Here is a 144179-nt window from a genome sequence, read left to right as displayed (position 1 = left end):
CAGTTTAAAAAATCTTGAAGAAAATTTGCATTTAATCATTTTTATTAATCTGTGTATTTTCATACGCAACCTTTGAGCTGAGAACTTTACTGCAAAATTCAAAGAGCACACTGTGAAGAACAACTGCATTCAAGTGTGTTAAATGCTGTGTAATGTCTCAGATGTTTCTAGGCAATGTAAATTGGTCAATTTGAAAATGCCAGTGAAAGTATTTGCTTTCCCAAGTGTTAAATTAAAAGGCATTCAGATTTCTTGTAGATTTAGTCTTCCTACTATATCTGCTGTTATTATTATGTCTATCTTCCCTGTGCACTTTTTTGGTGTTTTCTGCAAGCCTCATGCAGTCATACATTCTCTGGGAGAAATTGTCATGAGAACTAGTATATCAATTGGAAGGGTCGCTTTAAAAAAAACTTGTAGAAAAATAGAAAAGTGTGTCATGCTCTAAAGCAGACGTGTCAAACTCGCGACGTCACGTGACATTGTGCAACGTATCGGAGCTTTTTCCCCATTGCCAGCAGTGGGGTGGGCGCAGTTTCCTGGTGATGCGGGCCAGACGCCTCATCTGGAAGCCACGCCCAACCCATTGCCAGCAATGGCAAAACTGTCCTAATATGTTGCGCGACGTCATGTGACGTCGTGAGTTTGACATGTCTGCTCTAAAGGAACAAAAATATTCTGAATTTTCCACTACTAAGAATCTTTCTTTCTTTCTTTCTTTCTTTCTTTCTTTCTTTCTTTCTTTCTTTCTTTCTTTCTTTCTTTCTTTCTTTCTTTCCTTTCAAAAGCCTATTGCAGGGGTAGGCAATCTTGGTTCTTTTATGACTTGTGGACTTCAACTCCCAGAAATCCTGAGCCAGCCACGCTGAGGGGAAAGACAGAGGTTTCCAAGCTGAGCCATGCTGGCTCATGAATTCTGGGAGTTGAAGTTCTTGAGTCATAAAAGAGCCAAGGTTGCCTACCCCTGCACTAGAGGAGGACATTTAAATTATTTACAAGGTTACTTCTTTAGGAACTAAACTTTTAGAATCTAAAACAGCTAATTCAAAAAAGCCAACAGGAAAGAAACTCACATTTTTCATATGCTTCTGTCTTTTGGAAGGTAAAATTAGATAACAAAATAATCTATTTCTTATGTTAACATCTCTGCAATGAAATCAATAAAGGTAACAGGAAAGAAATGAGAAACATTTTTTTCAATGTAATATGTCTAATTTAGCTGATGCTAGAAAAAAATATCTTTTGTACATACTCTTGAAAACTATTTTGAATCTATAACCATCTATTACAACTAAACCACTTTAAATTAAACAATTCTTAAGAATGAAATATTCTTAATGTGGACTTTACTTTTACTGTTTGGACTGTTGTGTGTTTTGAAAAATAGATTATTTAGAATCTAGTTATGTTGCACTTCAGTCTTAACCTAGTATATACATAACAATATATGATGTTTTCCATGGTGAGCTTAACATCAATAACAATATTTATTCAAAAGGCTAAAATAATTTCTGGTGGTATTATCTGTACATTAAAATTTTGTTTAGTCATGATATTTCACTTTTCACATTCTGGACAAGCAGTGGTCATGTATCCTAACAAAAGATGTTACATATGTGCATAAGCGTAGTCGGTAGCATATGCCTTTTTAAAAATATCGAACATGCAAAGAAACAAAAATAAGTCCAAAATATCTGTATTACATCCAGAAATGCCAACTTTGCAACCAATATTTCTCATCCATAACTATGGCACCCTAAGGATACCTGCATACATGGAAATGCCTCTCTGGGATCAGTAACGCAGCAGGGATTGCTTTTTCCTTCCAGTAACAGATTGCTGGGAAATACCAAACATGGCCTTGAGAATTCCAATGTTTGTTACAAATTTTTCTGGATGTGATTGGAAAGAGGCCTAGAAATGCCAGCACAAATACATCACACTTGCTGAACATGCACACGCAACTAATTACAATCTTCAATTATATGTGATATATCTAAAATGAGATGGGCTGTCTCAACTGCAACTTGCAAACTGTTCTGTTTTGTGGCAAAACAATCCAGGACAAGCTGATCAGCAGAGCTTAGAGAGGACTCATTAACACAATTTTTGGGAAGGAAAGAAACAGAAGGACAGTTTAACATCTTCCAGTTGATGTTATGTTATGTAACATCTTCTGGGAGTTGAAGGTTGCCTATGCCTGGCCTATTGGCTTTCGAAAGCCAATAGGAATTGCTGCTGAGCACGCCAAAAGTCTCAGCTGGCAAACGTTGCACAGGCAAGTTGTCTGCAGTGAAGGCAGGAACTTTGCACCTCTCCCTGCTGCCCAACTACACCATCTCAACTAGGTAAGTAACATATTATTTGCAAATAGGATGGCAATAAACAATTTAGGCTGCATTTACATCAGGGCTTTTCAACCTTTTCAGAAAAGGGCCTTGGTGGAGCAGTGGGCTAATGCCTCCTTAAGTAACGCCAGCTGCCTGCAATTAGTGCAGGTTCGCATCCCACCAGGCTCAAGGTTGACTCAGCCTTCCATCCTTCCGAGGTAGGTAAAATGAGGACCCCGATTGTTGGGGGCAATAAGCTGACTTTGTAATAATGCCGCTTGAGTTGGGGCCGAAAGCCCTAATAAGCTGGCATATACATAGAATGAAGGCTATTGCTAAAGCACATTGATTTGTGCTTAGATTGTAAGCCGCCCTGAGTCTTCGGAGAAGGGCGGGATATAAATGGGATTAAAATAAAATAAATAAATAAATTGTACCACTTTTAGGACATGACAATATTCAAGTACCACCAGTGCTTAACAAGGTGTCAAAAACTTGATGACTAAAAAAAAAAGGAGGGGTATTTTGGGTTTCATTGGTTAGATTCATTTATTGTTATAGAAATGGCTGGTTTATAATATAGAAAAGCAAAATGTTGAGGTTCAATCTCTTTGGTTTGCCTGGAGGCGGTTCGGGTCTGGATGGGGAGGAACAGACTTCAACTCAACCCGGACAAGACTGAGTGGCTGTACATTCCGGCATCCCGGGACATTCAAATTGTTCCATCCCTTTCTATGGGGGGTGAGCTGTTACCCCCCGTGGATAGGGCTCGCAACTTGGGAGTCCTCCTAGATTCACGACTTACCTTGGAAGATCATGTAGCAGCTGTGACTAGGGGGGCTTTCGCCCAGGTTCGCCTGGTGCGCCAGTTGCGGCCCTATCTGGACCGGGATGCCCTGTGTACGGTCACTCATGCGCTCGTGACCTCTCGCCTTGACTACTGTAATGCTCTCTACATGGGGCTTCCCTTGAAGACCACTCGGAAGCTCCAACTGGTACAGAATGCGGCCGCGAGAGTTGTCTTGGGAGTTTCCCGGTACTCCCATGTTACACCTTTACTCCGCGAGCTACATTGGTTACCAGTTGTCTTCCGGGTGAGGTTCAAGGTCTTAGTGATGGTTTTTAAGTCCCTACATGGCATGGGTCCGGAATACCTCGGGGACCACCTGCTGCCGGCGTCAACCCCCCTCCGCCCTGTGCGTTCCCACAGAGAGGGCCTCCTCAGGGTGCCTCCAGTCAGAGAATGCCGGCTGGTGGCCCCCAGGGGGAGGGCCTTCTCTGTGGGCGCCCCGGCCTTATGGAATCAACTGCCGGTGGAGCTCCGGATGGCACCGGATCTCCGCTCCTTCCGGCGCGGGTTAAAGACCCACCTGTTTGAACAAGCTGGCCTGGCCTGATGGGGAGTTAATTTGGGTTTTTAAATATTTGTATATTTTACTGTTTTATCTTGGGCATTAATTTAATTCTATTTTAACTTTTGTAGTTTTGTACTTTTATCATTTGCCCTGTTCACCGCCCTGAGTCCCTAGGGAGAAGGGCGGTATAAAAATTTAATAAAACTGAAACTGAAACTGAAACATGACCTTGGGACACAGCAATGGTCATAAATATGAACCAGTTGCCAATCATCTGAATTTTCATCACATCGTGGGGATGCTGCAAAGGTCGTAACTGTAAAAAAAAGTCATAAGTCACATTTTTCAATGCCATTGTAATTTGAATGGTCACTAAACAAACTGTTGTAAGTTAAGAACTACCTTTATTCTAGTATAATTACAAATTTGATATTCCTTAGAATTTTCCCATTCCATTAATCAGAATTGACCTTGATTAACTTCTGAACACAAGGTCAGTCGATGATATCACCTGTTGAAATCTGCTATTTTGTGGCAGAATCAATCCAGTGACACCTTTAATTTGATATAAGGATTCTGTAAGCCGGGGGTCTCCAATCACTGGACTGTGGCCCCCTAATGGGCCTTGAGTGCTCCATTTGTAATAGTCGTATGCACCACCTTGTTCTCCTTATCGTACAATGACATGTGTTCTATATTGCAGGGGGAATTTTATATTCAAGTAGTGTTTAGACCACATCAGTTGAAATGTAAATGCCATCATTATAATTTTTTATATTAGTATAGTTTTTGAACCCTGACATTCTTTCTTTCCAATATTTTACATTACACAGGAAATTTCATTTCTCATGCATGAGGAAGGCTTATTCCTTGAAATACTTTTTTCAAAAGAAATTCTGGTATTTTGAATAAAGAATAATAGGAGCAAAATCACTTAAATTTATATGTAGGTGTTCTCATACCCACATTGATGCTGATGCAGCTATCTCTGTAGAAATAGAACTGTTGAACTATGAATTTCTGCACTCCATAATTATATCTAATTCCATTTCATGGTGAATTCTCCCTCTCCCAACCTTTTCTAACTGAAATCTCATTTAAACCCAGTATGTACAGTTCCTTCTCTAACAGGTAAAGTCTGAGCTTTGAGATTGTGATTTAATCCCTGTATTTTAGGTCTTTGTCCAATTACAGCTTAAATCTACAAGCATGTCAAAGGTACTATTGTGCTAATATGAAACTCGAACACCTACTTTCTTTTTTCATGTTTGCAGTAAACCAGTATAATTTCATTTGTTTTGAAATAACTTTTCACAAGAGGTCTTTGCTTTTAAAGAGTGCTTTAACATGCTCTCTGCCATCCTTATAGAGGAGAAATTTAAGAAAATTCCTTATGGGGCTACATTTTGCCATTGAAACAACAGCCACATTGATTTTTTTTGTCAGTTTTACAGAGATATTTTGCCTCATAATTCCTTTAATAATTAAGACACACAGATTTGCTTTCTCTGAATTATTTATTCTGCAGCAGAAATACATCGTTTTCTCTAATTGTTGCAAAGTTTTATGTTATGGTATGCAATATAAAATTTGGCAAGGGCTAATGAGCTAATGTCAGAGTTTATGTGTCTATCCTATGGGTTTTGCTGTTTTATGTAGGTTGATCGGTTAGCACTTTGAAGAATCTCTCTCCCTCATGAAGATTCTACATGCACTGGGACATTCAGTTTTTTAATAGCCTTATAAAATATTGTTGTCACGACAGTGACCACCAGAAAGAGCCAGCGCAATGCAGTCAGTAGTTCTTTTTTTCTTTTTCTGGAAGATATATTTCAGTATTATTCACCTTACAAGTAGGGTATTGGCAGAATAGTAGACAGCAGAGAAAATTAGTATATTGCCTTAGGCTCCTTACGCTGCAAAATGTATGTGCACTTGAGAGAAAATCTACTAATACAAATCACATTTACTAATACAAATCTGGGCTACGAATACAACAGGGTGAATGCTCTAAAAGCAAAACAAAAAAATTATACAAGTTTTACAGAAGCACTATACTATACTATCCTTTACAAAGCCTTTATCTGCTTGAAAGTAAGGTTTCCATTTGCTTTGCTTTGACGGGGACCCATTCTCAGAAGTCCCCATTTCATCTTTTCTATTCTGTTGGCTTAGGGTTGTTATTGAATAACTGAACATTACATTTGCTCAATTCAAAATGAACAAGTATTTCTGCTTTTACACAAAGCAAAGTAAATATGTTGATTTTTGAAATTATGTGGTGCATTCAGTTTTGATGAGAGCTCGTTTGGTGTGGTGGCGAAGGCACCAGGCTAGAAACTAGGAGGCCAGGGAATTCTAGTCCTGCTTTAGGCACAAAGCCAGCTTGATGACCTTGGACTAGTCACTTTCTCAAATGAATGCATTTTTGTAAATGTATGTTTTCTGCATGACGTCATCTTGCAGAGGAAACACTATTACCATTATTGGCATGATGCAAATACTGCTGTGCAGATTTGACCTTTCGCTTCCAAATTCGGTTTTGTAGAGGTGGTTTCACTTGTATTTTGACATTAAAATTATATAGGAATAATGACAGTGATCTGCTTTCCAGGTTTATTCAAAGTTTTTCCCCCCCTAATATATGGAAAATCTTTTCAGAACGCAAATATGATGCATTTTGTGTTTTCAAATTTTTCTACGTGTATTAGTAAACTTTTGAATGAATTTGTGGTGGGAGTTATTATCCCCACAGGTTGAGAGTAATTGGCTGGATTGTGAATATGGGAGGAATGGTGGTGGAACCTGGGGGCGGAGTTAAAAGAGGAATCAGCCTAGAATCTTTATGTAACCATAAGCCAGTCCAACCAGTCCCCCACCCAGTTCGGAGTGCTGTTGATTCTTATCTAACTCTAAGCTGGTGTGGACTATTACTTGAGAAGTCTTTTAGCAATAAATCAGCTTAATTGTATCTTCACATGTGGACCTGGTCTTTCACGCCTGCCAGTGGTCATTCGATGGATCTATTGTGTAGATTTTCTAGTCTCTTAGTCATTGACCAAGAATTCCACCTAAACTGATAAATAGTAGTTTATGGCATTAAATTGAACTCCAGAATTCACTAGTCAAGATATACATTATATTCCTATTGCCCCAGGCCACGATTGACAACTACTATGCAAAGTAAATCCCAGAAACGCTTCTATACGCTGTTGCCTTATGTGGGAATGTTTAATTTGAAAAAAAAAGATGGATTCAGTTTGCTTCTCCTTACGTGCTTAAGGAAAGCTCTGTTTGTTAGAGTTCTGATTATTATTGTTTTTTGTCAATCAGATGTCATGCATTAAAAACCAATTAGAGCTTAAATATGTTTTGCAAATAACATGTTTTGCAAAGACGATACTTCAGTTAAAGGGAAGAGAGAGGTAAAATCCCTTCAGCACATGCTATAACTGTTTCACCTGTTCTTTTTAGTTGCTAGGTAACAATGTCTCCTCCCCTGTAGAAGCCAGAGAATCTAATACAGATGATTGACCCCTTTTACGATGAACACAGCACAGGAGTAATTATCAGCTGGCATTTCTCCAACCTGCCACATAAGTGGCACTTGCCTTTTAAGTGATAGCTTATACACTTATTCATCAAATTATTTTCTACAAAATCAAGTGAATTTTAAAAAGTAGTTGGGACTGGTCTCCAGGACCATGGGCAGTTCCAAGTTATCAGCCTTCTATTCAAATGAAGTGATGTCAAGTAAAAATTCTCAGAGGATCCCGGGGGACTAATTTAGCTAATATTGATTGGGTTCATAGCACAGAGCAAGCTAAAATGGGGATAGCTGATTTATGACTCAGTGGCTGGTCATGTAACTTGGTCATATACATTTAGTTGGTAATATACTTAGCAAATTGTACACTTGGCAGGTTACTATACATTAAACTTAGCTGTTGAAACTTCAGCGTTGGTCAGTAGTATTATACAAAATTTTATAACTGCCCCTTGGGAGGAAGTCTTGAAGCTTCTAGAATGAACTCCTACAGCTTAATTCCTATAGCTTCTGGTTTGAGAGAGTGAATAAAAAAAGGAAGGTGTATAATTCATAGCATCTACAGACTTCTCTGCCAAAGATAGCTGTAAAAGCTAAATGCACTATTTATAGTCATCAGAGTGCACGGCCTATAAACTTACTCTATCTGTGTGGCTGCCCATCTCGCCAAGTGCTCTTGCCAAGTGAACAGAATTAAAGTTAAAAACAATTTCAACAATACAAGCATTAAAATACATAGCAAGAAAATGTCATCCCGTAATCACTCATACAATCAAGAAATGGGTCCCTGCACAGTCTCTGGGCACAGCCTTATGAAAAGCGGGCAGGGGCAGGGCCATTCTTATCTCCAGAGAGAGAGAATGTTCCGTAATGGCGATGCTATCTGTTTATTTGTTCATCTATTTAATTATTAGATTTTTATCCCAACTTTATTCCTTTATAAATAAGGCAGAGAATATACCAAATACTCCTTCTCTTTTCCCCTTCAACAGCAACCCTGTGAAGTGGGCTGGGCTGAGAGAAACTGACGAGCCAAAGTCACCCAGCCAGCTTTCATACCTGAGGTGGGACTAGAACTCACAGTCTCCTGGTCTCTAGGCCAGCACCTAAACTACTGCACCAGACTCGCTATAGCAGAAAAGGCACATCTTTTAGACCCTGCCATCATTTCATAGCCAATGGGACCCAACACACGCCCATCCTGCCTAACCAGATTGGACAGCTAGAAATAACTAGGAAGAGATGATCCCTCAAGTAACTTAAAGATGACAGCCAATATCTTGAATTGCACCTGAAAGCACACTGGCAATCAGTGCAGTGATGGATAGTAGTGCTGCATATGCCAAATAACTCGCACCATTTACTTTCTGTGCTACCACATTTGTACCACTTAAACTTTCAAATGTTCTTCAGGGGCAGAGGGAGGTCTCAAAGGCATGAATGACAGTGAGCAGAACCTCTCATACAATATATGTGTGTTTGTGTGTGTGTGTGTGTGTGTGTGTGTGTGTAACCTATGCTTGGGTTCCAACAAGGGTGAAACCGGGTCTGTAGTGCCTCTTAGTGGCCAGTAGTGAATGCAATCCCTGAAATACAAAATTATGTAAATCCTCAGGGAAAGAGCTTCTAGAGATGTTTCTAAATTGTGGCCCAGACAAAATGGCTCCTATAGTTATCTAAGACTGCCAGGAATAAGAAAATAAGTTGCAACATTTATAGCACTCATTCATAGAAACAGCTCCTCCAACTTCTATTTGTGTTACTATTTTAAATCTTCACAGCTCTTGGAAGCAGGAGCAGAGAGCTGGTAGAATTTTCACACCAGTTTTCAGCTTGCTACACAATTTGCTGGCGGAAAAGCAAGTGTTAAACACATAAAACAAGATAATAACTTTAGAACTGAGGCAATTGCCTTTCTCCTGTATGAATGAATATCATATGCTGAGAGTTCATGTTGCAAAACAGCTGTGACATTCTTGAATCAATTCTACAAAAATAGAATGTTTTAAAAGAAAAGAAAAGTCTGTTTCCAAGGTCAGCTTCATGGCCTGTTTAGCCTACCCCCAACCCCCACACTCTTATTTGTCTGGTTTTCTAGAAGCTTATTTATGTCCTATCTGATTTCTTTCACTGGAAACAAGATTCTTTATGGCAGAAAAATAAAAGTGAACAAAGGACATTATAAGTGCTATTTCAAATGCACTGCGGTGCATTGGTAATCTGTGATGCTGAAAAAGATGTTCCTTAAGGATTCATTTTGTTGGAGATTCATTCTCTCTCTCTCTCTCTCTCTCTCTCTCTCTCTCTCTCTCTCTTTCTCTCTCTCTCTCTCTCTCTGTCTCTCTCATACACACACAAACACACACACACATGTATGTATGTATGTCATGGTTCCGATTAAAGAGACACATCAAAGAGCACTGCATGATTGTTTATTCTAAAAAAGTCTGTAATGAGCAGAACGGCGCATTGGCACTCATGGATGGATGCCAGAATCTGAATTCTCTTCTCCTTGACACATCATATCCTACAGAATCCCCCTCCCTTAATTGCACATCATGAATCACATTCACCAATTAGTCCAACACACAAAGTTTCAGTTCCCTTGAAGCGTGCTATTTCTTATCTTCTTAAAATGTCCGGGTTGAATCCCTCCCGCGCTTTAGTGATTCAAAGCCAAACAGTTAAAGTAAAAGGCTGCCTCTTATATTGTCAGTACAATATAACAACAATAAAACAACTGCTTAAGACGCAGTCGGCCCAGGTTCAAATCTCAGAAGGGTATGGCTGACTGATGAGAACGAAGAAGTTTGAAATGATCATATCGGTCTCCCTTTATTCTTTGTTAGCAAGCCAAAAAATTTACAGAAATATGAGCTGTCTCTGCTGTGGCTACTGCCTGTAGATGGCCTTGGGCTAGGCTGAAACAGGAAATAAGATTTGTCCCGTATCTGGGACTAAGCAAGTGTATTCTGAATGCTTAACAAACATTTAACACATATCTTCCTTGCTTCTCAGCTAAGAGAGAGAGAGAGAGAGAGAGAGAGAGAGAGAGAGAGAGAGAGAGAGAGAGAGAGAGAGAGAGAGAGACTGTGGCCTAGAGGTTAAAACAACTGCTTAAGATGCAGTCGGCCCAGGTTCGAATCTCAGAAGGGTATGGCTGACTGATGAGAACAAATAAGTTTGAAATGATCATATCGGTCTCCCTTTATTCTTTGTTAGCAAGCCAAAAAATTTACACACACACACACACATACACACAATCATACAAGTGAGAATCAAATATAACCTAGTAAATTGCCATGTTTATGAAATATATTAAGTTGACAGCATAGAGATTTAAATCCTCATTTTTTTTAGAAAAGAAGCCAATTCCTGGAATCTCATTTTTCCCTCTAGGCATTCAAATAATATGAAAATTTTCTACACTGGATGAAGTTTACCTTTGAGGCAAGCAATACTAGACAGCAAACAATGTCTTTGAGAGAAGAAATCTCAAATGACACAAAAATCTTATACAACAGAAATATAATTCAGTATTATTAAATAAATTCTAAATCAGAGGCAGCCATAGGATCCAGTGCTTTCATCAAAATGCAAAACCAGCATAATCTTGGAAGCTGCTTTCTTTTTTGTGTGCAAACAATCTGCACGGCACGTCTTTTATTACGAGGTTTTCTGGAACAGCCCCAGATTGGACAAGCATGTAAGAATGAAGAATTTGGGGCCTGATGAATCTTTGGTTTCTCGACATGGATCCTAAGGGGCATACTTTGTTTCTTCCAGTGACAGTCAACAACATTGGTTTATTAAAAAATGGAAACACAAATCTAAGAAATGGGCTATGCCTTAGATGAAAACAGTTTTTCTAATGACCACCTACAAGAAGGATTTGATAAGATTACATACCCGTTTAATTTGTTGAATTGTGCTAGAAGGCGTTGCCAGAAAATTCAGTGCCAAGGTATTACTTTTCTCCAGTGTGTTGTGCTGGTCTTTAAGTGTTTTTAGTTACTAGATATTTGAATAGGCAACAAGAGGATGTAAACAATTAGAAAGGACATGCTAACTATTCAATGTTCTTGGCATCTTTTGCAAAAAAACTGCAAAAAATGTACTTAAGTCTACATATATGTGACATTACATTTCCCAGCATCAGGAAGATAGTTTTTCAATTGCAAGATTTTTTCCAACAAATCTTTATGTTCAAGAACAAATCCATAGAATTATATGACGTGTGAACATATATATCTGAAGGGGCTGGAGTTAAGTCGATTGCTGGAATCAGGAAATAAATGAAATAATATAAGTCTAAGCTATTGTTGACAGACCAGGGAAAGAAAAAAGTAGATAATTTACAAGGTGACAGTACCATGAACGTTTGAATGATTATTGTTGTGGAAACAGACCAAAATAGAAAACCAAGACACTAAAAAAAACTGGACAATATTTGATTTGAAATCTATGCCTGCCAGATGGAGGACATGAAGACAAAAAGAAGGACATGTCCTCCTTTTGCTAGACAGCTGGTAACCCTATTCAAACTGGTATTTGAGGTACATTGTAGTTTCCTCAGAGAAATAATTTTACTCTAGCTGTTTATTCTACATCACTGCTTTTCAGTGGCTTCTGTCACACAACATGATTAATCAAGTCAATTAAAACCACACAGTGGAGTAGCATTCACGCCACCTATTTTGCTTGGTTAGTTTTAACATTGGTTATTTTTAAAAAAAAAACATACAAAACTCGCCTGATGACTTGTATATGATTCAGTAAATTGTCAAAGCCAGAAAATAGAATAACTAATTAGAAACCTACGTAATCAAGTGGGGCAGATGAAATAATGAAGTGGATTGTATCTGAGCTTAAAATGGATGACAAAATCACCATACTCATCAGTGCCTCAGTTTGTGTTTTTCACCTCTGTCTGGGTATTTACTGTGTTTTCTTTTGAGGTTTTCCAGATGGGGAGACTTTCCTTAAAACCTGGCCCAAAAAGGACGTGGGGGCATTATGTGAGAAGTGTACAAGACATTTGGTTGGATTTTTTTTTTAATTGAAAAGTTTTATCATACATTTTGTCTTTAACAGTCCCCCCTCCCCCTCCCCTATCCCTCCCTCCCTACCCCTCCCCTCCTCCCCTCCCCCCCCCCGACTTCCCAGAGCTAAGTACAAGGTATAAAAAACAAAAAAAACCAATCATAAACATCCATATGCTAACAACCATAAACTCTAAAATCTATCACTCTCTAGCTCATATAGGATAACTGCAAACCCTATTAATAAAATATATACAAAAAAGAGAAAAATAAGAAAAAAAGAAAGGAAGACTTATTCAAATGCTACATGAAACTTTTTAGTCCCATATTTGTTCTGGATATACTCAATCCATTTTCTCCACTCCATAATATAGCGTTCTTGCGAGTGATCTTTCAAATAAGCCGATATCTTTGCCATCTCTGCCAGGTCAGAAACCTTTAAAGTCCATTCTTCTATAGTCGGCAGTTCCTCCTTCTTCCAATACTGACCTATTAAGAGTCTTGCAGCCGTAATTAAATTCAGCATCAACTTAGTGTCCACAACCGTAGTATCAGTAATTATTCCCAACAGAAAAAGTTGCAGACAAAACTTTATCCTTTGCTTGAAAATCTTCTGCATATTCCACCAGATTTTTATCCAAAAGGCCTTAACCTTTTTGCACGTCCACCATATGTGAAAATATGTTGCATCTTCATCGCCACACCTCCAGCATTTTGGCTGGTAATTCGGGTACATACTTGCAAGCTTTTTAGGATCAAGATGCCATCTATAAAACATTTTATAAAAGTTCTCTCTTAAATTTTGAGCTTGTGTAAATTTTACGTTCCTCACCCAAATCTTTTCCCACGTGTCCATTGTAATAACTTCTTGAATGTTTTGGGCCCATTTTATCATACAATCTTTAACAAGTTCTGTTTCTGAGTCAATCTCTATCAATGCAAGATATATCCGTTTAATATGTGCTGGACCCTGATTTCTAATTTGCTTTATCAGATTTTCATCAGTCATTGTAAAACCAGTTTTCTGGTCTTCTTTCCACCTGGCCTGTAGCTGAATATATTGAAACCAAGTTTGAACAATCTTCTCATCTAGCAAGAGGCTGTATGGTTTCAAACACCAGACATTTCTTTCCAAGCTTAAAATCTCCTTATACGTAGTCACATCATGTTTAAAACCAACATTTATATTTTCTATTGCGTGTTTTGGAATTGCCCACAAAGGTATCTTACAGTCTAGCTTATGTCTATACTTCTTCCAAACTCTCAGCAATGCCTGTCTTAAAATATGCACTCTAAAAACATTATCTACCTTCTTATCATACAACAAATATGCATGCCAGCCAAACAACAAGTCATGGCCCTCAAGATTTAATAATCTCTCTTGTGTCAAATTAATCCAATCACTTATACCTGCTAACGCAGCAGCTTCATAATATAATTTAAGATTGGGCATTTTAAGACCACCTCTTTCACGAGTATCCTGCATAATCTTAAGTTTAACTCGTGGCCTTTTCCCTGCCCAAACAAATTTATTGATACCTCGCTGCCATTCCTCCAGATTAGAATCTTTCTTAAGAATCGGTATCATTTGAAATAAAAATAAGAATTTAGGCAGGACATTCATTTTCACTGCTGCGATTCGCCCCAACAAAGACAATTGCAATTTTTCCCAGCTCTCCATTTCTTTTTGAATTTTCCCCCATAATTTTTCATAGTTATTTTTATATAACTTTGTATTAGAGGGCGACAGAAGCACCCCCAAATATTTAACCCTTTTAACAATCTCAAATCCAGTTAATCCTTCTAAGAGAGCCTTTTGCGAAGCTGTCATATTTTTGGCCAGAATTTTAGTTTTTTGTATATTAACTTTAAATCCAGAAACCTTCCCATATTGTGTTATTATCTCCATCAGGTCCACAACAGAGTTCTCCGGCTGGGTCACTGTAACAACCAGATCATCTGCGAATGCTCTCAATCTATAATCCTGATCTCTAATTTGTATACCCTTAATTTTTTCCGAATTCCGTATTTTAACCAATAATATCTCCAATGTTAACACAAATAACAAGGGCGATAACGGACACCCTTGCCTTGTGCCCTTCTCAATATTACATGCTTCTGTCAGACTATTATTAACTATAATTCGGGCAGTTTGTTTTTGATATAATGCCCTAATCGGTTGTAAAAATTTTTCCCCAAAATTCATTTTATCTAGAACTTTCATCAAAAATTGCCAATTCAATTGATCAAAAGCTTTTTCAGCATCTAAAAAAATTAGCGCTGCAGGGATCTGGTTGTTCCTTTCCAAAAACTCTAACACATCAACTGTATGCCTCACATTATTTTTCATTTGCCTACCACTAATAAACCCCGTTTGGTCCCCATGAATCACCTGTTGCAGAACCCTCATCAGTCTATTAGCCAACACCTTAGCAAATATCTTATAATCTGTATTTAAAAGCGATATCGGTCTATAATTTTTAACTTGAGTAGCATCTTGGTCTTCCTTCGGAATCAAAGAAATAAAAGCAGTTCTCCAAGACGGAGGCACCTTTCCCCCCCTCTGAATTGTCTGGAACAGTTCCTTTAACGGTTTTATCATCTCTAATTGTAGATTTTTGTAATAAACCGCAGTCAGACCATCCGTACCTGGTGCTTTGTCCACCTTCAACTCCTTAATTGCTGTAAGAATTTCTTCTTCTGTTATCAATTGATTAATCCCCTCTTTTTGTGCTTGCGTAAGAACCGGGATGCTAGCATTCTCCAAATATACATCAATATCTTTTTCGTTAATCTTCTCCTTAGCATATAATTTAGAATAAAAATCCACAAAAGCATCCTTAATAATATCCTGTTGAAACACAACCCTTCCCTTATGCTCAATTTTATCTATATTCGAAGCCCTTTGCTTTTTCCTCAGTCTATAGGCTAGCCATCTACCTGGTTTATTAGCATTGCAAAAGGTGTTGTGCCTGGCAAACCGCAAATTGGTTGCCACTTGGTCAGCCATTAATTTATCAAATTGTCCTCTTAATAGCTTAATAACCTCCTTAGTCTTCACATCCTCTGGATTCAAAATCAAAACCTTTTCTTTTTCCCTAATTTCATTCTCCAATTCTTTCCTCCTGGCTTCCACAGCACGTCTATGTTTATTGTTCATATATATCAACACCCCTCTCATATAGGCCTTGCTAGCATCCCAAACCATGTCCATAGATGTACCCTTATTCATATTCATTTCAAAAAAATCCTTCATCCGCTGTTTACATTCTTCCACATTTCTCTGATTTCTAAACAAATTCTCATTTACGCGCCACGAGCGCCTATCTCTATTCTCCTTATTAATCTCTAGCCAGACTGGGCTGTGATCAGAAATAGTTCTTGCACATATCTTCACCTTCTTAATCCTTGAAAAAAAGTCATTAGTCAGCAAAATAAAATCGATCCTGGAAAAAGATTGATGTCTGTCAGAAAAAAAAGTATAATCCTTTTCATGCAAATGTATTTCCCGCCAGATATCTCGCAGCTCCAAGTCATCCTTCATTTCAAAAAAGGATTTAGGCAGTCTAGCATGACTTGGGACACGCTTAAAAGAGCCAGCCTTGTCCATCTGTACATCCAAAACACCATTCCAATCCCCCATAAAAATAAACGATTTATAATCCAACTGAGTAAGCTTTGTGTGAAGTAAACTAAAAAAATCAGCTTGTTGTTGATTAGGAGCATATAATCCAACTAAAAGCGTCTTTTTACCTTCTAACAGCAACTCTATCATAACGTATCTTCCATGCTTATCTGCTTCAATTAAGTCCGCTGTTAAAGCACTTTTAACATAAACAACCACTCCATTTTTCTTATTCATTGCAGAAGCAACAAATTGCGTGCCCAACCTTAAGTTCGATAAATACTTTTGGTCCACAACCCTAATATGCGTTTCTTGCAAACATATAACATCTATCTTGAATTGTTTTAAATATTGAAAAACTTTCTTCCTCTTCTGTGGTGAATTTAGTCCATTAACGTTCCAAGTTAAAAATTTAGTTGCCATGCATATCATCCAAAAGCTGTTGGAGCACTTCTTTAGTAGGACTATCTTCTTTAGGCCGTGCTCCTCCCACTGCTTGGCTGTAAGTACGTTTTGGAAGTTCCATAGACTTCTGCTGATCTTGTTCTTTTATTTTTTTTGCACGTTTTAAAGCAGCACGCGTCACCCTCTGCTCTCCAGGATCAGCCCAAGAAGTTGTAGCATGATCTCCTCCAGCACCATTCTCCTCCTCAGCCTCTTGATGTTTTCCTTCTCCAGATCCCTTTGCAGCTTCCAGAAGTGTTAGTGGGGTTGCTTTTAAAACATTATTATAAAAATCACGCGCTTGTGTCACAGTGACCAGACGGTACCTTTTGCCTTCATGCATCGCCACCAATCCAACTGGAATCTCCCATCTGAACCTTAGATCACGTTGTTTGAGCTCTTGCACAAGAAATGCAAAATCCTTCCTTCTCCTTAAGATCTTTGGAGGAATTTCTTTTAAAACCAAAACTTCTTGATCAGCAATCACAACTTTAGTGTCATAGGCAGCTTGAATAACTTCATCTCTAGTTTCCCTCTTTGCAAAATAAACCACCACATCTCTAGGTAACTTTCTCTGTCTAGCAATCCATGAATTTACACGAAACACTTTATCCATACCTCCCTTTATTTCAGATGCTGGCTGACCCAATACTACTTCCAGAGCCTCAGAAATCAGCTGCTTTAGGTCTTCCTTAATATTCTCTTTTAAGCCTCTGATTCTAACAGCATACTGCATCTGAAAATATTGAACAAGACTCAATTCTCTGTCCATTTTGTCTCTTAAGTCTTCATTCTCCAGTACCTTTACTTCTAATATGGCATTCATTTGAGTCAGGTCTTCCACTTTTTCATCCAGATCTTGCACACATTCAGCCACACTATGCACTGAAGACAAAATGTCTACCTTCATCGCACTGAACTTCTCTTCCATCCTCTCTTCTCTCCTCCAATTTCTCCAATTTCTCCTCGATCTTTGCCAATTTATCACCCATTGATTCCAAAATTACCTGGGCATGTTTTTCAAGAGCATCTTGTAAGTCCTTCGATGTCAATGCAGCAGCAGGAGGAAGCAACGCTTGCAGTGATGTCTGTTGCACCGGAGAAGTTCCAGCACTCCGAAGAGTTTTTGGGGGAGGTTTAGCCGCCATCTTTACTTTCACTTGTTACGCACTTTCACTTTAAGTTTATAAAGTCCATTAAGCTAGAAAGCAGAAATAAAAGTCCTCTTCACCTTGTCCTCCTGTACCGCTCTGCCTGCTCCTTTTATTCCATGGTCTTTCCTTCTGGCAGGGGTGGTCGCAAACGCTTGGCTCCGCTCCAGAAATCACGGAGCAGAGACGCTGAACAGCTGGGAGCAACCCAGGCTACGGGGGAGTTCAATCCTTCAGCCGCCCAAGCTTTAAGCTCAGGCGGCCCCGGAGAACTCAACCCCTACCTGGGGCCTCACCCCCTCCTCTTCTCCCGAGGAGGGGGCTTCAAATCCACCCGAACAGCTGATCGGCGCTGTTTCGGGTGGAAACAACACAGCTGAGCCGCGGGCAGCCCGAAAAGGCTGTCTCCGGCGCCGCACCGCCACCGGAAGTCCTAAGACATTTGGTTGGATTGTTTCAGTAGATGAGCATTGAAAATGCTGGCAAAGGGTTAATTTCATTGCGTACTTGTACACTCACAACTTCTACTACTTGTTTGTGCCTTCTAGTCAGCATTGCCTGGATACGTCCCTGCGATTTTCTTCTCAAGATTTTGAAGTGGTTTGCCATTGCTTGCTTCTTAGGGCTAAGAGAGAGAATGATCTGCCTAAGGTCACATAGGGCAGTGTGTGCCTAAGGCAGGATTGGAACTCACACTCCCAATTTCTAGCCATAAGCTTTAGCTCAGGGGTCTTCAGACTTGGCCTTTTTATGACTTGTGGACTTCAACACCTAGAATTCCTCAGCCAGCGTGCCTGGCTGAGGAATTCTGGGAGTTGAAGTCCACACGTCATAAAAGGGCCAGGTTTGAAGACCCCTACTTTAGCTATTACACCAAGTGACTTATTGCTTGCTTAAGGAAGCAGGGCTTAGGGATAAGATACACAATATTTGCAACTGCAATACTAACTTTCCACCCCTTTTTATTAGCAACTTCATTAAGGCTGAAATCTGAACATTTTAAATCTTTTCTTCCAGGCCTTTTTGCAAGCTGGATTCATTTATGAGATAAATTACTGATAAATTGTGCCATCTGTAAATTGTTTATTTGTAGAATTCCTCTTATTTCTTTCCAGCCTCCTCACAAACTTTTACAAGCAGCAGGGATGAGTAATCTGTGCAGAGCTCCAGGAAACTCCCGAAGTTCATTGCTAAAATTCAGTGACAAACTGGCAAATAATAGCAGTACAGTTTTCTGCTGATTCGTTCCTGAAAATTAGCAAGGAGGATGTTAGAGTTTTGATATTTTAATGCACTTTGTACAGATAATTTTTTTAAATAACCAAGTAATTCTGTCCTTCCAAATTCATTAAGCCTTGGTAATTCTGGTTGGAAATAGGGGTAGGCAGAATCCAGCACAAAGTTGCTTAAGGCCGATGGCCTTGAGAGATAATGAGATGTCTCAAGTCCATTAAGGTGACTGTAATACTTGCTATACAAGAGTGTGCCTTGTATTATTTAGGACCCCTGGTGGCGCAGTGGTTAGAATGCAGTACGGCAGGCTAACTCTGCCCACAATCTGAAGTTCGATCCTGACTGAGTCAAGGTTGACTCAGCCTTCCCTCCTTCCCAGGTTGGTAAAATGAGGACCCAGATTATCGGGGGCAATATGCTGACATTTGTATACTGCTGTAAAGAGAGTGCTGTAAAGCCCTATATAAGTCTAAGTGCTATTGCTATTAACTCGTGATCAGCCTGAGAATTTTGCCACCTCAACCATTGTCAGTCCACGGACTAATGGTTGTCTGATGAACTGGTATACAGGTAATCCTCGTCTTATGGCCACCATTAGGACTAGAATTTCCATTGCTAAGCAAGGTGGTTGTTCAGTCAGTCACGCCCAATTTTATTACCATTTTTGCCACAGTTGTTAAGGGAATCATTTCAATTAAGTGTATCACATGATCGTTTAAGTGATTTTGGAATGTTGGAAGCCCTCTGGGAAGGTTGCGAATGGTAATCACATGATCTTGGGACACTGCAGCCTTCATAAATATGTGTCAGTTGTCAAGCACCCAAATTTTGATCACATTACCATGGGGATGCTGTGATGGTCCTAAGTACGACAGCCGATCATAGTCACTTTTTTTCATTGTCGTTATAACTGAATGAATGATTGTAAGTTAAGGACTACCTGTAATCAGTACACATTGTTGCCATATTTAACAACTCATGGCTATGTGCTTTTTTTGGCGTCCCCATTTTGGCTCTGTTGTATGTTGTGAAAAAGCCCATTTTGCATAAAAATGTCGTTCTCTCCATTATCACAGAACAGAGTTCTCCATTGGCTTTCCTGCACCAACGAATATTACAAGTAAACAGATTAACTGATGACCTCTAAAATTATGCTTTTGTCCCAAGGTTTTCGCAGTTCTAATATATGTTGGAAGGAGATCTCAGCATTTTTTTTATTCCTCTTCATCTCTTCTCATGTCGTACATTCCCTTTTATCTCTGCATTTCTTGCTCTTTGACCTCCCTTTCCTCAAAAGTCTCAAGAGGGTTAGTCTTATGAATGTTATTTTGTGCTGACAACTAGTTTCCTTCCTCTGCAAGGAGAATTACATTCAGTGAGGCAAAGAATTGCATTTTTTCCCTTTTGCTTGTTTGCATCTATAGATTGTAAATAGCATACCAAGGAGTCTATCGTTCTTCTCTGCATTTGGTGCTAGATTTTTTATAGCAGAAGTATCTTTTTTTTCTTTTTTGGGAACATCACTTTGTGAAATTGAATATGGTGTCAACTGCTTGATTGATTCGCTGTTGTTTTCTGTCTCTTTCATTTCTTTGGTTTTTTCCTCAAATTAATTAATCATTTTCTAAATTAGGCAAGCAGACGTTAGTTGCATGTGGTTTGTAGGCAACAGCACTGCCAAGAGTGAGAAAATTGTGGGAAAGATGCTGTACTCGCACCCACATTTCAAGGTGTTTCCTCCCTTAGTACCATCCATCAATTTGTTAACGTAGTATTATTAAGATCGATGCATCTTAAAAAGTGTAGATGCATTGGGGAATTATTTATATATTTACAATGTTACAGCCTGCCTTTAAAGGTGGTCCTCAACTTACAACCGGTCATTTAATGGAGGTTTGAAGTCACAGTGGCCTTGGAAAGGGTGCTCTACAGCCCAAAAGCAGTTCCAACCATTGTAACATGTGCAGACTCCCCCCCCACCCCCATGTTCACATGAGAGCAAGTTGGGCACTTGTCAACTTATCTGCACATATGGTCAGTTGCCAGGTGCCCTGTGATCATATGCTCCCCGTTTGCTTCCCCAGTAAGCCAATGGTTGCAGTCTGCAAGCTACTGTTGCAGGCAAAGAGAACTCCTCCTCCCCTCTAGGGGTTGGGCTTTAAGAGTGGTCTACTAAGTAGAGCTCAGCCTTCTCCACAAGGTTGCAAAAATGAGACTTGCAATCCAAAGATGCCACCAAGCACCGTTTCTGCAGCCTGGCTGAAACATTGTTTCAGCCTGGCATTGTTGGTTGTGTTGTTAGGCAATCTCATGGATCATTAAGCAGATGAGTCCCAGATAAGGAGTGCGGGATGTGTCAGGATGTGGAGGAGACCCTGGGAGGCTCCGCTTAGGTGCTGAAAATACTCTCTACCCAAATCCTAGTAGAATTTTCAGCTCCTGAGAAGAGAGATATACACGGCCTATGGGAGGCCTCCCATACCTTTGTAAGGCACCCTATGCACCTTTTCTTACCACGCTGCCTCTCTGCTCTCTGGATTTGGTTTTTGAAATTGGTTCTTCTCTGAGAGTGGTTGAGAGAGCTGCCTGCCGAAGGATTTCAGCTCCTGCCTGTGCACAGAAGGGAACTCCTTGTGATGGGCAGTGTATAAATGTAATACATGATAAATAAAAATAAAAAATAGATTATTTGAATGCTTTGTTTTGCTATTGCTCTTGGGTAGGTTGCAGCCTCCAGCTGATCTTTGGTAGGTTGCAGCCTCCAGCTGATCTTTGGTAGGTTGCAGAAAGCTCAGCAGCATCGGATCTGCTTAGTATTTCTGTAGGATACCACTACCAACCTTCAGAGATAATCATTGTGAAGGGGACAGGGGAATCCTAAAAAAAAGGCAGTAACAAATCATTTCCATCACGCTGGCATAAAGAAAATTACTTGGATAAAATCAGCAGGAATTGATTAAGCTTGACTTGAAGGAGACTTCTATTACCTGTACTATTAATTTCTTGGTTTTATTAACCTGCATGATGTCATTTATTCGTCTTTTAAAAAGCTCTTTGAGTTCACTGAAGTGGAGTATACATTTGCAAAATAAAAAAATATGCTTTCACACAAAGTAAATGATTTAGATACAACAAAGAATCATTTCCAATGAGTTAAATATAGGGAAGATGTCAAGTTAATATATCTTATTCACAGTATCTAATCAACTGAGACTAGCATTTCTTTTAGGTCCTTTTTTTCTTTATGTTTCAGAAATTGAGAAAGAGTAGAATATTTAAATAATCTTCTGGCATTTTTACAGTTGGGATGACTCCATTTTCACTAAGCTTTTGTTTATAATTTTGTTTCTGAGATGAAAATACTACATTGGCATATGAAAATACTACATTGGCATTGTAAGTTAAATGAGCAAAAGAGAAGTGATCTTATAGTAGTGATTTCTATCATGATCATTTTTAAGAGAATCCTAATTTATTTTTTTTTAAATGTATCTTGCTTTATCCATTTGTCTAAAACATAAGTTGTTGTGTGGCCGGATGTTTGCAGGCATTGAGCGAGACGGAAGGTTCAAAACAGGGACATGCTTTATTGAAGTGAAACAGAACAGAACTGAAACAGTGGCTGCTGCGCAGCTATTTATATGGTTGGTCTCTAGGCGGCGACCAATAGATTTGAAAGAGCCCATTCCCGCCCCAAATCTACCAATGATAGCCCTGGAGACAACAAGTCTGGGTTAGTCAGTAACCGTTACACATGCACCGTTGAGCAACCGTTAATGCAGCATTTAAACAGACACATGAATCAGTACAAGCAAAAAGCCCAAAACCCACTTATGTATCGTCGGGTGCCAGGTGGGTGTGGCCCATTGGATGGACGTGGCTGCGGTGGTATTGTCAGACTGGGTGGGACTAATAAGTTCAATCAATCAATTCCAACTTTACGAGATCTTTTTTTTCCCCTGCGAGAAGTTGAAATTGATTGATTGAGTCTTCTTTCTTTCTTTCTTTTTTGCACACGGCGGCGGAGGCCTAAAGTGAAAAGGTTTTATAAAACGCAGCTGAAGGCCTAGGACTGGAGCGATGGCATGCGTGCCCACAGAGAGGGCTCTGCGTGGCACCTGTGGCACGCCTGCCATAGGTTCGCCACCACGGACCTAGAAGATTGAGGGTTCCGTTCTGGATAGGTTGAGTTTGAAGAGACCAAATTGCAGGTAATGTGGAATATTTAAACCTGAGAGCCTCGCAGTAAAAAGAGACAGACTCAAGCTAGATCAGATGCCCTGAATTTCAGTAACTACCTGGAAAAGAAGATCAACTTCCAGAATTCCCCAGCCAGCATGGCCATTGAGAGGAATCCTGGACTGTACTCTAGTGGTGTGAGAGGCACCCAGATTTGAAAAGCCGTCATGGGTAGGCAACCAATGCCTTCTAAAGATTTTGAAAAATACCTTCCACAAGCTAATCTGTTAAGGAAGAAAAGAGGAAAGTAACTACACAGTGTCTAATTGGTAACACACTTATTAAAAAAATCTTTGCTGGAAGCTTTCTCTCTCTCTCTCTCTCTCTCTCTCTCTCTCTCTCTCTCTCTCTCTCTCTCTCTTTCTTTCTCTCTCTCTCCCCCCCTGTCCCTCTCCCCCTCTCCTTTTGCCATTTTTATGCTTATGTTTCTGTTTGCCCACTGTTCTGTACCAGCCTGCTACCGGCCCTGCAGAAAAGGCAGGGACGACCCCTTTTACAAGAAGGCAAGAGGCTGGAACTAAGCCTACCAAATTTATGGATACAAAAGCAAACAAGACACGAACCATGAAACAGGAGCTATCCAAGCGGTTGCCTTCAGCAAACCAGCCCTCCCACGCATTCCCCTTTTATACAGTTCAGGGCGTGGCTTCTCTCTGCCTCCTTCCGAGGTGCCCCATTGCCTTCCTCTGTTTACTCCTGATTGACTGCCTCCTGCGTCGGGTGTCCTTGAACAGGGCCAGCTGTGGGTCATCTTCATCCAGGCTGTCAGGCTCACACAGCTGGGTCTGCATCGTGACCAGGTGGGAGGGGCCTGGCTGAGGGCTCTGTGGAGCCTCAATATTATTCTCAGCAAGCTCTTCAACACCCCCCTCCTCCTCCTCTGAGTCGTCCGACCCAACTGCCAAACCCACAGGCTGACCCTGAATCACAACACCCACCCTGCCCTTCCTGCATGCTGAAAAACAAGCAGGGCTGCATTTGTGCTTGACGGCACTGATGCTACTGAAACCAATTAGGACCTAGTGGCTCAGCTCTTTTCTGTGCCCTTAGCAGTGCTTACAGCTGCAAAAATCACCAGGCAAAGCTTTTTATGGCATGCAGAGAAGCATTAGCACATGCAAATAATGGTTGATCAAATTGCCCTTAAATTTCTCCCTGCGGGCCAGCTGAAAAGGAAGGAGGGCTCCAGGCCCAAGGGGAGAACGGGAGAAGGGAGAGGAATGAGCAAGGATGCCCCGCCGTTCTCATTTCTGAGTTCTTTGGGGGTATTTTAAAGATTCAGTGCAGATTGTTAAAGTCTACCTCCCTTAGCAGTTCAGTCATATTCCTACTGTTACACAGTCTGTTTCCAAAAGGTATTTGCTCCGTTGTCAAGGAAGTGGTTTGTTTGGTTTTTCCAGGTTGGCACACGGTCTCCCCATTTTCACAGGGTTTTGCTAAAACAATCAGGAAGCTTTCTGTACGTCAGACGTGTCAAACCTGTGACGTCGCGCAATGTTTTGGAGCTTCTCTCCATTGCCGGCAATGGGGTGGACGCGGTTTCCTGGTGATGCGTCTGGCCCGCCGGCCAGCACTTTGACACCCCCTGCTCTATGTTGTATACTGTATGCAGGTAGTCCTCAACTTAGTAAAACAGTTCAAAGTAACAACGTCACTGGGGAAAAAAAGACTTATGAACATTTTTCACACTTAGCAACCATTGCAGCATCCCCATGGTCCCGTGATCAAAATTCAGATGCTTGGGAACTGATCCATATTTATGACGGTTGCAGTGTCCCCGGATAATTGAACATCTTTTGCGACCTTCTGACTTGCAGAAACATTGGGGAAGCCAGGTTCGCGTAACAGCTGGGTTATTCACTTAACGACTGCAGTGATTCACTTAACAGCTGTGGCAAGGGAAGTTGTAAAATGGGGCAAAGCTCACTTAACAAATGTCTCTCTGAGCAGCATAAACTTTGGGCTCAATTACGGTCGTAAGCCGAGGACTATCTGTATTGGGACATAGTATTTCTGAGTTGGCCCCAACTTATTTGGAGGACAAAGGGTTACTTGTGATTCATTTTATGGACACTGAATTGAATTATAGACAACTGGATGGTATGCAAGAGTGACCGTGTTATCTGTGATATTGCAGTGTCCTTACGTACGTTCTTCATTAAGTCCTCTTAACGATAGCTCTTTGTCATTAAATGCAAAGTATTTATTCTCATTAACAGTTAATCTAAAAACCAGAGAATCCAGGTGCATTCTATTTTAACCAAGATTATCTTGCTTAAATACAGCAACTAATTCATGGAGCTGGGCTAAGCTGTTTTATTGATTATGTGAGGAATACTGATGAGGAATATCCTTGATTGCACTTGAGTGAACCTCAGGGTTGAGTCATTTTAGTTGTTATTCTTTATCCGATGTGAAGGAAAGCTTCATTGTTTTCCAGTACTTTGCAAAGCCACCTTTTGGCTTGATTCGTTTCATAGGGTTGGAATCAGTAGAAAAAAACAGTGCAGGTAGTCCTCGACTTACGACCACAATTGAGCCCCAAAATTTTCCGTGGCTAAGCAAGTCATTTGTTAAATGAATTTTGCCCCATTATATGACCTTTCTTGCCACCGTTGTTAAGTGAATCACTGTAGTTTTTAAATTAGTAACATGGTTGTTAAGTGAATCCGACTTCCCCACTGACTTTGCTTGTCAGAAGGTCACAAATGGTGATCACCTAAGCCCGGGATACTGCAGCCGTCATAAATATGAGTCAGTTGTCAAGTGTGAAGTTTGATCACATGGCCACGGGGATGCTGCAAGTGTGAAAAATGGTCCTACATCACATTTTTCAGTGCCGTTGTAACTTTGAATGGTCACTAAATGAACTGTTGTAAGTTGAGGACTACCCATACAGATGAGAATTAGAAGTTTGATGACTTAACTTTAATAGAAATTTAAAGAATGCACATAAGAGAATAAACAGGATAGAATATGAAGCGGAGCCTAAAATTATGGGCTCTATCAGAGGAAGAGATAATGCTTTATATTTCTCTCGTAGTGAGAGAAATAACTTAACTAGGCAACTTCAGAGGTTATCATTAATTTTCTAATCACATTTATTCCTCATATTCCTCCTTCCGACGCGACCTAAAAACCTATCTGTTTGAGCAATCCGGTCTGGTCTGATGGGTTCTGTTGTAATCATTGTTTTAATGTAACTTATCTTCTGCATTTGAGCATTATGGTTTAATTTGTTTTCAATTTCTGTATTTGTGCATTTTGATATTTATGTCACTGTTCACCGCCCTGAGTCCTTAGGGAGAAGGGCGGTATACAAATCAAATAAATAAATAAAATAAATAAATACAGTATACGGCAATTCCCTCTGTGGACACAGCTTAGTGCAGGTAGTCCCTGAATTACAGCAGTTCATTTAGTGACCATTCAAAGTTACACCACACTGAAAAAAAAACGTTATTTATGACTGTTTTTCACACTTACGACCATTGCAGCATCCCTGTGGTTACATGATCAAAATTCAGATACTTGTGACCTTCTGACAAGCAAAGTCAAGAAGCCACATTCACTTAACAGCCACGCTACTAACTGAACAACTGCAGTGATTCACTTTAACAACTGTGGCAAGAAAGGTTGTAAAATGGGGCAAAATTCAATTAACTGTGTGGCTTAGCAACAGAAATTTTGAGCTTGAATTGTGGTCATACGTATTCTTAATGTTCACAGAGTTACTAAAACTGGAATTTAGTGAACTTGATTTACTCAGTTGTCCTAATTACATGGGTTCACCCAATTTGATCATATAGGGTTTAGCTCATTTAACCAGCTGCACAAAGTTTGAATACCTAATTTGGGGTCCAGTGCCTCATGTAAACCCAAAATGCATTTATATGCACTATATGAATTCGCATAGCCATTTTATTGATGTTTTCAAGCAGCTCCACCCTTTCCTCAATTGGTAGAGTATATATAGGTGGTGGCGAACCTGTGGCACGTGTGCCACAAGCGGCACGCAGAGCCCTCTCTGTGGGCACGCACACCGTTGCTCCGGTCCTAGGAACTTCAGCTGGGTTTTATAAAACCTTTTCGCTTTAGGCCTCCGCCGCCGTCTGCAAAAAAAAAAAAAGGTTCAATCAATCAATTTCAGCTTCTCGCGGGGAAAAAAAACTCGTAAAGTTGGGATTGATTGATTGATTGAACTTTTTAGTCCCACCCAGTCTGACATTACCACCGTAGCCACGTCCACCCAATGGGCCACACCTACCTGGCACCTGACGATACATAAGTGGGTTTTGGGTTGCAGTTTGGGCACTCGGTCTCTGAAAGGTTCGCCATCACTGGTATATATATTCTACTTTGTGAAGTAAGACTACATAGGTAGAGAAGGAAAGTAACGGATATGTATTCCCTTGAGATAGACAAGCCATTACACAAATGTAGGCAAGGGTAATAAGCAACATTCTCACAACAAAGAGTGAGTTTGTAGTCTAATATGTGTACAGTATGTTCCCTTAATGCTAGCATTCAGTAGCAATCCATTTAGGTAGCGTGGGAGTTCTGTCCCCAAGACAGGACTGAACACTGAAAAGAATATGTCCCAGTGGCACCTGATTTTAAATACGTATATACTTGAGTATAAGCCGAATTTTTCAGCCCACTTTTTGGGCTGAAAAACTCCACTTCGGCTTATACTCCAGTCAACAAAAAAAAAAGAACTGTCCCTTCGTTCGGAACAGGCTGCTGAGAGAAGCTGCCTCGCCTGCTGCGCCCCCAACAACCGCCGCTGCCGCTTTTCCCCCCCCATCGCTGACCTGCTGCTCCCGAAAACGCTGCTGCTTCTTTCCCCCCCATCTCTGACCTGCTGCTCCCGAAAACGCTGCTGCTTCTTTCCCCCCCCATCTCTGACCTGCTGCTCCCAAAAACGCTGCTGCTTCTTTCCCCCCCATCTCTGACCTGCTGCTCCCGAAAACGCTGCTGCTTCTTTCCCCCCCCATCTCTGACCTGCTGCTCCCGAAAACGCTGCTGCTTCTTTCCCCCCCATCTCTGACCTGCTGCTCCCAAAAACGCTGCTGCTTCTTTCCCCCCCCATCTCTGACCTGCTGCTCCCAAAAACGCTGCTGCTTCTTTCCCCATCTCTGACCTGCTGCTCCCAAAAACGCTGCTGCTTCTTTCCCCATCTCTGACCTGCTGCTCCCAAAAACGCTGCTGCTTCTTTCCCCCCCATCTCTGACCTGCTGCTCCCAAAACGCTGCTGCTTCTTTCCCCCCCCATCTCTGACCTGCTGCTCCCAAAAACGCTGCTGCTTCTTTCCCCCCCCCATCTCTGACCTGCTGCTCCCAAAAACGCTGCTGCTTCTTTCCCCCCCCATCTCTGACCTGCTGCTCCCAAAAACGCTGCTGCTTCTTTCCCCCCCCATCTCTGACCTGCTGCTCCCAAAAACGCTGCTGCTTCTTTCCCCCCCCATCTCTGACCTGCTGCTCCCAAAAACGCTGCTGCTTCTTTCCCCCCCCATCTCTGACCTGCTGCTCCCAAAAACGCTGCTGCTTCTTTCCCCCCCCATCTCTGACCTGCTGCTCCCGAAAACGCTGCTGCTTCTTTCCCCCCCCATCTCTGACCTGCTGCTCCCAAAAACGCTGCTGCTGCTTTCCCCCCCCCCATTGCTGACCTGCTGCTCCCGAAAATTCCGCTGCCGCTCGCCCGCTCGCTCGCTGCCTCGCCCGGGGACCAGCACCAGCCAGCCAGCCCGCCGGCGAGAAGCCCGGCCCGGAGGTGAGGGGAGGGAGCGGAGTGGCCGGGGACGCAGCCCGGGGCCCTCGTGGAAACAACACAACGCTTCACACACACACACACACACACACACACACGCACGCACGAGGAGGGAAACAAGCTTGACTGAGGAGGGAAACAACGCTTGACTGCCCCTCCCCCCCACACACACACACCCACGAGGAGGGAAACAACGCTTGACTGCCGCCTCCCTAGCAGACCTCCCCATTCCTGTTAGAAATGGAGCCCAGTACTTCTAGTACTCCTGCACCAATGGAGCCCAGTACGTCTAGTACTCCTGCACCAAAACAAAGACGCAGGTCATACGAAGCTGCTTTCAAACTAAAGGTTGTGTTAAGAGCAGAAAAAAGCAATAACAGTATTGCAAGTAGGGAATTTGGTGTTGATGAAAAACAAGTGAGGGAGTGGCGGAAAATGAAAGCTGAGTTGGAAAAGATTCCAAAGGCAAAAAAAGCTCGACGTGGTTTAACAACTCCATATGTGGCTCTAGAGACTGAATTGCATGAATGGGTTATGGAGTGTCGTCAAAATGGTTACTGCGTAACACGCATGGGAATTCGCTTACGTGCCCTTCAAATGGCTAAAGATGACAAATTAAAAGTACCAGGCATTGAAAATTTTGTTGCGTCAGCAGGATGGTGTACTGGCTTCATGAATAGGTATGGCCTATGTTTGCGGCAAAGAACAAAGATTTCACAGAAGTTGCCAAAAGACCTTGATGAAAAAGTGATGTCATTCCATTCATTCATCATAAAACAAAGAAAGATCCATAACTATGACCTGGGAGATATTGGGAATATGGATGAAACACCTATGACCTTTGATCTTCCAAGCAACAGAACCGTGGCAAGTTTGGGAGACAAAACTGTTTTACTCAGAACCACAGGTAATGAGAAAAACCATTTTACAGTTGTTCTGTCATGTTTGGCTAATGGAACTAAGCTGCGGCCTGTCATTATTTTTAAAAGAAAGACCTTGCCTAAAAAGGTCAAATTCCCACCACGAATTACAGTGCGTCCACATGTTAAAGGCTGGATGGATGAAGATGGAACAAAAAAGTGGCTGGAAGAAGTTTGGAATGGACGACCAGGAGCAGCCTTAAAGAAAAAACCATCATTGCTAGTTTGGGATATGTTCAGAGCCCACACATCTGATGACATAAAAACATTGGCAAAGTCTTCTCAAGTTACTTTAGCCGTTATTCCAGGTGGGCTTACATCTGTATTACAGCCCTTAGATGTGTGTTTAAATAAACCTTTCAAAGACCGTGTGCGAAAGATGTGGTGCGAATGGATGTCATCTGGTCAAGCCCGACTAACAAAAGGTGGAAATATGATGAAGCCTGACATAGAACTGATAGCAAAGTGGGTTCGTGATGCATGGGAAGAGATTCCAGAGGACATGGTGAAGCACGCCTTCAGGAAATGTGGCATAAGTAATGCTATGGATGGCAGTGAAGACACTGCTTTGCATGAGGAGGACAACTGTGATAGTGATGACAGCGAACTCTGTGACAATGTATATGATGATAACCTCACACCAGCTACAGCTGCAGCTCTGTTTGCAGATACAGATGAGGAGGAGGAATCCAGTTTTGAAGGATTTTGATGCTTGTGTTTTAGCTTGGTTGCTTATTGAGTTAAGGTTTTTGTACATTTAAAGTTATTGTTAATACTTTAATATTATATATTGTTTTTGTTGAATATACTGATAATATATTGTTTTTGTTGAATATACTGATAATATATTGTTTTTGTTGAATATACTGATAAGATATTGTTTTTGTTGACCCTCTTTTCCACATGCCTCAATTAAAGCAATTTTATTGTTATCTACCTGTATTTTTATTTTTGAAATTTACCGTGAGCTGCTGCATTTCCCAGCCTCGGCTTATACTCGAGTCACCAACTTTTTCCAGTTTTTTGGGGTAAAATTAGGGGTCTCGGCTTATAATCGAGTCGGCTTATACTCAAGTATATACGGTATACTTGGAGAATGAGAGTAACGCCTGATCTCTAAGGCAAAGAACACTTCCCCAAGATCTCATATCCAACACAATGCTCCTTTCTCCGATTTCCACTTCAGCAGTTTTATCAATCCCAATCTCCTCACTGGTCTACTTCTTATTTGGAGCACAGAGTCCTGTTGAGATCGTGGTGGTTTCTGCTGATGGGAAATGGACTGTGGTCATTGACCAACACCGATAATTCTGGTGCGCTAAATTTACTAATGCGCATTCAAGGAAGAAGAGAGATGCAAGGTGAAAATAATGGCTTAATCTTTCCTAGTGGATAATTCCATATGGTCATCAACTTCAGTATGTGTTAATTTTCTAAAAGATAAGTCTTCTTTGAATCATGTTCAGTTCCGGGTAGCCTCATGAGTCCATGTAGTTTTCTTGGCAGCAAAACAGAATTGCTTTATTATTGCCTTCTTCCAGAACAGCCATCTAGAGATCACCAGATTGGAAAAAGCTTGTCTGTGTTAAAGTAGATCAATGACATTTAATGAAATGTTGACACAGGGGTCTAGTGAGAATGCTGCTAATTATACTGAAGTGGCTGCCGTTACAGCCAACGTTGGGCTTCTAAATTAAAAATCATCCCGCGTGATTAACATTTACTGTATTTTGGGGGGAAAAATCCTGTTACGTATCGTGTTGATATTTATTGCACATGTGAGTATATGCACAGCCACTTTATTAATAATACTGCTACAAAACTATCACACTATTTAATTCTGCAGCTGAACGGCAGGCCTTCCTGTCAGCTTCTCCGATCAGCTGGGTGACCCAAGAAGCCAGTACTTCGCTTAATTCACTTCCTTTATTGCAGCTCCATCTACCACAAGTCTCCATCAGGATGCTATTTGCCAAGGTTGCGACAGAGCAAAAAAATCAAGGCTATAGCTTTCCTTTCTCAAGGTTGCTAATCAGATTTGCAAAAGAGCACAGAAAGCATTGAAACAAGTCTTGAGGGATGAAAAAGGCAAATGCAGCCATTTGATCTTCGCTACTTTCGATTCCATCACAATCGGATCTTCCCAGTGGCATGCTGCATCTAAACCAGGTATCCCCAACCCCCAACCCCTGGTCCGCGGACTGGCACCTGGCCATGGCATGCCAGAAACCGAGCTGCGCAGACAAGTAAAGCCCCATCTCCGGGACACAGGCTGTACAGGAAACCATGCCTCTCCAGTCTGAGGAAAAACCTCTCCACAGAACCGGTCCCTGGTGCCCAAAAGGTTGGGGACCTCTGATCTAAACAATAAACGCATTTAAATAGAGACTCTCTTAATATTCCCATTTAATTAGAGAGACTCTTAATATTCCTATTTATCAGGTTGAAAGAAAATGACAATATGGACTAAATGAAGATAATCCATTTTGTTTTTTAACCATTGAGTTTCAATTGTATGCTTAATTTCCTGAGGTGTCTTAGTAACCTGAGCCCTCTAATAATAATACAGAAGCAGCTCTGCAATCGTAGGAACTTATTATGGAGATTACTCAGTTCATGTTTATTCATAAACAATCATATCACTACTATAATGCTCCTTGTAGAATCTGGCTCACAGTTGCTAGGCTACAAAGAACAGTCAAGATTGGCATTTAATGGCATCCATCGAATTTTCAGAATCCTTGCTAGGTTTGGTACTGGGTTCGCTCCTTGTATCAAGCTGTAACATGGGTTTGGCTGACTGTATGAAAACGTAGATATTATGGTTTCCAAAACATGTTTTATGGTACACGTGATGCATGACTCAAGGTAGAAACGCAGACATATTGTGCCCTGCATCTTCTGGCATTCAGATAGCAGTGAGTAAAGTACGGTAGTCATGGTCTTGTTTTTTAAATGTCCTGGGAATCTGCAACTTGCTCAGTTTAACTTCAACTGTACAGTAGAAAAACCAGCTCGGACGAGAAAGCAATATAGAGGACCCAAAGAGGCTTCCAGTAGGTCTCCTTTACATATATTTGAAAAATATGTACTGCCCAGGTCTCTGGTGAGCTAGGGTAGAGGGTTCTGCCACTCTATATATTGAATATAATACCTCTGTGGCCATTGCTGGATTAAGAATTTATACCAATGCGTATTAGTTCTATGTAACTAAACCTTGTGACTTTGTTTTTATCTTCCTAGCACTACTTTGTGCCTAATTTGATTTAACAATTATATTTTGGCACACAAAGAACTTTTTTCTTTCTTTCTTTCTTTCTTTCTTTCTTTCTTTCTTTCTTTCTTTCTTTCTTTCTTTCTTTCTTTCTTTCTTTCTTTCTTTCTTTCTTTCACATTCCATTTGTTAAAGACAATTATTTTTCATCCCCGGCATAGCTCATCTTATTCTCTAGTTTCCTTCTTAAGCTTTCAGCTGTGTAGCTCTTAGACTGAAGTATTTTTTTTTAGTTCAGTGCAGCTGGTAAAGTACATTAATTACTCTCTAGTCTAGATTATTTTAGAGAGTAGCGTTGAACTGGGATCCTGTAAAGGGAACCAGACAGCATACTGGAATTGTCAATTGAAGGGATGTACTGAAGATTATACAGTATGGTACAATACGTGATGCATAAAGTTTGTGAACTCTTTTAAAGTTACAACATTGCTTCATAAATATGACCTAAAATGTGATCTGTTCTCCACACAAGTCCTAAAATACACAAATATGTAGCTTTGGATCATTTTCTTAAATAAATCAATGAACGAGTATAATTATTTTGACTTTGTTTCATTGGTTTATCTTTACCTAGAGATAGGATTTGTGTGAAGAACGGATCTCGTTCTTGCCTGTTCAACAGAGATTACTCCAGGCACGATAACTTAATTTGTGGATGCTTTTTCCATTTTTGAGTTTGGATACAACTCATGTCATCGTTCTGAGGCACGATTTGCTGAAGACCAGAATATTTTTTCAGTTATGCAGATTGAGAATCATGTAAATTTTAGCTTTCCTCACAGAAAACTGTTGCAACATGCTACATTCATGATTGATTGATTATGTGTCACCAAGTCAGTATTGACTTTAGGAAGATGTATAAATAACCCCATAAAAGGCACCAAGCTTTGAACTACCACCTCAGCAATGTTCAATCCAGAGTAGGATTTGCACTTCACACAGTGTCTGCCAGTATTCTCTCTATAAATGGGGCATAGTATCCTCCCCTCAGTGTGACTGTGAGGTCCCATTTCAAACTGTCGATCACATTGTAACCAGCTGTAAGCTGAGGGCATATACGGTACCCATCCAGTATTTGATCTTTTTTAAAAATATATTTATATTTTATTGGCTTCTACTAATCTAGATGAAATATTAATATATATGGCCCGCCCTTCTCCGAAGACTCAGGGCGGCTTACAAGCTTAGCAGTAGCCTTCATTCTATGTATATGCCTGCTTATTAGGGCTTTCACACACACACACAAGCGGCATTATTACAAAGTCAGCTTAATTGCCCCCAACAATCTGGGTCCTCATTTTACCTACCTCGGAAGGATGGAAGGCTGAGTCAACCTTGAGCCTGGTGGGATGCGAACCTGCACTAATTGCAGGCAGCTGGTGTTACTTAAGGAGGCATTAGCCCACTGCGCCACCAAGGATATACCATATGCTAAATAAATAAGTGTTGACTTTTAATGACCACATTATCGAGGATGATGCATTGCATCATCCTGGCCTTCAGATCCTTCAACAGCTCATCTATCACTACTGTAATTTAGCCGGTACATCTTGATCATTCTCTCTTCTTTCTTTCTACTTTTCTCAACATTAGAGCCTTCTTCAGCTAGGACTCAGGGGTAGGTAACCGTGGCTCTTTTATGACTCATGGACTTCAACTCCCAGAATTCCTGAGCCAGCCATGCTGAGGGAAAAGGGAAAGGTTTCCAAGCTGAGCCATGCTGGCTCAGGAATTCTGGGAGTTGAAGTTCATGAGTCATAAAAGAGCCAAGGTTGCCTACTCCTGAGCTAGGTCTTCAAATAATATGCCCTGCAGTAGGGTAATCTGAGCCTAGTCATTTGTGCCTCAGGTGAGAACCCTTGAGTTGATCTGTTTGTTTGTTTCCTTGGTTTTCCATGACATTCTCAGGAATCCTCTCTAGCACTAGAGCTGGAAAGTGTCAAAACTCCTTATATTCTTCAAAGTCCAATTTTTGCATTCATATGTCAAAAGGAATACCATTGCCTGCACTGTTACGATTATTTGTAGTACAGACACACCACAGTATCTAAGTATCTATTCCAAGCCTTCATGACTGCTCTTAACAAATAGTGGAGTGTGGTGCATTCCTTGATTTCTCAATTATCCAGCATGGATCAGCAATAATGTCTTGGTTATATTGTCAGGAGGAATGAATTGGTGGCACCGCTTTATATTATTGTGTATTTCTATCAGTACAGTTTCCTTCGGCCATTAGTGTAGCGGCCCCCAACCTTTTGGACACCAGGAGCCAGTTCCATGAAGAGAGTTTTTTCTGTGAACTGGAGGGGGTGTGGTTTTGCATGCTGCCTGCATCCCACGGATGGGGCTTTGCTTGTTCGCACGGCATGCCACGGAGCAGTACTGGTCCATGGACTGGAGGATGGGGACCCCTGCATTAGTGGCAGCCCTGTGATCAGAGCAATTTAGAAATTTTGATTTCAGCTCCTCAAGTTGTAAAAAATACATGATCCTATTTTATCTCAGTTAATATAGTACTGTACTAACTGAAGGAAAGACTAGGGTTCTTTTCTCCAAATAATTTATATTTAACATACAAAGCCAGATAGGAGCATGGTAATGGCAGTGGAGAAGCAAACCTTTCTTCTTTGTTGACATTAATGTAAATCTAGAGTAACTATTTTCTCTGGCTTTCCATTTTGTATAAGATGTAAGTAAGGCATTTCAGTAGTCCTGAGCAGCTAGGTTACGTAAGAGGATTTTAAGAAAGAATTAACTCAGTATTCTTGATTTCTAATGCTTCTTGTGTGATCTAAATGGGCAGATGAAAAGAGAGGAAGTTTTTTATGTACTTTGAATGTGGAGTATGTCTGAAAAAGAGAAAGTATTTGGAGTAGTTTTAGGATTATGACGGTGTTTATTTCAAAACTGCTGGGGTTTTGAAGTCGAAACGCCTCAAACAGCCACATTTATGTGACAGTTCCACCCTGGGAGTTAAATCTGCACTTTTCCAAAGAGTAGAGCAGATGTCACAGGCTCTTCAGACATAGATCATCAGACAAGCCGTGATGGGTTCATGAACACAGCATGGAATCATGAGGAGCTAATGAATGTCTGACTTGTGCCAGCACTTGTGACAGACAAATGGGTAAATACTGGATTTATGGATGAATCCAGGGCTGGGGAAAGCAAATAGTTTAATATATCAGTGTCTCTATCATCAAATAGCCTCTGTTTTACAGGTCAGCCTACTCATTTTCTGATAAGCCTTGCTGAAGTCTCAGGGGTCGGTAAATACTATCAGCTCTGTAGTTGCCATCTATGATTGTTTATTGGCAGTTCTGCCCTTGGTTTATCAGACTTTCTAGGCCAGGAGTGGACAGCAAGCATATTGGGACCTGCCAGTCTGTCAGTGATCAGTTACTTTAAAACTTTATGTGCATAGAGATGTGAAATTTAAAAATAATTATTGCTTGTCTCATTTTTATTCTGACCTACAGCTACTTCTATAAGTAGGCTAAACATAAAACTTAGAAAGCCAAACAATCTCTGTTTTATGTGATTATTCTATCGAAATATTGACACATGCCTTTTTGTCTGTTAGTATGTTCAAAAGTACTTGGCAATAATAATAATAATAAAGCAAGAGTAGAATAGATATACACCTCAGGGTAGAGGGTTAACTGATTAAATACTGTTTCCTGAAGTTTTGTCAAGTTCCTGACTGAATTAAATCATACCCTTCATGGAGTTATTCAAAATTCCTCCGAAAGGCCGTGAAATTCAGAGCAAGCCCCCAGAAGATGTGAGCCAATAGGAAATAGTCAGATTTGTAGGGCTAAGATTATTTTAATCTAATTAAGATCCTAAAACTAGTTCTTTGCATTTAGTCCGTAAATCATTAGGACTATTTTTTAAAAATATATATATGGAAAAATGTTCAGAAAGTACAAATGGCCTCTGGTTGCCCCATAAAACTATTACTTCAATATTGCATTAGGTCCTAATAATTTACGGACCAAATACAAAGAAGGGGAAGGGCAGAGATTTAAAGCTGTATCCAGAGACAGTAGAGCAGTGTTTTTCAACTTTTTTTGGGCAAAGGCACACTTGTTTCATGAAAAAAATCACGAGGCACTCCACCATTAGAAAATGTTAAAAAATTTAACTCTGTGCCTATATTGACTATATATAAAGTAATTCTCTTGAATAGGAATCAAATAAACACAAAGAAAGTATTTTATAATTACTTTTCAATTTTTCCCACGGCACACCAGGCAACATCTCGCGGCACACTAGTGTGCCGCGGAACAGTGGTTGAAAAACACTGCAGTAGAGAGACCACCTTTGAAAAGTCCTTTCTCTGACAGCAATCTGCTTCCCCTGAAATGGGATTTTCTTTTAAGTAGGAGGGTTTGTGACAACTCGCTCCACTCAGCTTACCGTGGCCAGCTCCCCATGGCAACACTGCAGCCAACTCGCTGAGGGACAAGCGTTACACTGATATTGAAGGAATAGTGGAATAGAATCATTAAAGAAAGGATGCCATAGGTACAGAATGAAATGTGAATGGCAAAGAAATGTATTGTTTTAAATAATTAAATTGAATTGTCCCCCAGCGAGTTGTCCCATGACATGTTGGGCACAGCAAGGTTTCCCACGGTGAGTTGGCTGTGGCAATTTGACTGTGGCGAGTTGGCCATAGAGAGTTGGCTGTGGCAACTTGTCCCATTCCAATCTGTAGGATTGTCTTGCAAATTAAGAATTGGGTTTTTTTCGTCTCTTTTCCAGGACCCATCTTATTTAGAAATAAGAACCACAGAGGTCATTATAAATACTCCTAAAGGTGCCAGCAAGTGGAAAGAGAAATTTAGAGAAAAGCTGCTTTATTCAGGACACCAGTAGGATGAAAAGCCAGTAAAGATGGCCTTTTTTGCCCTCATTTTCTCCCCTCCATCCCAGAGTTTCCCTTAGCATAGCCGTGAACTCCAGCAGAATGTCAGAGGATGCCATTTGGTACTGTTACTGTTCTCTAGCATCAGAGTAAGTTTGTGAAGTGTGTCCTTCCTCTCCTATGACAAATCTTGGTTTCATCTTTTTTTTTTATTTGGTGGAGGGGGAGAGTAATTGAAAGATCCTATAATTTGGGGGTTGTCCTCTGGATCCAGGAGTACATAAGTAGTGAAGGCTGGTTGGCAATTACGTTGGGAGTCCATAAGCACAGAGGCCCCTTGCCCTACTCCTTTACAGAACCTAGTCACACCAGTGGGCCCCCAATAGTAGTAGCAGAAGAGCAGGGCAGAAGGAAGGAGGGACTGTGTGAGGGGAGAGCCTGCACTGCTGATCCACTTTGCCAGCTGATGCTCCTTAGTGAACGGCCCCTGCCAATGTTCCCTAATGATTGGGTCACCTGGAATCAGAGCAAGAAAAGAGAATGCTTGGAAGCCCTGGAAGTTTTGGGGCCCTTCCTCAGAACTCAGGCTTGGCCTCTCTTTTCTCTTGAGCAGGGGTCTCCAAATTTGGCATCTTTTAAGACTTGTGGACTTCAACTCCCAGAATTCCTCAGCCAGCCATGTTGCGACAGAGATGAAGACAAAACACTGGTAGGTGTGATGGGATTTGATCTGGCTTAAAAGAAAAGAGAACGCTGAGCCATTACAGAAGAGCTGTACGGTTTTGAGAGTCCTTGGAAAATAAAAGGCTAAGAATGAAGATCAATATATCTTTGCCCTGATTGGGTTTCTTATGAGTTGAAGAGAATCCTCATACAGTATGAGTTGAAGAGAACCCTGATAACAATCTTTCAGAATCCTGACAGAATATTGCAATTAAAGTACTTTACATTCTGAGACTCCTAAACGCTCTTGTTTTCTGATCTTGGAGTACTGGTCTCAAAGGGCTGGCAGTATACTACCAGTCCCCCCTGGAAGGCAGGTCACATATCGCATGCCCAACATGAGTTTCTTACAGAACAAATCAGGGGAAAAACAAGTTGCCTTCCTTTTACTTTCATGTTTGTCAGCGGCATTGTGCCAGTGTGACAAACCAAAGTAGTTGTAGCCTAGAAGAAGCTAATCAAACGTTCTTTTGAAAATAAATTAGGAAAGCTCCTGCCCCTGACTGGTTATTCCCTGGACAAAAAAAATTACATACTTGGCTGTCCCTTTTTTCTTTCTAGTGCAATTTTCTAGCAGGTCAAAGGTAGAAGGAGAAATGAACCTGTGAGTTCATTTAAATCATTCAGAGGGGAAGAAAGCCATTCTCTTACTTTAATAATTACTGGTTAGGGGGGTGGGAGTGGGGGATTGTTCTACCACTAACCCTTCCCATCTGGTTTCTAAATATTCTTCACCTGAGGAGCAATTGTTGCTGAAATGGCACAGGAGGATGCTGGGTGTACTTTGAAATCTTTTAGAACTTCATCATCTTTCTTCATTTGCTTCTCTTCAGATGTGTGGAAATGCCTGATATCTCCAGCTAACAAGGATCAGGAATAGGGATTTATAGTCCTTGACAGAATAAACAGACGAACTACATACAGTACTGTAGCAGATTCATCAGATAACGCAGAAACGTGAATGTCTAAATCCATGGGCAGATCTCCACTGCCATAGGAATTCTGGCTGGTAGAAGGTGCAATCCTAAACCTCTGGAAGGGACAGAAATAGGTAAAGGGTAAAGGTTCCCCCGCACATGCGTGCTAGTCGTTTCCAACTCTAGCGGCCGGTGCTTATCTCTGTTTCAAAGCCGAAGAGCCAGCGCTTGTCTGAGGACGTCTCCGTGGTCATGTGGCCGGCATGACTAGACGCCAAAGGCGCACGGAACGCTGTTACCTTCCCACAGTAGTGGTCCCTATTTTTCTACTTGCATTTTTACGTGCTTTCAAACTGCTAGGTTGGCAGAAGCTGGGACGAGTAACAGGCACTCACTCTGCTACGCAGCACTTGGGATTCGACCCGCCAAACTGCCGACCTTCTGATCGACAAGCTCAGCGTCCTAACCCACTGAGCCACCGCGTGAGATTGCTAATTGAAACATAGGCTGAAACCATAGAGAACAGTGCAGGCTAAGGTGAGAACTGTTGCAAATTTTGTTTGCCAGTATAAATAGAGTGGATTTTTTTCCCCAGTGCAAAGTTTATTTTGATTCCTCACTGAAAGTACACAACTATGGCTTTGGGGGATAGCCAAAGAGACAAAGATGACCGGCAACGTACAAGGATTCACTGTTTCACCACCTTGTCTAAACTTATTCAGTACCACAAATGGAACCTCAACATCAGTCGGACCGCCCAGAAGAAGACTGTAAATTATAGCTTAGCTGTTGGCTTAGAATTGACTTAAATGTTTCTTTGGATTAAATTTTGAACAGCCTTCCCTTACTCTAGTTATAAAATTAAATGACCTGCAGAGAAAATTACCTGGTTTCATCTGGCAGTTTTTGTTTAGCCACCAGCCTCTTCTTTCCCTCCCGAGCAGGGTATTATAAAAAGGATTTTGTTGAAAGGCTTAGGTTTGGAACGAGTTAAGGGGCTGCTTGTTTTCAGTGAAATTCCATTTGAACCACCTCCTCAAAAAGCATATTTGTGAATTGAGGAAGGGTTCCTTTCAGAACTCCAGGCGGATTTAGGAAGCCTTGAGCTACTTTCTATCCTTTTGAAGTGCTTTGCACATTCAACAGCTTTGGGGATTCTAGTAGACCTTTCTCTTCCATACATGGAAAACTCTAGTCTAGTGGGGTTTGAGAGCTGTGGTAGACTCTTGACAGTGATATGAGGAGCTGGCCAATAAGTTTTTATCACCCTGTTAAATTCTACTATCGGAGCGCTTTGAGGGCGGAAGTAGTCGTGCATGCTGTTCTACTTCTGCTCATTCCAATTTTCCTCTTTATGCAGGACTGGTTTGCTTTACAGGTTATTTCAGATAAGGGAGAAGAGAGGGATCTGTTCTGTTTCTTTTGCTCTGACTTGCTGCTTGTTTGTTGCAGGACACAAATCGTGTTTCCTCAAATCCACATTTTATTAAAATGCTTCTGTTTGTATGACCTAATTCCCTGGAACTCTCTGTCTTTCATCTTCCAATTTTTCAGTCTCTTTTCATTTCCCTCCCATAATGTAGAACATAGAATAATAGAGTTGGAAGGGACCTTGGAGGTCCTCTAGTACAACCCCTTGATCAAGCAGGAGACCCTATACCGTTTCAGATAAATGGTTGTCCAGTCTCTTTTTGAAAGCCTCCAGTGAGGGAGCACCCACAACTTCTGAAGGCAAGCTATTCCTTTTGTTGAGTGCTCTAACCCAGGGGCCTTCAAACCTGGCCCTTTTATGACTTGTGGATTTCAACTCCCAGAATTCCTCAGCCAGGTATGCTGCCTGAGGAATTCTGGGAGTTGAAGTCCACAAGTCATAAAAGAGCCAAGTTTGAAGACCCCCCTGCTCTAACCATTAGGAAGTTTCTCCTTAGTTCTAGGTCACGCCTCTCCTTGGTTAGTTTCCATCCATTGTTTCTTGTCTTGTGGCCTTACCACTCCCTCACTCCCACTCCCCTGATTTTAAAATCCTCTGTTGTCTACTGCTTGTCTTGAATAAATGGATCTCAAAGCGTGTTTGAAATTTGAAATCATGCTAAAATGCCACCTGTATTTAATATCATGATAGTCTCTGCAAGGTAACAGCTACACATGCACGCCTCTGAGAATTATTTTAATTTCATCAGTTCAGCAAACTGTATTACTAGGTCAACTATATATGAATAAATATGAACTGGCAGTGATCAGGGAGCAGATGGAAGCAAGGGAGCTGAAATAGAAAAGAGCTTTGGACATTACCTCAATAGTCTCTTCTCTATTCATGCATTAGCTTAGACCAGGAGTCTGCAAGCTTGACAACGTTAAGACTTGTGGAATTCTGGGAGCTGAAGTCCACAAGTCTTAAAAGTTGTCAAGGTTGCAGACCCCTGGTTTCCAGTGTACACCACGGGTCTTCAAACTTGGCCCTTTTATGACTTTTGGACTTCAACTCCCAGAATCCCACCTGCAACAAAGAAAAGGCAACAAAGGCAGCAGAAGGGCAACCTCTTCTGGGCCAGTGGCAGCAGGTGCTATTAGTTCTGTGGTATAGATTTTAGATTTTAATCCCACCTTTCTTTTTATATATAACTCAAGGCAGTGAACATACCTAATACCCCTTCTTCCTCCTATTTACCCAAGGCAAATGACTGGCTGAAAGTCAACTGGCCAAGTTTCATGCTTAACACAGACTAGAAGTCACAGTCTCATGGTTTTTAGCTTAGTGCCTTCATCTCTTGACCAAACTGGGTCTCTAGAGTTTACAGGCCAGTTTAAAAAAATAATATCCCAGAACACATAATCTAGAACCAGAACTCTAATGATAGAAAATTGGCTGCATTTGAGTGAGCTTTTGTTGTTGTTGTTGTTGTTGTTGTTGTTGCTGTTGTTCATATTCTCTCATGAAACCAGTGGTGGGATTCAAATATGGGAACAACCGGTTCTCTGTGTGGAGGCTGCTTCCGGAAGTCCATTCTGGGTCTGGGCAACAGAAAATTAGCTACCGCTACCGGTTCTGCCGAAGTGGTGCAAACCGGCTAAATCCCACTGAACTAGCATGAGGCAAGGACCGAGAGAGACAGCTGGCAAGTTTCTCGAACCTTTATTTAGGGAAGGCACCAGACTGGAAACACAGCCGGGGCCTCCCTCTATTTATACACAACTTTGACAGGTAACCGACCAATCAACACAAGGAATTCTCCTGCCACGTGGCTTCGGCCAATCCGCTGTCGGCAGTTCTGACAGCCGGGAGCTGTCAACAGCCGCCGCGCCTCAGCTTCCAGCTGGCGGCAAGCCTTTTGACAGCTCTGGCTAATGTGCATGTGCGGCCGCAGGCAGCCTTGACAGCTGTCAAGATCTGCGCCTGCGCGGGCGGCTAGTGGCGGCCTTTTGACAGCTGTCACTGTCAGCCGGCCGCCGCGCATGCGTGTTGGGTAAGCGGCAGCCCTTTGACAGCTGTTAACTGTCAAACAGCTGCCGCGCCTTTTTTACCTCATGGTGTTTGTGACTTTTGCAGAACTTAAATACACAACACCCACCACTGCATGAAACCCCATCAAGTTCTCACAGAACCCCAGAGTTCTTCAGAACACTGTTTATAAAACCATGGCTTAAAGGAAGGCAGGAGAGCTTTTCGTTAGGGAGGAAGATACTGCAGAGATGGAGGTAAAGCTTCTGGCCATCTTCTTCATTCCGTCTTTTGCCTTTGATGGGCAACAACGTTCCGTCTTCCACTTATCCTAAGGTTTACAGGAGCACGGGAGTTGGTAGAGAGGGAAGCAGAACCTATATCCTTATCTAAGAAGAATGCAGTCAGCATTTCCTAGAATCTCTTCCAGAACGCAGTATATGAAGCTTCAGCTGGTGCAAAATGAGGGGACATCTTCAGCTTCCTCGAACCCTGCTGGCCTTTCATGAAGCACCAAAACCTTGGCTTTACCATCAGTGTAGGACCCTGATAGTCTTATGGCTTGTTTGAGTAGCTTTGAGTGGTCCCCGCTGCTATTTTTTTTATCTTTTTTTGTTTTTAACTCTGCTCATTTTTATTGTTTTAATTGCGAGCAGCCCAGAGTTCATGTAGGGGGTGGTCCTCGACTTACCACCACAATGGAGCTCAACATTTCTGTTGATAAGCGAGGCAGTTGTTAAGTGAATTTTGCCCCATTTTATGAGCTTTCTTGCCGCACTTGTTAAGTGAATCACTGCGGTGGTTAGGTCAGTCGCGCGGTTGTTAAGTGAATCTGGCTTCCCCGTTGACTTTGCTTGTCAGAAGTCGATCACATGACCCAGGGACGCTGCAACCGTCATAAATACGAGACAGTTGCCAAGCATCTGAATTTTGATTACGTGACCATGGTGATGTTGCAACTGTCATAAGTCACTTTTTCTCAGGGCCATTTGTAAGTCGGAACGGTCCCTAAATGAACTGTTGTATATTGAGGACTACCTGTGGTGCCTTGTTGCCTTTCCCTCAGCTTCTTGGGAGAGAAAATACTGGGAGGAGAAGACAGGCCATCAACAGACATTTCTGTACGTAGAAGTGATGGATGGGTGCCACATCACATGTGAATTGAGGCATGTCATGGACCACACAACGGAGGGGTGTCAGCCCTTCAAAGTTGATCAGACTTGGAAGCCAATGTGATGTACATCAGTACTATTTTTGCAGTAATGCTTTAAAAATAGAATCTTGCCAGTCTCAATGTGCTTTCCCCCCTTGCTCACATAATCTTCATGTAAACTAAAGAGGAGACTGTCTTGAGACATTTACTCATGTTATACTCTTGGCATGAGCTCAGACCCCTTTTGTCTGATTGTTGCCTTGCCCTTCCCTCCCCTCTGGTAGCCACAAGGACAGAAGAGGAGGCCCAAAGCCACACTATAGTCTTGCTCCTGCTCTTGCCACTGTCCCACAAGACCATCCCCTCTGCCCTCTACAAGTTGGATGGCTTACAGCACGGACAACCTTATCTGCAGTTTCATATTGGCAGAAAATCATAACTTGGGGAATTTGTGCAACCATTGTTTACATTATATTGAAATTGATAATTGGATCTCTTTCTGTGCATGTGTAGCCTGGCCAACACAAAATGCAAGTACAGTAGTTAGAGTATGAAAGTGGTGTTATATTAGTTTAAATATTTGTTTCGAAAGCCCTGAGTAACATATCTTCCCAAGGAGTCATGCTCAATTTTTTGCCTGTTCATACAAATAATTTGTCAACCAGGAACTTGTTTCTTTGGCCCAGGACAGGTTGAAAATGTAAGTCAGTATTGACTGGATAAGCAGGCACACATTCCTAATGGCAGGCTTTTCCCAGGTACATAGTGTGGCTAGGAATCAGATATATGAATAAGCAACTGTTTCCAAAGGAGATCACTACTGTTTGTTAATTGCTTTATTGATTAGCAGTCTGATCCCCTCCCTGTTTGCAACTCTGAAAATAGAGTGACAGCAAGGCTAATGAAGCTTTAGGGTTTATCCACTTCTCATCTTTTTTTTCATGTGACCGGCCATTCTTGGGTGAATAGAATGTTACGTTTCTTCTGCTGCTCTTGCCAAGGCCCTTTGAAGTTCCACTTAGTTTTCAAGCTACTAGTCCAGTATGCGATCTTGATCAAAACCTATTTCACATTGTGCGTGATGATTCCGTGTCTTCACAAGGAGTGGAATGGATGCGGGACTAACGCTGTTGGGTTGGTTGATACATTTACTGTTCTGGAGAATAATTAAATAATTAACATTTCTTAAAATTTAGAAATGATTTTTAAAAGTGACTAATTGTTTTAAAGTTAAAAGATTTTCAAAGAATAGTTAAATAATTAAAATGTTTATTTATCTATTTTATTAAGAATACCTGGGGCCTACCTGTCCCTCTGTGACATTTGTTTCTCACCCTGCCAGTGTGCTTCTGCTTCATCTGCTGTCTTAAGTAAAAGGCACAATGTTGATAGAACCTCCATGCCTGCCTTTTATTAGTGTTGAGAAGGGAAGGGACTAAGTTTTATGTCACCTCCCAAAATCTAGTACCCAGAGGAACAAGGTAAGGACAAATAAATGGTCATCATTAGAGGTCTGCCAAATAAGTGGAAAAGTAAGAGCTTTTCTTTTTAAAGTAATTCTGAACGTTTGTATTCTTAAGTTGGAAAAGGACAGTTTCCACATTAATTCTGCCAACCTCTCAGTAGGGAATTTATTAGACCATTCTTCTCTCAGCTCTGCTTTGCTTTCTCAAAGGCGTAGGAAATGTTTGTTACTGACCACAATAGTAGAAACTAAAAAGTACTACGTGCAGGGAACATTAAAAAAAAAGTTCTGCCCGTTTTACAACCTTTCTTGCCAGAATTGTTAAGCGAATCACTGCAGTTGTTAATAACGTGATTATTAATTGAATCTGCATTCTCCGCTGACTTTGCTTGTCAGAAGATCACAAAAATGCCATTGTAACTTCAAACAGTCACTGAACGAATGGTTTTAAGTTGAGGACTGTCTACTGGCCACACTTTAGTGTGTGTGTGTGTGTGGGGGGGAAATGTTGTGTCAGTGGATGGAATATCTGCTAAGCCTGTGTCAGAACCCAGGAGAGGATGTTGCATCTGATCAATGCTTCAGCTAATTCCCAATTGCCCCGTGTTTTTTTAATCTGAATTTTTTAAAATTTCATTCTGCATGCTGACTCCAAATTGCAGATGGGCTACTGTCTGATTGCCTAGTTTCATTTAGTTTGTTTGCCTTTCTGTACTTTGTTTACTCTTGTTTTTCGTATCTCAGTGCAGCTTTTTTTTATCATTTACTATATATTCTCCTAATTCGGATGGCTTTGAAGAATTGAACCGTGTCCCTAAAGCATGCTTGTGTTGTTTTTTTTTAAAAAAATGCATAATTTAGCTTCAGTGTGCATAATGTTGCCTAGCAATGGGCTTCTAAGAGAACAACCAGGATTGTATTCACAGATCATCCTGATTGGTTTCCAATCCCTTATGGTGCACAGTTATATTCTGTGCATAAGGTTACTGCCTAAAACATCACCTCAGTGAGTATTCCCTGCTTCCCCCATCTCCTAACTTGTAAAATCTTGGTGGAGCAGTGGGCTAATGCCTCCTTAAGTAACACCAGCTGCCTGCAATTAGTGCAGGTTCGAGTCCCACCAGGCTCAAGGTTGACTCAGCCTTCCATCCTTCCGAGGTAGGTAAAATGAGGACCCAGATTGTTGGGGGCAATAAGCTGACTTTGTAATAATGCCGCTTGGGGCCCCCCGAAAGCCCTAATAAGCAGGCATATACATAGAATGAAGGCTATTGCTAAGCACATTGATTTGTGCTTTAAATTGTAAGCCGCCCTGAGTCTTCGGAGAAGGGCAGGATATAAATGGGATTAAAAAAAACATCTACCTACTCCGGGTGATATTACTATCCCGTTGTGGATTTCTTCACTTAAAAACAGGGTTTCATTGAATGCCAGGTAAGTGAGTGGGAGGGATGTCACAACTTTGGAGAAGCGCTCTTTCATATTTATAGGGAAATTCTAAAGTAGTGGCGGAGACAAGAAGAGGGGGGCACAGGATTTTTCTCAGTTCAAGCCTATATTTCTTATGAAATATTCTCTTCCAGGCTCAACGACAATATCGAGAAAGCAGAATCTGGAAAGGGAGGGCTACATTCTCTCCCTCCATTTTTCCCCCCCTGACCTGCCTTTTATTCTTTTTCTGACACTTTCTGTCTCTTTATGTCCCTACTCTCCCAAGAGGGGGGAGAAAAAAGCAACAACACAACAGATCGCTCCTATCAGAGATATGAACAAAAGCCATTTGCAAAAGACTTTGCAAAAGTAGGTCAATGACTGTAGGTTGCTCCTTCTAACAGTAGGTGCGGGTTTTTGTGAAAAGTTCTTCTGAAAAACAAGCCTATAAAATGTGCATATACACATCAGGCATTTCTTTCGATATACATGTTACTTTTTGGAAGGCGAATTCCCTAGGATGATGCACATTTATTTAGTTTTCAAGGGTATCCATTTTATGAGTGTTTTCCCCGTTAAGATTTCCGTTACTTGTACACCGCCTGAAGAACTGCATTGCAAAATTCAGAGTACCAGTGTAACTGTACTGACTTATTGAAATGCTAAATAGCAATGTGTCAACATCCTCCTAATCACTATAGGGAAATGCCTACGACAGTGATGGCGAACCTTTTAGAGACTGAGTGCCCAAATCGCAACCCAAAACCCACTTATTTATCGCAAAGTGCCAGGGCCGCATCAGCATTGTGGTGCCTTTGGGGGGGCAGGCAGGTGCCTCTGAGTGCTGCCTCTAGCATGCAAAAAACGGGGGCGCAAAAATGGGCCACCGTGCTGCAAGGTGCAAAAACAGCTGCCGCTGCACCATGGGATACAGATACAAGGCACTGTGCCACGCAAGAACGGGGCAGGGCTAGTGAGTATAATGCAGACACTAGCCCCACCCGATTTGCAGCGCCTGCGTGCTCGCGGCCCTGTGCATGCACGCATGTAAAATGCTTCTCCCTCCCTTTTCTTCCAGTCCACCAATCGACAATGGTTGGTGACCTCTGCTCCACCACCTCTACTCGAGCTTGGTAGTCGGCCACTTCGTCTCCTTTGTGCTGGGCGGGGCTCCTTGTTCCGGGCAGCGGTGGTGGCCTGATGGACCTGCTGCTGACGGCAGTGGCGCGCGTGCCAACTGAGAGGGCTCCAAGTGCCGCCTCTGGCACGCGTGCCATAGGTTTGCCACCACTGGCATATGAGAATAAAAATGTATTTGCCTGACTCAAATAAAGTTGTATTCAGGTGTACCCCACTAGAAATGGTATTTCATAGAATAGATCCAGAAGGCTAAATCCTGGTTAACTATTTGACTACGTCTCAGCATGGAGAGGCATCCTGAGGAACTCTTTCAAAGATGACTTCAGAGTATGGATATGTAGGAACCCTAACATGACTTTCCCTAACTTGATGGTGTTCAAAATTACACTGGGCTTCAGTTCCCAAAATGCTCTGGCAGCGTCACCAGAGATACAAGGCCCCAAATCCAGAACTCCCAGCAGAGGATCAATTGTTTTAAAGTATATTCTGAAGTTCTACAAGTGATTTCTCCCCCCCCCCCATCTTTTTCACCTGTAGAAATATAAAATACCTGCCCATACAAATGAAAACGCTTGTTGATATTACAGTCAGTTTGGTGGGAAATGATTAACCTATCACTTATCATCTGTTGGCACCTCCTCGGCAGTGGTTGCAGAGGTCAGATTGCCTGTTTCTCCCCCCCCCCAAGTTCTTCCTTTAAATTATTTTTTTATTTTTTTATTTTAATTCCATTTATATCCCGCCCTTCTCCGAAGATTCAGGGCGGCTTACAAGCTTAGACAAAAAAACCCCAAAAAACAATTTAGCTGGTGCTCCATGTCTCTGACCTGTTAGAAGAAAGATTACTTTGGCATCCTAGAGAATCATCTTTTTTTCCCCCCAAGGGAGCTCTTTTTGTTCCAGAAGAAAACATTGCCAAATATTTAGTTTGGGTAATGAATCCGCAAATGTCTCTTTGGCGATAGGAATTTACACACACACACACACACACACACACACACCCCACCCCACACCCCACCCCCGGATATGCTGAGAGGTTTCTGTGTTCTTACCAATTTTACTTTAAAGCCAGAGTGCTGTTGCTAAGAGTTTGCTCTGGGAATTATGCATCAGTGAGGTCCATTTCACAGCAAGGGAAGGAGATGAAAGGCTCTTCATTTCCCTGACTGAAAGCAACATGGAGAAAGATGGCGAACCTGCCTGCTTTCACTATCTTTTGGTTTGTGGGAGAGGCAAGAATAGCAATTGGCAAAGCAGAGGAGATAACCACGGTTCGTTCTAAAGTAATAGAATGAATCACAAATTCAGTCTAAAATATACTGGGTCTGATACAAGGGAGGGAACACCTTATCCAAATATGTCTCTTTTTGTTGTTCTTTTTAACACTCAGGCTCACCATCCGCTAACCAAGGAGGAACACATTTAGTTTTACTCTCTCCTCTCAAGCTTTTCCAAACTAAGAGGAGGCAAGCTGTGTTTGGGTGAAGGGGAAAAAAAAGCAACTTTCACATGTATGAAAATGAAGTAACTGCAAACACACAAGAGCCAGAATCCTGTTTCCCTAGAAAAATGAGTTACAGTTTTGTTGAAACATTTTATTTTATTTTATTTTCCTCTGGGAAAACTAGTAGAGCAAATAACATAAGAAAAAGTTATTTGCACCAACGGTTTATCAAATTATATAAAACTGAGAATGAATTCTGCTGCAACAAGGCACAATGAGAGAACATCAGAAGCCCAGTTTTTAGTTGAAATAAATTAACGTGTGCTTGCTTGGTTTATTTGGCTGTCAGAAAATCTTCTTCCTATATCATTCCCTATCAGAATCCAAAACTCTTCATATACACATCAGAGATTTGATTGCTCAGTTTGATTTTTTTTATTAAATACTCCTCAAATCACCAAAATACTTGCTCAAAAATGGTATAATTGCTATATGTTATGGTTATGGTTAAAATTCATTTACTCTCTTTGCTCATTCTTCTTTCATACTTAACGACAAGGAGAGTTTTCACTTTTAAGTTACCAATTAAATTACCAGCCTGGAAAATAGCTGTATGTTTATAGGATGGCTTAGAAGGAGGTTGAGTTTAACTTGTTTTGAATAATTTAAATTAACCACCTTTTTAAAATTTAAGATACCCTGGAAGGTCCTGGTTTCTTGAAAACAATAGTAAAATCTTTTGCCCTGAGAAAGACATGCATAAGCATGAAACAGGCACTTATTTTCATATCAAAAAAATTGATGGTTTCTTATCATGCCGAACCAAATCTTCGTGATCTTTTAAATTCAGAATTCAAACGTGTGGTTTTTTTAGAGTGCATATACAAAGAAGATAACTATTGGAAGCATCACAGCTCAAGACATGTTATTTAGTCTGTTAACTACCAGTAAAAACATATCAGATAAAATTGATGCAGAAGGCAGCTTCCACATTCTTTGGGTTTTGAGCTGTCTGTGAGTTCTCTTCCCTTGGCTTTCATTGTGTCCATGCTCAGGCAGTTTCAGAGTTATTCCAAATCATTTTCCTGGATTTAACAGAGTTGAAAGGGACCTTGGAGATCTTCTAGTTCAGACATGTCAAACACAAGGCCCGGGGGCCAGATCCGGCCCGTGAAGTGGTTTCATGCGGCCCGCAAAGCCATCCTAGAAACAGTGAGGGAACAGCCCCCACTGCCTTGGCCCTGGCCCAGAGACCCTCCTCCTGCCCGAGACCCTCAGATCTGTCCCACTCCTGCCCAGGCCCCCATAGTCACCCTGGATGTGAATGATGTAGAGCTGGCCATGCCCACCCAGTAGGCCATACGCACTTTAGCCACGCCCACCCAGTAGGCCATGCCCACCCAGGCCACAACCATCCAGCCCCCTGAGGGCAACCCCAATGCTGATGCAGCCCTCAATGAAATTGAGTTTGACACCCCTGTTCTAGTTTATGTACCTAAGAAGCTCTGATTTGTGCACAGTTTAAAATGACCTATACTATATTTACAAGACTCGTTCAGATGACACAACAGAATCAAATTCTGTAGTAAACCACCAAGGGAGGACTTATGGCAAACTGAAGGTGACTTTGCAAAAGTGGAGTGGATAACTGGCAAAAAAGAACAAGGAATTGGAGTGTAGACCAGTTCTTTGGAACCTCTCTTGATCAGGGTTGGATGAGAGATCGCCCGCATATGCTCTGGACAGCTACTCCTTGTGAGGAGACTGTGAGTCAGTGGTCTTCTGCAGGCTTGCATGCTGGGAGACAATGGGATTCAGCATCTTGTTCCCAACCCTGGCGGAGCCTTTTAAAGGATACCAGGTTAACAAATCCCACTTTCTAGTCACTTTTGGAAATTGCCTATTAATCGTTTTAATGTCGTTAAGAGATCTTTGGAACAAGAAGTTTGAAAAACGGCCAGGTGAGCTTCAAAAATAAGAGTGAAATTAACAGCAGACTTAAGAACTTAAAAGAATTTGAAATACACAGATCAAAGCTAAACAAGATTTTGATCTAAAGAAGTTAGAAATGGATTAAGGGTGCAATTAAACTTGAAATAGTTACTGTAGGATTTCCACAGGATGAGGGCAATGGCAGAGAAGGCTCTCTTCCTGGACCTTGCCAGTTGAAATTCTTTAACTGGCAGGGTTCGTAACATACCTTCTCTGCCTAACCTGATGGGCTGATATAATGACAGTTGTGCAGATAACTTGACCCTGTGCCATGTATTGTTTTAAAAGTCATAACCAGTACCTTGAAGTGGACCTGGAAGCAAACCAGCGCCTAGTGCAGCTTGTGCAGCAGAGATGTTACACATGTGCTGATCTTGGGGTGCTCAAAATTGCATGCATGGCCACATTCTGTACTAGCTGAATGCGGATTTCATTCTTCCAGGAAAACTGATGGTGTTTCCCTAACATGATTCTGAAATTTGTAGCAAGCAGGATTGTCACCCCAGTTTAACAGCTTGGAATTGATTCTTTGGAGAAATTGTAACAGAAAGAACTGGTGGAGAAATGGTTTGAATGTAGCAGACTCTAAATTCTTTAAAACATATATACATCCATTCTTTCCCATGTTCCCCCCCCCCCCCGGGTGCAGGCTATTTGTGGTGTTTATAACTATTCCTCTTATAAATTAATCATTTAGTGATACACAGTGCTGTCACTTCAAAATTACAAATTGCTTTTGATGTCAAACCCTTTGGCTAATCTAATTTTCATTTTGCTTTTGTTTGAAAGAAACCTGTGGGTATTGCTAATTGATATTAACAGTGAGTATGAATTCCATAATATGTACAGTATATAGTAACACACACACATATTTTTACACTGTAGGCATGAATAGAAGCCAAGGGCAGCTTCCTTGCTTCATATGAGAGTAAGTGCTTCTATTAGAAAATACCTTAAAATAATTAGGGTGTGTTGGAGGTAAATCCCATTGGTAACCAAAGCACTTTAGTTATAAAGAGATCATGATTTAATATTTGTGCTGGGGTTCTTGAAATGTAATATCTATAAAGTAGCAAGACTATTCCAGTAATGGTATCTTCCATATGAAATGGAACTCTTTGTTTTGGGATAGTTCACAGATCATTTCCTAGTCTATAGTTTTAAATTTTTGTTCTGTGGAGATTGTGATACTGTTGTTTTAATCATGCTTAATGTTAATTGACTTGTCTTGCTGATGGTATAATAAACAGTCCATTTATTGTAATTTTTATGAAGTACCTTGGGGGCCTTTTTTTTGAAAGGCTGAATTGATGGTTTTTTTTCTCATTCATCAGTCCTTTTTTTTCCAATTGCTGATTTTATTATTATAAAGCTGTTATTTTACTTTCTAAATATGCTGTTAGCCATTCAGGACAAACATTTAGTGGTTGGTGGTCAATAAACAACAGGACATTACTTCTGATTGGTTTGCACTATCCCACCCCATCCCCAGGAGATGCTCCATGCGTTGGAAGTTCTCCAGGACTCACAGTTCTTAAGATGGATAATGTGGCTAGAGGAGCCTTCATTTATCTCGAACAGATACGCCAGTTACAATCCTATCTGGGCAAAAAAAAAAATATATATTGATCCCCCTGTAGCTGGACTACTGCCACGAAAACTTTGGAGACGATTCAGAAGCTACACCTGAGGTGCAGAAAGTGGTGTCCAGAGGGCTTACGGTCCAGATTGATTCTGCAGAGTAACATTGATTTCACGTTGCTACACTTGACTACCAAGCAGGCTTTTATGTCCACTTCAAAGAGCTGGCTATTGTCTTTTAAGCCAAATACACTGCAGCACCGGGATCTCTCAGGAGCTATATTGACAAAATTTAATCTGCCCGCCTGCTCTCTAGCTTTTTCTCGTGAGAGTGCATGGAGTCTACATTACGCAGCAGACCTTCGTAGCAGTTGCCAGCACACTATGAACTAGGGCAGCCCCATGCGTCTTTTGTAGTTTTGGAGACTGTGAAGGACCACCAGTATGCCCTTTGGCCCTGTCTTGATAGTGGATGAGCCTTAAATTCAGGAACAATTATTACTGTTGTCACGAACGCAGCTTTACGTCCTGTCTCTCTTGTCCTCTTCTTTGGCTGCTGCTTTGGGGAAAAGGGGTTAGAAAAAACCGGAGCCCCAGACTTTTCTTACTTTCACTGATGCCTTTTTTAAATGGAGGAAATGTGAGTAAAGTGTTGGTTATCGCCACAGCTACCAGCATGCATTTCCCCCTGATGCTTCATTCTGGCCTAAGGCGGAAAAGAAATTTGCTTGACATTAACCTTCCCCCTGTCTCAGCTTATTAGAATCGCCCTTTTCTTTTTTCTTTTTTTGACTTGCTCCTGCTTCCCCTCCCTGAGGAAATAAAACTTTTAAGCTTGGTTTTCCTGGTTCAAATTTCCCAACTTTGTAGGAAGTTTGCTGCTCCCCTCCCCCACCCCACCCTGGAATATTAAACGGTAGCCTCTGCCATATTCTCTGTAGTTCGTGCGTTTGAACCCTGGGCAGATTAGACAAGACAAGGAACTTGGCTAAATGAGTTCATGGCTTATTATTTAAAGTTCCAAGCCCCTTGTCACTAAAATCATGTTGTTTTGTGTTTTAAGGCAAAAATAAATGTTCTTTGCGAGGCCAACTACAGTAAATCAGTGCAGGTGAGTCAAATGTGAGAGACACTTAGAAACAGGTTGGCTTTACTTAAACCATGCTCAGCTACGGGTTGCTCAAGGAAAAACAAAAACTAGAGCAGTTGAAAAAAAATGATTCTGTGTTTGATGTTAGGGCAGTTTAACAAAAATGCTAAGTAAAACACTTAAAAACACTTTCTGTCTTTCTCTCGTACTTTCTCCCTTTTTTACCTCTTAGGTTTCAATGTTCTGATCACTTTAGTGAACTAATGGTTTTTTTCCCCCTCTTTTAATCAGCCTCGAACAACTTTGGACGCTAACCTTGAGGGGTGTGATGAGAAATGGCTTTGGGAGACAATACCCAACGAAGTTACTCTATCATCCCATGTTTCATCTTCGTTGAGGTGAGCTTTTTGACAACTTGTATAGGAAACCAAGATTTGATGCTAAGTAGGTGTGCAGATTTATTTATTTATTTATTTACTACTGATATGAGAAGTAAATTCATTATGACAAATTGGCCCTGTTAGGAAAATACATCAGGGCTGCAGTGCTAACCATGTTAACCTGCATGGTGTTCTGGTTTTAAATGGTATATTTTTTTTAATGGATTTTGATTATGTTTATATTGTGTATTATCTTGTTAATTGTATGTTGTTAATTTGTACTATGCATGTTAATTCTAACTGTACAATTACAAATTGTAATTGCAATCGCCACCTAGAGCCAAAACAGATTTAAGGTGACCTATACATTTTACAAATAAATAGTCTTATTTTGAACCTTACTAAGGAGAAAAAAAAAAGAGATTGGCTCAAACATTCGCTTTAATTCTTGTCTTTTTGCTGGTCTGTGACTGGAATAAAGATTTGATTTGATATATCTTGTCTTCCTGGCATTGGAAGCCATACGCTTTTAAAATATTCTTTTACTTATTTATTAGTGCATATCTACTTTGATATGAACCACTCTGCAGGATAGTAGTTCTCAGAAAATTAGATTCTCAATATAAAGTTGATTTTTATCTATTTGTCTGAAATGACTAAATTGGATAAGATTGCGTGACATCCAGAAAATGGCTGGTGCTTTTTTCTTTTTCTTTTTGGAAGCGAAAATCTATTGGAGCTGCAGAAATGTCTGCAAGAGGGCATACATCTGATTTTATGCCTTTTGTTAAAATATATATATATATATATTGAAAATCCTTTGCTGCATAATCAGATTATCGTTCCCTCACTCTGCGTCTGTAGAACAGCCAAAGCTGGGATTTCACATTTTCTCTCATTCCCATTAAAGTTTATGCAGCGTATCTATTTTTTCCTGGGGGATGCAAACGTAATGTGCAAAACTTTTATGAGTGAAGATAAAAAAAAATTAAGAAAGTAGAAGTTACACTCAATTCTTTGTCCTCCAGTATGTTCTCAGGTTATCCTATCCCCACTTTTGCAGTACTATGAGCCTCAGATCTAACTCATACAATGTTGGTTCAATCGATAATTTAGCTCCTTTACCCATTCATTCATCAAGTGAGTCTACTTTCTTTTTCTTTTAAAGTCTTGCAAGTGCTTAAAAATGCTTAAGTGGGCACTTAAACATATCCATTCTTTTGCCTTCCTGTTATATGACTGTGATGGAAAAGGGTAAATGATTTAAATAGATTGTAAAAAAAACAACAACACACACTCTGGAGGTATACCTAACCTCTTAGGCACTAGTAAATCAGTGGCTTCCTGATATGAAGATGGTAAAGCCACCTATAAATACTGCAGTTTGTCTTTTTGGTTTTAAACATGTAGGAATCCAGTTCTTGCCTGCCCAAAGCCTCTCCCGGTAGATTTAATGCTTTCAACTTCACCCAAGTTTTCTGTAATGCTCCGTGTAAACGGCAACTTTGAATATGAAATCAAAGTTGTTTGTTCAAGTCAGAGCAATTTCCAAATTCTCTTTCTGGCAGAAGCCCGTCCTTGCACCTGTTGTCCCCTCCAGGCAGCCTACTCAGTTGTCGCTTTTATTCTGCTGGTTGGTTTCATTTCTGGAGATAACAGCTGTTGTCTCCTTATGTCCCATTAGGTTTCTTTTCCTCCCCTGAACCTTCTGCTGATTCTACAACTAGTATTACAAAAATAAATAAAAAAATAGCCAATTATCGGAATCTGTGGTTGGCCTGTATCTTTTCAGACTACAAGCAGAGATTCTTAATGTTTCTTGATTTTGCTATTGGGTTAAATCACGGGTCGGCAACCCGCGGCTCCGGAGCCGCATACGTCTCTTTGAGCCGTCTCCTGTGGCTCCCAGTTGCCCGGTGCTCACGCACCTCTTCGAACGGGCAGTGGTGTGCGCGCACCTCTCCAAATGGAGAGTGGCACCGCCCGTTCTGAGAGGTGCGCGCGCACCTTTCCGAAGGGCGTAGGTGTGTGCGCACCTCTCCAAACCGCTGCCGTCCCGTTCAGAGACCTGCCGCGTTCGCCTGGCGCGCTCCCCCCCGGGCCTAGACGGGGCTTGGATGTCCGTGCACGGGGGCGACGGTCCCCGCAGGAAGGCTGCACTGAGCATTACCCAGTTGCCCTAGAAACCAGCAAAAAAGAGGTTGGCAGCCCAGCCGGTCGGAGAAGGAGGAGGGCTGGGAGAGGGGAGCGATTTGCCCTCAGTCTTTGCGAAGTAGCAGCTTTATCCGCAGCTTCGCCAGAAGAAACCAACGGGCCCGCTAAAGCACTTGTCGAGCTTTGAGTGCGGGGAGGTGGGGTGAAGAAACCCAACACCGCCTCTGGTCTGGCTTCTCGGGCTCTCTCTCGAGGGGGGGTACGATCTCGCTGTGCCTCCCACTCTAAGGACCAGCTGGGCAGAGCCACGCAGGTAAGCCCTCCTCCCTCCCTGGTAAAAAAAAAGAAATGCAGCAAGAAAGTGCCTGGGGCGGACCTTCGGCATCTTCCCTCTCGTTCCTCCCCCCCCCCCCCGACCGTCCCCTGCTCCCAGTGGATCGAGGCTGGAAAGGAGGGAGCCACAGTCTGGACATCGTGTAAGGAATAAAGGCGCATCTGAGAGACAGTCGGGGGTCCTGTAGCTGGCACTAGTGGGGAACTTGTTGTGCTTCATAAGTGCTTGTCCCCTTCTTTCTTCTGATCGTCACAGCGTTGTTGTTAAGTAATAGTGCTGCTAATGTTATTATCCCATTCCTCCTGGCATTGCACTTGGCCTGGGCTGCATCCCGCAACGAGCAGGTGTGTCTTGCTCTAACAAGAATCTGGGCTGAAATGAGTTTGGACTACAACACTGTCCCCTGATGAGGAAGGAGAGGGGAGTGTGTGGCCGAAGGGGTTGTTTCTTTCCACCCTACATATAGACTTTGATTGATTGATTCGATGGTTGCAGAACTGGCTGCCTGCGTGGGGCAAACAGGCAAACAAAATCACCTCCCTCTGGGTATTTTCCAACTGTGGTGACACAGTGAGACTGACCTTTCAGGCTTTAGGTGTCTGTCTGCACCATTCTCTCTTGAGGAGAAATTGCATCGCTTTTTTATGGTGGTTCGGAGACCTGCCGCGTTCGTCAAACATGGACGAACGTGGCAGCTGTGCAAACGGGATGGCGGCGGTTTGGAGAGTGCGCGCGCACCTCTCCCAAGCCGCCACCGTCCCGTTTGCACAGCTGCCGCGTTCGTCCATGTTTGACAAACACGGCAGGTACCCGAACGGGACGGCAGCGGCTTGGGAGAGGTGCGCGTGCACCTCTCCCAAACCGCCGCTGTCCCATTTGCACAGCTGCCGTGTTTGTCCATGTTTGACGAACGCGGCAGGTCTCCGAACGGGACGGCGGCGGCTTGGGAGAGGTGCGCGCGCACTCTCCAAACCGCCGCCGTCCCATTCGGAGACCTGCCGCGTTCGTCCATGTTTGACGAACACGGCAGGTCTCCAAATGGGACGGTGCGCACCTCTCCAAAGGGGAGACCCATCGCCGCGCAGGTGCCTCCCATTTTGCGCATGCGCAAAATGTTTTTTGCGCATGCGCATGAGTGGACTCGCGCACGCACTTTTTGCGGCTCCCACTTTTTTGTTTGTGTGATGGAACCGGTTCTGAGTGGCTCTTTTCCTTTTTCCGGTTGCCGACCTCTGGGTTAAACAAAAAAAAATCTTGCATATATTGCCTTTTCCTTGACTGCATTGTATAAAGGGATTTAAATATTGCATTTCTCCAACTAGGAGAAATTGTATGACTTACAACTTGCATAATATATGAGAAGCTTGCACTCTAGACTGCAAGATGTGTCCATTGCAGCACATCTGCAGCACATGATCAAAATTGGGGCGTTTGCCAGTGTGCCTGCACTTGTAACCGAGGGGAGGTTCAACTCTCTCCACCCTACTGTCTCCCCATTTTTATGCTCTTTTGGCCTCTTGCAGTCCACGGCCCCTGCCACCATAGCTGACCTTCACTGTCTCCTTGCTCCCACTGCTGACCAAGCTTGCCTGTCCTTCACAAGGCAGTTGCTGGCTACACAAAGCTTTCTTCCCCAGATTGTGTCCTTTCCTTGTGAGATCTGCAAAAGATGGCCCCACAGGGCCAACATCTGCCTCGCAAAGGGCCAGGGCAGTCAGTAGAAACAAGAAGACAGAGAAGGTCAGCCAGGGGCACCAGCGCACAGGGTGGCAAGGGCTTCAGCGTAAAGGGTGGTGAGGGCGACTGTGGCTGGCACTGCGCTGGGACAGCTGAGGCTTCCTGGAGCTGCTGTGATTTTGTGCCACCATGGCTGAAGCTTCAACTTCACTCTCCACTTTTAAAACTCACTGAAGCATTGTTAACAAGGGTAAATTGAGATAAATAATTTCTGTCAGCTTCAGTTCAAGCTATTTTGTTACCATGACCTGAATATTAGCCTTACAATTCGCTGTAAGAATTTGGACCATACTATTTGGGTGGCTCAGTGGGTTAGGACGCTGAGCTTGTCAATCAGATGGTCGGCAGATTGGCGGGTTGAATCCCGAGTGCCGCGTAGCAGAGTGAACGCCTGTTACTCGTCCCAGCTTCTGCCGACCTAGCAGTTCGAAAGCACGTAAAAATGCAAGTAGAAAAATAGGGACCACTCCAGTGGGAAGGTAACAGCGTTCTGTGCGCCTTTGGCGTCTAGTCATGCCGGCCACATGACCACGGAGATGTCCTCGGACAAGCGCTGGCTCTTCGGCTTTGAAAACTAGCACGCATGTACGGGGGAACCTTTACCTAGTTGGAATTTTAGAGTGCTAGTAATAATAACAACAACAACAACAACAACAACAACAACAACAACAACAACAATAATAATAATAATAATAATAATAATAATAATAATAATAATAATAATAATAATAATAATAATTTTATTTGTATACCGCCCTTCTCCCGAAGGACTCAGGGCGGTGAACAGGGCAAACATATAAAAATACAAAGGTACAAAAGTTAAAAAAGAATTAAACAAAATGCCCAAACTAAAACAATAAGTAAATATATTTAAAACAACAATAAAATCCCAACCCATCCCCGATCAGGCCAGGCCGGCTTGTTCGAACAAATAAGTCTTCAGATCGCGTCGGAAGGAGCGTGAAATACCTACACCAGCAGAAAGGTACATCAGCATTTTAATCCTTAATTAGAAATAGCTGCTTCCTGTTAACGTGGAACAAAGAGGTGAAGCTAAGGTCTAATTAAAACAGTGCCCAGGCATTGATCAAACTGATTGCTGAAAAGCTCAGAAACTGGAGTTGTTTCAGAAATCTGTGATAAAATATTTAACTACAAATTCCCTCCTGGGATCAGGCTAGAGGTCTATGTACTCAAACATTCGCTTTCTTACATAATCAGAGAGAAATAAACACCGTCGTAAGAGGAAGCACAATTTCCTATCCTCAGGAACTATTAATCACCGATACAACTGTATATAAGCATAAAGATTGCATTTTAAATTTTGTGGTTCAAAGGTACTGGTAAATCTTGTAATTATAAATACGGACTGTGATTAATATCGGTTGTTGGTATTTGAATAAAGAAAGCACCAGTGCTTGGCTATTTCATTAGAGATTGAGCCAATATAGTAATTATGTTTTCACGTAATATGTCCTTTTCGTTTCACTACAGCTTACTGTACTAGCCTAGCCCAGGGGTAGGCAACCTCAGCTCTTTTATGAATCATGGACTTCAACTCCCAGAATTCCTGAGCCTGCTGGCTCAGGAATTCTGGGAGTTGAAGTCCATGAGTCATAAAAGAGCCGAGGTTGCCTACCCCTGGCCTAGCCTTTAATTTTTCAGCAACCTAAATTCTAATGTACGTAGAGAGTGCTAGAATAATCATTAACGTGATCTTTTTTAAAAAATGTTTTGGTCATAAAATACACCGAAGTTCAGCATTTCCTACTTTTGCTAAGTTCCTCTCAGTGTTCTGCATTGTGACCACATCTAAGATATTCCTTCCAGTTCTTTTGAGAAGAGACTGGACAGCCACTTGTCTGAAATGGTGTAGACTAGAATCTCCTGCTTGAGTAGGGGGTTGGACTAGAAGACCTCCAAGTTCACATCCAGCTATTATTATTCTGTATTCTGTAGTTCTGGACACCGTATTTTGGGAAGGACATGAACAAACCGGAGCATGTCCACAGGAGAGCAACCATTGTGACAAAGGGATTGAATCACAACTGTATGAGTCATGGTAGAAGGCACTGGGTTGTTTGTGTGTTGATTTCTGGTGACTGCCTAGGCCGTAGATTAAGACTGCAGTTTTCTTGGTAAGAATTTGGCAATTGTTTATTTATTAAATTTGTATGCTGCCGATCATAATATCAAGTGACTGAGTAGCCCTTCCCATTTCCTACGGTTGAGAAAGAGGGAGTGGTCCAAAGTCTCACCCGGCTGGTTTTGTGACTAAGGCAAGAGGAACTCATGGTCTCCTGGTTTATAGTCTGCTGCAGGGGTAGACAACCTTGGCTCTTTTATGACATGTGGACTTCAACTCCCAGAATTCCTGAACCAGCCATGCTGGCTCAGGAATTCTGGGAGTTGAAGTCCCACAAGTCATAAAAGAGCCAAGGTTGCCTACCCCTGGTCTGGTCCTTAACTACTACATCAAATTGGTATCCTGAGATATTTAAATTGGAGAAAAGAAAATGGCAGGGTGCCATGATACTGTTCAAGTGTCTAAAATGCTGATGTAGCAGATGGTGAAGAATGATTTAGAATTGTTCTAGTACAGAGGCAAGACAGAAGGGATTTAAATAACAAAGTAATAGATTTCAGTTGACACCAGAAAATATTTCCAAACAGTAAGTGGAACAGACTGTCTTGCGAGGGGTGGACTACTGGAGTTATTAAAGAAAGGTCCCCTACATCAGCTTGTAAATCCATGTCTCTACTAGAGTTGTTAAAGAAAGGCATCCCCTACACGGGCTTGTGAATCCCTGTCTCCTACTCATAAATTCACTACAGTAATGGGACCACACAAGTTATTCAAAATGATGCCCATTGTCATTGATGACAGAAAAGCAAGATAAAAATGGGGTTGGGGGAGAGAATTGCCAAAGCTTGAAAGCTCACTCAGGTTCAAAAACCCCTAGCTTCATCAACCTAGCTGGCTCCTTTTGACACATATATATTTCCCGTATAAGTGTTCTGCAAACACAACAGAAACAGTTCTTGACAGCTCGATTTACAGCACACTGGCGGAAAAACTAGGCAATTTGGAAGGGAAATGAAAACTAGAGTAGCCTACTAGAAAGTGCGTTGTGATGTTGTCAGGTAGGATGCCTGTAACAGTGACGCAAGATAGTCTGGATGTGAATTAATCCAGCAGGGGAGTTCACCCAAAGAAACTTGTCAGAAAAGGTTGGACTGGTTTTTCTGGACAGATTAAATGATGGCCTTCTACATCTAAATCAAGAGGGCCACCCCTCAGTAAAGTTCTTCCCTGGACCGTGAATTTGTAGAGTATTTGCTGAGAGAATTGTACGAAGAAACAAGTCAGTTTGTAAGGAAAACTGTGTTCTGAAAGATGGGTTCCAGCCGAACCTTCTCGCTGATAGGCAAGTTAGCTGTGGAAGGGTTTTGTTGTTGTTGTTGTTGTTGTTGTTAGTTTCCTATGGGCAATAGTGCAGTTGGGAAACACTCCTGTAGTCTGAAGGGGTAAAAATCTGGAAACTCCTTTCCTTCCCTTCCCTCCCCTTCCTCCTTTCCCCTTTCCTTCCCTTCCCTTCCCTTCCCTTCCTTTCCCTTTGCTTTCCTTTCCTTCCCTTCCCTTCCCTTCCCTTCCTTTCCCCCTTCCTTTCCTTTCCTTTCCTTTCCTTTCCTTTCCTTTCCTTTCCTTTCCTTTCCCTCCCCCTTCCCTTCCCCTTCCCTTCCCTTTTTCCTTTCCTTTCCCTTTCCTTTCCCTTTCCTCCCCCTTCCACTTCCCCTTCCTCCTCCCCTTCCTATACAGAATCTTCATTAGCAGCAGAAGGTCTGCAGTGGAAATTATGATAGCTCCCACCATTGAAATGCAAGCTCTGGTTTTTTTGTTGTTTTTTTTTTGTTTACATAACATGCAAACATGGATAAAAGAGATGGGAGTTTTATGGCATAACACTGCTTTCATATTTTGACGAAAGCGTCAGATCCTCCACAGTTTCTCTTTAAAATATTTTGCCTTAAACTGTGGTGGTGGTGTGTGGGGGGGAAATCAGCAGCCACTGTTTTATTTTGGGTTTGTTTGCTATCTTTTGGCCTTTTGCATGGGGGGGGGCGGGGGTTGGGGTAGACATCTTAGATTTTCTTCACTGATTTCAGTCGGCTGCTCTCACCCCATCCCCAGGGACCTACAAAGAAGCTCGGTGTGAAGTAGAAAACCAACTGCTCAGGCAGTGTGAGGGTTTCCTTTAGATACCTGTAGTACTTCTTTCAAAGGGACACGGTGGCTCAGTGGGTTAGGACGCTGAGCTTGTCGATCAGAAGGTCGGCAGTTTGGCGGGTTGAATCCCGAGTGCCGCATAACAGAGTGAGCGCCTGTTACTCGTCCCAGCTTCTGCCAACCTAGCAGTTCGAAAGCACGTAAAAATGCAAGTAGAAAAATAGGGACCATTACGGTGGGAAGGTAACAGCATTCCATGCGCCTTTGGCGTCTAGTCATGCCGGCCACATGACCACGGAGACGTCCTCGGACAAGCGCTGGCTCTTCGGCTTTGAAACGGAGATGAGCACCGGCCCCTAGAGTCGGAAACGACTAGCATGCATGTGCGGGGGAACCTTTACCTTTACCTTTTAGTACTTCTTTTGTGCAATTTCAGAGGAAGCTAGAGAAGAAGAAGAAGACGACGACCGGGGAAAGGAAAGGGACCGTGATTTAACCAGAGTTTATTGAATAAACCACAGTTGGGTGGCTCATATTTGTATACTAAGTCAAAATCAAACCGACCAATTTATGATTTAATGAGATGGGCAAGTCTCATCACAGAGACAATAGGAGAGTTGCTGCATGTAGCCTTTGAGTATCTAATCTCTCTCAGCTTCTGAGCGTGCAAGGGTACTCGATGGCTGTTTGGGGGGGGATTTTCTAGGAATGAAGCTTCCAAAAATTTCCTTTATATGTGTGCCAACCTTGGGATCCCTTTAAAACACATTAGATCTCTCCCTTTTGTTTCTTGGCACTTCTCTGTGTCTCTAGAGCTGCCACTGTCCCAGACTTTGCACAGCATCAGCAACCGAGGGAGGGAGAAGCATTAGAATTGTGTTTCCGCCTTTTCAGAGTTTTATGGCTGCCACAAGAGATGAATGAATTCTCTGACATTACTCTTCTCAGTGAGGGGAGAAGAATTTCTTTAAAGGTCAGCAACAAAGGGCTCGTCTTTTCCCACAGAAAAGTTAGTTGGAACACCACATAGAGGCGGCAGCCATGTTTTCTCATGGCTTTTGTTTTGCAGAGTCTATTATGGGTAGCCCATTATGGCAATCTAAGGAGAACCCTGCGTGTACTCCTTGTGGTTTGTAAATAGGAACATGTTCCCTCCAGTAGCTAGGATTCATTACAGTTGGCTTGAAAAATATGTTGGATATTTAGGAAATTCAACCTTTCCATGTGGAATCACAAATGATCTGATTATTTCCCTCTCCCCCGCCCCTTGCAACTGCACTGATAAAATATGGGTCAGTTCTCCGTTTTTAAATTTTTTCAGACCTATGCTTATTTCCCCCCCCAAAACTTGTCATCATTTTTAGAGCACTCTTTTCTGGGCTGAAGAGATTATATAGGTGGTTCTCGGTTTATGACGACAGCTGAGCCCAGAATTTATGTTGCTACATGATTATAGATCAAAATTTAGTAAAGCAAATTAGAGATTTAAATTGTGCACATATAAAGAGGATATATAATGCTTTAATTGAATTGGATTCGGAAACAGAACTGGTTAAAGTGGGCACAAAATATTCAGGAACCAATTTCATTGGACACCTGGGAGATAATTTGGGTCAGAAATGTTAAATTTACTCAGGCTCAAAATTTAAGAGAAAACTTTTATAAAATGTTTTATAGATGGCATCTGGATCCCAAGAAGTTGTCCAACATGTATCCTAATTTACAGTCTAAATGTTGGAGGTGTGGTAGTTTAGAAGCTACCTATTTTCACATGTGGTGGACTTGTAGAAATATAAAAGCTTTTTGGATTAAAATTTGGTGGAACATTCAAAAGATTTTTAAGAGAAAGATAAAGTTTTCTCCGCAATTGTTTCTATTGGGTGTTGTTGTAGATTGTGATGTTAAAGAAACTAACTTGATGTTGAACATGATAACAGCAGCACGGTTACTGGTGGGACAATATTGGAAGAAGGATACTTTGGCCACTATAGAAGAATGAGTGTTTAAAGTTTCGAATCTTGCAGAAATGTCTAAGATTTCTGCTTATTTGAAAGATCATTCACAGGAAAGATATATTTCAGTTTGGAGGAGATGGATAAATTATATTCAGAACAAATATGGGACTAAAAAGTTCCATTTAGCTTATGAGTAGATTTTAGTGGGATATTGTTATTGGTACTTTGTTTGTAGTTATGTTAAAGGGGAGTTAAAGCACATTATGAATTTGGTTAATTGTATATTATGCATAATTTTTATTTAGAATATGATTATTGTAACTATAATCCTGTATTTAGCTCTGGGAAGTGGGGGGGAAGTGGGCGGGTTTGGGGTGGGAGGGATTTGGGGATATATTGTAAAATTTTGTTTTTGTAAAACTCTTTAATAAAAAAAAAAGAAATTTCGTAAGTCGGTTTTGCCCCATTTTTTCTTGTCACATTTGTTAAGTGGATGGCTGCAGTTGCTAAATTAGTAACATAGTTGTTAAGTGAATCTAGCTTCCCCGTTGACTTTGCTTGTCAGAAGGTTGCAAAAGATGGTCACATGATCCCGGGACACTGCAACCGTCATAAATGTGAACCTGCTATCAAGCATTCAAATATAAATCACATGGCCGTGAGGATGCTACAGCAATCGTAAGAGTGAAAAATGGTCAAAAGTCACTTTTTTTCCCAGTGCCGTTATAAGTTCGAATGCTGATTAAGTGAACTGTTGTAAGTCAAGGACTACCTGTAATTCTCACTAGTGGGAAAGAAGACCTTGCTGTAACCAGTTGCAATCTGTACCAATATCCAGTAGCAGATAAAATACAAAGAGGAATCTTGTTGCGAAGGCAATTTTGATAGGACCTGAAGTGGTTAATACTTATTGCATAAAACGAGTGTAGTGGATCCCAATCTAGTGTTGCAGACGCATATCTATTTGCTTTTTATGCTCAATTACATGAAAACCCGCATATTGATTGGTGTAGGGCTCATAATCTATTTTAAGGGGAGAGTTTGTGAGATGAAATTGTATATGCATAAGCGTTGCAATTAAGTCATAAAGTACATTGGAGCCAATTAATCTGCCTCTCAGCTTTGCCCCCATCAAAAGGATGTGAGGATTAAAATAGAGGAAAGTATATCTTGATTTCAGTAAAGCATGTCAAAAGGCTGCATGGTATGTTGATTAGCAATCTAGAAAAGAAAGGGATGGATTACTTAAAGAGAGATCAATTTGTTCCTAGTATTGGAGAGCGATACAGCATTTGGGTGCCTTGAAAATTAATCCTTGGTCCTCCACTTTTAGTATTTTTATTAATGACATGCATGAAGAGATGGAAGGAATACTTAACAAATCTACGTGGCAAAATGTTTGCCAGAAAAACTAATACCATAGAAGACAAATATAAAATTCAGAACAAGTTTGATAAATTAGAGAAATGGGCTGCAAGTATTAACTGAAATTAACCAGCCAATAAAGTCCTTCGTGTAAGAAAAATATTCAGATGCACAAGAAAGAAAATATGTGGTTTGGTGATAGTAGTTGTTTATAATTAAATACGAAACTGCAGTGTAGTGTGTAGCAGCACCTTCATGGTTTCACTTAACAACTGTCTCACTTATCAACAGGCACAATAACAATAACAACAGTAGAGTCCCAAGGGACTTTGGAGGTCTTCTAGTCCAACCTCCTGCTCAGGCAGGAAACCCTATACCAGGGGTAGGCAACCTCGGCTCTTTTATGACTCATGGACTTCAACTCCCAGAATTCCTGAGTCAGCTGACTCAGGAATTTTGGGAGTTGAAGTCCATGAGTCATAAAAGCCGAGGTTGCCTACCCCTGTCCTATACCATTTCAGACAAATGGCTGTCCAGTTTCTTCTTAAAAACTTCCAGTGTTGGAACATTCACAACTTCTGAAGGCAGGGTGTTCCACTGATTAATTGTTCTAGCTTGCCAGTCCCAATTGTTATCAATAAACAAGGACTACCTGTACTGTATGTCCCGACATTAAAAGGAAACTATGCAATATTTGGAGACTTTTCCTAAGGTTCAATACCTTGATCATTTCTCTCTACTACTACTACTACTACAACTACTACTACTACTACTACTACTACTACTACTACTACTATTATTATTATTATTATTATTATTATTATTATTATTATTATTATTATTATTTTCCTGCTATTAAAACAAACCAAAACACATATTGTCCTAGATTTAAATTTAACTCTGCCTTAAATTTAACTCTGTATATTTTGTCATTTAGGTTATGGGTTAGTGGTGTGTGTGTGTGTGTGAGAGAGAGAGAGACAGACAGACAGTGACAGACAGACAGACTTTGACTCAGTGCCAACTCCTGACAACTGCCTGGACTATTCTCTGCAATCTTCTTTGTAAGATTTCAGAAGCGGTTTTGCTATTGCCTTCTTGCTCGGTCAAGTCACCCAGATAGATTCATGCTTGGGACTAGAACTCACAAGTCTCCCAATTTCTAACCTAATGCTTTAACCACTAATATCAAACTAGTTCTCCGGGGTTTTATTAAGAAGTTCTTTTAGTTCATCAGTTGCAATTAAAACATACAAAGCAAAAGAATGCATGTCAGCTTCTTTGAAAACTTGCAAAATAAATAGCTTTAATTTTAAGCCAAAAAGAATTTCTGTTTCGCTTATGTTGTTGTTATTGAAAAGTGATAAATGGATTCTCGTAAAGAGGAACAACCTATAAGACGTAAAACACATATGCTTTCTTTTTCTTGTACTGTCTAGAACCATATCAATGCACTCTCGAAATTGCCACCTTCTCAAACAGAATTCAAATCCAATTTACATTACCTTTTTTTCCCAATTGCTACTATAGCTGTAAGCCAGAAATCATTCCTCGTTAATATGAGAAGCTTGAGCTGGAGATGACAGGGATTCAACTTAATGTATAATTGAGCTTTGAAGCCAGTGCCAGACATGTGCCTGTCTTTGAATCCTCTATGGTAGGGTAGGTTGGACTTCAAGATGCCTTTTGTTTTAATTGCCACTACCACTTACATGATTAATAATCTTTGCCTGCATATGCAGGAATCTAGGGCTCCTGAGACTGGTGTATCTTACAGGTATCCTGTGAGATTTCTGCCATTCCCTTGTTGGATTATAAGATTTAAGTCTTGTGAAAGTTGATGTGAATCTGAGGAAAGAGGACTGGACTAGCATCAGGTGCCATCCATGTAGCCAAGCCCTGTTTTAAGGGGATAAAAGAAAAGACTTAATGCATCCCCAAGACTCCCTAGATTTTGTAGCCATCTTTTAAAAACTATAATGCATTCTACTCACATTGATCTTAAAAGAACATAAACACAGGAAAACCTGTATGAAAGCAAAAAAAAAATTCTTACTGCTTTTTCACGTCTCAGTTTGAGTTTTGCTCTTATTATGATGGTTAAAAATGTTAAATATTTTGTGGGGGGGGGTTCCGTTTTGCTTCTGATGCTGAATTCAGTCAGCCTGGAAACTATTTATGGATTGTAATTCCACATCTGGGCTTCTACCACATCTAAAGTTTGGGCCTATCTTAACGTAAGGTTTTAATACGTAAATTTAGTTTGCTAAAATAATGATAGAATTCTTAGATCTGAAAGAAATCCTGGTAATTCAAACAATTCAGTCATTATCTGGTCAAAAAAAATTTGGTGAGAAAAATTTCAACTGGTTGGATCCAGGAAGAAAGCCTTCTCTGCTGTTTTCCCCATTCACTGGAACATATTATCCCCAGAATTGAGACCAGCCCCACTTTTCTGGCCTTCCAAAAAGTGTCAAGACTTGGTTTCTTTCCTTTCTGTTTTTATTTTTTAATGCTGTTTTTAGTTCATTTTTTATTTTAAAAAAATTGCAGTATGGGTCTGGCATTCTCATAGTACTAACATCATCCACAATCTTTTGTCTTTAGGTTTGCTGTCCCAGAAATGGATTCATGTAGCGCTGTCTGTTTAAATAAATGAACATTTCTGTCATTTAAATTTAGGAGGGGAAAAAAATGAACAAAGGATAGAAGCCTTTTAACATACGACTGATTAACCACAAAAGGAACTGCTTATTTCTTTTTATTTGTTTTTGATTTGCATTATCCTCTGCTGATGCTGCATTCTGAATAAAGTCATATGAATAACAGATATAATGGAACTTTGGAAATAGAATGTGGATTTTGCTAGTCTCTAGCTAATTTATGAATTCAATTATAACAGAATGAAATATTTTTCTCAAATAGATTGGATAAAGGATTATGTTTTTTATTATTGTGATAATATAACTCATTTTGATTCAGTGTCAATTAGTATTGGTAATCAGAGTAAATACATCTCGGCGATCTGGCCATCAGCATGAATACAAATCTATGGAAAAGTTTATAATACCGAGACTCACACATTGAATCCTCTTTAACACTTACAGGCAGATTCTGAAATAAATGGAATGATTTCATTGTGCAGCTGTTAATCAGCTGGCCCTGGAAACCTGCACCACTTCCTTCACAAAAGCACTTTTGGTAAAGAACAGTTGACCATTTTCCGCCACTTGTCCTTCATATACATTTTCAGGAATTTGCTGTCTCAAAGGCATTAAGCAAATTCACAGACCAGAATCCCAAGCACCTCTTTAGATAAACTTAATCCCTTGACTGTGCCCAGAGGAAATTTATTTTATGATTTAAAATTTATTTTAAATTTTGAGATTTTGTTTTTATTTTACTCGGTCGGCACCAGGGCTTTTTTTCTCATAGAACGCTCAGAACGGAGTTCCGGCACCTTTTTTGGATGGAACCTTGTAGGGTATGCAGGGAGGGTTGTATGACATGTGTGAGTTCCGGCACCTTTTTCTTTTACAAAAAAAGCACTGGTCGGCACAAGTATGCTTAGGGCAGCTATCAAGTTCAGAAGTTGTCTTACCTCCTAATCTGTCTTCCAGAGTTATTCAAAAGTCACCCTGAGTTACTCAAACTTATGATTTCTCCAGTTTCTACTCCAACAGAAAACACCCAAGATAAGTGGCATGATCTCAGCCACTTTGTATGATCTCTGTATATTCTGCAAGGATCAGATCTAACCCACCCGCACAAAATGCCTCTAGCCGCCAACAATTACTTATGTCTGCTCCAGAGATAGGGCTGACATCTTCAAATTTGTGACTGGAAAAATGAGCAATTATTCTCAAAGTTTAAAACCCATTTATTCTAAGGATTAACAACCTTTGAAATAGCCTGGTTTGAAAGCTTACTCATACCAATGTAATATTTTCCTCAGCATGTAGTGAAATAGAAAGCCTTGATAGTTGGCCGTTTAAAAAAGATTAAAATATTGTCATTCTCTCTCTCTCTCTCTCTCTCTCTCTCTCTCTCTCTCTCTCTCTCTCTCTCTCTCTCTCTCTCTCTCTTTCTCTCTCTCTCTCTCTTTCTCTCTCTCTCTCTCTCTCTCTCACACACACACACACACACACACACACACACACACACACAGAGGTAGAAGGTAGAATATGGAAAAAAACACATTCATATTTCAAGATGTTTAGTTTTCATCTGCTTCATACAACATCTTGAAATATGAACGTGTGTTTTTCATATTCTACCTTTAATTTCTTCACCCAGCAGGATATCAAAATGGAAGATAAAAATGAGAGTTGCTGAAGAACTCAGTGGCGATGGGAATATGCAAACAGCTTTCATAGCAGTTGGTAATATCATTAAAAACTTTCATAAGAGATCGCAAAGAAGGGCTCTTTTCCTTTCTAATCTGGCTGTGTTCATCATTTGGAAGCAGGCTTTTTCTCAGGAAGCCTGCCCAACAGCCTTGTGTAGCCTGCTGGCCTTTTTTTTTAAAATAATCCACTCTCCAACGTTGCAGCCCACCACTTCCATTCCAAAAGACATGCTGTTATCCACCCCAGGTCTCCGGGACATTGCTATCTATATGATCTTCACCCCCTGGTACAGGCATCCTCACTTAATGACCAATCACTTAGCAGCTGTTCAAAGTTAGAACAGATCTCCCGCCCCCCAGCTACTTATGACCTTGCTTTGAAGTTACAGATGCTACAGCACCCATGTGGTCATTTATCTCTACGACCAACCTCTCCCTCCCCTTTCTTGCACTGCTGGGTCCTCACCCCAATCACCGATCCCACACTTATCTTTTGAATACTTCTGGATCTCACGTTAGGGAAGGCCACTCATTCCCAGGCCACGTGGCTGCCTCCTGGAAGTGGCCAACCATTTTCAGTGTGCTGACAATTTCATGTGGAAATGACACCCACTTCCAGAGCTTTCTGCCGTGATCAGCTGGAAGTTGGGAGACTGCAAGCTTCTCCAAATTTAAGTGGTTAAAGAGGATGGGGACTGGAGGGCAGAGAGTTTAGTTTCAGCAGTTGAGGGAGGAGGGAGAAAGATCAATATGTCTGTCCCTTCCAGCTTTTTTTCTTTGTCGGAAAAAAATGTGGGTTTGTGAAAGAGAGTGGGTATAAAGCAGGGGTCTTCAAACCTGGCCCTTTTATGACTTGTGGACTTCAATTCCCAGAATTCCTCAGCCAGGCATGCTGGCTGAGGAATTCTGGGAGTTGAAGTCCACAAGTCATAAAAGGGCCAAGTTTGAAGACCCCTTGGTATAAAGCAAGGGATATGTTTTGGGAAGCTTGTCCTGGAGCTACTTCCTTTTCATGCAGGGGATTGGCTTCCCCAAAGCCTAGCAAGAACTAGGGGAGGCCTACAGTTTCCTGATTGGGGCAGAGGCCCAGCTTCATTCACTTTTTTGCAAAACGAACCAGTGGATGGATCACTAAGTGGTGTTTCAAAGCATCAGGCCTCATCAGGTTTGTTTGTTTGGAAACCTCTTTGGCATTGGAATGCAGAGCTGAGCCATAATCTACCCGGGGTCTCTCCCTCTCCTCTGAACTTTTTTTTGGCTTTGCTCGTCTGCCTCCATTTTGGATCGAGCTGTTTGACGGTCCTCCCAGGTCCTCCCCCACCCTGAGGCACCCTGTGCTCTGCTTGACCGACCTGCAGTGAGAGCAGGAAGTGGGATTTGTTAAGTGAGGCCATCTCCCTTAACAGCCTTCACAATTTGTGACCGTGATGGACAGGGTCCATTATTGTTGTAGGTCAAGCACTAATTTTATTCCATTGTGGCCCACAATTATTTTTAAATAATCTGATCTGCTGTTAGACAAATGTTTTTAGGGGAATATTTATTTCTGCGGTATGTGAAGTCAACTCTTAAAGTATAGTAAAAAAAAAAAAGAAAAGAAAGAAAAACTGGAAGAAAATCAGACCACGTTCCTGAATACAGGTTCCAAAATAATGAATTATGCACCATCGGCTTATGTTTTCAGTAAAAACCAATAGAAAAAAGTCTTATTCCCATTATATTCCCTACGTAAGTAGGAGCTAAACTTCATGGAAATGATAACAACTTTCTTATTATGGTTTCTAAAAATATTTCACCTTGTATATTAACAAACACACCCAATTCCCATTTATATCCATCGGCTAATGCTTATTGCTCTGGGGAAACAGAGTGAAACACTTATGTGTGCTACCTTGTGCTCCTAGAGGTAAAGTGGGATATTACTCTAATAAATGAATATTCCTATATGCTTAGTGTATTTCAAGCACATTTGAAAATAAAGCATTAGTATTACTACATGGCATTCTCTATAAATAGCATGAAGTGAGTACTGCTAAATCTGCAATAGATGTTTGAATTGCTATCAAATAACATTACTAAACCAGACACTTCTTTCTGACAAGCAACTTCAGGTGAGAAAGGGATTATCTTCCAACAATTCCTTGTAAAATGATAGTCATTTTCATTGGATAAAATGCCTTGAGAGGAGAAAACAGACTTAATGTGGGGAGGAGGCTGTGTACATATGAGCCATTTGTACAGTAAAATACCATCTGTTAGCTCAGTATAATTCTCCTTTTAAAAATAAATAAAGAAGGGTTAATTTTTATAATGTGGTGTCAAACCTCCCATGGTATTCTGCTACACTAAATGAAAGCTAAATAACAATTCTAAAAATTCAAAATGTGTGCTCCTGTATCAGGAAAAGGAGCTGAACTGTGCTGAATGAAAATTTGCAAAACTAAACTATGCAAATCAATTATGGCATGCCATCAATCAAAAAATGCCATTATTTTTTGCAGTGTGACAGCTACTTCAGGTGGCAGAGGTTGGGGGGTAGAAATAAAGGAAGTGCAGTGTGAAAATGAAATTGTAGTTAAACACAGCTTTGACCTCCTGTACCAATCCGCTTTCTCTCTCTTATGTGGGATAGGCCTATCCTGCTGCCTTTGTTACATAAGATTTGATTGCTATTCCGTTTAGCTTGTGAAGATTGCAGTAGAGGCGGAACTAGCTTGTTTCTAGGTTGCAAAATATTGGGAGACAGGTTTAGCGATATTATTAGCATTAATATTGATAATATTTTATTTTGCCTTTTAAAAATTATATTTGACCTGATCGTATTGTGGAAAATTTGGAGGGAATCCTTTTATCCCAAAACGTTTTTGTTGGTTTTTCTTTTTCCCCCTCGCTCTTTTCTGGCAAAATTGGTTCTCAGAGGCATTGGACATAATTAACATCCAGAAGCGATATTTTCCTTGTTACAAGGCAAGTTCCTCCGCTGCCCTTCTGTCAAAAATCCTCTGGGTCAAGAGGATACACCTTTGAGGAGATTTTACAGCAATCAGTGCAGTTGAGAACAGCACCGCTCAGGACTGCTTGAGGGTATAGATTTCTATTGGTAGAATCTTGAAAACTAGTGTAAAAACGAAAATCTTTAGGAAATATCCAGAATATTCTAGCACTTCCATCAACTGTTGCAACCATTCATCCATTGTAAGAATCAAAGCGGCCTTCCATTTTTGTGCGTAAATTAATCTTGCTGCTGTCAAAATATATCAAAGGTCCCATTTTTTCCCCAAGTCTTTTTTCCATTAAACCCAGAGGAAATGTTTCTGGTTTTTATCTTTATATTCACTTTGAGAATCTTCTGTATTAAGATGTGAATCCAATTTGAAAGTCATGGTTTGTTGCCAGTTGGTCACTCGACAGTTTTACACTAAGCCATACACTGTGGTTATTGAAGCAGAGTTGATGAGATCCCATCTTTTGGTAAGCTGTGAGTAAGCATAATAAAGCTTAGTGCATGGGTGTCAAACTGCCGGCCCACGGGCTGGTTGCCTTATATGGAGGCCACGCACACCCCAGCTTCGGTAATGCAAAAAAAAAAAGTCGTGATACATTGCGACGTGACACGGCGAGTTTGACACCCATGGCTTAGTGTGATTTCAGAACTCAATATTTACATGCCTTTCCTAAGAAAAATGGCTCCTGTTAACTTGTGCAAATCAGCTATTATGGAAAAATCCAAGAGCACATTAAGAGCATTTTCTGTGGGCAATTTGAACGTCCTGTGTACAACATTATGCTACTTAACATTGCTGTAAAACTAGATCCCCCATCACATGAAAATGTAATATTATACTAGCTGGATGTTGACAGCCAGATTGAGACTTTTGCTGAGATATAAATGCCCTTGGGCATGTATAGCAGTTTCTATAATCTATTCTACCTAATCATAAAAACCATGAATCACATGTTCATTTCTTTTTCACTTTTACTCAAAAAAAAGTCCCTAAGTAACCTCAGATTTTAGAACAAATGTGAAAGAGTGATAATATATCAAAGTTAAATGTGAGTAAAATGGAATAGAAGTTTAAAATAATTTAGGGTACAAGAAGCTTGCATATCCTTGAGTGGGCCAGGAGGAAAACTAGCAAGGGAAAACATCGAGAAATTAATTACTGCAGTTTTTTGGTCTGGATAACCTGTATCCTGTAAGGTTGCCCATAGAATATTACCTGTACATAACTTCAGTCAAGGCCCTGCTACCTACTCTTAAGAATTCAAGATTGTCTTCTGCATAAGGACCAATCTCAATCTGTACTATTGAGATTTTGCCAGAATATAACTGGTTTTCTTGGACTATACCAGGGGTGTCAAACTCGATTTCATTGAGGGCCGCATCAGCATTGTGGTTGCCCTCAGGGGGCCAGGTGGGTATGGCCTGGGTGGGCGTGGCCTACTGGGTGGGCGTGGCTAGAGTGCATATGGCCTACTGGGTGGGTGTGGCCAGCTCTACATCGTTTGCATCAAGGGTGCCTATGGGGGCCTGGGCAGGAGTGGGACAGATCTGAGGGTCTCTGGCAGAAGAAGGGTCTCTGGGCCAAGGCAGTGGGGTCCGTTCCCTCACTGTTTCCAGGATGGCTTCGCGGGCCGCATGAAACCACTTCACAGGCCGGATCTGGGCCCCGGGCCTTGTGTTTGACATGTCTGGACTATACGGTCATGGAACAATTTACGTGACTTATACTGATTATATCATTAGTTGTGTAATGGTATCATACGTTCGTCAAATCATGTCATCTTAAGACTATAATTGTCTGGACCAATAAATGTGCTTGGGCAACTATAGCAATTTTAAAAATACCCCTTTCATGATCATAATCATTCTAGGATCTATATTCTTTTGCACTTTTTGTTTTGTAATGACAAAATTCATCTCGGAAGAAAAGCTAACGTCTTTGATGCTGTATATATTCTACAGAGCTTCAGTTCCAGAGACTCTCTTTGAAAGGAGCTATTGTTACCATCCCTTCTTTCTCTTCCACATTAATTCTCTTGTGCATGTTTAGTTAGTTGATAAGAGTATGTATGCAACTATCCCACGTATCTACATGTTGTTTTTATTTCTTCTTCCTTTCTGCTTGCAATTCAATTAACACTGTTTAAAATTGCTGCTATGCGCGCACTGTTTCTATTAGCTCACCATTTTGTAAAATTATCCAGTCGTTCGGGGGAGGGGTTTATTGGATAGGTATAGTGAGGCAGTGGGTATAGTGAGGCAGTAGGTATAGTGAGAAGAAGGGGACGACAGAGAATGAGGTGGCTGGATGGAGTCACTGAAGCAGTAAGCCTAAATGGACTCCAGAAGATGGTAGAGGACAGGAAGGCCTGGAGGAACGTGCTCCATGGGGTCGCGATAGGTCGGACACAACTTTGCAACTAACAACAACAATGTAGTGAGGCATCATTAAAAAAATGGTGCAGAATATCGTGGTTCATACTTATTTACAGTTTTCTTTGCATATTTGCAAGGGCAGGATTGGTTGATGCTGATCAGAAGGGGATAAAATTTAAGCTTCACTCCTTTAATTGGATTCTTAAAAAGTTCCCCATATTTGCATAAAGTTCTCCCCCCCAATTCCCCACCATAAGTGCTAGAAGAGCATTAAAACACACCAAAGGTATCTAGCTATCTCTGGGAAAAAAAGGTTGGGTTAGAGTGGGGGAGTTTAGATTTGTCACATCCCATGCATGGTTGTCCCAATCTGGAAGAAGCAACCATATGTTTGTAATTAAAATAAACTTCAGAATAAAACTAGAGCAATACAAAATTGCCATATTGTCTAGTTTGCTTCTTATTGATGGTTGTTATAGGCACTATAAGGCAATTTTCAAAAATGACTGCTTTTAATTTTCTTTCATTACTTTATGTTATTTATTGCTGGGTGGGAAGACATCTTGCTGGACCTGAGAATGGCAAGAGAAACCTGTTCATAACAAGAGATTATGCTTCCTCTAACTCAGAAGACAAAGCCAATTAATTTTTTTTTAGCATTAGCAGTATTTCTACTAGTGATTGCTGCCAATAAGAGAAAAACGCAAAAATGAGGTTCAGAAGAAATCTAATAGTGATGGTAGAGAGAAAGATAAGAGGAAGGGGAACCTAACGGGGTCAAATTGGAGGCAGTAGGAAAATGAAGGAAAGATAGAAGGGAACTAATAAAACTAAGCACATTGATTTGTGCTTCTTAGATTGTAAGCCGCCCTGAGTCTTCGGAGAAGGGCGGGATATAAATGGGATTTTTTTAAAAAAAAAACAAAACTGAAGAGACGGGGAAACTCAGAAGGAAAGAAGAGGCGAGTGTGGAATTGCATTAGTATGTCATTCCAGATCCATAGTGTTTTTTCAAAGAAATACACATGCTCAGAAGAATTAGTGAGACGCACAAAGGAGAGACAAGAGGTAAGGATAGAATGAATGAATTACACAGAATATATGCCCAAAATTATCCTTTTCTGATCCATCTATCAGTACAGTTGGGAATTTTTTGAAGTATAAAACAATATCTTGTGAACAGCTTGTTGCAGTTTCATAAGCAAGGAAAAGTGGGGGTGGGTAGGGAAAGTCTTACAGTGTTTTGAGATGGCTCACATATACATATGTTGTATATAGTATGTTTAAATGTGTGTTATGTGTGTGTACACTTTGAGACCAAGCAATGCTGCCATTCCTTAATGCCTGTAGTAAGCCATTGGAATAAATCAGGGGCATTATAAAAAAAATGGAAATTATTCATGAAAAAAATTAACTGTTGAAGTATATGCAGACTTCAACTGATTCAGTGCTCTTTCTAGAACAGGGCTTTTCAACCAGTGGTATGGGTACCACCTGTGGTACATTGGCACCGGGCAGGTGGTACACAACCATCCTAGAAAAATGGTAGCGGGGAAGGGGAATGAACTGAACTGGTGGCAGCACCGCACAAGCCTGAGCGAGAGATGGCTGGAGCTGCAGGGCTGTCAGGGTTCAGCGGAAGCGCCAGGATCAGCGCTTCTTCGGGGCTGTCAGGGCTCAGTGAAAGCGCCAGGATCAGCGCCAGGCTCCAGCTGGACCTCGGCACTGATCCTGGTGCTTCTGAGCCCAGAAGAAGCGCCAATCAGCTGGAATGTTGCAGCATCTCCAGGGTCTTGTGATTTACATTCAGATGTTTGGGAACTGATTCATATTTATGATGGTCACAGTGTCCCAGGGTCATGTGAAGTGACCAAAATCTGCTGCAACCACCCAGCAGAGGGGGGGGGAAATAAAAACCAAACACCCCCCCACCCCATCCCCGCTGCCAATCCTCAACAGAAATGGTCACAACAATGGAAACCTCAGACAGGAGGAAGAGCGCCGCCAGGCAGGCAGGCAGGTGTCTCGCTCGGCTGTGGCTTGGCGGGCACTTTTTTCAGTGCCATTGTAACTTCAAACAGTCACTAAGCAAACTGTTGTAAGTTGAGGACTACCTGTACTTCATCACTTTTTTTCTTTTTTCTTTTTTTTTCTTTTTTGGTCATCAAGTTTTTGACACCTTGCTAGGCGACTGGTGGTACTCGGATGTTGCCATATCCTAAAAGTGGTACAATGGGTAAAAAGGTTGAAAAGCCGTGATCTAGAAAGTCTCAGGAACTGCACTTCAAATTCAGAAGATGAGAATCGCTAATAGAAAATTCATACAGTCCTCACCAAATTTTACTTTTCAACATTGCATTATTAAGCCATAATGTGATTTATTTGGAATTGGATTGTGTTGTAAAAAAACAAACTGCTAATAATTGTTGACATATTTAAATATTTAAAACAATCTGATTTAAAGCGTGAAACCAATTTTGATGGGAGAGAAGCATGACAGTAATACTGAGAATGTTCTGTACATACAGCCTTGACCACAAAATGATAAATGGGAAGGAACCCATTATTAGTTTAATTTTAATCTAGAGTAGATGGTGCATCCTCAGCTCATATTTTCATTTTAAAGCAATTCAAATTTATCGAGGCAAACTTTTTTTTAAAAAAAAAACCCAAACAGGTTTGCTGCTTGTTGCAGGCAATTTCTGGGTCAGTACTGAATTTGAATAGAATGCCCCCTGCTGATGGGTTTCCTGTATTTTATTAGAAAAATAGAAATTAGAAAAATAAAATTGTTGCAGCAAATGTGTAACAGCAAGCTACCAGGTACAGTCTTCACAAGCATTCCATCATATGGTTGACATTCCGAGTATGATTGATAAATCTGCTACTCCAGAGATTAAGAATCTGCATGTTCTTTCTTGCCTTTTCTTCTCTCACAAACATTTATCTCCACCTTCAGGATTTCAGCTGCATTATCCAACAGACAGAGGAACAATCCAAAAGAATTACATACGCTGCACGCATTGGTCTTCATGCATAAATGAATGACTCATCTGCCATCAAGTCAGTGTCAGCTCTAAGTGACCACATAGTTTTTCTCCATGATGTTCTGTCTCTAACCAGGTCTTTCAATTTTCCTAACGATGCACCCCATCCATCTTGCTGTTTATCATCTTCTTTTTTGCTTCTACCTTTCCTAGTGATAGAGACTTTTTCATACATAATTCTTCATACAGTATCCTAAGCCTTCATGCAGCTTCTTTGGTTTAGCTTAATACGTTGTATTAGCACACCTTGATAGTTGACAAAATATTATTTACATCTTAAACAAACCCATACAATGGTGGAACTATAAGCACATTTTAGTTTCTCATTAAAAATGCATGCAGTAATCAAGACACGGGAACTCATTCTTTAATTCAATTCAGTGGTGGGATTCAGCCGGTATGCACAGGTTCGGTAGCTAAATGTTGTTGAGTTTGGAGAACCGGCTGAACTCACATTGGTTCTGGAAGTCCATTCTAGGCCTTGGAGGCCTGCAGGAGGCCTCCTAGACCTAGAACGGCCCAATGGAAGTGCGTGTATGTCACTAACAGAAGTCCGGTCTAGGCCCCGGAGGCCTGGAGGAGGCCTCCCAGGCCTAGAATGGCCCACAGGAAGTGCGTGTATGTCACTTCTGGAAGTCTGTTCTAGGCCTCAGAGGCCAGGAGGCGGCCTCCCAGGCCTAGAACGGCCCACAGGAAGTGCGTGGATGTCACTTCCGGAAGTCCATTCTAGGCCTTGGAGGCCCAGGCCTGCATCCATGCAGAGAACCGGTTGTTCAGGTATTTGAATCCCACCACTGATTCAATTTATTATTGTAGAGCTGCATAACAAAATTCGGGATTATTGTTTTACGATAATGGTACTAGATCAGTATATAAAAGAAATATGAACCGAGTCAACATTTAGCCATACTTTTCAGAAGGCCTTTCTATATATTTGAGCTGCTTCTTATTGGATAGACTTATGAACATTACATTTTTAAATTTAATATTCACTTGAATTTGAGTCAGTGTTTTCCTCTGCATATCTACCTGGCTGCTTGCCTATCTATGTATAGGTAAAGAAGAGATAAATAACCAAATCTTAACTATTACAGAGCATTTTGTTTTTCTTATGAAGCTACATTAAAACCTTTTAAAACTTAGGGAAATATTTGGTTGGCATCAGTAATGAAAAACACACTTGCAGACCCTTGGAGGGAATTTTAGATAATCCCTGTGCATATTTAAATTATAAGTCAAATTGATCTTTGTTCCATAACAAGTATAAAGACCTTAAAAGTAGAACACTGATAATATCCTTAGATAGCATTCTCTGGTGGTTTTCCTAGAAATATTATGTAATCACATAATGAATAATAGAATAAGGTTTATTGAGCCAGTCTCAACCTTAGTCTTCAAGAATATCACATGTAATATAAAACACAACATACAGGTACTCCTCAACTTAGAAGTTGTCCCTTAGTTAACATGAGTTCTGCAGGTAAGTGTGCAATGGTGATGCTGGGTGAGGAGGAGTATGTGGGGCCCAATATTGTGGGAAGCAGACCCAAGGCCTGTGGGAATGCCAAAGGAGTTGGAAATGGAGCGTGGGGTGCCCCAGGGAGTGGGGGAGGCCTTGGGAAGTCCAGGACATGGCCTATGCTAGGCCTCCCAGGGCCGGCTCCGGTACCCCTGGGTCATCTCATACTCCGCTTAATGACTACATCAGATAGAGCAGGGATGGCGATTCTTAAGTGAGCCAGTCACATGGGCGCTTCAGTTAACAGTCGTCACGACTTTCGGCCATAATGGGCAAGCTCCATTATAGTTGCGAGTCAAGGACTACCTGTATTCAGAAGATGGATTTGCTCTTGAGCTCTTGTTTCTGAGAAGGCTTGTTTGGGTTACAGATGCAGAGGGAATTTTGTCCCTGAGTTTGTGTTTTATTTTACTTGCCATTCTTAAGCTCTGCTTTCAGGTAATCAGCAGGTGTTGCTTCATGAGGAGCCATAAGCAGTTGCCATTACATAACGTTACGTTTTAAGTAAGTGTGTTTGTGAGATTTGTTTAATACTCTACATTTATTTTTATTTTTGTTTCGACTTCTGCCATTTCATACAAAGGGCAGATGCCACACCAATCTATGTACCTTGTCATCTCTGAGAGACTAGCTGTGGGAGTAGAGTTCTTGTTGGTTTTTTTTCTTATATAAATTTCTTTTCTACAAAACTACTGTTTTGCGGTTTACTGCAAACAGTTATCCATTATCCTATCTGTCACTGTTGTTTTTAGGAGCTTGTTGATCAGAAGATCGGCAGTTTGGTGGGTCGAATCCCAAGTGCCGCGTAACAGAGTGAGCGCCTGTTACTCGTCCCAGCTTCTGCCAACCTAGCAGTTCGAAAGCACGTAAAAATGCAAGTAGAAAAATAGGGACCACTCCGGTGGGAAGGTAACAGCGTTCCGTGCGCCTTTGGCGTCTAGTCATGCCGGCCACATGACCACGGAGACGTCCTCGGACAAGCGCTGGCTCTTCGGCTTTGAAACGGAGATGAGCACCGGCCCCTAGAGTCGGAAACGACTAGCACGCAAGTGCGGAGGAACCTTTACCTTTAATCCATGGGTTGGATTATGGATTAGATGTGGGGAGCCTGATTTGGGGGGGTCAATTTCTAATTAAAAATTAGAGGTTGGGCATATGAGGGTATGTTCCTACCAAGGATATGATTACAGAAAGTGGGGGGGGGGGGAATCCTAATCCTAATCATGTAGTACAGTCATCTCTGGTTTGTTGGTATTCAATAAAGAAGGGTGCGTAGAGGCAAAGTATTCCCCTCGCATGGTAAACCTCAGTAGCTTTGAACTTTTTATTCATAGCATGCACTGATTTGAATGGTAACTGCAAACACTCTGGAAATAAGAAATAACCCCATAAAACCTGGTTGTAAGTTGACATACATAGGATTGAACAATTAGGCTCCCTTTGCTCCTACTTCTAAATGTCACTTTTAATCTTCCATTTTCAACAGAAAAGGGCACAGTCTAGGAATCCCTCATTTGCCACGCACAAGACTCGGATTAACCACTGTGAGAAAATTAAATGAAAGCCTAGCTTTCTTTAGGATATTAAATGGTTTTGATGGAGGAAAAATACACGATATTCTTCAAACAGCATTGTCGGCAAAAAAAAAAAAACTGAGAAAGCATTAATGGCCCCTGCTGCGTAATCTTCTGAAGTTCTGTAGAAGCTCATGCGAGTTTAAATAGAACCACGGATCAGTGGAGCTCAAGGACTAGCTAACATTCAGCACTTAAACTCTGGTGTTTCTTTTCTTTTTTCTTTTAATTAAAGTGAGGGGAAAAAGAACTGTGCAGGAAGATTTAAAGGATACGTTTTAAGAGAATTTTTACAGGAAATCTGGAGCCCGTCTTACGATAAAAAAAAAAAAACAGGGTGTTTTTTATTTTATTTTATTTTGTGCCTGCTAAATTCTACAGGACCAATTATTGTTTGTTTGTTTCTACTCCCCAGCATATTTTAGGAAAATCTTGCTGGAACCAAATTCCACCTCTGCCACAGACTGGACCCCAATTTGAATTTCTGCAGATGAGTATTTTTTTCTCAGATGAAATTGTTTTGTAAAACTCAAATTAGCCTAGTAAAACTGCACAGCAATAGCAATAAGACTTATATACCGCTTTACAGTGCTTTACAGCCCTCTCTAAGCGGTTTACAGAGTCAGCATGTTGCCCCCAACAATCTGGGCCCTCATTTTACTGACCTCGGAAGGATGGAAGGCTGAGTCAACCTTGAGCTGGTCAGGATCAAACTCCAGGCCGTGGGCAGAATTAGCCTGCTCTCACCACATAGCTATTGTTTAATGTCATGGTTGGAACTAGGTAGTAATAAGCTGTTTGGCAGATAGATAAAACAACTTTTATTTTAATTTACTGTGATGTCTATACACAAGTTTGTCTGGGGATGACAAAATTGATGGTCCCACAGAAGAAAACCCACATACTTTTGACCTAAGTTCAGGTATAGCTGAAGTCCTTCTTTTCAGTTCAGGTATATACAATTCAAATAATCAGATCCTGATCGGCTGGTTCAGTTCAGCTTCTATGGGTAGTTCGAGACTTATGGCCATTTGTTTAATGATAGCTTAAAATCGTGAGAGTCTCGGAAAAAAGTTGTTTATGGCTTATCCTCAAAGTTACAGCCATCACACATGATGACTTGTTTAATGTCCCAGATTGCTGGCAACTGAAATCCCAGACCCAATTGTGGTCCTAAGTCAAGAATTACCTGTAGTTTTTCCATCAAGCCTAGTTGCGCAATATAGTGAAACAGGTTGTAAGTCTAAAACAGTTGGAACTACTAAAGCCTGGTGTGATCAGTCTACATGTATGGAGAATTAAAATGGGAAGATGAACTATGTAAGTCCTGCCTCATCCAGTCTCCCTGCCTCCTCAGTTTCATGAAAGGATTATGTAAGTGAAAGTTTGTCCAAATGCAAATTGGCTTCTCATGTGATTATGTCGTTTGACAAACATCTCATCCACAGGAGCTTGATAATATGCTTCCCAGACAATGTCCTAATGCTGTATTTCTGGGGGGGGGGGGTTTAATCAAAATTGAAGGAAGTTCTAAATCAAAGCCTGATGTCTATGTTAAATTGAAGGAAGCTAGATCAATTGGAAGCTAGATCAATTCACACAAGAAATTTGCTTTTTGAAAACTTGATAAAACATACCAGGAAATAATGGTTCCATTGTGTTGGATGAGACTGTGCTCTCTCTGATTCTTCTGAATTCGTCTCTGATCCTTGATGGTTATGAAAATTCAGCTCAATTTGACTGGCTCATCACTTTCATATGACAGCTGGCCATCCTTCCGTTTAAGGCAGGGCTGTTTTTGTCTTTTCATAATCCTTTGTATAGGCTTATGAGTTGATATTTGTGTGGGAATCTAGAATGGGTTTTCTGGAGAAGCAACAATGGAGAATCTTCTCCCCATGCAGCATCTAAATATTTAGGGGAAACAACTACTACTCTTCCTGATGACTGAGCTCACCCAACATGCTACACCACATTTGGGCTTGTTGTGTTGTTCAAACAAAGGTTGCATTAACCCAGATTTTTGTCTTCACACAGTTGCCTTCAATTTTTTATTTTCCTAAGAATCAGGACAATGCCTCTCTCTCTCTTACTAGTTGTAATACTGCATTCTCTAGCTCAGGCGTAGGCAACCTTGGCTCTTTTATGACTCATGGACTTCAACTCCCAGAATTCCTGAGCCAGCCATGCTGAGGGGAAAGGGAGAGGTTTCCAAGCTGAGCCATGCCTGGCTCAGGAATTCTGGGAGTTGAAGTCCACGAGTCATAAAAGAGCCAAGGTTGCTTACCCCTGCTCTAGCTAAACTGCATATTCTTGCAGATGGTTAGACCAAAGAGCCATCTGTCTACTTTGGCACTGCTGCCAACTTGGCCTAACAGTGAAAGGAGAGGAAAGTGAGGTTGCGGTAGGCATTCAAGTGAAAAAATGTTTTTCAAGGTTGCCTTTTTTTTTTCCTTCGCAAGGAGGCAGTGTAGTTCTTTTCATCATTTTTATTTTACTGTATCCCTGGGAACTGCTGTTCTATATTGTGTTTTTGTTTTTGCTTTGCTTTGCTTTCATGTGATGCACAGCCTTTATAGTAACAGGAGGTGGAAATTTGTGTCGTTTTCATTTAAGGTAGACGTTCTCAATGCATAACAACCACATTGTGAAGGAGCAAAGAAATATCTTGTCTGCTTCTATTTTTCATGGCGTATAGCAGTTTAAAATATGATAGGAAAGGAATACATAATAAAAGGAAAGGAAAACCTCTGATTTTAGCTTGCCTCCTGAAGTAAATTACAGGTAGTCCTTGACTTATGATCCCAAAATGTCCATTGCTAAGCAAGATAGTTGTCCAGTGTATTTGCCCCAGTTGTTAAATGAATCACTGCAGTTAATGACACGGTTATTAAGTGAATCTGGCTTCCCCATTGTCAGAAGGTTGCCAAAGGTGATCACATGTCCCTGAGACACTGCAATTGTCATAAATACATGCCAGTTGTGAAGCATCCAAATTCTGATCACAGGACCAAGGGGATGCTGCAACGGTCGTAAGTGTGAAAAATGGTCATAAGTCACTTTTTCAGTTCCATTGTAACTTCCACACAGTCACTAAATGAACGGTTGTAAGTCAGGGACTACCTGTAAACAACCAATTGGGCACTGTTCATTATTTCATATTGAATGGATGGTTGGAGTTCCCATCCGCTACGTCCTGTTGCAAACATTTCAGACATTCTGTGTAAGGTGAAGGATGCAAGGGCAGAGATTGCTAGAAATCAGTTTTATTTGATCAAATGCTTTGTTCCATTTCACGTTTTAGTGAAAAACTCAGGATACACACTTTTGCCTACACCCATAAAATAACGGATGTTGTTGTCACACACCTTTGTTAGTGTGTTGATTATGAACAGTAATTTGAAAATCAACATTGATGTAGGTTAAAGTAGCATTTAGCTTTTTACAGCCATATCACACTACTCTTATCCTCAGCTTGCCATCAGCTTCTATTCCAAGGGTGTTTTTTTTAAAAGAAAACAAAAACACACAAGTAGCTTTATCACGCTATTATGAAGCCATTCCCCCCTTCTTATGTATCTGATTGTCATTTCTTGAGAGCCGTGATGGCGCAGTGGTTAGAATGCAATATTGTAGACTAATTCTGCTGCTAGCAGTTCGATCCTGACCAGCTTAAGGTTGACTCAGCCTTCCATCCTTCCAAAGTCGTTAAAATGAGGACTCAGGTTGTTTGGGGTAATATGCTGATTATGTAAACCGCTTAGAGAGGGCTGTAAAGCACTGTGAAGGGGTATATAAGTGTAAGTGCTATTAAGTGAAGAACTTTGCACTTGTCTCTGTTACCTTTCATCGTATTACCTTCGGCGTATTTTTCAGTCTTATCAAAATTGTTTTGAATTTTCAGCAACTTACTAATATATTAATCTCAACCAGCTTTTTAATCATCTACAGATTTGAGACGCATTCCTCCATTCACAGAGAAGCTGGTGTACTAATTATTTTTCCCTTCTATTTTGAACATATCTAAATATGCCCTTTTTTGTTATTCTTAGCATCCTTTGAATTTTTGGTTTCCTGATACTAGCTCTACATATCTGGGTTACCTGTTTGTGAAGTGGCCCTCTTCCCATTTCTTTCTTGTTTTTAGACCTTTGCTAAACCTTATGTGTTCCTGTATTTAGTTTCTTTAGTTGTCCTCCATTTTTTTTAAATCCTTCTTAAAATTGGCTTTTGATACCCTTGGTCAGGAAACCCACTCCTTTTTCGCATTAATTTTCTCTGCTGCGTGATCCTACGTAATATTATTCTGAGTTTGTTCAAATCTGCTTTATCAGTTCATTATTTTATTAATAAAGGTAAAGGTTTCCCCGCACATGCGTGCTAGTCGTTTCCGACTCTAGGGGCCGGTGCTCATCTCCGTTTCAAAGCCGAAGAGCCAGCGCTTGTCCGAGGACGTCTCCGTGGTCATGTGGCCGGCATGACTAGACACCAAAGGCGCACGGAACGCTGTTACCTTCCCACCGTAGTGGTCCCTATTTTTCTACTTGCATTTTTACGTGCTTTCGAACTGCTAGGTGGGCAGAAGCTGGGACGAGTAACAGGCGCTCACTCTGCTACGCGGCACTCGGGATTTGATCCACCAAACTGCCGACATTCTGATCGACAAGCTCAGTGTCCTAACCCACTGAGCCACCGCGTCCCTCCTATTTTATTAATATTCTGCCTTTATTATTAGTTTTATAAATTGTTTTTTGAAAGCATATCTTCGGCGACACAAGCATGCTATCCTTTTGCATTGTCGTTTTTCTTCAGGGTTTTGGCTTCCCCTTCTCAACTACACCTTCCACACTGAGTAGTATGTCATGCCAAAGAAAGCTCCTCTCTTGTTGTTTTCTTCTGAGGTCCCAAAGGAGAACGTCGCCAGTAAGGCAAGTTAGGGATTTCCTGTAGGGATTCTGCTTGGCAGAGTTGTATCCAAACAGATATCGGGATATTTCCTATAACTTTTCCCATGGGGATGACTTCACACCTCTTTGAGAAAGCTGGGTTTAGCTTTGGAAAGACATGAACTTATTCCTCAGTTCGGGAAGGCAATAATAGACCTCAGCAACAATAGTGCCGGGCCAGTTGCGCCTCCATTACGTTCATCCTGAGCCTCTTTATTAGCATTTCTGATCAATTCCTCTCTTCCTGTTGCTTCCTTCCTTTCTTCCTTTTTTAAAATTTATTTTATTTGCTTCTTTGTAATTCGTTTTTTTTTTCCTGAATGAGGTGGACTTTGAGTGAGCCTTGTAATTATTAATATTGCCTGCCAGAAGCTTTTTACAGACTGCATGGGGAGAAAGGAATTTCTGGGGTTCCAAGTTGGGATTAAATTCAGCGTTTTCAGCCTGATACTCTGAACTGTGTAAAGGATTTTTTGTTTTTTGTTTTAACTAATTGTGTATGCATGTTAATAATTTGTGTTGCTTTTAATTTATTACATTGCTAATAGGATCATCCTACTAGGATTGAAAGGGAGGACATAAATCAAATACATTAAACAATCAAACAAACAAACAAACAAATCCTGAAATAAGGCATAGTGCTTTTTATGGTAGTTGTGGGGGGAGGAGCTGGACTAATTTCCAAACCAAATTAGCTGGAATATTTCAAATGTTCTTCTTAGGCCTGTTTCAGTCAAAATGGGCGAGAAGGGCGGCCAACAAATTTAAAAATAAATAAATAAAACGAGAAAGATACGGAATACTGAGTACAACAGTAGGATGCAGCCCCCAGAAAGAATTAAAACCCTAAAATACGGCATATTCTGATGGAAGCTAGAGAGCTAAAAATAGGTAGTAGGTGGAGAGAGAACAGCGGAGGATTGTCAGTGTCACTGTTTTGCTTCCCTTCCTTCTGAAACTCCTTGGCTACATTACTATGCACGCTCCAGAGTAAATCTCACTAGATATTCCCCCCCCCCCCAAGGTTTCTTTTCCATCTGTATGTTACTTTCCTCAGCCTTGTGGGCTGGGGAGTGTTTATTCCAGCCCAGATTACTTAACTGATAGGGTGTTTGCCCCATTTCATTTGCATTGAGCCACACTGCTGGTAACAACTACATGCTTTGGAATAAGTCGGGGCGGTACCTCCTGTTCTTTTTTCTGAGGTGCTTTGTAGCCCCCAAAACTTCCCTGGGAGTAGAAGGGGGAGTTACTTTGCGATTTATGTAAGAAGTGCTCCGGAGGGCAGACATTCATCCCAGCGCATTCCTGCACCGATGTGGGCATTTGCTGCTGGAATGATGGCAGTGAGAATGGAGGGTGGCAACTGTCAGAGGCGTAGGTGCTGAGCAGCTGCTAATGTCTCGTTATCACCATGCTGTATTTTCAGCTTGTCATTATGGCTGGGACGGTCTTGCTTGCCTACTACTTCGAGTGCACGGACACTTTCCAGGTACATATTCAAGGCTTCTTCTGTCAAGACAGCAATTTGATGAAACCATATCCAGGAATAGAGGATGAAAGCTTCATTTCCCCTCTTGTCCTCTACTGTGTCCTGGCTGCAACCCCAACAGCAATTGTAAGTAGATTGAATATATTAAATATATACGTAAATGCATATTTTAAAGATTCTTTGACTCTTGGATTGTTGATTGCTGACTTCCCAGAGAAGAGACTTTATTCCTTTTACACCCTCATGATTTTTATCCAACTCCATAAATGTCAGTATTGTCATGAGGAGTCCATCACAACTTCAAGGCATCTTTAGGTTTGTTTTTCTTTTAAAAAAAAACAAACCTGATAAGCTTGTGTCAGACATTGGCACATTACCGTAATCCCTTTGGGTATTAATTATCCCACTAATTAATTATCTGTATGTGACTTCACAGGAAGACAAAACACCATGTTACATATTTCTCAGTTGAAGTGCAATAGCTAAATGTTTCTCGCTGGGTAAATGGCTTCACACATTTAGATCAACCACAACACTTTGCTGTAAAGGATTGGTGCTGGAGTTTATCACCATGAGTTCTCAGGGAGTTTAGTAAATAAATAAACAATGCTTTTAGTAAAAGCAAAATGAGAATCTTGCATGCTGTGCGAAGTTTCATATGCTGAAGGCAAAACTGACTGCTTCCAAAAGCATTTAAGCTGAGTAGTGCTTATGAACGAATAAAAAAAAATTGCCTTTTGCGAATCCAATGTCGGTTTCCCAACTCTTTCCAATATAATTCCCGTGGAAAATAATTAAAGGCTGCCATAAGTCCAAGAAAACTATTGATTAGGAAATAAATAAATGCCAAAAGTGGCCTGGTTGCTTTTCTTTTCATGGCAGACATTAGCTGCTTTGTGCTACAAAGCAAATAGATTCAGCCGCTGGTTTAATTTAAAACGCTGCTTCAAATAAGCTTCTCACACATGTTTGTCTAGTTTCCTTTTGTGCAACCCGGTTTGTTTTTCCTTCCCACCAGAATATATGCTATACGTGTTTGCAATTTCTTTCCTTACGGTCACTGCAAAAAGAGATTCAACAGCAGGATAATGAGCAGCATATATTAAGCACATTAACTAGATGAACGTGTCCATATAGGGTAGGCTCAGCTTAGCTTCTTATTCAGATTCACAAGTCTTAATCCAGCATCCTTTCAGGATGTACACAGCTGTGAGCAATACGATTGGCCGATAGCAAGAGTGCTACAAACATACTTTCTTCCACCCATATTTCCAGAAAGGGTGTTTTTTTTAATGACATCTGTTTTTAAAGAAACAATTAAAAATAACATTTTAAAAATGCTGAACTAACGTGCAAGTCAGATATTCAGATCACACTTGTTAAAATGTTCAAAGGTAGGAGATATCTGTTGAAGGCATTGCAAAAGAGTATTGAAAGCTAGAAGGGACAAGGTATTGTGAATTTTTAAAGGTGCATTTGCAGATACAAGTATACAGGTTTCTAGAAAGAGGGGGTCTTTTTTAAAGGAAATAATCTGAAAAGATATTTGAGGAGTGTTTACTCAAGGTATATTCAATAAGGATGTCCAGCCATATGCCCTCTATTCCAGTTCATTGCCAGGCAGCCCCTGTCAGCTATAGAAAAAGATTAAATGTTGATCGTTGTATCTCTCTGAGATTCTTCCATACGCAGTAGAAGCTTAGCTAATTAACATTCCCCGTCCCATGTAAATGTATTGAGACATACAGTATGCAGGATCCTTCAACACTGATACTAAACACACAGCCCCAGGAGATATAACTAGTTTGCGGTTAGGAAATAACAACGGGAGGTCCAATTTTCTTATCACTCTCGTGCATAAATGCAGTGCATGGAATTAATCAGCTGAACCCTTCTGCGACACCCTATATTTTATGCAACCAAAGTGTAACTATGGTGGAATTTTCCATGTGATATGGAAAATCTTCTTCACCTGGAAGGTTTATTTGAAGTTCTTTGATTCAATAGAAACCTGCGCATCTTTTACCTCTGGTTCCCACCCAGGGGTGCGAGACGATATTCCAGGGGGTGCGAAAACTTGGCTTTTCAAAATTGTAGTGCATATGCGTAATTTGCTGCTGTTACTTCAAACTTTTGTAAGGGGCGCGAGAATATAACAGAAGCGTTCTAGGGGTGAGGGGTGTAGAAAAGGCTGGGAACTGCTGGTTTACCTGCTAATTTTATATCCAGTGGTTGAAGCCACGTTAATGATATATTAGCAATTGATGGTCACGTGGCTGAAGGTGAAAGCCAGATTGTGCTTCTCTTCTGCTCTGCACTCCAGGACAAGTGGACATCATGAACTTATTAATATATATGGCAAGCGCAGTCAAAGTAGCTTGTGTACACCTATTACTTTTCTGACTGGGAGACAGGCCAATGCTTAATGACTGGCCCAAAGTTATCCAATGTTTTTCTGTTGCTGGGGATGGACTAGAATCTGGGTCTCCCTGATGCAATACAACACTAATAGTGGCTACACTATTTGCACAGGTTCGCCTGGTGCGCAGTTGCGCCCCTTTTTGGACCGAGATGCCCTATGCACGGTCACCCACACCCTTGTCACCTCTCACCTGGATTACTGTAATGCTCTCTACATGGGGCTACCCTTGAAGTGCACCCGGAGGCTTCAGCTGGTGCAAAATGCGGCCGCACGGGTGCTTATAGGAGGATCTCGATACTCCCATGTTACACCACTCCTGCGCGAGCTGCATTGGCTTCTGGTTGCCCTCCAGGTGTGATTCAAGGTGCTGGTAATTACCTTTAAAGCCCTACATGGCTTAGGCCTGGGGTACTTGCGAGACCACCTGCTGCCATTGTCAACCTCCCAACGCCCGGTTCGCTCCCACAGAGTCGGCCTCCTCAGGGTTCCGTCGGCTAGGCAATGCCGGATGGTGACCCCCAGAGGGAGACCCTTCTCTGCAGGCGTGCCAACCCTCTGGAATGAGCTGCCTCCGGAGCTGCGGACAGCCCCTGACCTTCGGTCCTTCCGCCGTGACCTGAAGACATAGATGTTCCAACAAGCGGGCCTGGACTGACTATGGTTTTAAATTTGGCTTTTATTGGGTTAAATTGTCATTTATTTATTATACTCATTGTTTAATTCCTTTTTAAATTTTGTACTTTATGTTTTTTAATTTTTATTGTGAGCCGCCCTGAGTCCTTGGGGAGAAGGGCGGCATATAAATTTAATAAATCTAATCTAAATCTAATCTAATCTACACTGCACTAGTCTCCTGGATAAACTTACTTATCAACAAAAAAAAATCTTAATGTCACTGCTTCAATCAAACTGGTAGATTGTTATAGCTCTAGCAATACCAGCAGCAGTTGTGTTTCTTGAAAATAAGTGCCCAAACTTTATTGAACTGGCAGAGATTCAAAGGGGGAAGAAAGCATTACATGAGGGATATGTCCTGCTTGCCAGCTAAAAATTTGTATATAATTAGGAAAGCTAAATTTGGTGTCGTGGTTCAAATGTCGGACTAAAAAGTGGGACCAATCTGCCCTTAAGCATGGAAGCTCACTGGGTGACTTTGCTAGTTCTTTTTCAGCCTAGCAGATTTGTTGTGGGCAAAAATTGTTGAAGAGAGAGAGCTGTCATTCTCATGAATGAAAGGCAAGATATAACCTAAATAAATAGTAGCCAATAGAATCTGAGAAAGCAGCAGTTAGGAATTGATGGTGCACCTGATTGGAAGGAGGAGCAATTACTAGAAGAGAAGAGACAGCACAGAAGACAAAGTAGACAATCCATTAAAGACGGAATCTAGCTAAATGTAACCATTCCTATAGGTCAGTGCTGGCGAACCTTTTAGAGACCGAGTGCCCAAACTGCAACCCAAAACCCACTTATGTATCATCAGGTGCCGGGTGGGTGTGGCCCGTTGGGGGTGTGTGGCCAATTGGGTGGGCGTGGCCAATTGGGTGGGCGTGGCTGCGGTGGTAACGGCAGACTGGGTGGGACTAAAAAGTTCAGTCAATCAATTCCAACTTTGCGAGATTTTTTCCCCGCGAGAAGTTGAAATTGATTGAACTTTTTTTTTGCACATGGCGTTGGAGGCCTAAAGCGAAAAGGTTTTATAAAATGCAGCTGAAGGCCTAGGACTGGGGCGACGGTGCACATGCCCACAGAGAGGGCTCTGTGTGCCACCTGTGGCACGTGTGCCATAAGTTTGCCACCACAGCTATAGATGTTTATTTGGAAGTGGGTTTCTTTGAGACTTCCTGTGGTACATCTCATTACATTATCATTATCATTATGCCTCCTTAAGTAACACCAGCTGCCTGCAATTAGTGCAGGTTCGCATCCCACCAGGCTCAAGGTTGACTCAGCCTTCCATCCTTCCGAGGTAGGTAAAATGAGGACCCAGATTGTTGGGGGCAATTAAGCTGACTTTGTAATAATGCCGCTTGGGGTGTGTATGAAAGCCCTAATAAGCAGGCATATACATAGAATGAAGGCTACTGCTAAGTTTGTAAGCCGCCCTGAGTCTTCGGAGAAGGGCGGGATATAAATGGAATTAAAATAAATAAATAAACAAATTATCAGTATCATTTTTATGACTGTCATTACTCTGTTGCTTTGCATCAACACTGAAAGCTTCTGCACCCAAGACAAATTCCTTGTGTGTCTAATCATACCTGGCCAAATAAAGTATTCTATTCTATTGTTTGGAAACTTTAGCAACAAACTACCCAGCAGCATCACTGTATGTCTAGAAATCACATAAAAGTTGGTTGGGTTCTGTCTTTGTCAAGCCTCCAGTTGCAGGTAGCACAAATGGGAGAATTTTATTTCTGTGTCTGCCTTAAAGGTACTCTACTTGTAGTTAATTTCTTTCCGGTTGGAAAAAGAAAATCAGATATCTTTATAAAGAGTCTTGTGTGCCTGCCCCATTATTCCACTGATAAGCACTCAGATGAATAATAGTAAAGATGTTGAAGAGAATGGGAAATAATAAGAGAGGAGGAAGCAGAGCTTTTAAAAAAACAACTAGGAAAATAAGGAGGCGAAGATACAAAAAACTCTGCTGGTAGAAATGTAGCCAAGAGGGAGAAGTAGCAATGAAAACAGAAATACACTCTTCCAAAAAGAGCACCACGAGGATTTTTTTTTTGTCCACAATGTATGTTTATTGCATAATGAATTTGATAGCCTTTATATTCTACAAGGCTTATTTATTGCCATTTTTTGCTTTTAATATAGCTGTTCCATATTCCGTTTTCTATTCTGTAGTTCTTCTAGCAGCACACAAATTTTTAAAAAAGGAAATGGTGGATTAATTACTTTTTTAAAAATAAAGAAGTATAACATTTTCCTCTATTAATTTGTAATTGGGTTCTGTTCCTATACTGATTGTACTAATAACAAAAAAATAAATACATCTTTTAAAGAATAAAATTGTGTTACTCCCAACCGAGGGTGATTAGTAAAATATAAAATAAATTTAGTTCATATGAATGGAAAATCATCAGGCATATACCTCCCCTTACTTTAGCAAGTGAGGATTGAAAAAGTCTCATTTGTTTTGGATGCAATTTTTTTTAACTTATTTTTAAATTTAAGCTTTTTGACATTTAACTAAATAACCTGTGTCCTCATTGGGTCATCATTTCAGAGATATTTCCTTATCAGATTCCTCAGTGCTTTTAACAGTGGCACAGCTTCTATTGCAGGGGTCTTCAAACTTGGCCCTTTTATGATTTGTGGACTTCAACTCCCAGAATTCCTCAGCCAGGCATGCTGGCTGAGGAATTCTGGGAATTGAAGTCCACAAGTCATAAAAGGGCCAAGTTTGAAGACCCCTGTTCTATTGTATTGCCTTCACTTGGAAAAGTCAGGATATATTCAGAGATGGATCAGCCTTGAAAGTAGCCCACGTTGAACTGTGTCAAACACCAGCTCAGGAAATGTTTCATGCCATTTTGTATCATGTCATAAAATGCTTTATGATAATGTTTTATGTCATAAAGTGTTTTATAAGTTTTGCCAAATTTCAGTTCCAAGGGAGTCATGGGTCCCGGCTTTTGGATGTATTCCGTATGTTAGCCCATTTGAGGTAACTTGATTCACGTTTTGCCTATCGTGCGCTATTCCACCCAATTAAAAGTTACAAGATTCAGAGTTTTAGTAATATATAGAAGATAATCTTTGGAAAATTAAGGACTCAGGTCTGTTACTTCAGATGTAAGCCAGTGAAATGTAGTAAGTGGTTAATTAATCTCTTCATCCAGAGATGGTCATCCAGAATTGGTGAAAATTCAATTTATTTGACCTCTCTACTACTCCCACTAAATTGTCCCCTATTAGTGCTCTGTTCTCTGCTGTCATAGCCAAGTTAAGTTAAGGAATGGGGCGGGACGGATTAACATCCCTTTCCAGAGAGTGGTTTCCGGTTATCGAGAGGAGTTCAGCAGTGACCAATACATTTGTCTTTGTGATTCTCAGCATTCCCGTTTCCCCTTCCCTTTTACAGATTTTTATTGGAGAGATATCTATGTATTTCATCAAGTCCACTAGAGAAAGCTTAACTATCCAAGAGAAAACCATTTTGACAGGAGAATGCTGTTACCTGAATCCACTACTTCGGAGAATCATTCGATTTATAGGTAAGCATAATGAACACATTGGCAGAAAAAAAAAAACAGAAAAGCAATTTCATATGTTTCTATGCACAAACCTCCCATGTAAGGATCCCCAGGAACGCAGGAAGTGTGTGTGTGTGGGGTGGGGGAAGATGTGTGTGAGAAAGAATTTGCTAGCTCCAATTTTTAGACAGGACTTTTTTTGGCATTTTTCTGGCACAATATTTCACACCTAACGAATCACCTTTCATAAAGCTTAGTGATATAGAAGGCCTTGTACAGTTTGATTGATATCCAGAGACAGATTATTTCAAGACAGGAGACGCCTGTGACAAAAGAAGGGCAAAACTATTTTTTTTTTCCTTTCAGAAATAAAAAATAAAATTCATTATGGGAGGCCAAGTACTAACCTGCCATTCTGATGACTTTTGGCTGGCAACCATCGCTTTTATTTTCCATTAGTTTCCTATAGCGGTCAAGATTTTCAGTGGCTTATGAAGTAGAATTTCCAGCTAGAGGCAGCCTTTAGATTACAAAAATAAAATAGTGGTTTTCTTCCAGAAGTTGTATGAAGAGATGAAATACAGGTATTCCTTGACTTATATGTTGCTAAATGAGAAATTTGTTTTGCCCCATTTCACAACTTTTCCTGTCAGAAGGTTGCAAAAGGTGACCCTGGGACACTGCAACATCATAAATAAGAGTCAGTTGCTAAGTGTATGAATTTTGATCACTTGACTATGGGGATGCTACAACAGTTGTAAGTGTAAAAAACAGTGATGTAACTTTGAACAGTCACTAAATGAACTGTTATAAGCCAAGGACTACCTGTATAAGAGCTGGTAACATAGCTTCCTTGTTCTTCCAGTGAAAATATATTCTGATTCAGCTGAAGTCCTAATTCTGTGAAAGAATTGGGAGAAATTTGGATCTAGGCAGCAATCAAGTTCTTTTACTATTTCAATAGGACTCTTGACTCCTGTCACTCCATTATGATTATTCTCAGTTCTTATGAGCAAAACAAAATAATTTATTTACTTTCTTTTCCAAACTAAGCTGTGTCCAAGGAATAGGGCTTAGCACATTTCACCCACTCTGTGTTTCACATGCATTATCTAAATCATATTAGCAGCCTTGTAGTTGTTATTCCCATCTTGCAGGAAGAAACCGAGTTGAAGAATTAGCGTCTTATTAGTGGCTTCCTTGTGTGTATCCATTTTAAATGAACATAGAACTTAAGATTTCCTGCAGCTTGCTTCTTTCCTGAATAAAGTAATCAAAATGAAGACATCACTTGCAAGAAATTTTAAAAAAAACCTGATATTTTTAATGTTTTAAAAATGTGCATTTTAAGCAATTTCTATTGCATTGATAAGTGGTAAAGAAATGTGCATTTTAAGCAATTTCTATTGCATTGATAAGTGGTAAAGAGGCCATTAGAAAATCTAGGGAGTTTTTTCACTGTGTTGCTGAAGTCCAAACTAATCAGGCCATCCCACCTGCAGGATTTCTGCTAAAAGCACTTCTGCTGTGTATGTATGGCTAAATATTTATTTTGGCCGATCTGCTTTTCAGCAGCTTCAATTAGTGTACATCCCAAGTATTTTCTCTTTCTATTTGCCTTAATTTCAGGGACCGGTGCCATGGAGAAGGGTTGTTCCATGCACCAGAGGGACTGTGGTTTTGAATACTGCCTACATCCCGAGTAGGGAGCATTCCTTGTTTGTGCAGCCTGCTTTCTGGCATGCTGATGACCAGTGCCGGTTCACGGACCGGGGGTTGGGGACCCCTGGTTTAGATGGCTTTCATCTGTGTATATATATATATATATATATATATATATATATATATATATATATATATATATATATATATATATATATATATATATATATATAAGCTTCTGAAATATGTAGCTCCTTATATAGAAAACACTTTACGTGGATCATAGTGATAGGCAGAACCTCCTGATAATGGAGAATTAAAAATAAAGCATCTGATGCGATTAAAGAAGATTGGTTATTTCTCATATGAGGTGTCTCCATCATTATCAATATAAGAATACGAAACAAAGCTTGAAGAAACTCAGCTAGGTGATGATGAATTGTTAGGCGTAGTTGCACCTGCTTAGAAGTTGGGTGGGGAACCGTAAGGGCTATGAGAAGAAATCAAAAGAATCAACTTCCATTTTGTTGCCAAATAAAATTATGTGACCATGTCAAGGTAATCTCCAGGAATGCAGCTTAACACCATGGACACATTCCTGTACTATTAGAGTAATAAATGAATCGGCACCGGGCTGGAAGACCTTTAGGCCTGCAGATATTGTTGAATGCCAGTTCTTATTAGCAGCAGCTAATGTGACCTATAGTTAGGAAGTAAATTACTCACAGCCCCGTTGGATCATCTTTTCAGAGATATTTCCTCATATAAACAGAGAACCAGAATGACCACGGACTGGCAAAAAAAAAAAAACAGTGAGAATGAGAGCTGCTGGCTTCTCCTGTGACATTGCTTCTAGGAAGCGAAGCTGACAGGAATTATGAAAAATTACTGCTTGTTCCCTTTGGCTGACCTGAGGAACTGCATTATTTTGCTGGGGGAGAGAGAAACAAAGTGAGCCACAGACCATGAGGAAAACTGTGCTCTTCTTCCCCATCCTGTATGTCCCCAAGAGCCCCTCCCTCCAGGGAAGAAGGCACACCCGTTGACTGCCAGCATCCCCCCATCCAGCCCTATCTCACCAGCAGGCACCCAAGTCATCATTTATTCTTTCCTTGCCACCCACTGCTGTTAAAAGAGATTTCAGATTTCAGCCTTGGTTACAAGGCAGCCAATCACTGCTCACCTGCAGCTCTTGCCACCAGCTGATTGGATGTAGCAGTGGGAGTTGGAGCAATTTCTGAGTTCCTGCTGGCTTCCCCATTGACTTTGCTTGTGAAAAGCTGTCAGAAGTCAATTCTTCCTTCTGCTTGGTTTACCTGAGGAACTGCCTGCCAATTTGTTGGAGGGGGGAGGGGAGAATAGTTGCAGACTCAGCTCCCACCTCCAGGGAGCGAGAGGGCTCACCTATTGACAAAAGAGAGATTCTGTGAAGGTTGTAAATGTGAGCATTGGTTGCAAAGTTACTCCTTCATCACTGTAACCTCGAACTATCACTAAACAAATAATTTGAACTAAGGACTCTCTGTACCTGTACATTTATGCTGAACAAGCCCCATAGGATGGCAGCACTTAGCTGATATGGAAAATTAAGCAAGGGTGGTCAGCCCTTGGAGGACCACAGATGAAAGTGTAACTATGGATACAGCATGTGGCAGTACATGACCAGCTTATCGGGGCTTGGAAACTAAGCAGGGAACATGAATGAAAAGCTATCAAGAAATAGACTAGGTTGTAGATGGTAGAATGAATTGGGAATTTGAGACCTGACCTAACCTTGACTTAACTTCTATATCTGTCTGTGTCTGTCTGTCTGTCTGTCTGTCTATCTATCTATCTATCTATCTATCTATCTATCTATCTATCTATCTATCTATCTATCTATCTATCGTATTCCTTGGCTAGATGGGATATTTTTGCAATCTCTGAATGTGGCAAAGTGTACCTGTTAAACTGGGATTGTTACTAATAATGACAAAAAGTTTTCACTGAGAAAATAACGAAAGCGTTTTCCGATTTTTCAATAGAGAAATGGAGATTGTGTAAACTTTCCATCCCAAAACGCTTATCCGTGCTTCATTTAATCATCGCATATTCAGTTATTCTAATGTGCTGTATTTTCATTACATCCTAACCATTTCCCTGCCCTCATTAGTACAATTTTGAATTGATTACTTGAAGAAGACTCGCTTCATTTCTCTCTTCATTTTCCTCTACATACATTGCCATATTATGTTTCAGAACATTAAGGAAAGCTGGGTTCTCATTTTTTTATATGTGCTAGGCACTTGGTGCACTTAACTTAAACAAAAGCCATGCCTTGAACGTGTCCAATACTAGCATAAAATAAACACTAGGCAACTTTGAAGGGCTCAAGTACATCCGAATGTCTCCATGTCTATATAGTGTTTTTTTTTCTAAATTTGCAGCCTCCGCACTTGGTTTAATTACATTTATCCTTATTTTGAAATCTGAAGAGATTTGATTGCAGATCTTCATCATACGTAGTTTGGATCTGACCTTCAGTTTTTTTTTTCTTCCTAGTTGTGTTGCAAATTTTCCTTCTCGCTCCCCCCCCCCTTTTTTTTTCTGGTGGGGGAAAGAAGCTGTTATTTTCCTTCCATGCCTATGGTGTTTTCAGTTCTTAATAATAATTCCACTTTTCTTGTTCTTTTACCTTTTGATTCTCCCAGGAGTATTTGCCTTTGGTCTTTTTGCTACCAACATATTTGTAAATGCTGGCCAGGTAGTGACTGGAAACCTGGCACCCTATTTCTTGACTGTCTGTAAACCCAACTACACTGGGAGTGACTGCCGAGCTCACCACCAGTTTGTTAACAATGGGAATATCTGCACCGGTGACCAAGACGTGATTGAGAAAGCGAGGAGATCTTTTCCATCCAAACATGCTGCTTTAAGCATATATTCAGCCTTATATGCTACAGTAAGTACATCATCAAGAGATCCTGCTATTACCTGTCTTTCATTTATCATTTCTGACTGCTTTTAACGTCCTCTCATTTCCCTAAACTTAAGGTTTAAATGCAGAATCACAAGAGATCTGCCATGGCAGGCTGGTTGGGCTGTACCGTATCACAATCGAATGCAGGTAGTCTCGACATACAGCGGTTTGTTTAGTAATGGTTCAAAGTTACAGTGGCACCCCAAAAAATGACTAATGACCATTTTTCACACTTGCGGCATCCCCATGGGTAGGGGTAGGCAACCTTGGCTCTTTTATGACTCATGGACTTCAACTCCCAGAATTCCTGAGTCATGCTGACTCAGGAATTCTGGGAGTTGAAGTCCATGAGTCATAAAAGAGCCAAGGTTGCCTACCCCTGCCCATGAGGGATGGGGTCATAGGCTCAAAATTCAGATGCTTGGTAGCTGGCTCATATTGATGACAGTTGCAATGTCCTGGGGTCATGAGATCCTCTTTTGTGACCTTCTGACAAGCAAAGTTAGCGGGGATGCTTCACAACCGTGTTACTAACTTAACAACTGCAGTGATTCGCTTAAAGACTGTGAACAAAAAGGTCGTACAATGAGGCAAAACTCACTTAAGAAATGTCTCACTTAGCAACCAAAATTTTGGGCTCAGTTGTGGTTGTAAGTCAAGGACTACCTGTAACCATTGTCATCTCCTCAGTGTGATCATGTTTACTTCTAGAGCAGGGGTGTCAAACTCGCCGCGTCATGTGACGTGTCGTGACGTATTGCGACTTTTTTCCCCTTGCCAGAGCTGGGGTGGGCCTGGCTTCTGCAGGAGGCATAGTTTCTAATGTTCCCTAAAATCACTTAGAAAAAAAATCTTCATAGGACATCTAGTCCAACCCCTTGCTTAATGTAGGATTTCTTAAAGCACATTGGACAGATGGGCATGCAGATTCTGTTTGAAAATCTCCTATGAAATTGGCAATACCATTGTATTTAAGAGTGTCAACCAGTGGAATAGATTGCCTCAATACATATAATCTATTCCATTGGTTGACAGCTGTTAAATCAAAAGTCTCTCAACATCTAAACTAAATCCCAGTAGTAACCCAGTAGTTGTGGTCCTGCCCTCTGAGGCATCACAGAATACCTTCACTCCTTTCTGTACATATTAACTCTTTAAAAATCTGAAGGCTGCTGTCATCGTTTCCACCCCGGTCTTCTGTTCTGCAAGCTAAGCATATTCCTTGAGTCACAAAGGTGCTTTTTCAAAAGGCAACTGGATTTTGTTTTTCCTTCCATTCCTTTCTTACTCCAAGGAGAAACAACAGTCCAGACACTTTTTTGAAAAAGCATCTTTGGGATGACCTGGATGACTGAGAATCTCCATAGACATTCCTTGAATCATTTTTTCATAGGAATTGGTTTCCACTCCCCTACCCGGGTATCTTAGTAGCCAGCCCTCCTCTGATCTTACACTCCTGTTTAGACTGTGGAGCCCAGAACTGTATGCATTATTCCAAGAAAGAATTAGACCAGACATGTCAAACACAAGGCCTGGGGGCCGGATGCGGCCCGCGAAGTGGTTTCATGTGGCCCGCGAAGCCATCCTGGAAACAGTGAGAGAACGGCCCCCACTGCCTTGGCCCTGGCCCAGAGACCCTCCTTCTGCCAGAGACCCTCAGATCTCTCCCACTCCTGCCCTGGCCCCGATAGGCACCCTTGATGCAAATGCTGTAGAGCTGGCCATACCCACCCAGTAGGCCATACGCACTCTAGCCACGCCCACCCAGTAGGCCACGCCCACCCTGGCCATACCCACCCGGCCCCCTGAGGGCAACCGCAATGCTGATGCGGCCCTCAGTGAAATTGAGTTTGACATCCCTGAATTAGACCAAGACAGAATAATACTTTCTTGGGGTTTGTACTCCTTGCTTCTGCTAATGCATTTTAAAACAGTATTTACCTTGTTAGTAGTTGCGTAACACTGTTCACTTGTTCATTTTCAGCTTGTGCTCTGGGAGAGAACCCAGATCACTTCTACCTGTATTACTGCCAAACCAGGTCTTCTCTTTTTATTTTATTTTACAACCACAGATAAGGATTTTATATTTTTTTTTCCTCTTGTTCAAATCCATCCTATGTATTTTGCCCTAGGTTCACACCTGCCTAGAGGCCCACGTTTTGTAATCCTTTCTTTAACTTCTGAAGTTTTAGCCTCCCCTCATTGCTAATAGGAAGCCCCTCATGGACTTTCGAAAGAAAACAGAAAAAAAATAAGCTTATGACTTATAGTTTTGATTATTAGATTGGATAAATTATAGAAAGAAGAGTCACAATGTAACTTTAGAGAAAAAAGTAAGTCTGCAGTTGTACTTAGAACTGCTATAAAGATCAGAAGCCATTTCTTTCTATCTTTTTTCCTGTATTTTCTATTTTTCTTTTACCTTTTTTCCTTACTGTACTTTAGCTTTCTTTCATTTCTTCCTTTCTCTTTTTTTCCCTTCTTTCTCTATTTAGTTTGTATTAATTTTTACTCTTGTTTTTAAACCCTTCAATAATATATTAAAAAATAATAAATTGTTAGCTACTCCTTCTAGTTAAGTGTCACCTGAAAATTTACCAATTTTTGTCTCAATCATTTGATCTAGGTCAGGGGTAGGCAATCTTGGCTGTTTTATGACTGGTGGACTTCAACTCCCAGAATTCCTGAGCCAGCATGGCTCAGTATGGAAACCTCTCCCTTTTCCCTCAGCATGGCTGGCTCAGGAATTCTGGGAATTGAAGTCCACGAGTCATAAAAGAGCCAAGGTTGCCTACTCCTGTCCTAGGTTATTTAGTACTTAGAATACTTTCTGAGGGCGGTGATTTGTATCAATGTTTTAAGTACCCTGTAAGCCGCCCTGAGTCCTTCGGGAAAGGGCGGTATATAAATTCAATAAAATAAATAAATAAATAAATAAATAAATAAATAAATAAATAAATAAATAAATAAATTTACCAATTAGGAGTTCATTACTGAATATATCATGAAGGATTCCATCAAATACTTTGCTGAAGTCAAGATACATTCTTGTCCAGGGCACTTCCCCAATCTATTAAAACAAGTAAAAAAAAAGGGAGACAATTGCAATTTTGCATCCTTTGTTTTGGACAAATACATACTGGCTTGTTGGTTGTTAATCAAGTGTTCATAGTCTCATTTGCAGTTGGAGCATGAATTACAACGAAGCTGCTTCTTTTTTTAATCCCATTTATATCCCGCCCTTCTCCGAAGATTCAGGGCGGCTTACAATCTAAAGCACAAATCAATGTGATTAGCAATAGCCTTCATTCTATGTATATGCCTGCTTATTAGGGCTTTCGGTGGCCCCAAGCGGCATTATTACAAAGTCAGCTTATTGCCCCCAACAATCTGGGTCCTCATTTTTAATATTCCTAAGCTTGAAGGTCTGTAATTTCTCTCTTTTTCAAAAAAGGGACAGCATTTTTTCCCCATTTTCTGGATTCGCCAGATCTCCAGGAATTCTCAAAGATATTCCCCTTTAGTGAATTTTCAATCTGCAAGTTCCATCAATATTCAGGATGAGTACAATTTATCTAGCCCTGGAAACTTGAAGTCATTTAAATTAGCCACATATTTTGAACCTGTTTTTTTGCTTACACTTGTGCCTATAGCACAAATAGTCCTCGGTTCACAACTGGTCACTTAGCAACCGTTCGAAGTTACGATAGACTCCTTAAAAGGTTCTCAAGACCTGATTCTGAAGTTCTGATGCACCCCTCTCCCATGGTCATGTGATTGCATTTCACGCACTTAGCAACCAGCCCATAGTTATAACTGCTTGCAGCATCCGGCAATGATGTGACCATGATTTGTGACTTTTTTTCTTACTTTTCCAAAACTCAGTATTTATTTTTGGGTTTTAGCAAAATCACCTCATAGTGAACAGCGGGTACACTGAATGACAATGGTAATAAATACCTGAAAAAAGCTTGCAAAATCAGGTTGGTCATATGGGTTAACCCCCTTAAGACAGGGGGTCCCCAGCCCCTGGGCCGTGGCCCATTTGGAACTGGGCCGTGTGAGTGGCGGGCAAGTGTGCACACGAAGCTTCATTGTCATGAGCAGCAGGCACACAGGTATGATGCTTGCGCAAATGGAGCTGCGTGTGTGCCTGCCCCTCACACAGAACCCTCCCCTCTTCTCCCTTCTTGTCCGCCAAGCCAGAAAGGTTGGGGAGCACTGTCTTAAGACCATCATGACTTACGACCATAATAGGCAAGCTGCATTAAACTCATAAATCAAAGACTCGTTTGCAGGATTTCTCAGTCTCCGGAGACCCTTCGCTCTCCAAGATTCCAAGCCACTCGATCTGAACTACTTTATGCCTGAACGCACCAGAGTCCTCTCTTCTGAACTTCATTGCACTTGTCTAAAGCTTTTCTATTCCTCTTCCCCTTAAAATCACAAATGGAAGGAGAGATAAGATTTTTTGATTTTTTATTTTAATTCCATTTATATCCCGCCCTTCTCCGAAGACTCAGGGTGGCTTACAAGCTTAGCAGTAGCCTTCATTCTATGTATATGCCTGCTTATTAGGGCTTTCACACACACACCCCAAGCGGCATTATTACAAAATCAGCTTAATTTCCCCCTAACAATCTGGGTCCTCATTTTACCTACCTCGGAAGGATGGAAGGCTGAGTCAACCTTGAGCCTGGTGGGATGCGAACCTGCACTAATTGCAGGCAGCTGGTGTTACTTAAGGAGGCATTAGCCCACTGCTCCACCAAGGCTCTTGTAGATGTCATTCTCTCCCAAAGTTTCAGTCTCTTTTTTTACTTCTTCAAATAATCCATCCCTGTTAATAAGAGTTAGGTCTAGAATAGCATGGTTCTGATAGATGAAACCAGTTAAAAGATCTTCAAGGCCAGGATTTATTTCTTAAAGAACATTTTATCAGGAAACAAAGTATCGGCACTTACATAGTTGAACCCAAGAATGAGATTCCTTCCTCCCAGATACAAAGTAACAAATTGCGATTCCCACCCTGTGAGAGCTGTCATAAATCACATCCCCCAATTAGCACAAAACACGGGCTTTCCTCTCCAGCCTCTCAGCCCGCCAAAACCTCATCGGAGTTCCCCACTTCTATGGCTAGCTAAACCTTTAGGCATTTACCCCCAAACTCCCCCACACACACACTTCTACATCTGAACTCTAAAACGGCTTTTCAACCAGTGGTACGGGTACCACCTGTGGGACATTGGCACCTGGCAGGTGGTACACAACCATCCTAGAAAAGTGGTAGCGGGGGACGGGAATGAGCTGAACCGGTGGCAGCACTGCACAAGCCTGAGCGAGAGATGGCTGGAGATGCAGGGCTGTCAGGGCTCAGCGGAAGTGCCAGGATCAGCGCTTTTTCGGGGCTGTCAGGGCTCAGCAAAAGCGCCAGGATCGGTGCCAGGCTCCAGCTGGAGCTCGGCACTGATTCTGGCACTTCTGCTGAGCTCAGAAGAAGCGCTGATCAGCTGGAATGTTGCAGCATCTCCAGGGTCTTGTGATTTACATTCAGATGCTTGGCAACTGATTCATATTTATGACGGTCACAGTGTCCCAGGGTCACGTGAAGTGACCAAAACCTGCTGCAACCACCACCTAGCAGACGGGGGGGAATAAAAACCAAACACACCCCCACCCCACCCCCGCGGCCAATCCTCAACAGAAATGCTCACAACAATGAAAACTTTGGACAGGAGGAAGAGTGCCGCCAGGTGGGCAGGCAGGTGTCTTGCTCGGCTGTGGCTTGGGGGGCACTTTTTTCAGTGCCATTGTAACTTCAAACAGTCACTAAGCGAACTGTTGTAAGTCAAGGACTGCCTGTATTTCATCACTTTTTTTTTTTTTTTTGGTCCTCTTGCTAGGCGACTGGTGGTACTCGGATGTTGCCATATCCTAAAAGTGGTACAAAGAGTGAAAAGGTTGAAAAGCCCTGCTCTAAAAGACTAAAAAGGCACATTTAAAGCAAGAGTAAAAATGGATGTCGTCAGAGCAATGACATCCAATGCCACAGCGCTGACAACTAGACAAAACAAAAGAAGAAATTATGTGTGCATAAAAAGGAAAAAAAGCATATACATGTTTGTATATTATTATATACAAATATATAATAAATAGATTTCAAAAATAATAATTTCCTCCCCTTTCAAAACAGGCACACAGTTTATGAACTTCTACAACTCTGCTTACCCTAACCCAAAAATCCACAATGGTTTCTAATCTACCATGAGCCACAACAATAGCCTCTGGTCCATCCAGGAACAAATGTCCTTGATTGATTCTTAATAAAAAGGCTTTTCCTTAAAATTTTAACTGGGATCTTTCCCAACACTTAGTATAACTCTTTCATCTATCCTCTGACAAATGTAGAGTTAAGTTTGTGCCAAATGTAAGGATGGAGAAAATCACCCATTGTTACGGTCATGTGTTCCTTTGAAAATTTTGTTGAGAAGACCTTATCTGTATCTTCTGCCTGTCTGCACAAATCCCACAATAATCTCTCTCTTTTGTTTCTCTCTTCTTTTATTCTTACCCAATTGCTCTCAGCAGGATTTCTGTGCTCCTATTTGTGCATTTCTGCCCAGGGAATCTGCTTTCTTTACATAGAGTGCAACACTCCTTTCCTTCATGTTGAGCCTGTTCCTTTTGTATAAGCCGTAATCTTCCAGGGCTGTATTCCACTCATGCATGTCATCCCACCAAATGACAGCGATGCCTCTTGCATCAAATTAGTCCCCCTCTATTAGGGTATCATGTTCCCTCTGTTTGATTCCCATATTCTTTGCTTTGCTGAAGCAACATATAAGATTCATTGGCATGCTTGCCTTCGAATATTGCATCTGGCTGTCATTGCAAAAAGCTTTCGATAAATCCATGCTATACCAATGTGATCCTTGGGGGGGAAACAAATAGGTCCAAACTGTTGGTTGTTGCTTCAGCTTGTGTCTTGTAGTGCTGCAAATTGATTTGGCTGTTTAACATTTCTTTGAGCTGTGCTGCTTCGTTTCCCTGGGCATCGTTAGTAATAACACAAGCAACAGTTTCCTGACAAACTGAACCATAGATTATAACCTGTTCAATCACACTTTTGTGCCCTGTGTATTCGCTGGTTCCTCCCAAGAGGTACCAGTTCCTCCTAATAGTTAAATTCATCTTGCTGCTCAGTTGTGCAGAATTCATTTCTCTGTTTCTTGAGTTTAATTTGTTTCTTCGCCAAGCATTTCTGAGTTTCACAAACCTCATTGCCCTCCCTTCACCTTCATATATTGACTTGCCAAGGAGCCTTTTTTCCCCCTTATCTCCTTTTTCATTCATCCTTTTTGATCCATTTTGCAAAAATCTCAATAACTGCTGGGTGGCAGTAAATCAAGGTAGTCCTTGACTTACAACTATCCGTTTACCGACTGTCGTCACAGTATTACAGAGTGGCATTGGAAAAAGTGACTTACACCCGGTCCTCAAATTTAGAACTGTTGCAGCATCCCCCACAGTGACACGATCAAATTTGGGCACTTGGCAACAGGCTTGTGTTTATGATGGCTGCAGCACATCTGGGTCATGGGATTGCCATCTGTGATCTTCCCAGCCGGCTTCCAACAAACAAAGTCAGTGGGGGAAACCAGGTTGATTGACTTAACGACCACGGGTGATTCATTTAGCAGCCGCAGCGCTTTGCTTAACAACTGTGACAAAAAGTAAAATTGGACATGGCTTTAGTTAACAAACCGCCTTGCTTAGCCACAGAAATTCTGATCCCAATGGTGGTTATAAGTTGAGACTACCTATAACAGGGGTGTCAAACTCAATTTCACTGAGGGCCGCATCAGCATTGCGGTTGCCCTCAGGAGGCCGGGTGGGCGTAGCCTGGGTGGGCGTGGCCTACTGGGTGGGCGTGGCTAGAGTGTGTATGGCCTACTGGGTGGGCGTGGTCAGCTCTACATCGTTCGCATCAAGGGTGCCTATGGGAGCCTGGGCAGGAGTGGGACAGATCTGAGGGTCTCTGGCAGAAGGAGGGTCTCTGGGCCAGGGCCAAGACAGTGGGGGCCGTTCCCTCACTGTTTCCAGGATGGCTTCGCGGGCCACATGAAACCACTTCGCGGGCCGGATCCAGCCCCCGGGCCTTGTGTTTGACATGTCTGGCCTATAATATAAAAAGTTGAATGGGGTTTTGTATTTCTTTTCTGCCGTCTAGCAAGTCATCTGGATTTTTGCAGATAGCTTGGCACTTAAATCATCATCTCCCCAAGGAAAATTAAATAAATAATTTACCCGATGCAGAAAGAGCAGTTGGCATGGCTGGAGCAACAACCATGTGTGTGCAAACTGAAGATTTTCATGGGGCTGTAAGGAACATAAAACCGCTCCAGCAGAGTAGGAGAGTAAAACATTCTTATCTCGTTTTGCATTCCGACTCCCCCATTGAGTCATTTCATTTGCTTCTCAGGGGAAAGGCAAGAACATTAAGGGAGAGGAGAGGAGTGAGAAAAACTAATATAAGTACGAGTATCCCTTTTTCTAACTTTTTTCACTCCCATTGTGAAGGCGATGAAAAGAGATTACTTGAAAAGGCCCATTGTTTTTAAATATTTCAAACTGTTCACGGTAAAGAAAATATTGATACATAGCTCACCGAAGCTGTGAACTATCTTTTACTAAGCACTACCTGCCATCCCTGATTCTATTTTGTGATTCGGTGGTTGTGTGTGTGTGTGTGTGTTGTGTTTGTGAGTGTGAGAGAAGCAGAGAAACTGACTGCTGTGCTTACTCAGCCTTGAAATGTGGAAATGTATAATTAACCGAAAAGGGGGGGGGGCATTTGAGAAGTAATTACTGTTACTATCCCCTCCAGAGAAATGTACACGCCCAATAAAATCACTTTGCTCACAGAATTATCTGTTACCTAACAGATGGTGAAAGTGTGTATTTCTAAGCTGCTAAATGTGTGCATTACAAACTAGTTCTTTTCCTGAAATCAGTGTGAATTTTATTTTAAAATACATACGTAGCTTATACGTACCTTGGGTGTTCATGGATTGGCTGTAGTTAGCAAAGCAAAGCAATGGTTTTCATGTATATATTTTTTTATTTTGAAGCTCTGAATTCTACACAGTGGTAAACATAGAATATAGTTGGAAGGGACATTGGAGGTCTTCTAGTCCATCCCCTTGCTTCAGCAGCAGACCCTTACCATTTCAGATAAATGGTTGTCCAATCTCTTTGCGAAAGCCTCAGTGATGGACCCACAATTTCTGAAGCCAAGCTATTCCAGTGGTTGATCTCCCCATTAGAAAATTTCTCCTTAGTTCTAGGTTGCTTCTCTGCTTGGTTAGTTTCCATCCATTGTTTCTCCTCTTACCTTTTGGTGTTGTTGTGATTCAGGGTCAGCCTGTGGGTTCGGCAGTTGGGTCGGACGTCTCAGAGGAGGAGGGGGGTGTTGAAGACCTTGCTGAGGGGGTTGAAGATCTTGCTGATGATAGCCCTCAGCCAGGCCCCTCCCACTTGGTCACCACGGAGACCCAGCTGTGTGAGCCTGACAGCGTGGATGAAGATGACCCACAGCTGGCCCTGTTCAAGGACGCCCGACGCAGGAGGCAGTCAAGTAGGAGTAAACAGAGGAAGGCAATGGGGCTCCTCGGAAGGAGGCAGAGAGAAGCCACGCCCTGAACTCTATATAAGGGGAATGTTTGGGAGGGCTGGTTTGCTGAAGGCAACCGTTTGGATAGTTCCTGTTTCTTAAAGCTCCTGTTTCTTGGTTCGTGTCTTGTTTGTTTTTGTAGCTATAAATTTGGCAGGCGTAATTCCAGCCTCTTGCCTTCTTGTAAAAGGGGTTGTCCCTGCCTTTTCTGCAGGGCCGGTAGCAGGCTGGTACAGAACAGGTGTTTGTGAAAATTGTTTGACTCCCCTCGTCTTTGTCGGAACCTCTCAAATATTGGAACACTGCTATCATGTTTCCCCTAGTAGTTCTTCTTTTCACTAGACTAGACATACCCAATTCCTGTAACCATTCTTCGTATGTTTTAGTCTGCACCCCCCTGATCATTCTTGTTGCTCTTCTCTGCACCCTTTCCAGAGTCTCAACATCTTTTTTTTATATTGGAGTGACCAAAACCGGATACAGAATTCCAAGTGTGGCCTTACTAAGGCTTTGTAAAGCGGCACTAACTTCATTTGATCTTGATTCTTTCCCTCTGTCAATGCAGCCTCGGATTGCACTGGCAATTTTGGCTGCTGCCGCAATACTGTTGGCTCATATTTAAGTGATTGTCCACTAGGACTTCAAGATCCCTCTCATAGTTATTGGCATTTCACCTAGTCCAGTGGTGGCGAACCTATGGCATATGTCCCACAGGTGGCACTCAGAGCCCTCTCTGTGGGCACGTGCACTGTTGCCCCAGCCCCGCCTCCCCCCCCCCCCGTGGCCCCCTCCGTACCAGCAGTCCCCTGGAGGAGAGTCGCCTCCGGGTGTGGGCCAAGCGGAGAAGCACAGCTAAGGACATGGCAGCCGGGCAGCGGGGAGAAGACTCCACCCTCATGCCCGATTGCGTGCAGATGATGCTGCGGGGCGGGGGCACGGAGTGGAGCAGGGGGGCGGGAGAGGGTTTGGGGCACTGGGTCTCTAAAAGTTCCGCCATCACTGACCTAGTCTATACCTATACAGTTGTTGTTTTTTCTTGCCTAAGTGTAAAACCTTATTTTTATCTACATTGAATTTCATTTTGCCCAATGTTCAAGTCTGTCAAGATCTTTTTGGATCTTGAGTTTGTCTTCTAGGATGTTTATAATTATAAAAACTATAAAGGTAAAAATGCAGAACGGATTTTCCTATGACGAGTTTGTATGTAATAATTATATGTTTATTTAGCACAGTTTATTCACCTTTTTGCTCATATTTCTCAAGCTATTTGAATAGGAATGTGATTCCATTCTGTGTGGTGAGTTTAGCGCAACTCAGTCATTTTTAGCCGTTACGCTAAGTCTCAGTTATATTTCTGTGAGCTCAGCCACTGGCACTTGTAAATCATGGTTTAGAGCTTAGCATTTTATGGGAACCAGGCCACTGTGTTGAACAAACTACAATTATAGCAGTCCAATTAATTATATTCCCCCAATTTTTTCAGTTTTATTTTTCTCAATTTGTATCCCCATGAGATTGATCTAACGTGGCCTAGCCTTAGTTTGCATCTCATTAAACCTCATTTGACACTTGGAAAGCATCTGATATTGGGATGATGGCATTTTGGGAAGTGAGGTCTTAATGAAGCCAGGCCAGTGGTGGGATTCAGCTGGCTCGCACCAGTTCAGCCCAGGTCCAGAATGGACTTCCGGAAGCAGCATCCACAAAGAGAACCGGTTGTTCACATATTTGAATCCCACCACTGAGCCAAGGCTGTGTTTTGGAAAACATAAATTGCTGGAGAAGTTTCTATTGTATTTGCTGATTTAGCCCATCGCTTTTATTTTAGTGCTACGGTATCTGCCTACTCATGTCACCCTTGTAATTATAGTCTCAAAAATTAGGGTAACTTTTATCCTCAGTAGCTGATTTTTTTTAAATCACGGTTTTGCTGTTTTGCTGAAGGAATAGTTGAGAATACAAAGAAAATCTTGCATCCTATAATTACACTTTCATTGTCTTTCATGGCAGTTTGCCTGTTGTTGTTTGTTTTTTTAAAAAAAAGCACGAAAAAAACCTGCATGCATTCTTCATTTTCTGTCATTTATTAATTACACTAAAAATTATAATGGCAGTTTTTAAAAACCGGAAATGGGATAAAATAGCAAAGAATATTCTTCTATTACAGTATGTGGAAGAACGAGCTGTTACTTGTTTTAGAATGTTGATCAGATAAAAAGACAGGTTTCAGGATTTAAAATTATTTTCTATATCAACCTCAGGAACAGTACCTATGATTATTTAGACTATTCAGTTTGCTAGATCTAATGTAACTATTTTAGAGGCTGCAAATATTTCAAACATGATGCAGATGAAGCTCTTCAGACTTTGTACAAGTGTAGAACTTTTTGTTCCAATAACACGAGCCTGCAAAAAAGTTGTGGCTCCTTTAAGAGTCATATTATCATTAATGAATCTTACTCTTCATGAATCAATATATTTTTTAAAACTCTTACAAAAGTTTGGGAAAAAACGCACATAAGCTTTAAAGAATAGCAGTGGTATGTTGTGTTTTTACTGTACAAGATTCAAATAATTTCTTCTGAATCATTTTTGAGGCATGCTTAGCCATATTAATTTCATCTTTAAAAAAAAATCCTAAGAAATCTGAATAGGGGCCAAGATTTGAAGCTTGCATCTTGCAGTAACATACCAATACAGGTAATCTTCAACTTACGACCACACTTGAGCCCCAAATTTCTGTTGTTAAGTGAGACATTTGTTAAGTGAATTTTGCCCCACTTTACGACCTTTCTTGCCATAGTTCTTAAGTGAGTCACTGCAGTTGATAAAGTAGTAACCTGGTTGTTAAGTGAATCTGGCTTCCCCATTGACTTTGCCTGTCAGAAGGTCGCAAAAAGACATCACATGACCTTGGGACACAGCAACGGTCATAAGTGTGAACCAGTTGCCAAGCATCTGAAATTTGATCGCATGATCCTGGGGAATACTGCAAAGTTCATAACTTTGAAAAACAGCCATAAGACACATTTTTCAGTACTGTTGTAAATTTGAACGGTCGCTAAATGAACTGTTTTAAGTTGAGCGCTACCTGTACAAGCATACAGCCCTTATAACCTGTTTTTTTAATGCATTCTCCAATCGTACAAAGATAGTGCAATCTGTTTTAAATTGTAGATCTCAAACCATAGTGACTGAGTTTACCCAACATGCTAGGCTAAAAGCTAAGCTATGGTATTTGGGCTATGCTTTCTCCTGAAACATAGATTCTTCTTTTAAATTGTTCTAATTTTAAGTATATGCCACCCAGCGTCATTCTACAATCAGGCAGCCTCTGACATTTAGTAATTATAGCAATAGCAATAGCCCTTAGATTTATATACTGCTTCATAATGCTTTACAGCCCTCTCTAAGGGGTTTATAGAATCAGCATATTGCCCCCAACAATCTTAATTTACCAACCTCAGAAGGTTGGAAGGCTGAGTCAATCTTGAGCTGGTCGGGATCAAACTCTAGGCTGTGGGCAGAGTTAGCCTGCAATAAATACTGCATTCTAACCATTGCACCACCGCTCTTCATTATGACACAAGAAGAACAAATAAAAGATATCTTTGCTTATGGCAATGTGTGAACTCTGCTACTTAGTTTTCTCTCCAAGTAAACCAATTCATATTTTGAGTTTTTTGCAATGAATGGCTGGAATGAAGCCCATTTTTGTTATATGAAGCTCCATACAATATATTGATTCAGTGTCTCCCATAACATCTGTCTCTGAAAGCAGAAATATTTGGAGAAAGAAGCAACAATCAGTTTTCAGTGGTCTTTAAATGACTCTCTTGTTGCAAGATTTAATGGAAGTATTCATCTAGAAATCGAATAAGCAAATATTGCTTCCAAGGTTAGTTTCCCATAAAACTGAATGGAGCATCAATTCAAACCTTGCAGAGGTAATCCTCGACTTATGACCACAATTGAGCCCAACATTTCTGTCGCTAAGCGAGACGGTTGCTAAGTGAATTTTTCCCCATTTTACGACCTTTCTTGCCACAGTTGCTAAGTAAACCACTCCAAGTTAGTAACAAGGCTATTAAGTCAATCTGGCTTCCCCATCGACTTTGCTTGTCAGAAGGTCTTAGAAGTTGACCACATGACCCTGGGACACTGCAACCGTCATAAATATGAGTTAGCTGCTAGATGTCTAAAATTTTGACCACGTGACCACAGGGATACTGCAATGGTCATAAGTTTGAAAAATGGTCATGAATCACATTGTAAGTTCGAATGATCAATAATTGAACTGTTGTTAAGTCGAGGAGTTACCTGTATACAGATGACCCCTCCCATAACAAGTGATTGGTGCTGGATTGTAGAGGAATAGGTTATGTGACTAAAGTCGACCTGTTGATCTTTCAGATGTACATCACTAGCACAATCAAGACAAAGAGCAGTCGGCTTGCCAAGCCAGTATTGTGTCTGGGGACACTTTGTGCTGCCTTCCTTACAGGGCTCAACCGAGTTTCTGAGTACCGAAACCACTGTTCAGATGTCATTGCAGGCTTCATCTTGGGAAGCGCAGTAGCACTCTTCCTGGTAGGTGAATAACTTCTGCTATCATTTTTGTATGGAAAATTCAGTATCCAACCTGGGCCAACTATCTGTTCATACAAGGCTGAAGGAAACAGAAAAGTCATTTTCAAGATCAGTTTGAGGGAGCAGACAGCTTATTCCCTGTTACTCGAACCGAAATTGATCAGACTTTTTTTTTTTAAAACAGTGGCCAGTCATTGGTTCGTGGCCTCCGCTGTACTTGTGGCAAACTTTGCTTCCCAACATCTCTGGTTTACTTCTTACCACAACATCTGTCCCGTGAAAGAGCTGCTTCTTTCTCATCTGAGTCACACGTTTGTGCACTGTTATCTAACGTGCTGACTAGGAACGATGTGGTACGATCATGGGTTGCTGTGATATAAATCCACTTTGAAAAGTTTTAGCGGATGATTTTAGAAAGAGTGTTACTGATTCTGAGGATCAGTAAACACCTTTGCTAGATGTTGCTCAGTATAAGCCAAAACTATGCAACGCACATGGAATGTTTTTAGAACACAGGAGAGCTTTTAATGCGTTGCAAAGGATGAACAAGATAAAACTGGTAGCTTATGTCCGTCCAAAACAGGGGTAGGCAACCTTGGCTCTTTTATGACTCGTGGACTTCAACTCCCAGAATTCCTGAGCTTGAAAACCTCTCCCTTTCTCCTCAGCATTGCTGGCTCAGGAATTCTGGGAGTTGAAGTCCACGAGTCATAAAAGAGCCAAGGTTGCCTACCCCTGCTCTAAAGAATGTCATTTCAGTGATAGAAACTAAACCCACCCCACAAAATGCCTGCAAATGTGATTGCTTCAGGAATCTTCTTTTCCCTTTCCGATCCCAAGGGCATTTGTGTAGTCCACAATTTCAAGGGAGCACATGGGACACCTTCAAAATCAAAATTGGATGAGCAAAGAGGCATGCCCTTGATGGCGTTTCCACGAGTGGAAAGTCCTTTGGAGACACTGAGTGCCCAGGTACCATTTAACCTTCTGTTTTGAGCTTTTATCCATTTCTCTTTTTGATTAACTCTTTTTCAATAGTTTAGTTCTTTTTATTACAAATAAAAATGGTAGTTAATTTTCTCCTGTGTTTTTAACATTTTTTGGCAGGATAAATAACAGCATTAAAAAAAAGACAACCATTTAGGAGCAACATTATTTAATTAGATCAATCCTTCCTTCCTGTATTTTTATATTCTATCATCATCTATTTCATCAATTCTTGATCATTTAACTGGGACTATCTGCTCAATAACAAATATCCTCCCAAGTATCTTGGCAATTATATTTGAGCCTCCAAGCTACTTCAGATACTATGTCCTATACAAGTACCGTATATACTTGAGTATAAGCCGAATTTTTCAGCCCACTTTTTGGGCTGAAAAATTCCACTTCGGCTTATACTCCAGTCAACAAAAAAAACTTACCGAGGACTTGTGCGCGGCCGAGGCTTTGGTGCTTCCGGGATTGCGCGCACCTCTCCCAAGCCACCGCTGTCCGGAGACCTGCCGAAGTTTGGGGAGGTTTGGGGAGGTACGCGCGCACCTCCCCAAACCTCCCCAAACGTCGGCAGGTCTCCGGACGGCGGCGGCTTGGGAGAGGTGCGCGCGATCCTGGAAGCACCGAAGCCTCGGCCACGCGCAAGTCCTCGGTAAGCTCCGGGCAGTCACTTGCTTCGCGTCTCCTGAGGGAAGGGGGGGCGACTGGAGCGGGCGTGTTTCCTCGCCTGCTGGGCGCCGCAATTTGCCCGGGGAACGCGCAGGCCCGAATGGCAGCGTGGAGCGAGGAAGCGGACAGCCAGGGCTTCCCCGAGAGCCGCGGCCACACAGGGTATTCCTGTGTATTCAGGCTTGCAAAATGGCGGATCGAGCCTCTGCTGGCGGCGGAGGCTTGCAGAACGGCGGATCGGCTTATACTCGAGTCACGAACTTTTTCCAGTTTTTGGGGGTGAAAATGGGGGTCTCGGCTTATACTCGAGTCGGCTTATACTCAAGTATATACGGTAATTTTAAAGCAGGATGGGGAACTGTGTTGTAATCCAGTTCCCGTTATCTCCAGCTAACAGGGTGGAATCTCATTAAATATGGTAATTGGAGCTGGAAACTCTTGCATTAAGTGACATGGACGTAATTGAAAAACCACGTGACCGTGCTGCTTAGTGACAGCAGTTCTGGCAGCCCCAGTTGTCATTGTTAAGCAAGGACTGTATGGGTCGTTAAGCAAAGCAACGTGCTTTGTTGCTGAGCTGCGCCACGCGATCCCAGAAGCCGTCGCCATTTTCTAAATAGCTGCATGGAATTGTGGACTCTCAGAAAATGCTTGGCGCTTCCGGGATCACACCTCACAGCCCAACAACAAAGCAGCTTGCTTTACTTCCCTAAGCCAAGCTCCAGAGCTTGTTGAAAGGAAAGCGCGCAATGGGCGGTGCAGGTGAGAAGGAGGGCATGGGGCTCAGTGGGTTGGAAAGTAGGCCCAACGCATGTGGGAACAGGGCAGGAAGCAGAGCACAGGCTTCATTGGAGTGGAGGGAGGCCCAATAGGAGGCCTGGGGAAGGGCCTGCACTGAGCATCCCAGGACCTCCCCCGGGGACCCTTAATGTGCTCCACTTAACAACCTGCACATTTGTTGAATGACCGCATTGAGAAGACCAGGGGTGGGTCGTGAGGTAATGATATCAATGCTTCACTTAACGGCTGTCATGACTTCTGACTGTAACAGACAGTCTTAATTGTTTACTTAATTATCCTTGGATACTTAATTATCCTGGGATTATGTTTTTTTATCCTTATTGCTTCCAACCTAATAGAACATTGGAATTAAATTAGGGGATCAGATCAACATCTCTTCACCTGTCCACCCACAGGATAACACTCCAAAAATGAACAAAATGGAATTATGTTTGGTATTTGGGGAGGGAGGAAGAGAAAAGAGTTTGAAACAGGAGAAAATTCTCCCCCCCCCCAAAAAAAAATCCCCCCTCCTTCCTTTTCCTTCCTGGTCATATGACCTAAGGTAGAAGTGTTTTGAACAGGTTAAAAGCAGATCCAGACACCATACTCTGCGTGCTTTCCCTACCTTATTTTTTTATTTGTCCCAAGATCAACAGTTGTGACCACATCACTGCATACTAAAGCATATTCTGTGTCTTCTCTCTTTGTTCTGCAGAATCATTCTGCCTCTATGACCGAAGTAACCTGATCTGAACATCAAGAGAATTTTTTTATTGCCCTCTGCTACAGTACTCCCACAAGAATACACAGTTATACTAATTGTCAAACTGTGACGACCAGTATTATGTTATGTCTAGTTAGGAACTAATGTTTTTGTACATTTTTGTATGAGGAAGTGATATAGCTTGCCCTGGAATTCCCACCCACTTTTTTTTCCCTTGTTGTCAGCTTTAATATATTTATGCCAGAATTTAAGACTAATGAAAACAAAAAAGAAACAAGACAAAAAAAATATGAACTCTTTTTTTGATTAAAATGTGTTCTGAGGCACTACACCTTTGGGAACTGTTGATGTTTTGTGATATTTGTACACACAAACTTTTTGGTTTTATTTTGTTTTATATAAAACAAATTAAATGATAATTATAATACTAATTCATTTTTTTTACCTTTTTATTACCAGAGATGATGCTTCCAGTAAGTGAGGAGTTCAGATTCAGTATTGGTAGTGCAATTCTGCAGAATTCATATTCATTTTCTAGAAGTTACTGTAGAATTGTCTCTACATTACTGCTATATCTGGCCCTTTAGGTTATCGATAATGAGAAATATGTATTTTGAATGCTGATTCAACATAGCAAGACTAAGAAATTGTCTGTTTGCATACTTTGATTCCTCTTATACAAGTCCCATAATTGTGACTGTGTGAACAGGAAATACCTGGACTTTCTTTCAGGAGTCCCACGTTTTTCTATGGAGCTTGCTCAGGAAATTGTCCCAAGGAGTTATGCTCAAGACGTGCAATCTTTGGGTTGTTGACTTAAGACTAATTTCCTTAGCCCCGAGGTTTTCATTGTGCATAATTCACACTGCTTGCTTAGCAGCTTTTGGTTGTCTCTTAAGAGTCTGCTTCAAGCAAACTTCCTTCATATAAAACAAGTCTCTTTTGGCACGATGGAAATTATAGAGAAAGCCTGAGTGTGAATGCACACATCTTGTGCCCTGTCCTTAAGGTTATTACCTTGAACTGCAAGAACAAATGACTGCCGCTTTTAGTTAATGTCAGAGTCCAGTTTAGCACTAATAGCTTAGCAGATTGGATCAAGAAGTCATAGTGTTAGTCAAAAGACTGTATCATTAGCCTTTTAGTAGATTTGAGGAACAGAAGAACGAGTTGGGAACTAGGAGAATGAAGTATTATTGCAGTCCCAGGCCAAAGAACAATGGTCTACACCAGGGGTAGGCAACCTTGGCTCTTTTATGGACTTCAACTCCTGAGCATGGCTGGCTCAGGAATTCTGGGAGTTGAAGTCCATGAGTCATAAAAGAGCCAGGGTTGCCTACCCCTAAGCTGAAGTCCACGTTGGTGTGGTACTTTTAAATTTCTTAAGAACTGTCTCTTCCTAAGAAGCATGAAAATCATGTAGGAAAACTTGTAGCCATAATCATTGAATCATTGACCAGAATTCTACCAAATGAGCATTTTTTTCCACTGTAAAGTAGACATATATGTATTGCTTTCTTGTGACATATGCATGCGTTTCTAAGACATGATAAGCTTTGGAAGTAGCATTTAACCTTGGAACAAATATATTAATCTCTTTAGAGCCACTCAAAATCCTGTATTTCATACAGCGCTTTGTAGGAGGCTCCAAACTGATCCTGAAAATTTGAAACCCATCACTGTGTTACCAACTGATGTTTTGTAATAGAAAGAGTGTAAATGTTTCATTGCTACCTTTGAGCATATTTTGCAACTCAGAAAGATGCCTTATAGGGCAAATACATTTGTGATTCAGTTCCACTGGTGCTAATATATATTGTAATAATGCCTTTCGTGTTGACACAAATAGGAAAAATCAGTTGCCGACTATGGGTGTCAAATATGAACCGTGTGAAAAGCATCTTTCTTGTGCCTCCTCAGAGGTGTCCCTCTCCATCCACAAGGAAATGCAAAAGAAATTGAGAACATCGCCTCAAGGAGGACGACTTGGCCAAACCTTTTACCTCATCTCTGCTTTTCCTTTCCCCAGCTCCCTGGGAAGATAAGCTGTCAAGGAGTTAAATGAAAACACCCAGGAAAAAGGCAGCCAAAAAGGACTTTGGGTTTCAGCAATTTTCCTTGTTTTCAAGCAGGGGACTCTTCTGAAGAGCTAGAACTTAGCATCTGTTGAAATAAAACGCAATCCTTAGAGCAACTCTTGAATTCCCCACCACCACCAAGAAAAAATGTGGGTCTAACTTTGTCCTAGTAATGCCGGCTTAATTTTCTGAATCATAATGTAATTAATTTGTATCCAAAACTGTTCTTTGTTTTGCACCGTATTGTTAACAAATCGAAGGAAATGAAAAGGACCAATTTGCTGGTCTCATTCTCTCCCCTTCCCCCAGTCCTAGAAATTTTCTGCCGCATCCCATTTTTCTAGCATGATCATAATCAGTAGCGTTTTCTTTGAAAAATGGAACTTCTCTCTGTATTTTTTTTCCTGAAATGCCTGCCATGTTGATACCTGGGTTTTTGTATATAATTTTTTTTCCAAAAGAGATAAAATTATCACAAAACTGTTTGCCTCAGGGCTTTTGTCATTTTCTTGGCGGAGTTGGGAGAGATATATGAGACCTGTCTTGTTTCTTAACTATGTGCCTCAGCTTTTCAGGAATAAACTTCCAATCATAGATTTCCTTAAAAACAGTCACCCTGTTGATACCTCACCGGTACCTCAGAAAGCGCAAGTCATTAAGAATCCTGTTAAGTCAGCCAATAATTCTCAAAATTGCTATCTAATACATTTAGAAGGTGTAGTTCAGAGAAGACTGGGATTATTAATAGCTATAATTGTATTTTCCTCTTGCATATGATACAAAAACATCATTAGTTCCAGAGTTCCTTACACAAGTATCCTGTTGAACCCACAATATACCTGATGCACAATACAATACAATAACCAGTGGTTCTCAAACTTTTCTTCACCACGGGCCCCCTTTAAATGCCTTTTGTGGCCCACAAGACTTAACACAAGATTTAAATCATAACAGTTCCTCAAGCATTTGCGGCCGCCTCGTGACGACATTAAGGCCCCCCTGGGGTCTGTGGACCACAGGTTGAGAACCACTGCTATACACAATACAAGCCAATTGTCACTAACTTGCTAATCTTATTGGGGAAAGATATTAAAATACCAGCACTGGGTCTTATGAGACAAGAGATGAGGCGGAAATTGACAACTGTAGCCATACCTAAAGTTGGACCAAACATGAGCTTACGGAGAACAAAACTAGGAATCTCGTCAAAAAGACAACTTTCAGAAAATAGCTCAGAAAGAATCAAATCATTAAGAGCCAAACCATATTTTTATTGATTGATTTGCTGCCCATCTTTCCTCAAGGCAACTCTTATGTATGCACCTAATAGAAATGTCATCAGGCAAAAAGCTAATCCCATTAACAGCTGGTGAATTTTACAAATCAATAAGGCAGGGACTTTGGGTGCTAGAAAGGACCTTGTTCATATCGGCTGTTTGAGACATTTGGGGTTTTGATTTGGTGACTTCCTCTAGCTAGCTAGTGCCTGGTCAGCCTAGATCAGGGGTAGGCAACCTTGGCTCTTTTATGACTCGTGGACTTCAACTCCCAGAATAACCTTGGCTCTTTTATGACTGATGGACAACTCCCAGAATAACCTTGGCTCTTTTATGACTCGTGGACTTCAGCTCCCAGAATAGCCAGCCGCTGGCTCAGGAATTCTGGGAGTTGAAGTCCATGAGTCATAAAAGAGCCAAGGTTGCCTACCCCTGGCCTAGATGAGAAGGAGGTGAGCGTGTGAGGGTCTGCATAAGAGCGAATGAGTGTAAAAGCAACAACATATGGTACTTAAAATCAGTCATGCTTTGTTATGGCTTCAAATTTGAGAGATCCTCAGCATTTGGTTGAAAGTAATTTGTGTCTCCCAAGTCTTTTACCACAGACAACCCTGGCTATGCATTCTACACATTCTGGCCATACTTCTGTGGATCACCTAGCTTGCGGTGGTGGGGGGGAGGGTTTGCTACAAAATCCACATTCCATACATGCAGCCTCAACAGGGTGTGTAAGTGGGGCAAATGGTAATAAGATAAACCTGGGTATTTTTTAAAAGTAACCACTGATCCAACTTGCAAAGAGAAACTCTTTTCTATAGAGTTGACTAGCTGGATGTGCATAACATACTAAACCAGGGGTCCCCAACTCCCGGTCCATGGACCGGTACCAGCCCGTGGCATGCCAGCAACCGGGCCACACAAACAAGCAAAGCCCCATCCACGGGATTCAGGCAGCACCCAAAACCACGCCCCCTCCGCTCTGCAGAAAAACCTCTCTCCACGTAACTGGTCCCCAACCTTTGGGGCACCTCTGTACTAAACTGTAGACCTGGATTGACAAAGCAAAGTTCATATACCATGCTGTCTTCCCCCGCCCCACACACAAATAAAGCATATTGTGGCTTTATGAAATTACCTTCTTTACCTAATAGGATAACAATAGCTGGATTTCTGTGTGTTGCGCCACAAACTATCCAATCCCACTTTAGTCTGTAATTCACATTTTAAGATTGCAAAGATTTATATTGTTTAAGCAATGACGGCATTATGCAAACAAATGGTGTTTGTATCATTTATATGTCATTATGCAAATAATACACCCTTGATGTATTTCCAGGCCTACCCCCATGTTGTGTCGAAGGCCTGGTAATCATGCCTAGAGACCCAGACTTTTGGTCGCTGCTGCTTAATGCCCGGCCAGCCTGTGATAAAGCTGGCCTCATCCATAACTTCATTTTGGATGAGCAGGTGGATCTTGTTTGCATTATTGAAACTTACCTGGGCATATGTGAGGGTGGGTGAGATGTTCCCCTCTTGGAGATGTGCCCAGCCAGGTTTCCTGCATTACATCACTTGTGAACATAGAATCAGGGTAGAGATGTGGCAATGATTATCTGAGACATCTTATGGCTTTGCAGATTGCCAAATGTCAGCCCTTGTTTGTGAAGATGAATTATAGCAACTTATATACCGCTTCACAGAGCTTTACAGCTTTCTCTAAGGGGTTTACAGATTTGTCCCCAACAATCTGAGTCTTCATTTTACCAACCTCGGAAGGATGGAAGGCTGACTCAACCTTGAGCCGGAAAGGATCAAACTCCTGGCAGTGAGCAGTGAATTAGCCTGCAATACTGCATTCCAGCCACTGCGCCACCACAGCTCAGTGAGAAAAGACTGGCTTGTGTACCAGTCTTCCTATTGGATAGTAACCTCCTACCTGAGCTGCTCAAATCAGTGGCTAGATTGGCAGTGGAGTTCCTTCAAACTGTTGTTCCTTCAGTTGGTGTGGACTCAAGAGATGCCTTGGGAATTCTTGACCACTATGTGGCAACCCTAGATCTTACCCAAGTCATTTCTGGCCCCTCTCCCTGCGGACATCACACATTTGTCATAGCTTTTGTTTCATCAATAGAACATGATCTAGAGTTGAAGGATGTTACCATCAGTCCCCTGACATGGACAAATGATTCCTCATTGGTTTGGAGTTCTCTGCCACTTGGAAGGAAGGAGAACACTTTGGCCTTCAGTTAGATGGCACCTATGCAGACTCTTATGCATGTGGATCCTTGAGGGGCCTCTTGTTTTCAGAGGAGCTCTGGGTGATAAAGCATCATGAAAGATACCTAGAATTCCACTGAAGGTAAACAAAGTGAACTCAACGAAGCACAGGTAAGTTTCTTTTAAGGATTATCTCTTGGCAATAAGGGTAGCAAAACATTATTTCTCAACCATTATTGTGACCACAGAGTACGAACTGGAGACATCTTCAAATGAGTAAAATTCACAAAGAAAAAAACAACGCACTACCCTTCCCGGATAGCCTCACCAGCAGAGGAAAGTTATCAAATGTGCCATTACTGTACCAAAATGACAACCTAACTTCCCACCACAGGGGTTGTGTAAGAATATTAGTCCTCGACTTAAAAGTTTGCTTAATGACTGAAGTTACAACGGCACTGAAAAAAGTGACTTGATGACCATTTTTCACCACTTAATGACCATCGCAGCATCCCCATGGTCATGTGATTTAGATTTGGATGCTTGGGAGTGGACTCACATTTATGACGGTTGCAGTGCCCCGAGTCATGTGATCACCTTTTGCAACCTTCTGACAAGCAAAGCCAATGGGGAAGCCAGATTCACTTAACCGGATTAGTAACTTGATCAGCTGCAGTGATTCAATTAATAACTGTGGCAGGAAAGGTCATAAGGTAAAGGTAAAGGTTCCCCCGCACGTGTGTGCTAGTCGTTTCCGACTCTAGGGGCCGGTGCTCATCTCCGTTTCAAAGCCGAAGAGCCAGCGCTTGTCTGAGGATGTCTCCATGGTCATGTGGCCGGCATGACTAGACGCCAAAGGCGCATGGAACGCTGTTACCTTCCCACCGTAGTGGTCCCTATTTTTCTACTTGCATTTTTACGTGCTTTCGAACTGCTAGGGTGGCAGAAGCTGGGACGAGTAACAGGTGCTCACTCTGTTACGCAGCACTTGGGATTCGACCCGCCAAACTGCCAACCTTCTGATCGACAAGCTCAGCGTCCTAACCCACTGAGCCAAGGTCATAAAAGAGGGCAAAACTCAAAATGTCTCACTTTACAACAGAAAAATTGGGCTCAATTGTGGTCGTACGTTGAGAACTACCTGTATTTCCCCATCAAATGATTTCATTTCGGCAGTTTCCAAAGACGACCTTGCAAAAGTGTGCCTTTTTTGTCCTGCCCTTGGAAAGATTGGCACGTGAGAAGTGGAAATGCTAGTAAGGTGAGCTTTGAAGACAAAGAAGCAGCTGGGGGCTGATAGAGGCATTGTTCACACTCTCACTTTCTTCCAAGTTGTGAAAATGGCCCAGCCCATCTCTTTAGTGCGGTTGGTCTCAAGACTCATTCCTGACCAAGACTTTAAATCAGGCTATTTAATTTCTAGTCACGTATAGGTGCAAAAGGGACGCGGTGGCTCAGTGGGTTAGGACGCTGAGCTTGTCGATCAGAAGGTCGGCAGTTTGGTGGGTCGAATCCCGAGTACCGCGTAACAGAGTGAGCGCCTGTTACTCGTCCCAGCTTCTGCCAACCTAGCAGTTCGAAAGCACGTAAAAATGCAAGTAGAAAAATAGGGACCACTACGGTGGGAAGGTAACAGCGTTCCGTGGGCCTTTGGTGTCTAGTCATGCCGGCCGCATGACCACGGAGACGTCCTCGGACAAGCGCTGGCTCTTCGGCTTTGAAACGGAGATGAGCACCGGCCCCTAGAGTCGGAAACGACTAGCACGCATGTGCGGGGGAAACTTTACTTTACTTTACCTTTATAGGTGCAAAACCACCCATGGGGTTATATATTTAAGAACTGCTCTTTGATGTCTATAGCATATTCATGCACATTGTGTATATTTGTGCCTTGTTTAGATTCTGCTTTAGGCAATGACACCTTAAATGCTATTCCCACAAAGGGATTTATTTCAAAACAGAAATGCACTATCTACTAGTTTCTGCTGACATTAAACATCAAATTGTTTTGGATGACAGAAAAATGGAAGCTCCCTAAGAGGAGATGCTGGGCATTGAAATTAGGCTATGCCTGATCCCTGCCATCAAAGATCTCTTGTTGCTTTAGGCCAATAGCGTTTTTGAGCAGGCAGGTCCACTTATACACATACAATTTGGTTTAGCCAATAAGCAAAAAGAACAGAACATCATCTTCTGAAGCCAACACCCAGACAAATAGGGATTAATATCAGACAAACTATCAAGAAGAAAACAATATCTCAATCAAGAACCAAGGAGAAAACCCACACCCCACCAGCACTGACAGGGCAAACTGTTGTATATAAATAGGAAGCAAATCCCACACTTCCTCACAGAGGTTACCTAGCTGTATAATGGGGCACACATATCACAAGCCAGCTAGTTACTGTAAATGCCAGAAATCAACCAAGCAGGAGAACATCAATGATTCCACAATTCAACTCTGAGCCAATTTTTCTAACGTCATAAAAAGAAATCTGTCTTCTTTATTATGTTACTTTTATCCTGAATACAGCAAATAAAATTCATTGATGTAGATGAAAGAAACCAGTATTCACAGCTGTCTTATATGGTTAAGATGGCGCATGTTTCCTTCTTTCTCATTCAATTAACAGAAGTTTGCAATCTGAGACGACTCCAACGTTTAATAGATTAAATTAATTGCGGCCTCAACACCATTTTATATATGACCAACATGAGAATTTCTCTTGATGAACAAATGCAGGATAAATGAAGGTAATCCATAGTCCCCCTCCAATGAAGAACAGCCTGGGGGGGAAAAATCCACCCTCCCCAGTTCTTTTGTCTCACCAAAAAAAAAATAGCATGCATGAATCATTTGCTTGGATGAATTACAGTATTACTATTATTTGCAGGCAGGTAAGAAACATTATTTGGAAACTTGGGAAAACAAAAACAAGTTTTATCTGCACTTATGCTGATGCTGCTTTACTGATGACAAATCACATCAATACTTTTTATTGTTTCCATTCATACTCCCAATTGATCCTCAGATTCGATGGAAGCTCTTGCATGCTCAATTCATCTAACTTTGAAATGTCTTTTACAGGCGTACTGTAGAAAGCCAGGACATCTTCAACGCTATTCATTTGATGGAGCTGGTTATTGGGGACCGTGTGGTCCAGATCTGCTGCCATTTGGGCCAAGAGTCGATACTTTAAACTGACGTCTGCTAGGGATGTCCTCTGCCAGTCACTCGAAACTGAGGACCCCCAAATCTCTCTCACGCGAGATTCTAGATGATTCTGCAGATATTCAGGAGGAAGGTATTTTTTACTTCGTGGAGGGGGGCAAACAACTTTCACGGGTTCTTCCACTACTATTGGCTGATCTTGTTTCCTGTTGAAATAAATTAGAAGAGGATTTTTAAACCAACCTGGTGTCACACCTCCTTCATATTCAAAGGTTTACCATTTATTATCATTTATGTCCTTTATTCCAAAACAATCATTCTCCCAAAAAGGTTTGTGAGCTGTAGAAATATCTGTAAATCAAAAACCTATTTCTTAAATCCAAACAAATGAAGACATTTATCCATTCCTTCTCGTGAAGTCGTTGAGTAGGTAATGATCCTCTGGGACAGAAATAAAATAAGTTGTGTTGAATTTTGTTGGCAGTCTTCTTGGTTCAGGGGTTCTGTCCCACTGATCAGTTGGTTAAAAAAGCCTTGATATCACCTAATCTTACTGGGATTACTAAAACTGCTGCATATGTAGGCATAAATCTAAACTCAGAATCTTTTCCCTCAAAGTCTAAAACTTCAGGGACGCACCTCATATTTATTAATACTAATCTGTCTGACTACTTCTTTGCTCAGTTTTCTGAAGAAATAAAATACTTGATCCCAAAATTCCAAATCACCAAGGCCCCTGAGCTCAAGTTCTTCTCCATCATAGTTTGCTTAGGTATTTGCTGATGTTAGCGCACAAATTGTCTTAAGCTAGCACTTTATTTTTAAGTGGGAACTAGGAAGGGACTAACCACAAAACCTAGCTAATGCAGACCTCCAATTTATTGTTCTGCTTATCTCACCATAAGCAGAAAATTTAATCTGTGTTATGATTGGCATTTGACTTCATTACTGGTCAGCATTTATTATACAGCCATATAAAAGCTGTTTGCACCCTCCTTCACTGGGTGGTACTTATGCTTTGTCCCCAGCACTGTTCAAATGAATTAGATTCAGACTGTGTGGTCTCCCCTAGTACACTGGGTGATGGGGAATTTTCCTCCTTTATTTCCAAAAAGCTAAAAGTTGCCAGTGATAAAGAATCTAATCAACCACACTGAATGCATCCATGAACACCCACTGTCAGTCAAAAGGCATGACGAAAATTCTTTAACTTCACAACATATAGAATGATTTAACCATTGTTTCAATTGGGAAAATGTGACAATCCTAGACCAGGCCAAATCCAAAAATGCCAGGGAATTTCTAGAAATCAGCCATCAATAGACACGTGGACAACATCTGCCCTGTTCACCGCCCTGAGTCCTTCGGGAGAAGGGCGGTATACAAATATAATAATTAAATTAAATTAAATTAAATTAAACATCTACCTTATAGGTTAATACATCTTCCTAACAGGCAAGTGGCTCGGTTTTGAATCTCAGAAAGGTATGACTAGCTGATGAGAGCTAAATAGCTCGAAATAGCTATACTAGTCTCCCTTTAATTCTTTGTCAGTAAATTTAAACGTTAAATTTAAATTTAGTCTACCTTATAGACTATGCAAAAGAGACAAATCAACAGGCCCCAAAGAGAAAAAGACTCCAGCATCTCCCCACCAGTAATCAGCACTCAGACCAGCATAGATTAACTCCAAGGTCAACTTCAGACCAACAATCAAGTAAGCAATACCCCGATCAAGAAACTACCAAAGAGCCAACCTAAGGCCGCCCCCACCCACCCAGGGCAGGCAAGACACCAGAATACAAATCGACAACAAACAGCACTCCTTACTAGCACTGATGATGTTACCTAGTTAGGTAATGAAACGTCTGCAAGAGAACAAGCAAGCTCAAAGAGAGCACCAAGGACCCGTCATTCAACACACAATCGGAGGCTCTCTAGATAAAAGCTGTAGATTAAAAAAGCCTAACATTTTGCGTTCCAAGGAATCTCTCCCCCGAATAACTTGGTTTGCAAACATCTGGGCGATCCTAAGACGGCAGCCCAGAATCTCTTTTTGCTGCCATCTAGTGCCTTTTGAATTTTTGCAACTCAATTCTGTTAACCGTTCCCCACCGTCTTACTCCACTTCCGAACTTATCCCCCCTGTTATGTAACCATCCCAATATGAGGAGCCTCTTTCCATGATTTTTCCATGGAAAGAGGCTCAATCAGACACTTACTTCTGTCTTCCCCAGAAATTCCTGCGTCCGGGCACCCCCAAACTCAGCCGGTGTCTCCACGCTTTCAGCAGCCCACTGGAAGACGCCATCTTGCCGACGCAAAGAAAGCGCCACCTCTCGAAGGACTACGTAGAGCACGAAAGCCCTTCCGTAGCCCTTGGCATTGTGGGATATGTAGTTTGTTCCTTTCCATAGAGACATAATACAATAGAAGTAACTGGACGCGATTAGTGCTGCCTTAATGCGAAGTCGCTGTTGTTCAGACAAAAAAAAAACGTGGGGCTTTGCCACGGCTGGTTGTGTACTTCCTGTTGCCGTAGCTGTCGGATCGTGCTCTGTTGTTTTTTTTCCCCGGCCCTAGAAAAGGTGCGGAAAACAAATTAGAGAGCGAAAAGAACCGCTTGTCACAGCTTTTATTGGCAGATAGTCCACATCAGTTTAAAACTGGACAGGTTTTAATTCCATCGTGACTTTCTTGCCGCTCTCCACCCTAGAGAAATAATAATAATAATAATAATAATAATAATAATAATAATAATAATAATAATAATAATAATAAGAAGAAGAAGAAGAAGAAGAAGAAGAAGAAGAAGAAGAAGAAGAAGAAGAAGAAGAAGAAGAAGAAGAAGAAGAAGAAGAAGAAGTTGGAAGGGACCTTAGAGGTCATCTAGTCCAACCCCCTGCTCAGGCAGGAAACCCTATACCATTTCAGACAAATGGCTGTCCAGTCTCTTCTTAAAAACTTCCAGTGTTGGAGCATTCACCACTTCTGGAGGCAGGTTGTTCCACTGGTTAATTGTTCTAATTGTCAGGAAGTTTCTCCTTAGTTCTAGGTTGCTTCTCTCCTTGACTAGTTTCCATCTGTTGCTTCTTGTCCTGCTTTCAGGTGCTTTGGAGAATAGCACCTCTTCTCTGTGGCAGCCCCTGAGATATTGGAACACTGCTATCATGTCACCCCTCACTCTTCTCTTCGTTAAACTACACATACCCAATTCCAGCAACCGTTCCCTATATGTTTTAGCCTCCAGCCCCCCAATCATCTTTGTTGCTCTTCTCTGTACCCTTTCTAGAGTCTCAACATCTTTTTTACATCGTGGTGACCAAAACTGGATGCAGTATTCCAGGTGTGGCCTTACCAAAGCATTGTAAAGTGGTATTAGTACTTCACTTGATCTTGTTTCGATCCCTCTGTTAATGCAGCCTAGCACTGTGTTGGCTTTTTTGGCAGCTGCAGCACACTGCTGGCTCATATTGAAGTGATTGTCTACTAGGACTCCGAGATCCCTCTCACAGTTACTACTATTGAGCAAGGTACCACCTATACTATACCTGTGCATTTGATTTTTCCTGCCTAAATGTAGAACTCCGGGTCTAGCCGGGCAAAAGGTGATTTCCATTCTCTTTGAGTGAGATGTACACAGGTAGTCCTCGACTTACAAGTTCGTTTAGTGACCATTCTAAGTTACAAGGGCACTGAAAAAAGTAACTTATGACCATATTTCAGAGTTACGACCTTAATAGCATTCATGCGATCAAAATTGAATTGATTGACAACTGGTTCATATTTATGACCATTGCATATGACCATGTGGTCACCTTTTGCAACCATCTGACAAGCAAAGTCAATGGGGAAGCCAGATTCACTTAACAACCAGGTTAGTAACTTACCAATTACAGTGATTCAGTTAACAACTATGGCAAGAAAGGTCATAAAAGAGAGCAAAACTCAAATGTCTCACTTTACAACAGAAAATTTGGACTCAATTGTGGTCGTAAGTCGAGAACTACCTGTATTTCCCCATCAAATGATTTCGTTTCGGCGGTTTCCAAAGACGACCTTGCAAAAGTGCCTTTTTTGTCCTGCCCTTGGAAAGATTGGCACGTGAGAAGTGGAAATGCTAGTAAGGTGAGCTTTGAAGACAAAGAAGCAGCTGGGGGCTGATAGAGGCGTTGTTCACACTCTCACTTTCTTCCAAGTTGTGAAAATGGCCCAACCCATCTCTTTAGTGCGGTTGGTCTCAAGACTCATTCCTGACCAAGACTTTAAATCAGGCTATTTAATTTCTAGTCATGTATGGATGCAAAACCACCCATGGGGTTACATATTTAAGCACTGCTCTTGGATGTCCATAGCATATTCGTGCACATTGTGTATATTTGTACGTTGTTTAGATACTGCTTTAGGCAATGACACCTTAAATGCTATTCCCACAGAGGGATTTATTTCAAATCAGAAATGCACTGTCTACTAGCTTCTGCTGACATTAAACATCAAATTATATTGGAGGACAGAAAAATGGAAGCTCCCTAAGAGCAGAAGCCGAAGAGGGCTGTGATTAAACAAGGGCATTGAAATTAGGCTATGCCTGATCTCTGCCACCAAAGATCTGTTGCTTTGGGCCAATAGCTAGTCCACTTATACACATACAATCTGGTTTAGCCAATAGGTAGGTTGGGCCAATCTATCTAAAGCAGGATTTCCCTGGGTGATGGCTTTTCTATGCAAAATGTTTAAGTACTTAAAGCAGGGCTTTTTTTCTCATAGAACGCTCAGAACGGAGTTCCTGCACCTTTTTTGGATGGAACCTTGTAGGGTAGGCAAGGCGGGTTGTATGACATGTGTGAGTTCCGGCACCTTTTTCTTTTATAAAAAAAGCACTGACTTAAAGTAATAGTTCAGTCCTTGTACTTAAGAGAAATAGTACAGGTTCTAGGTGTATTCTGTTTTAAACATAAAATCCCTCCCTCTCTCTTGTCAGGAACCCATCTGAAAGGGTCTTCAGGGTGACTTTCAAACCCGATGTGTGTTGGGCTCCCCCATTCCATAAGCCAGCTATGCCTGCCATAGCAGAATCTGCTCAGCTGGTTCAGTCCGGCAGATTTGGCATGCTCCAATTCCATCAATTAAACAGCGTCATCTATTGGGAGCCCAGAAGTGCCTTTTCTTTGTAGCAGCTTTTTGGAATGAGGTTCCTCCTGGGAGTTGAACAACCTATCTTAAAAGTCACCCTTTTGAATAAATCTCAAACACATGAGTGAAACACTGATTATGTTAAGCTGTTATATATAGTCATTGGAATGCCACACACAAAAAAAAGGAAAAATTCAATGGGACCAGAAATGAATAACAGATATAGACTTGTCCAAAGTTTCACAGGCGTTTAATTTTTTCACAGTGATAAGACATTTGCTCAGAGTTTGTAGACTGGAAAAGGCACTCTTGTTTCCTCTTTTTTGGTGTTCTTCATGTGTTTCTCTGCACATGGGCATTCATATTTGTCCCCTTGGACAATAATAGGAAAGGGAGGGAGTCGTAAAAAGGCATTATGGAATGTTTTCTTTTTCAGCCTTTTGCCAACTGTAGGAAAGGTGACTGAACTGCAATGCTTTGTGAACTAGTATGTCAATAAAGAAGAATATTGTAGCTCAGTCTTGAAATGAGGAGTCCTTGGTGCTCTCTGAGGTTGGTTGTATTGGTTGTTAGCACTAGTATGTGTAACTGGGACTAAACAGTGATTGGGTGGCTGCTCCACTGCTCTTTTCAGATGTAACATACTGGCCTTTGCAAGCCAAGCCATTAATCTGAAAGAGAAAAAGGAAAGATACAGGTGGTTAGTGTTAACAAAACAAAGAATGGAGAAAAATCAGTTTAAGCAAAACCTATGCACCTCTCCACCAGTAATCAGTACTCAGATCAGCATAGATTAACATCCGACCAACAATCAAGTAAGCAATACCCCAATCAAAAAACTGCCACAGAGGCATTAATAAACAGCCCAACCAAAGAATCCCTAAGACCACCCACACCTACACAGACAGGCAAGACACCAGAATATAAAATGACAGCAAACTACTCTCCTTACTAGCACTGATGATGTTACCTAGTTAGGTAATGAATGTCTGCAAGCTCAGAGAGCACCCTTCAAACTTGTTTCTAAGCATGGTTTTAGTCATCAGGCCTTTGTTACAGCACTGTATTTAACTATACTGAATAATTTCTAAAAGAAGTTAAGCTGTCAATTTGGCTGGTGGAAAAATACACCTGTTCATAGACTATATTTATACCAACTATGATATAATATGTAATTATATAAACAATGTAATTTTATATCATATGAAAAATGAAAAATAGCATTAAATTTGAAATATTTTAATATGTTATTGTAATAATCACTTGTAGACAAGAGCACAAATGTGTTAGCTCTAGAGTCAATCATGGTGAATTGTGAATGAAATATACCACCAGACAATGGGAGAAAACTTTCACATCTGTGTCAACTTCACTCTAACGATGCTTTCATAGATGTCTTCTCCTTCTTCTCAATTCCTTTATATACATCTCAAGGCAGTGAACGTACCTAATACTTCTCTCTCCTGATTTCCCCACAACAACCCTGTGAGGTGGGTTGGGCTGAGAGAGTGTCACTAGCTCAAAGTCAGCTAGGTGGATTTTATACCTAAGGTGGGACTAGAACTGACTGTCTCCTGGCTTTTGTGCTAGCCTCTTAACCACTATACCAAACTATCCCTTTTGTAGTCCAACTATTCTGACTTGTTTCCAAAATTTGCATGGCGAGGTTCCATATCACCTTGAGCTTGGTTTACCTCAGGTTTACCTCATTTAGCTTGGGTTTACTCACTTAACAACACATTTAGATTTTTACATGATAAACCAGGAAATATGACCTTTTTGCCCTTGGGGAACACTTTACCAACACTTATAATTAGGGGCACATTTTATAATTATGCCTTCCAAAGGGTGCATCCAGTGGTATGGTGACATTACCAGGTAGCTGAATCCTTTAAAAAAGAAAGAAAAAAATTTGCGGGAAGATGCACCCATCCCTGTTCTGTTAGTGAAAAAATATGCTAGAAATGGCTCGCCTGAAATCAATAATATTTCAATTGGAAACTTATATTGATTATATTGCTCTTCCTTTAATTTTGGTACCTTTTGAGATTCTGATTTTTTTAAGGATACTGTCTTACCTTTGCCCGTTTCATGAAGGCCTCTTGGGCAGCCTTCTTATTTGCAGGCTTGCCAGACCAAGCAGCCAAAGCTGATGCTTGTAGAGCTCGCCCATACGAGAAGGTCAGCTTCCAGGGTTTGGGCAGTGGGCACAGATTGATAGCATTGAGGTTAATGGATGCCTCCTCTTCACTTTGGCCCCCAGAAAGGAAGCAGATTCCTGCAGTTTAAATCAGATTACAAGATAACTGATGGCTCAAATTCCTAAATGCTAAAGTAACTGTGCCGGATTAATCGTGATGTTTTATACGATGACTGGGATAAGAAATCAAGAATTTAAAGAATTAAAAACAATGAAAAGAATACAGAGACCGCTAATTCATACTACACAATATCGTAAACGTTCCATCATGTGCGAGTAAGACAACACAGAAGGAGGGGGTAGCTTGTTCCCCAAAGACTGAGGTGGACAAAGAAGTCTTAGCGCCAGTTTAGACTAGCATTAGTTAGCTGACAAAGAGAATAGTATGCTTAACTTATTAAGAAAAGGAAATGTTTGCACACTTCCCTCTAGCTTCACAGCATTAACTGAGGCTACATTTAAACATAAGCAAACCCAGCAAGATGTAAAATTAGGATTGGTAAATTTGGGAGCTGCATCTTACAAACATTTAAATGTGGAATGAAATTTTCAGGCTTATTCAAAAAAAAGTAATTACGAAGGAAGACAGGAACCCTTCTGCTCAGAAGATGTCATAAACATGGACCTAAGATGGGTCTTTAGGCCACATTTTGTAGGGAGTCTTTCAAATAATCTGATCCTAAGCCATTTAGTGCTTTAAAAATTAATTTGAAATGAAACTGGACTATCTCACATACCTAAGGAAGGGAGTGAACTCCAGTGAGGTACCATGGAAGATAGGAGTTACAGCAGGAGCTACCTAGTCACTCCCGGAAAACATGAGATGAAACCAAGGTGTGAAGACCTAGAAGACTTCCACCATACAAACTGAGCAGGCTGAAGATAGGCACACAACTGGCAAGTGTGAGTGCAACAAGATTTTGGGTGCCTAAAATCAATTCTTACCATGGATAGAATGTTCACATAAAAACGCCACAAAATTTCCCTTCACAAACTAAGAAATATTGATTCAGGATGCTCAAATTAGCTTTAAAGCACCCTTAATTAGATAGGAAAACCTGAAATGAAATAATGACCGAGGAGACTTCTGTTACTCAAATAACAGGGTCTGAAGAAATACCTGGAACAGCTGCTGGGACTGTCCGAAGGAGAGCTGTAACTGTTGCCATGGCCACATCTTGTGGGGTATATTTCTTGGTGCAAGCCTGCCCAGCTGTCACCATGTTGGGCTTAAGCAGTGTTCCTTCCAAATAAACGTGGTGGTCATTCAAGGCCTTATAAACAGCAGCCAGCACCTGGGATACAAAGAAAAGTGGTGGTAGAAATGTTTATAATATGCTTACACAGCCCCACTTCTTTAATTGTGGTAACTCTTAGATAAGTGTGCCTTTATGCTCAAACAAGATGGTTCAACAACAGCCTTGCCGAAGAAGCTTCCTTTAGTATCTCCATGGTTATTCAAGATGGCTGTCCTCTCTGAGTCTGGTACTTTCCTTCTGTGTTGGACTACAGTCTCTACCATTCATTAAAACTCACATGGACTTCAAATGATAGGAGTACAACATATTGTCACTGATTACAGGGCTTGCACCAGGACTTTTCAGACTTGGCCCTTTTATGACTTGTGGACTTCAACTCCCAGAATTCCTCAGCCAGGCATGCTGGCTGAGGAATTCTGGGTGTTGAAGTCCACAAGTCATAAAAAGGCCAAGTTTGAATACCCCTGGCTTACACCTACTCAGGCCTGCTAGATGTCAAGCTGCAACTTCCTTCAGCCTTAGCTATTATGGTCCAGGACAAGAAATGTTGGGAGGTGTTGCTCAGAAACATACTCTTGGCTCACAGGGGTCTCCAAAGTTGGCAATTTTAAGACTTGTGGACTCATCTCCCAGAATTCCCCACCTCAGCATGTCTAGTTGAGGAATTCTGGGAGTTGAAGTCCAAAAGTCTTAAAAGTTGTCAAATGGAGAAAACAAATGTTCATCTTTATCCATTTCACTTCAAAAAAAAAAGCATTAGCCCAAGATTTCAAAACTGGCATATATTGTCATGTGTGGTATGTACTTTTTGCCTATTTCTAATAAAATTAAAAGTCTGCAAAAACCACTACTTGTACCCAGTGTATCTTAGATGGTTTTCCTTTTTTTTAAATGATACAACTTAGCAGTAAAGTGAATATTATGGGAGAGAGAAAACAGTTTGGACTTGAAGATCTTGAAAATTAGAAAATATATTGTAAGAGAGCGAACTCTGGTAACCAGGAGATGAGGCCACCGTCTCCAGGGGAATTTAATTTTAGACTGAAAAGTGAATCAGACTCTTTATAATAATAACAATCCCTTACCTTTTCAGTCACATACTGACATCGCTGGAGGTCATGGTTTCCATCAGGTAGGATTTCAGGTTCCACAATAGGAACTAAGCCATGCTGGTATTTAAACAGAGAGAAGATTTAATTGAAATCCAGATAGGCTGTACCTGATCTTAGCCAGCTAAAAACTAATAATATTCATTATCAAGCCCCTGGACAAGCTGTTCCAAGCACCTAAATGTTTGTGGAGATCTTACTGTACCTGCTGGCAGATACTAGCATAGCGAGCCAATGTGTTAGCGTTCTCCTGGATGGCAAGAGTAGAAGGAGTTGTATCTGTAATTTTCAGCACTGCACGCCATTTGCCAAAATCTGCTCCATCTTTCTTATACTGGGCACAGCGCTCAGCAAGCCCATCCAGACCTGAAGGCAAACGTAGAAGCCTTTTAGCAGTTGGGTTTTTTCCAATGTGAGAAAATCAATCCATGAAGTTAGTTGATGGTTCCCGTTTGTCATGATTATCCAATACCGTATATTGGTTTCACTGAAATTTTTTTGGTAGAGTTAACTATGGATAAGAACGCCATGTAAACAGTACCACCGTCTTCTAGAAGCTTGGAAGACCAGAAAGAAAAGTTGAATTGTTTTGTGGGTTTTAGGAAGCTTTAGACAAGAATTCCCTTTTCCCCGTTTTTGTAAGCACTGCCCCTAGGGCTACTTTAAGCATATAATTGTGTTCCTATCTGAACATAAATTCTGTGTTTTGGATTCCTCATTTCTTGAGTTTTCAGGACTAAAACACAATCCAGGGTTCCATTCCTCCCAAAGTTAATTTGTTTTTGTTCTTAGTGTTTATAAAAGTGTTTCCCCTCAACTTAAAAGCACTGTGTTCTTTTTCCCTTGCTTGTCAAACCTTTTATCTAACATTCTAGCTAATGTTTCTGAATGTTCTGTGACATAAAAGAAAGCTTACCTTGAATGCTGGTTTCATTGTTAGTTCCTGCCAATGGAGCCACGCCTTTATCCAGCTGTGGATAATTAATACAGCATGAAATGCACATAGGTTACAAAAGGGACTAAAGCACAGATCATTTAAACACTACCAATAGATGTTGGATTTATGGGATCACCTTCACCCTGATGATTTGCCACACATAAACTCTGTGTAACTCAACCAAAACACAGCTCTCCCCACCACCACCATTTACTTTGTGCTATCTTTGCTGTTGTGTGGCCTGCAATCCATACTACAGTAGAAGTGCAGATAAAAGCTGGATACTTCTACTTTTCTGCAGCAACTAACTCCGAAAAAGGATGTCTGTGGAGATTCTCAGCCATCCCAATCATAGCTGCTTCAAAGGTGCTTTTTTTCAAAAGGCAACTGGACTGTTTTTTTCCTCGAGGAAGAAGAAAAAGAAAACGTTTCGCTCCTCGTCCAAGAAGCTTCATCAGCTCTGACGGTGGGGATCAGTTCTGATCCTTCCGTCCCCAACACCATCAGAACTGATGAAGCTTCTTGAATGAGAAGCAAAATGTTTTTTTCTACCTCGAGGGGGAAAAAATAGTCCAGTTGCCTTTTGAAGAAAAACACCTTTAGTTTTAAGATGATTATGAAATTTAATTGGGAAGATTTTACTAGTGTTTATTGATATTCTGTAGGTTGTGCTTTTTTATTTGGATGGAAAGTTTTAAGCCTAGAAGGTAATATATGGTATTTTAAGTTGTATAATACATTAGGAGAAGGAAGGGTTATATAAATTTGGTTTTAATATGTTAAAGTTTAGTTGGATAGAAGAATAGTTTTACAAAACTAATATAAATTGTTTTATGTGTGATTGAAATTAATTTGTAATACTTTTATGGGCAATATTGGAGTAGGTAATAGAATATAAGAATATAAGAATGATGTGATTATATAAAAAAATTTTAAGTTTGGAAGTAATCGATGGTATTTTAATTTGTATAATATATCAGGATAATATGAATTTAAAGCTTAGTTGGGAAGAAGAACAGCTTTAGACAATTGATATAAATTGTTTTATTTGTGATTGTTTTTATTGGGTAGATTGAAAAGTATTATCTTGTTTTTGAATAATTATTGATATGATGTATATATATGTTTGGAGTTTATCTGTATGAGTTAAAGTTCGATAGTTTATATAGTTTAGGATTGTTTGCGTAAGCTAGATTATGATTGTTTGTATTTTTATACCCTGTATTCTGCTCTGGGAAGGGGGGGGAAAGGGAGGGTGGGGTTGGGGAGGGTTGGGGAGGGTGGGAGGGAGGGGCTTTTTATTTTTTTATTTTTCTTTTTGTTTTTTTTGTTTGTTAAAGATAAAATGTATTTTAAGACTTTTTAATAAAAAAAAGAAAAAAGAAAAACACCTTTGAGACATCTAGGAAATGGATTTTGAAACGATTTACCTTGATTCCAACCACGATGCCCTTGTCCTTAATGACAGCTGGGAAGAGTTTTCCAGTGTTGTCCTTCTGATAGAGAGTCTCATGGAAGAAAATGACTCCCCCAATCTGTTGACTGATGGTTGGGTCGGAAGAGAAGAGGATATCACGGAACTGGCGGCGATTTTCCTCTGTATTCTCCACGTTGATGCGTTGCAGCCTGTTACCCATTGTCCCTATGGAGGAGGGAAACCGCTAAAAGTCAGGAACTTTATGTTGGTGAACTTTATCTATAATCCATTTATAACAAGTTTTAAAAGCTCTGCAAAAGAAGATTGTAGGGTGTGCATTCATGAATAACATGCAACGATTTGTAAAATTCCATTGTCTAAAGCAGGGGTCTTCAAACGTGGCCCTTTTATGAGGTGTGGACTTCAACTCCCAGAATGCATGCCTGGCTGAGGAATTCTGGGAGTTGAAGTCCACACCTCATAAAAGGGCCAGGTTTTGAAGACCCCTGGTCTAAAGCGTGCCTAGTAATATCGCCCTTTGTGGAGTTTACCCCTTCAGATTACAGACACAGAATTTAATATTCACATTTCACATCATGTGAAAATATATTCTAGAAAATTGGCTAATCTTCACTCTCCTATGGGATTAGAGCAAATTGGGATTATGGTAGCACTTTTTGATTAGAAAATGCACATTTTCTATCCTTTGCCTGCAGCCTGAAAGTGTGCAGACTAGGAAAAGCAGAGGGAGATTGGAAAAGATTTTGAAATTAATTTCCAAATGTCTTTCCTTGGCTTGTCTAAGCAGCTCTGAAAAATGAGCCTCATTCATCATTTATCAATGGAGCCACTAAGAGTTGAATCATTCGGTACTGAAATGAATTAATCTAACCTGAATCATTCGGTACTGAAATGAATGAATCTAACCTTTCAGCCTCAACAGAAAAGACCCAAAAGGATTGCTTGATAACACTTACCTACAGATTCATCTGCAGCTAGGATCCCTTTGCCAGTAGCAACAATCCGCTGAGCTGTGTCAGAGAGTGCCTTTTTCTGCTCTGGAGAAAGTGCTGGAAACTGGTGGGTCATGGTGGCTGGAAGAAATGATCACTCCAAACATTAAGATAAATTTATTTGGATATCTGAGTAACCTTAATATGGCAACAGCAGCACCATTATAACGGCATAAGACATTTGTGTATTTAAAGGTAACAGGAAGAGGACACATTCTCACCCACACTGAGGTTTTTGGTCATTATATATCAGTAAAACAACAAAAACCAGTAAATAGTGGATTAAAAAAAATGTCTTCAGCTTCAAAGGGCCCTGGATTTTGGTTGGGATTCAGACAGGAACCTGGTCTTCGGGCACATTTATGGTGATCTCTAGAGGAATCAGAAGTATCCCAGTTCTTGATATCTTGGCAGTTTTCAATACAATTGACCACCATTATTTTTCTGGATGCCCTTTGGGGATGAAGAATAAGAGGCACTGTATTGTGGTGGCTTTCCTCTATCTTTATAATTGGTCCCAGTCAGTGTTGATGGGAGGAGACTATGAACCTGAGTACCTTGATATATGGGGTGCTACAGGACTTAGCACCCTTCCTTCTCTTGTTTAATATCTGGGTAAGGTGATCTGTCTTTTTGAGGTCAGGTATGACCACTAAAAGGGATGCGGTGGATCAGTGGGTTAGGATGCTGAGCTTGTCGATCAGAAGGTCGGAGGTTTGGCAGGTCAAATCCCGAGTGCCGCATAACAGAGTGAGTGACTGTTACTTGTCCCAGCTTCTGCCAACCTAGCAGTTTGAAAGCACATAAAAATGCAAGTAGAAAAATAGGGACCACTACGGTGGGAAGGTAACAGCGTTCCGTGTGCCTTTGGCGTCTAGTCATGCCGGCCACATGACCACAGAGACGTCCTCGGACAAGCGCTGGCTCTTCGGCTTTGAAACAGAGATGAGCACTGGCCCCTAGAGTTGGAAACGACTAGCACATATGTGCGGGGGAACCTTTACCTTTACCTATGACCACTAATCTAATGATATATCTAAGCCAAGGCTGACTAAGTGGCAAGATCAAGGTCTTATCTCAGTGTTTGGAGGCTGTGAAGGTCTGGATGGTTAAGGAACAGACTCAGATTCAACCCTGGCCCCCTGCCAAATGTGTGTAGGTAGTTGGACCAACTGAAACCAAACTTTCCATTCTTATTCCTGAATGGGACTAAAAATGAGACCCAGAGGGCAGGAAGCAAGCCCAAGGCCTATGGGGCGCCCAGCCAGGTAGAAGGTAGTCCCAAGGGACCCAGAGGGATGAGATACAAGTGGGAACTGCTGCAGCATCCCTGAGGTCTATCGTAAGGGCTGGTGGATAAGTGCCCAAAGCAGGGGTGCCGACAGCATCCATAACTTTGGGAACAGGTGGTAAGTCCCTTTGTTCAGCACCCATGTAATTTCAAAAGGTTCCTGAATGACCAGTCATAAGTTGAGGACTCCCTGTAGAGTCCAAAAAGAAAGAAAGAAAGAAAGAAAGAAAGAAAGAAAGAAAGAAAGAAAGAAAGAAAGAAAGAAAGAAAGAAAGAAAGAAAGAAAAAAAACAGATGAAGGAATGAAGCAAGAGTTCATGCTAAAAGAGAAATGGAACGGCAAGTATAACATGAGTGCAGTAGCATTTTCCTCTAAGTCATAGCTGAACTGGAGATAAACCAGATTAAATTTCCAACACTGCTGTCATCATGGAAAAACAGATGTCTGGAGCTGCTTAGAGTTCTCATATGGACATGTTCATAATGTGCTGTTGTGATTCCTCGCCAGCCAGTGGATCCGGCAGCTGAGTCTGAGGAATCAGATGAGGAGGAGGGGCCTGGAGTGACATTAGAGTCAGAGGAAGGCTCTGAGGAGCTCCAAGACTTACAGTCAGACAAGAAGCCTGGCTCCTCTACTTGCGCTCAGGCTGAGACACAGCTGTGCTGGGAGCCTGAGTTGGACAGTAATGAAGAACAGTTGGGGAAAATCCAAGATGCATAAAAGCACAGGCAAGAGAAGTGAGTAGGACAGAGGAATGCAATGGGGCGGCTCCAAAGGCAAAGGAGAAGGAATTAGGAAGCCACGCCTTGGCTGAATTATAAAAGGTAAGGTGTAGGAGGTGCTGGTTGCTGAAGGCAACTGTTTGTGTTGAGCATCGAGTTTCTGTGGACTGTGTTTGTTTGCCTTGGACACTGACTCAGGTCTGTGAGAATAAAAAGGGTTGGTTTTTTCTTGCGGTTCCTTCCTGTTTCTTGGAAGAGGGGTTTCTCCTTGGGAGCCTAACAAGGACTCATGTAAGCTGGGACAGACCAGTTATGTCCAACCAGATTGCTATCCTAAAAGAGCTGTGGTGGCACAGTGGTTAGAATGTAGTATCGGAGGCTGACTGTGCTCATATCCAGGAGCTTGATCCTGACTGGCTGAAGGTTGACTTAGCCTTCCATCCTTCCAAGGTTGGTAAAATGAGGACCCAGATTGTTGGGGGAAATATGCTGACTCTGTAAACCGCTTAGAGAGGGCTGTAAAGCACTGTGAAGCAGTATATAAGTCTAAGTGCTCTTGTTAAGTGCTAAGATCCTTTTCTACTACAGAGAATCAGATTGCTTGTTTCCAAATAACATTGCAATCTTCTAACCGAGCACCCTGTGTTCTTTATTAACCAACCCTTTGGCTAATTAACCTCTGCTTCCTCAGTATTTCCTGTCATGGGAATAGTCGGGACTCATAAAATATATACAGTAGGTTGGAAAAACTCCTACCTAAACTCTTGAACTTTTGCTTTTCTGGGAGAGAGCTTTCAATTCTTTCCTGGGTGTTTATGTGTAGCTCAGAGATTTTCATGCATGTAGATGTGGGAATAATTTTTAAAGTGCATGTAGTAAAGAAAGCAGGTATGCCACCAGTTAATCATTAAAGCAGGCTGTGAATTGCCTTGTTTCAGAATCTGCTAAGAGAAGAGCTAAGTGGCTATATTATCTGCCGTTGGCCATTATGAATGATATGCAAGACTGCATGTCTATGGAGATTCTCAGTCATCCTGATCATGGTTGTCCCAAAGATGCTTTTTCAAAAGGCAACTGGGCTTTGTTTTTCCTTAAAAACATTTTGCTTCTCATCCAAGAAGCTTCTTAAGTTCAGTCAGTCTCATCCAAGAAGCTTCTTCAATCAGAAGCTTCTTGGATGAGAAGCGAAATGTCTTCAAGGAAAAACAGAGGAAGTCCAGTTGCCTTTTGGAAAAGCACTTCTGGGACATTCAAGATTGTAGTGATTATTTTCTTTCACTTGGATAATGGCTGTACTTGGTGTGTGGGGGTGGGGGTGTAACACTACCACTTTTTATTGAATATTATTTCCTGGAGCGACAGAGCATCCAAAACCACAGGTAATCGCAAAATACGGTCCTAAGTAAAATTGTACAAAGCTTGTCCATCTGAGAAAATGAATGCCTGCCTAAATAAGATGTTTATCTCTAAACATCTTTGGTATGAAAAAGACACTGGAATGCATCTTTTAAAACAGTCTTTTAACCATTTTAACGATTATACTTAATTGTTTTTAATGTTACAGGGTTGAGTTTTGGTTTGAGGTTTTCTTGCGAATTGCTGAGAGATCTTTAGAACTGTCAGTATAATAACTAATTGCCTGGAGTCATTTGAAATTGGCAGGATATAAATGCTGTAACAAGTCACATGTGTGGGGTGGGCAACTGTATAAATCAACGAACTAAATGTAAAAAAGAGGGGGGAAAAACATGTTTTTACTTGCAAAGGGACGTTAAACCTATTGCAGATTTACCCTATTTCCCTTCCCCCCCCCCCCAATCACCAATCCATAGATTTTGGCAGCCTGAACTTGAGTGGTTCTGGAGGCAATTTTTAAAATGGAAATTCAGGGTTTTATCATGTGGCTTAAATTTTAGCACATCTGGGTCACACCGCATTGAAAAAAAACCATTAAATGTTTCTATTTGTTTTTTAAAGTACAAGTTATAATAACAGACTTTGGCTTCTTGGAAAAATTGTCCACTCCCACCCCGCCCACCCCCTAGCTTTGAAGGATAGCAATATGAAAGAACGTAACTGGGTGCTGAATGAACCCATTTGTCACACAAATAAATTGTATTTTCCAAGCTTAAAAGTTTCACAATGAGAAAACAGTATTGCAGCACTTAATGTGGTGGCACTTGAGATATACAAGGAGCATCAAAAGTAAAGAAGAATGTTTGTCTAATCAAGTTCCTGGCAGACAGACAATAGGATCTGGGCAAGAACGGTCAGCCTACCTGGAATATAAGCCTTTTTCCCCCTTCTCTCTCTCTTTTTTTGAACTACAGAAGAAGATTGTGGGGGGGGGGGAGGAAGAAAGCCTTCCCCATTAGAAATAGCACAAAGGTTGTCTTCTGTTAATGTTACAACAGATGACAGACCAAAGGGCAAGAATTGAGGTCAGAAGAGGGTTAGTGGGTAGTGCCTTCCAGCTAGGGTTGCTGCAATGTGGACTGGTGTGTGTGTGTGTGTGTGTGTGTGTGTGTGTGTGTGTGTGTGTACTTTGGAGGGAGGGGAGACAGCTGTGCAGTTTGCAAAGTCTGTTGCGTGTCTTTTAGGACGTGTGTCCAACTTTTGTTCCTAGGTAAAAGGCAGCTGATGTTTAGTTTTGCTAAGACTAAATCCTGGTTGCATGGAGAATAATTAACCACTGAATATGGCCATGACATTGATTAGAATCGTCATTCTTTTCAGTTGCTAGACCCAAAAGATATGGACTTTAGCAACAGCCTAAGTAGCTTTAATACTACAGTGCTACCAGGACTAATGGCAATGATTTGCTATATTGGTTAAAAAGAATTTTGGATTAGCAGAACATTTCTATAGTGTTTTTATAAAGTACTTCTTTAATTATACCTTACATGATTGTTGTGATGGTGAAAAACAGGAGAGTGAAGTGCTATTTATGGTCACTCACTGAGGTCTTGGATGAAAGGCAGAATACAAATTTAATAAATAAATCACACACACACACACCACTTTACCAGTA

The 144179-nt window shown here is 41.3% G+C and overlaps 2 protein-coding genes and 1 long non-coding RNA gene across 3 annotated transcripts in view; 1 reads left to right on the top strand and 2 right to left on the bottom strand.

Annotated features, from left to right (window-relative positions):
* Positions 1-54512: 54512 nt before the first annotated feature.
* On the top strand, positions 54513-117346 carry PLPPR1 (phospholipid phosphatase related 1; the record flags this gene model as incomplete). The annotated part of the gene is made up of 7 exons (XM_083354521.1): positions 54513-54575; positions 88574-88762; positions 95155-95287; positions 99619-99869; positions 113974-114150; positions 114991-115122; positions 117314-117346. 7 exons carry the CDS (start codon positions 54513-54515, stop codon positions 117344-117346), a joined length of 978 nt encoding a protein of 325 aa, XP_083210647.1.
* LOC310635508 lies at positions 98235-106758 on the bottom strand. Its single transcript, XR_014491439.1, has 4 exons — positions 106459-106758; positions 105602-105821; positions 102864-102957; positions 98235-98332 (listed from the first exon to the last, which is right to left on the bottom strand). It is a non-coding gene; the product is annotated as an uncharacterized lncRNA (long non-coding RNA).
* A 14092-nt stretch (positions 117347-131438) lies between the features above and the next one.
* Positions 131439-144179, bottom strand: part of ALDOB (aldolase, fructose-bisphosphate B) — a 17511-nt gene continuing 4770 nt past the window's right edge. Inside the window, exons 2-9 of the mRNA XM_083355112.1 lie at positions 139099-139215; positions 138135-138346; positions 136684-136738; positions 135973-136133; positions 135744-135827; positions 134520-134694; positions 133278-133477; positions 131439-131870 (exon numbers count right to left, since the gene is read on the bottom strand). Coding sequence (XP_083211238.1) covers positions 131775-131870; positions 133278-133477; positions 134520-134694; positions 135744-135827; positions 135973-136133; positions 136684-136738; positions 138135-138346; positions 139099-139210 — 1095 coding nt within the window. The 5' untranslated portion in view covers positions 139211-139215 and the 3' untranslated portion in view covers positions 131439-131774. The remainder of the gene's footprint in view (positions 131871-133277; positions 133478-134519; positions 134695-135743; positions 135828-135972; positions 136134-136683; positions 136739-138134; positions 138347-139098; positions 139216-144179) is intronic.

Source organism: Vipera ursinii, assembly GCF_947247035.1.
Source record: "Vipera ursinii genome assembly, chromosome: 2".
Classification (NCBI taxonomy): domain Eukaryota; kingdom Metazoa; phylum Chordata; class Lepidosauria; order Squamata; family Viperidae; genus Vipera; species Vipera ursinii.
The sequence above is the reverse complement of the archived record's forward strand: the minus strand, read 5'-3'. Positions and strand labels throughout refer to the sequence as shown.